Source organism: Pelophylax lessonae, assembly GCF_965119305.1.
Source record: "Pelophylax lessonae genome assembly, chromosome: 2".
Taxonomy (NCBI): Eukaryota; Metazoa; Chordata; class Amphibia; order Anura; family Ranidae; genus Pelophylax; species Pelophylax lessonae.
This window is the reverse complement of record NC_138769.1, coordinates 107,242,698-107,386,876: the sequence shown is the minus strand read 5'-3', so window position 1 is coordinate 107,386,876 and position 144,179 is coordinate 107,242,698.

Genomic DNA, 144,179 nt, shown 5'->3' with positions numbered 1-144,179 from the left:
GAACACAGGTCTCTGTGTTCATTTCACAATACCATCCCCTCTAACAGTTAGAAAACACCCCTTAGGCTCACACTAAACCCTTTGATCGCCCCAGGGTTAACTCCTTCCCTGCCAGTGTCATTATTACAGTAACAGTGCATATTTTTAGCACTGATTACTGTAGTAATGTCACTGGTCCCCTCAAAAGTGTCAAAAATGTCAGTTAGGAGTCCGATCTGTCCGCCGCAATGTCACAGTCCCGCTAAAAATTGCTGATTGCCGCCATGAATAGTAAAAAAATTAAAACAAATAAAAATGACATAAATATTTCCCCTAGTTTGTAGACATGATAACTTTTGCATAAATCAATCAAAATACACTAATTGGGATTTTTTTTTACCAAAAATATGTAGCAGAATAGAAATTGGCCTAAAATTATGAAAAATTTTGATTTTAATTTTTTTTTTAATTGGGAATGTTATATAGCAGAAAGTGAAAAATATACATTTTTATTTTTTTTTGCAGAATTGTTACTCTTTTTTTGTTTATAGCACAAAAAAATGTATTTGGGTACAGCATTGCACGACCGCGCAATCGTCAGTTAAAGTAACACAGTACCGAATTGCAAAAAATGGCCTGGTCCTTAAGGGGGCAAAACCTTCCTGTCCAGAAGTGGATAAAATGTTTTTCTAGGTAGCACTGATGTGGAGGCACTAATATGCCGCACTGATGGGCACTGATAGGCACTGATAGGTAGCACTGATGTGGAGGCATTAATATGCCGCACTGATGGGCGGCACTGATAAGCAGTACTAGCAAGACATTGTGTTGCTCCAGGACAAAAAGCCTCCGTTCAAAGTTCAGCCTCAGAAAGGAAATTCAGGTGCACGCCCTGGTTTCAACAGAAGCATATGGAAGAAATGGACTGGATAGTGGCACTCCAAAAAAATGAACCATTTATTGAAGAAAAAAAAGATACAAAAATACATGAAGGATGATCATACCATAGCGGAGATGATGACACTGGCAGCTAACGCATTTCACACCCAAGCTGGTGCTTAGTCATAGCATGATTGGAGTGCCGCCATCCAGTCCATTTCTTCCACATGATAAGCAGTACTGTTTTGCACTGATGCAATGATGGGCAGCACTGATGAGCAGGCACTGATGGGCACTGAAAGGCAGCACTGATTGGTGTCACTGATAGACACAGACTGGCGTCACCTGCTGGGCAATGCTGAGGCTGCACTGTAATGCTGTGCTCTGATTACCTGTACAGGTCTCCCCTGCGAGGATGCTGCTAATCTGGCTCTCCACATTTACACGTGATCGGCTGTGATTGGACACATAATGAGTTGCTGCATTGGCTCTTCAACAGATCGGGGTCATGCCATGTCATATATGTCTTGCTTCATAACATCAATACCCAATATAAAACCAGGTGGGCATGGATGGAGAGCTGATTCAGTGGTTCAACGGGCCACTTGAGTAGACTTGCCCTCCAGGCCTAAGGCTGCCAGCCCTCCCCTGTTCATCACTGTAAATAGGAGATGTTCTTCTGCATATTGGAGCTGGGAAGAGGAAGTGAGAAGAACATAAGAGAGGGAGATGGGAGTATGGATGCAAGAAGCTTTCAGTCCTCTTTTTCTTTTTGTACAATACAGTAACAGGATATAAGAAGGATAGCTCTGCAAACTGCAGGGGCCTGCAGGCTTGGATACAGGGAAAAAAGGTGTGTATGCTGGGGTGTAGGCTATACATTAGAGAAAAATCAATCGATATGCTGTAGCTGGGATCCTACTAGGCCAGGAGTAGAACTTGCATGTGAAAGAAAATGTGGTATATAAGATTACTATTATTTTAAGAAAAACCCCAGTTTTGTTGAAAATGTATGTACTGTAATTACTGCATGTTGGTTATTATGGTAATCTGCTGATGATTTTCAAACCACTTCCTAAAACTCAATCTTGCAAAACTGAGCTCATCATATTTCCTAACTCATACCTTTCTCATGGAGCACCTTCCATTTGGATCAGCAGGGGATCCTCTTCCGATCAGAGTCTGCTTACACCCACCGGTCCATAGGGGGGAATAAACCGTCTGATAAGGTCCAACTGAAGAACTGACAGAGGAACCTGATCATCAGAACGGTTATGTAAAAGGGACCTCAAACATTTTGGGTATAAGTTCCCTTTAACCACTTGCCGACCGGTCACGTTGACCGTACTGCGGCAAAGTGGTTCGTTATCATCCAGCGACGTAGTACTACGTCGCTGGACTCCTCCCCCTGTAGGCGGCGCTCGCGCGCCACCGGAGGCGCGCTCCCGCTGTTTTCATTCACAGCGGGAGTCGGGCCAGGGGAGGAGCAGCGGCAATCGCCGCCGCTCTTCCCCGATCGTCGGAGAATCTAGTTTGGAGATCCGCCCGCCTGTGTAAACAGAGCGGGCGGATCTCCTCAGTGACAGGGAGTGACAGATCGCAGTGTTCAGCATAGCTGAACATCCGATCTGTCCCTAAATCACTCAGTCACCTCCCCCCACACACGTCAGTAAGCACCAGGCATACATTAACCCCTCCCTCTCCAATAAAATTAACCCCTTCCCTGCCAGTGTCATTTTTACAGTAACAGTGCATATATATAGCACTGATTACTGCAGTAATGTCACTGGTAACCCCAAAAGTGTCAAAAATGTCAGTCAAGGGTCCGATCTGTCCGCCGCAATGTCGCAGTCCCGCAAAAAAATCGCAGATCGCCACCATTACTCGTTAAAAAAAAAAACACCAAAAATGACAGAAATCTTTCCCTTAGTTAGTAAACGCAATAACTTTTGCGCAAACCAATCAAAATACGCTTATTGTGATTTTTTTTTACCAAACATAGGTAGCAGAAAACAAATTGGCCAAAAATGTAAAAAAATTTGGATTTTTACATTTTTTTTGGAGGGAATTTCATATAAAAAAATGTTAAAAATATTGTTATTTTTTCAAAATAAGCGCTCTTTTTTTGTTTATAGCGCAAAAAGTAAAAATCGCACAGGTGATCAAATACCACCAAAAGAAAGCTCTGTTTGTGGGAAAAAAAGGACGTAAATTTCGTTTGGGTACGGCGTCGCACGACTGTGCAATTATGAGTTAAATTCGCACAGCGCCGAATCGCAAAAAGTGGCCTAGATGTAAGACAGCAAAATCCTCCGGTGGTAAAGTGGTTAAGCTAAGCTCAAGTCTTTTTTTCTTCTTTTAGGTAGAGTGGGGAAAGGTTAGAACTCCTGCTGTCACTAAAGAAGAAAATCAGAGAAATCTTCTGCATGGATTTGTAGACAATATAATGAAGTTCTAACCTTTTAAAACATTATTCAGGCCTAAAAAACATGTTTTATTGACGTTGAGTTGGACAAGTTGGTGTTGGCTGAGGACAATAAACAGGCAAGATTAGGACAGTGTAGTAGTTTTTAATAGGAAGATATTATTTTCAGGTCTATTGCTGTAGTCAAGATTTTCAGGCACATCCCTGCAACAAGCTGTATAATAATATTTCTAAATCTGACAGGAAAAATAAATTTACCTGGGGATGATAAGAAATGCAAGGTCACTAGAGAGCAATTATAAACACATTTACTCCCTTCCATATATCCTATGCCTGGAGACAACACTAACACATGATATTGGATCATATTTATTTCTTTCTGAAGGCTACTCTGTACACCTACTCTATAAAAATAAATTATACTAGAATGGCAAGCCGTTTGCATACAAATTGCCATTTAATGCTGATTTGGCAACATCTCCATCTAATTTTAACATGGTTTTGAAATTGGCTGGCGACACGCTGCTTCAGTCTACAGTAATGATCTTTGTCCTAAGAGAAAATATTCTGTCGTTTATATGCAGATGAAATAATTACTCATGTCTCAGCTGGCAATGCTGCTTAATTAGCAGAATGCACCGCCTATAGCATATTATAAAAACATATTGCTTGCTAAATACATTAGCATACTGTATGTTCAAGTGACACTTTTTGTCAGTGGGAGACTTTAAGAAAGCGATATGGTCTAAACAAAAACTTTTTTTTTTCTTTTTTTTTTTTTTTACAGTTTCAAATAATAGAGTTATTTAGACTTCTTCAAATAGCATATTATTCTTTATTCATGAATTGTCTTGATCTAGTTTGATTTCAAAATACATGGATCAGTTCAATTAGATTATATTAATGCACATTTTTTCTTTCATTTTGGATAGAGCAAGGAATAGATAAAGCATATCTAAATCCAAAAGCAAAAATATAATATACTATATAGTGGAGTTTTCTAGTCCTTAGATGTGGTGGCTGCATTCGTTTTCTTTTCTAACCACTTCCCACCCAGGCCAATTCTGACACTTCTGTCCTACATTTAAATGTAGCACTGCCCCCTAGAGGACTGCAGGGGATTGACACTTTTGGATTCCCCCGGGTTACCCATAGCAACTGTATGCAGAATTCTTAGCACTTTACGTTCTTGGCTCAGTCAATGATCAGTCTAGGGGTTGATGTTTTTGTTGTTTTTTTATTTTATATTGGGATGGGAGAAGGCATGAGTGGGATACTTCAACCTTGAACTATTCACAGTTCTGAGGACTTCTAACTCGAGGATGCGGCAAGGCCGCTACTTCATCCTGCCAGTTGAATGAAGCTGAAGTAAATGTTCCTGTTGTATTTCTCTTCAGGGTACTCCCCCAGTACCCCCTTGCTCTATACCAGCTACACTCTCCGGAGTGGTTCCCTTTCTGGGCAGACCCGTGGGCAAGATCCTTTGTACTCACAATACTGCTTTCCAGATTCTCGCAGTGCCTCCAACTCCTCAGTCAGCTCTCTTGGACCTCTGGGTTCAGCTCCACACTGTAGGTTCGCCAGGCCGACTGCCTGTGGCCATCACCAACTGCTGCAGAAGAGGAGGCAACCGCCACCCTCCTTCTGGGACTCTGCTTCCCACCAAAGACCTCTACCTCACGTGCCCCTGGCTTTTTATACCCTGCCCCACAATGCACCGAGACAAGCAGTCTGGGCCAATCCAGGGGGCAGTTTTAAAAGCCAGGCCAGGTTTCCTTCACTATTCAATATGCCTCCCCATTGGATCAGCTGGGGACACTCCCTTAGACCAGATGAATCACACACTGGGCACCCTGAGCAGACCTAACTCAAAGATCCTGCTCCCTGTTAAGCAGAGTGCCATATAGAATTTACCTGCTGCTCCTCTGATAGGCAGACAGAGACACAAACTGTACACACTCTCTAGCACCTGTCTAGGAGGGTGCTACATAAAAATCATAACTTTTTTTGCTAGAAAATTACTCAGGACCCCCAAACATTATATATATATGTTTTTTTTTTAGCAGAGACCCTAGGGAATAAAATGGTGGTCATTGTAACTTTTTATGTAGCAAGGTATTTGCGCAGCAATTTTTCAATTTTTTTTTTTTTTTAGGAAAAAAAAGGGTTCATGAATTAAAAAAACCAAAACACTAAAGTTAGCCCGATTTTTTTTTTTTTGCATAATGTGAAAGATGATGTTATGCCAAGTAAACAGATACCTAGCATGTTATTCTTTAAAATTGTGCACATTCGTGGAGTGGCGCCAAACTTCGGTACTTAAAAATCTCCATAGGCGACGCTTTAAACATTTTTGCAGATTACCTGTTTAGAGTTACAGAGGAGGTTTTGGGCTAGAATTATTACTCTCGCTCTACTATTTGTGGTGATACCTAACATGTGTAGTTTGAACGTCGTTTACATATGTGGGCACGACCTACGTATCTGTTCGCTTCTGCGAGCGAGCACACGGGGAGGCTCTGCAGGTTACCTGTCATGATAATGCATCAAAGCACCCCTCGGCGCTGCTAATGTGCTCCCATCCTAAATTAAAACATTGTTCCCAGGGTAGCTGGTTAAAAATAAGCCTGGTTCTAACTCCACTATCCAAAATTTTTTAAAAAGTTCTGGCTTTAGATACACTTTAAATTTAGGTTACAATGCTGCATGGTTACCGTAGGATATACAATCATTTGCCTGCCCAGTGAAAACATTTTTGTTAAAATTTTAATCAGCGGTCCTTTTACAGTGATGAAAACGAAATGAAAAGTACATCACATTTTCGTCCACTGAGGAAAACTATGACCGAAATCAATTCTGTTTTCATCAACGAATGAAAAGGAGACGAAAATGTAAAGGAGAGACGTTTACCCATATAAACTTCCGGTTTATTTGGAGCTCTGCCTGTGTAGAATCAAGCACGCAAGGTAGCGAGTAGCGACTATAGCATGCTTAGCAGTTAGCACTGTGCAACATCTCAGGACTCCTCGGAAGACCGTCCAGAGTACTGTGCATTACAGGTCTCCTTGGACTGCCCTGAGCGTGTACATTACAGGTCTCCCCTCAGACCACCGTCCAGAGCACTGTGGAGCATTTCAGACCACCTTTCAGACCACTGTGCAGCATTACAGGCCTCTCAGACCACCGGCCAGAGCACTGTGTGCATTACAGGCGTCATCTTACCACTGGCATCCAGAGCATTGTGCATTACAGGTCTCCCCCTCAGACCACCATCCAGAGCACTGTGGAGCATTTCAGACCTCTCAGACCACCGTCCAGACCACTGTGCAGAATTACAGGCCTCTCAGAACACCGGCCAGAGCACTGTGTGCATTACAGGCCTCCTCTTACCACCGGCATCCAGAGCACTGTGCATTACAGGCCTCCCCTCAGACCACCATCCAGAGCACTGTGCAGCATTACTGGCCTCTCAGACCACTGCCCAGTGCACTGTGCAGCATTACAGGACTTCTTAGACCATCCATAACACTGTGCTTTACAGGCCTCCTCAGACCACCCAGAGCGTCTAAATGTGTGCCTGTGAGTTTGTTCAAACCTTAAAACGATAAATAATAACATGACATTAGATTTTGTTTTACTCCAGGATGATAAGAGAAATGCTTAAATAATGCATTACAATTTAACTAAACCCATTCGATTTTAGTCAACTAAAATAATTTTAGTCAACTAAAATAATTTTAGTCAACTAAAATGATTTTAGTCAACTAAAATGTACTGGGGATTTTAGTTGACTAAATACGACTAAAACTAAAACAATTGCAGATGACTAAAATGGGACCAAAATTAAAATGGCTTTTTAATCAAAAGACTATGACTAAAACGAAACCGAAATTTGCTGCCTCAATTAAAACTGTTGGAGAATCAGGGGGATGATTTTTCTCTGTAGCTTCAGTAGGCAGCACAGAGAGAGCAGCTGTCTGATTGGACACTGCACAATCCCCAATGACCTTCCGCTGCCATCTTGGTTGGGGCCACCCTTTTAAATACTGGACCCTGCCCGGTTTGGTGCACATTCGTTCCAGTGTGGAGAGGGTAAGTATAGGGATACCACCATACACTGTTAGTACACCAATCTCTGGAGTTACCACCGTAGACCTTATTTTCCTCTGTGAGTGCCATTTTTGCCTTCCTCCTTGCCAGTCAGCCACCTCTCCAGTAGATACCATCCTGGTAAAGTAGGCCTTGCCTGTGCTGTGACCTATTTTGCCTGAGGATTTACATTGCTGTATTGTGACATTCAAGTTCAATTCAGCTTATTTGCACTGCTTATCTTCACCTGTGCTATTAAAGGATTGTAATAGCACTCTACTGGGAAATGTTACTGAAAGATAATTGCACCTGTTGCTGCAAGAGCTACTGTGCCTGTTGCTAGTGTACCACCCTGTCTTAATCGAGGGCTACCAGTAAATTTATCTTTACTGGGTTGTAGTTAGCCTGGGTAATTTGTAGTGTTTGTGATCATTTGGAGTTTCAGTGTAGCTGTAGTTCCTCCCTTTTGTCAGTAGATGTCACAGGTACCTTTAACATTAGTATGATGAGCTTAAACTTGGTTGTGAATAATGCATACTTCTCTCAACCAACCAGTAGGAGTTATCTGACCACTGGAGCATGCTGGGAGAGGGAGGTAAAGTCATCAGGGTCCTCCTACCCAGACCTTGGTCTGGTGTGTGTGTGATGAATTGCAGTGCTGGGCAGGTCTAAAGCCTAAGGCCTAACCATGTGCTCTAGGCCTAAACAGTTACAAATGTGCGCCAAACCCGGCAGGGTCCAGTATTTAAAAGGGTGGCCCCCAACCAAAATGGCTGCCGAAGGTCACTGGGGAGAGCCTGTCTGCATGCATGCACGAAAGGATAGAGACCTGATATTAAGTACCAGAAGTATCTCTGCCATAGACCAGGGAACTGTGGAGAGCTTGGAAAATTATCAAGACAACCTAATTCAGACAATTCCTGCACTTTACTGTGAGCTGCTGTTGCTATAGGAGACAGCTGTTGCTACTAAAGTACAGAACGCTGAGTACAGCTTAACCCCCAGTTATCATGCTGGGAGCGTGCAGGGAGCATGCTCTGAGCATGGTGAGTTGCTTCAACAGGGCCGTGTATATGTGGCTGTTCGGCATAGGAGGCACCTGCCGAGTGGCTGTGAATATGCATGCAGCCTGCACCAAGAGGTTAAAGACTTTTTTTCTGTACAGCTGTCTACCTTTCTATTTTTGTATGAGGAGTCTGCTAGTTGACTTGTTCTAGGGTGTCCTGTGCACTACCCATTAAAAGTGACTGCTGCAAATTTTACTACACTGCTCACAACTCACTATGCCAAGCAACTTGCAAACTGAGGTGAAATGTCAGCCCTCTCTGATGCTTGGGATCAGGGGGACGCTACACTATCATACGTGTTAGCATGACGATTTGCTGCATCTGTTGTACCTGTACTGCAAGAGTTCTGCACCTGTTGTCATCAGTGTTTATATCAGTACCAACTAACTGCACACGGACCCCCCGAGGAGGAGGGCCCTCTGTGACCACCCTGCACACATGGATGGTCCCCTGGTTCACAGCAGGTATGGCAGGAGGGACAGCTGTGAGCACTGATCTCACTGCATGGTTTTCCCTGACGCTTCTCCTCCTCTTCCTCCTGTGGCTGTCAGCTGAAATCCATCTTGGGAGATCGGTGCTCACAGCTGTCCCTCCCGCCACACTGACCCCTGTCTCTTCCCTGTGTCCTCCTCCTCCATCCCTTGTGTGCTCCTCCAGCCTCCCTCCGTGTCCTCCTACTCTGCCCCCCTCTGTGTCCTCCTACTCTGCCCTCCTCCGGCCCCCCGTCCTCCTTCTATCCCCTACCTCATCCCCCGCAGCCGGATTTCCTCCTCTTCTCTCCTGCCAGCTGCTTGGGGGATGCATCAGGATGGAGAGTGCAGGAAGGGGCCAGTAAACATGTCATTTACCGGCCCCTTCCTTTTATCAATTTGACACAGTGAGCGATCGCTACAAATTGATTCTGTGTTATTTGAGCAGAATAAACTATGTTTACTCTGCTTCAGTTTATGAATGAACGGGAGCCTCTGTCTCCCGTTCATTCATGTTCAATGCCATGGCTGCTGAGATAGGGACTGGGGAATCTTTGTCCTCAGTCCCTTTCTCTGTCTCAAAGGGAAGATGTAAGGGGTTTGTTTACATCCCCGATATCTCACCAAAGCCCACCAACAGGGCTGATAATAAAAATAAAAAAACAATAAATATTAAAAAAAAAAACAAAATTGTAAACAATTTTAGAAAATGATAAAAAATAAAATTGTAAACGAAAAACAAAAAAGACCGACACCATCCACTGCTCTACTGACGCTGTCCACTGCTCTACTGACACAGTCCGCTTCCCCAACCCCCCCCCCCCCTTTACCACAGAAGCACTGTAAAAAAATACTTCAAAATTTATTTAAAAAAAAATAGTAAAATACACATCAGATGCCCTTATCAGAGCCCCTCTTACACCAGGTGCTCCCATCAGAGCCCTCCTTACATCAGGTGTCCCCATCAGAGCCCCCCTTACATCAGATGCCCTTATCAGAGCCCCTCTTACACCAGGTGCTCCCATCAGAGTCCACCTTACATCTTGTGTCCCCATCAGAGTCCACCTTACATCTGGTGCCCCCACCAGAGTCCCCCTTACATCTAGTGTCCCATTCAGAGTGCCTCTTTACATCAGGTGCCCCCACCAGAGTCCCCTTTTACATCAGATACTCCAGTCAAAGTCCAATTTTCATCAGAGCTCCTCTTACATCAGGTGGCCCCGTCAGAGCCCTCCTTACATCAGGTGTCCCCTCCAGAGTCCCCTTACATCAGGTGCCCCCATCAGAGGTCCCCCTTGATCTGGTGCCCCCATCGGAGTCCCTCCACACATCACAGTCCCCTGTTACATCAGGCGCTCCTAGGTGTCCCTCCACACGTTAAAGTTGCCTCCCCCTGTGCTCACAGATCATAACTGTCTTTACACCCCTACAGTGCAGCCCAGAGATTCAGCTGTGCTGGCTCTCTGTTGCCTTCTGCAGGCTGGAGGGAGGAGAACACCCAATCCCCTCTACAGCTATCTTAGAGAGCCACAGTCCGGTCTAAATAATGTGTCCGGTTTTCAGGCGGACCAAGAACCAGACAAATGATCCAAAACCCAGACTGTTCCGGGTGAATCCCAGACAAGTGGCAAACTTAGTCCCATAGCCAAAACAGGAAGTGAGAGAATATCGCTCCAAAGTAATGGAATTCCAGGGTGTCACCAGGGTCCTCAGAACTAGTATCCCCCTAACTAGTGTCCCCCTTTGAAGATTTTCTCCCTATTATTGTTCTGGCGTCAACCCAAAACTTGGAGTTTTCTTTTACTTTCACTTTTGATGATAATGGTATCTAGGACAATTAGATTATGGAGGGGGCACAGATACAATACAAACTGACAGGTGTTCTAATCCCTCTTAACTCCCACAACATTTTATTTTAATCCAGACCCAATTATTTACCCCCTGAAACATTGCCCATAAGCGTATGTAAATCCAAAATCCATTTTTCAGTATGTCCTCCTGTATACAATTTTCTTAACGTGTATCTCTAAGCAAAATCTTTTTTCTATTTTTGGATAGAGGGGAAGGGTTAGACCTTACATTTTTATTGTTGTCGATGTTAACATTGGGGAGTATGGGTGAACATTGTCACTGAAAAAGAAATTGAAGGAAAATCCCAGAGGCAGGGATAAAGGGGAAATCTTGCAATGGGGACACCTATTCTGGGGGCAGCTAGCTAAGCAGGCAGGATCAGTGTTACCACTAGGCAAACTAAGCAGCTGTCTAGGGCGCAGCCACAGCCGTTGGTTTACAAACAACAAGGACCTCTAAGTGCAGACTGTATTATTTTTATTTAAAAAAAACATGGCAAATGGCAACTAACATAACAAGGTAGATAATAGGCTCATCAGAAAGTCTGGGACGCTGTCACTCTGCAGAGTGTTTAGGAAAGCCATCCAGATGCTTCCAAGATGGTGCTGGAGTGCACGCATGGCTAGCAGCATCAGCGGGATGATGTCACCAGAGTTGGAGCAACGCGTTTCAGAGCATGTGCCGTGCTTTTTATATGCAGGTGCACTCTTTCATCATGTTGAAGATACAGAGATGAAGAGTCTCTGTATATCGGGGCCAGCCTGCTGGACCTGAAATGTAATGGTAGTTGGACTGGAAATCATATGCTTTGTTAATATAATGGTATCATCATGGTAATATTTCTGAAGTTTTCTTTTTTTCAGGGGGCAAGTAGCTGGTCTTGCCTAGGGTGCAAAATAGTCTGGCACCTGCCCCTTTGCCAAAATCAAATCTGTCGCTTCTATACTCACTTTTCAAAATGTAAATGAGATAGCGTCATCTAGGCAGTTATTATGAATATGTAAGTAGCCCATGTACTGACACCTGGCACATGTTTGCTATACATCTAAGAATTTTCCCACAAGAAATGTGCAGAAATCTGATATTAGAAACATGTGATTGGCTAAATGTGATGACACAGTTTGTTAAAAAAAATCTTGACCTGGCATTATAAGGTGTAGGAAGGTAGGACTTTAGTGGTGCTACTTCAAATGACAGTTATACTGTCATATATTTATTAATATCAATAGGAATACAGTGTGTACATGACACATGGAAGTAAAAATTGATCATATGATGATGTCCCCTATATTTAGAAACATTCACAGCATTTCTGTTTTTCAACTACCATCCATGATCCATGATGCTAGAATTATCCTGCCACCTTCTGGTGGAATCTTGCAGTACAATTTGTATGTAGTCATAATCCAGCTTGATGGCACCATTAGGTCAAAACAGAGTTACTCCAGTCTGCAGAGATCTGCTAATAAAAGGGTCACTAAAAAATAATCCATACACATCCACATTTTCATTGCTGCCAGCGGTTTAGACATTAATGGTTGTGTGTTAACTTATTTTGAGGGGACAGCAAATTGACACTGTCATACAAGCTCTACACTCACTACTTTACATTGTAGCAAAGTGTAATTTCTTCAGTGTTGTCACATGAAAAGATATAATAAAATATTTACAAAAATGTGAGCGGTGTACTCACTTTTGTGAGATACTGTATATATATATATATATATATATATATACTGTAAAAATGCTATAGGGCAGTCAGCACAGGGTTAATGGCCCTGTAATCTTTTTTTCATGAAATCGTTTCTTACTGTGTTTTTCTGTCTCTTTGTAATGTACTCTGTGAGCACCCAAGCCTCTTGTTTCTCCCCTCACTGCTGTTTGTATGAAACAAGCAGTGCACGTTAGTTGTAGTCATGCACACTGCTTTATGCAGACTACATATCCAGTCTGTAGACATTCCTACATACTGTGGGATCATTGACAATGAACGTAGCCACCCTCTAACAGGAAGTCAGATAACAGCAACTACAAAAAAAAAAAAAAAAAAGAAAGAAGAAGAAATTTGGAGATTTTGAGGAGGCTGAGAGCAATAGAAGGTACTTTTTTGAGTTAGGGCTCATTTACACTTGCTTCGGTTTCAACACAAATTAAAGCACCTACTGCTTAACATTCTTTTTTGATGTGTTTTTGGTGCTTCGTGGTGCTTCAATGATGCTTCAGTGGTGCTTCGATGATGCTTCGAGCGAGCTTTGTCTAAAACTTCTATGGAGGCTTTGAAGACGCTTTAAAGTACCTCTAAAGCGACATAGAGTATAATTTTTAAAGCGAAGCCGAAGCAAAGCAATACAAAAGCAAGGTGTAAACAGGACTGTAAGCTAACCATTTTATTTAGTGACAGGGGCTTTGACTGGCATTCAGAGAGCTTTGAAAAAGCGTGACCGAAGCCTTGTTTTGAAGCAAGCGTAAACTAGCCCTTAAAAAACATACCTAACTAGGACTTTTTAAACCAGAATTTAATGTCACTTTAAAGCAGTATGACGCTTTACTCATGTTCTTAAGAGGGATTCTGGAGGTAGGTGGCATTAATTGTGCAGAGCTCCTTTTGGCGGTCAAGCTCGGTCAAGCTTTTCCAAATATCTGAAGTTACAGAAATAAGTGTAAGCTGCTTGGATACCTCTAGGAATCAATCAAGTAGAGACACTGGCTCTTTCCTAACAAAGTCAACATAGCAACAGTTGCCAAAGTGAGATGTGTGCGCAAAATACTCTGCATTGGTCATGTTAGATAAATGTTGTTTATGGTCCTAACTGCAGTGTAGAGATCGCTTTTTAAATTGAAGGTGTGTAAAAAAATGTATCCATGGCTGCAGAGTGTTTGGAGTCAGGCAACAGCTTTGGGTTGTAACAGGTTTCATAGTTAATCTGGATGAAAAAGACACAAGTCAATCTAGATCAACCAACATAAAAAGACACACACACACACACACACACACACACACACACAACACACACACACAGAAAGCCCCCAAACCTCTATATATACTATCCTATACCCACACTTGTATAAAGTACTCGAAACCCATACTTGAGTAAAAGTACAACTGCTCGATCAAAAAGTGACTTGAGTAGAAGTGGAAATGCTCTATCAAAAAGTGACTTGAGTAGAAGTACTAAAGTATTCAACATTTTTTGTACTTAAGTATTGCAAGTAGTTTTTTAAAATTTTGCTACTCAAGTACTGAAAGTAAAACTACCAGTAGTTTTTTTTAGAAAAAAATTGCTACTCAAGTACTGAAAGTAAAAGTACAAGTACTGTGTTATGTAGTTATTAAAGAAAGAAGTCAAAAGTTTGAACATCATATTGTTTTTTATCATTTCAAATGATTAACCTAAAGGACAATCACAATTCCTTTGGCTGTACACATGACATTATACACATTTTGTTGAACTTCATGAAACCTGCCATCTACTGTTCTGGCAGTGGTAATTTTTATAATTGTAACGAGTAACTATGCAGCACAAATGCAGCACAAAAAAAATAAAGGTCTCGTTCTTCACACCTTAAATGCATGAAAACTGCTAGGAAAACCGCACTTGCAGGGACATCAGTTTCACATACTCTGATTGTGAATGATGCATAAACTGCTGCAGTAGTGCACTCACTCACTGCAATAATTTTAAATCACTACTGCAGTGCAAAAACACGCCCCTAGGGACACACTTAACCCCTGCATCTCCAATAAAGTTAACCCCTTCCCTGCCAGAGTGTCAAAAATGTCAGTCAAGGGTCCGATCTGTCCGCCACAATGTCGCAGTCCCGCAAAAAAAATCGCAGATCGTCGCTATTACTCGTTAAAAAAAAAAAACAATAAGAATGACAAAAATCTTTCCCTTAGTTAGTAAACGCAATAACTTTTGCGCAAACCAATCAAAATACGCTTATTGCTATTTTTTTTTACCAAACATATGTAGAAGAAAACAAATTGGCCTAAAATGTTAAAACATTTTGATTTTTAAATTTTTTTGGTGAATTTCATATAAAAAAAATTTACGCAAATTTTTTTGTTTATAGCGCAAAAAGTAAAAATCGCACAGGTGATCAAATACCACCAAAAGAAAGCTCTGTTTGTGGGATAAAAAAAACGTCAATTTCATTTGGGTACAGCGTCGCACGACCGCGCAATCGTCCGTTAAAATTACACAGTGCCGAATCGCAAAATAGGCCCTTGTCAGGAAGGGGGTAAAATCTTACGGGGCTTAAGTGGTTAAATCACTACTGCAGTCAGTGCAAATGAAACTGCTAGAAAAAAAAAAGCTAGACAACACCAAACAGCTAGACAAAAGCCAGACAGTGGAATGAATTGGAGTGGAGTGGACACTAGTACTATACTACTACACTTTCAATACTCCCAGTTAAGTAGAACAATATTATAGTTCAGAAAGCATAACATTTCAGTATGTTCACCAATTCACCCTGTGGTAGGGGGCTGGCTGGCTGGCTCCCTTTGGTGGGTGGCTGTCTGGCTGGCACTCTGTGGTGGGTGGCTAGCTGGCACCCTTTGGTGGGTGGCAGGCTGGCTGGCTGGCACCCTTTGGTGGGTGGGTAGCTGGTTGGCTGGCTTCCTTTGGTGGGTGGCTGGCTGGCACCCTGTGGTGGGTGACTGGCTGGCTGGCACCCTGTGGTGGGTGGCTGGCAGACTGACACCCTTTGGTGGCTGGCACCCTTTGGTGGGTGGCTGGCTGGCACCCTGTGGTTGTGGGCGGGCTGGCACCCTGTGGGGGGTGGCTGGCACCCTGTGTGGTGGGTGTCTGGCTGGTACAGGCCCAGGGCCTGTGGCTGGCTGGTACAGGCAGGACCTGTGGTTGGCTGGCTGGTACAGAGCTGTGGGTGTATGGGTGGCTGGCTGGCTGGCACCGGGCAGCTGTGGGTGGGTATATGTATGGCGGCTGTGTTAAACACACTGTGTGCACTGTACACTGCACTGTACACTCACTGTCTCGAGACTCCCCGGTTCCAGACGAGGCTGAGGGAGGCGGCTGAAGCTGTCCCAGTGCGCGGAAGCACGTGGCACAACATACGCAATGACATCACGACAATATCGGCAATATCGGTAACCGGTGCCTATTCTGATATATCTGAGAAAGTGCATATTGGCCCTCGATATACAGTATATAGGCCTTGCTGATAATTGGTCGATCCCTAATATGGACAACTTATGTATTTATACATGTTGATCATATCCCCCTTAATCTCCTCTTTTAAAGAGAGAGAATTGTTGCGTATCGGAGTATTGTTGCATAACTGAGTAGTACTGAGTAACTAAGTAGTGTTGAATACTGCTGAGTAACTGTGCATGACTGAGTAGTAAATGTGTGCTGAGAATTTAGAGCCAGGAAGCTAGTAAACAGCAAACCCCATTAAATCAGTGGGTACGATGCCTGGCGGGTGTGGCGATGTGACTTGGTGCACATCTTGTGGCATGTCTGCGCTCCTCGATCATCCGATCGAGGATGAATACAGCTGCACAAAATGTAAGCATGTTTCTTCCCTGGAAGCTCAGGTCTTGAATCTAGAGAAGCAACTAGCAACACTGAGAAGAATCTACATACTAAAGGAGAGGTGCCTGGCAGGAGCCAGCACAGAGGAGGAGTACAAGGGTGCAGGCACCAGAGCAGAGTAGTTGGGTGACAGTTAGGAGGGGTAGAGGGGAAAGAGTCAAGGAGGCCGGTCCTGGGCTGGAACATCTCAATAAATACACCCTGTTGCGTGATGATGGAGAAACCAGTCAGGGACCAGCATTGCTGGAGAAGAGCAACGCCCTAGCTGCTAGGGGAAGAACTCCTCCAGTGAGGGCGGGAGTGAGGTTAAGAGTAAGGATAGACAGATTCTGGTGGTAGGAGACTCAATTATTAGAAGGACAGAGAGGGCAATCTGTCACAAAGACCGTAAGCAAGGAACTGTATGATGTTTACTGGGTGCTCAGTTTCAGCACATTACGGATCTGGTGGACAGATTATTGGGTGGGGCTGGGGAAGACCAAGCTGTCATGGTACACGTGGGTAGCAATGACAAAGTTAGAGGAAGATGGAGATCCCTAAAAAATGCTTTCAGGGACTTAGCTAAATTAGGGAGTGGGACCTCCAAGGTAATATTCACAGAAATACTACCTTGAGCCACGCCAGAGAGGCAGCGGGAGATTAGGGAAGTTAACAAATGGCTGAGGAGCTGGTGTAGAAAGGGGTATTTGGGTTCCTTGAGAACTGGGCCGACTTCTCAGTCGGCTACCGGCTTTTTACTTGGGACGAACTGCACCTTAATGGGGAGGGTGCAGCTCTGCTGGGAGAGAAGATGGCCGAAAAGTTAGAGGGGCTTTTAAAATTGGTGATGGGGGGAGGGTCCAGATGAAGAGCTAACCAGCGGGGAGCAAGGTTTAGCGGGCATTATAGGGTGCATTAGCGGTAGGGTCACCAAAGATCGAAAACCCAAGGTAGGTAAGTTGACAAATCTAAAGTGCAGCCTCATAACATCTAACAGGGATATAGTATGCAGCCCGACAAATTTACAAGGTTTGTATGCCAATGCTAGAAGTCTGGCCAACAAGATGGGAGAAATGGAACTGTTAATGTATAAGGAGGATTTTTATTTTGTGGGAATTTCAAAGACTTGATTTGACAGCTCTCATAATTGGCTGGCGACCATTCAGGTGTATTCCCTTTATCGCAGAGATAGGGAAGGTAAAAAAAGGGGAGGGGTATGCCTGTATATCAAGAACGATGTGCAAGTGAATATGAGGGACGATATCACGATAGGAGCTAGGGAGAAGGTGGAATCCTTATGGGTAGAGCTTTAAAGGGAAGGTACTATGGGGTAAGTAATAATGGGGGGATGCTATAGCCCCCCAACCAGAGGGAGGAGGGGGAGGCATACCCCCTATCACAGCTTGGAATAGCAGCAAGGATGGGAAATGTCATTATAAAGGTTGGGTTTAATTATCCAGATATAGATTGGGCAGAAGGAACTGTGCATTCGTCTAAGGCTCGCCATTTCCTAAATGTTTTACAGGACAAGTTCATGGGTCAGATGGTGAATGCACCAATGAGAAATGATGCATTACTAGACCTACTAATTACTAATAATACAGACCTGATCGCAGATGTAGAAATACAGGGCAACTTAGGAAACAGTGACCATAGATCAATTCGTTTCAGTATAAACCACAGAAGTAGGAAACACAAGGGTGATACAAGGACACTGAATTTCAAAATAGACAACTTCCCTAAACTGTGCTCTTTGCTAGACGATATTAAATGGTACAGAATCCTAGGAACAAAGAACACTGAGGAAAAATGGGAGTGCTTTAAGAACATACTAAATAAAGGTATTGGCCAGTGCATTCCAACATGGAATAAGTTTCAAAGAGCTAAAATAAACCCTGGGTGGCTAAATTCAAACGTAAAAAAATGCATATAAAAAAAAAGGCCTTCAAAAAATACAGGGCTGAGGGGTCATTGGCACCATTTCAACATTACAAAGAATGCAATAAGAAATGTAAGAGCGCAATCAAGACGGCTAAGATAGAACACGAAAGGCACATAGCGGAAGAGAGTAAAAAAAAAAACAAGAAAGTATATAAATAGAAAGAAAGTGAGGCCAGAACATATTGGCCCCATAAAGGACGATGAATGGAATCTGGCTATAAAGGACAGAGAGAAGGCAACGGTTCTAAATAAATTCTTCTCCCCAGTCTTCACAAAATAATTTGGATACAGTAACCTAGACTGTAATATTAATGACAATAACAAGTCACATCAAGCACCCTCATGGTTAACAGAAGACAGACTCAGAACTAGACTTGAAAAACTTAACATAAAAAGGTCACCAGATGGCTTACACCTGAGGGTCCTTAAGGAACTCAGCCTGGTGATAGCCAGGCCATTGTTCCTAATTTTTATGGACAGTCTACTGACGGGAATGATACCAGTTGACTGGAGAAAAGCCAACATGGCACCAATATTAAAAAAGGGCCGAGATATATTCCTGGTAACTACAGGCCGGTTAGTCTAACATTAATAGTCTGCAAGCTATTGGAGGGGATGGTAAGGGAATATATACAAGATTTAAGTAATAAAAACTATATCATTAGTAGTAATCAGGATTAATTCATTAAAAATAAATTTTTGCTGGACCAATCTATTAACCTTCTATCAAGAAGTGAGCTGCCATCTAGGTAAAGGAAGGCCTGTAGATGCAGTGTATCTGGATTTTGCAAAGGCATTTGATAAAGTTCCCCACAAACCTTTACTGTACAAAACTAAGGTATGTGGGTATGGACCATAGGGTGAGTACCTGGATTGAAAACTGGCTCCAGGGGCGAGTCCAGAGGGTGGTGATAAATAGGGAGTACTCAGAATGGTCTGGTGTGGAAAGTATCTGTTCTGGGACCAATCCTGTTTAAATTATTCATAAACGATCTAGAGGATAGAATAAACAGCTCTATCTCAGTATTTGCGGACAAATGCTAAATTAAGCAGGGCAATAACGTCTACACAGGATGTGGAAACCTTACAAAAAGAACTGAACAAAAATAATAGGGTGGGCATCTACAAGGCAAATGAGGTTTAATGTTGGAAAATGTAAGGTAATGCATTTGGGTGCCAAAAATACAAATGCAAGTTACTCACTAGGGGGGGATTCTAAGATGGAAAAGGGCCTGGGGGTCTTAGTAGATGACAAGCTCAGCAATGGCATGCAATGCCAAGCTGCTGCAAGCAAGGCCAACAGAATACTGGCATGCATAAAAAAGGGGAGTCACTCCAGAGATAAAACAATAATTCAATAGAAGACTCTGGTCCGGCTATCCAGTTCTGGGCACCAGTCCTCAGGAAGGATGTGCTGGAACTGGAGAGAGTCCAGAGAAGGGCAACAAAGCTTATAAAGGGAATGGATGACTTCAGCTGTGAGGAAAGACTACAAGCATTGAACTTATTCTCTCTGGAGAGGAGATGCTTGAGAGGGGAATATGATATCAATGTACAAATACCATACTGTCGACCCTAGCATACTTTTCAGCAAAAGGGAATATAAAAGGACACATGGCTATTCACTAATATCAGAGCAGTAAGGATGTGGAATTCTCTTCCACAAGCAGTGGTATCAGCAGGGAGCATTGATAGTTTGAAAAAACTTTTAGATGGGCACCTTAATGACCACAACATACAGGGGTATACAATGTACTATTGACAGCAATCACACACACACTCATCATAGGTTGAACTGGATAGACTGATGTCTTTTTTCACATGACTGGCTGGCCAATATCCAAGGGTATTCGGTGTACCGGAAGGACAGGGTAGGAAAAAGAGGGGGAGGGGTATGTCTCTATGTCAAGAACAATATAAAGGTGATAGAAAGGAGTGACATTACGGATGGGATGAGCATGGATTTAGAATCTGTGTGGGTTGAACTCCATACTGAAGAAGAAAAGGGGAAAGTAATTGTGGGGGTTTGCTATAGGCCACCTAACCAAGGGGAGGAGGTAGAGCTGGAATTCTTAGCACTAATGAGTAAAGTGGCAAAATTGGGATCAGTCATCATATTAGGGGACTTCAATTATCCCGACATTGACTGGGATGAGGGGACTACACACTCACAGAAGGCCCGCCTATTCACGGAAACCTTACAGGATAATTACATGTCACAGTTGGTGGATTCTCTGACTAGAGAAAATGCAGTGTTGGATCTATTGATCACTAATGACCCAGACATAATCTCGGAGGTAGGAGTCCAGGACAACCTGGGCTCTAGCGATCACAGGATGATCACATTTAGTATAAATAACAATATTACAAGGCAAGTGGGGAACATAAGAACCCTAAACTTCAGAAGGGCAAACTTTCCAAAATTGTACTCATTGATGGAAAGTAGGGTTGAGCGGACACCTAGATGTCCGTGTTCGACGGGTTCGGCCGAACTTTAAAAAAAAGTCCGGGTCCGTGTCCCGGACTTTTACCGAACTTTTCCCGGACACCGAACCCCATTGAAGTCAATGGGGACCCGAACTTTAAGGCACTAAAATGGCTCTAAAACACCAAAGGAAAGGGCTAGAGTGCTGCAAATGGCAGCAAAACGTAATTAAGAGCATGGCAAGTGCTCTGCAAACAAATGTGGATAGGGAAATAAAAAACAACAAAAAAAAACAGAAAAATAAAACAATGTTCTTCTTCATCTCTGAAGGACGAGGCCCATATGGAGTAGGAGGGAGGTTGAGGTGGTGGTGGATGTGGCGGTGACATAGGCGTGCGCACAGGGTGTGCTGGGTGTGCCTGGGCACACCCTAATCACCTAGGGCACATAGCATTGCCAGTGAGGAGATGGGAAAGATCTCCCTGGGACCTGCTCTGCTCTATTTCTCCTTGCCTACAGGTACATGGCCCCGATACATTACTCTCCCTGCTGGCAAACACATGCATGTGTATTTCAACTTTGGGGTGCACACCTTAATGCAATAGGCTGCGCACACCTATGGGCGGTGTAGGTGGAAGCGGCGGTGGAGGAGGACCAGGGCCGGATTAACAGCATCATGGGCTTGGTGCTGAGGATTTTGAAGGGCCTTAAGGGCCGTGCCTTGCCATGCACCCAGAGGAGGAAGGGTGCAGCCATGCATGCCTAATTCAACATGGGATGCTGTCTCTGAAGCCCATAAACACATCCATGCATCGCCAACTGTCCCTCCTTGTCCGGCCTTCACGCTGTGTGGGGAGGTTCTGAGGGTGCTGCCTGGGGAAGCGAGCATAGAAGCCAGACTTCTGTGTTTACAAGTGACAGAAGAGCGGTAACAGTGAATATGGCCAACCCGGGGCCTATATAAAAGGTAGGGGCCTGGAGCTGCAGCTCCAATAGCCCCTACATTAATCTGGCCCTGAGGAGGAGGACGAGGTAGCCAACACTGCTTCTTTTCAAAAATTTTAAATGAGGGTACACCCCAAAAGAGTGAGAAAGAGCAAAAATGGAACAATGGGTGGGTAAGGTCGGTATCCATTGCTATTCTGCATAAGGTACGGAAAAGTCCCGTGGGATCCATGCCTGGTTCATTTTAATGAACGTGAGCTTGTCCACATTGTCTCTGGACAGGCGGCTGCGCTTGTCTGTTATAACGCCCCCAGCCGTGCTAAATACCCGTTCAGATAATACACTGGCTGCAGGGCACGCCAGCACCTCCAAGGCGTAAAGGGCAAGCTCAGGCCATGTGCCCAATTTGGAGACCCAGAAGTTGAAGGGGGCAGACCCGTCATTCACTACATGTAGGCGTGTGCACACATACTGCTCCACCATGTTGGTAAAATGCTGCCTCCTGCTAAGACGTTCCATCTGAGCTGCTGGTGCTGCTGTTTGTTGTGGCGTGCTGACAAAGCTTTTCCACATTTCGGCCATGCTAACCCTGCCTTCTGAGGTGCTGGCGGTGCCCTGGTTGCGTTGGCGACCTCCTCCTCCTCCTCCTCTGCCTTGTGCTTCCACTGTGGCCCCGCTGTCAGATGGGAATGCCAGCAGCATGGCGTCTACCAGCGTGCGCTTGTACTCGCGCATCTTGCGATCGCGCTCCAGTGAGTGAATTAAGGACGGTACGTTGTCCTTGTAACGGGGATCCAGCAGCGTGGCCACCCAGTAATCAGCACAAGTTAGAATGTGGGCAACTCGGCGGTCGTTGTGGAGACACTGCAGCATGTAATCGCTCATGTGTGCCAGGCTGCCCAGAGGCAACGAAAGGCTGTCCTCTGTGGGAGGTGTATCGTCCGTGTCCTCTGTATCCCCCCAGCCACGCACCAGTGATGGCCATGAGCTGGCCTGGGTGCCACCCTGCTGTGAACATGGTTCCATCTCCTCCTCCAGCTCCTCCTCCTCCTCATCCTCCTCATCCTCCAGAACTGTGCCCCTGCTGGACAATTGCGTCCCTGGCGTTTGCGTGTGCAGGAACCCACCCTCGGAGCCCCTTGCGAATGACTGCCCTGAAAGCCTTGGAAATGTTACCTCTTCATCCTCCTCCTCCTCCTCATCCTGTGCCACATCCTCTTCCATCATCGCCCGAATTGTTTTTTCAAGGAGGCATAGAAGTGGGATAGTTAAGCTGAGAACGGCGTCATTGCCACTGGCCATGTTGGTGGAGTACTCAAAACAGCGCAACAAGGCACACAGGTCTCGCATGGAGGCCCAGTTAAATTAAATAGCGGAATAGAAAATATGATCCAAAAAAAGTGTATGTATATCACACGTACACAACCACACTGGGCCCCAATTACTATTGTTTGTACCCCTAAAAGGCTAGATGAGGAGTAGGGGGAGTATGGAACAGGCAGCACCCTCAAACCTTCAGAAGTATGAGATGAACCCCAACAACTTGGAAAGGTGGATCTCTCTCACACGTACCAACACAGACTATCCCCCAATTTAACTGATCCCCAAAGGTTTTTGATTAAATAGCGGAATAGAAAATATGATCCAAAAAAAGTGTATGTATATCACACGTACACAACCACACTAGGCCCCAATTACTATTGTTTGTACCCCTAAAAGGCTAGATGAGGAGTAGGGGGGGTATGGAACAGGCAGCACCCTCAAACCTTCAGAAGTATGAGATGAACCCCAACAACTTGGAAAGGTGGATCTCTCTCACACGTACCAACACAGACTATCCCCCAATTTAACTGATCCCCAAAGGTTTTTGATTAAATAGCGGAATAGAAAATATGATCCAAAAAAAGTGTATGTATATCACACGTACACAACCACACTAGGCCCCAATTACTATTGTTTGTACCCCTAAAAGGCTAGATGAGGAGTAGGGGGGGTATGGAACAGGCAGCACCCTCAAACCTTCAGAAGTATGAGATGAACCCCAACAACTTGGAAAGGTGGATCTCTCTCACACGTACCAACACAGACTATCCCCCAATTTAACTGATCCCCAAAGGTTTTTGATTAAATAGCGGAATAGAAAATATGATCCAAAAAAAGTGTATGTATATCACACGTACACAACCACACTAGGCCCCAATTACTATTGTTTGTACCCCTAAAAGGCTAGATGAGGAGTAGGGGGGGTATGGAACAGGCAGCACCCTCAAACCTTCAGAAGTATGAGATGAACCCCAACAACTTGGAAAGGTGGATCTCTCTCACACGTACCAACACAGACTATCCCCCAATTTAACTGATCCCCAAAGGTTTTTGATTAAATAGCGGAATAGAAAATATGATCCAAAAAAAGTGTATGTATATCACACGTACACAACCACACTGGGCCCCAATTACTATTGTTTGTACCCCTAAAAGGCTAGATGAGGAGTAGGGGGAGTATGGAACAGGCAGCACCCTCAAACCTTCAGAAGTATGAGATGAACCCCAACAACTTGGAAAGGTGGATCTCTCTCACACGTACCAACACAGACTATCCCCCAATTTAACTGATCCCCAAAGGTTTTTGATTAAATAGCGGAATAGAAAATATGATCCAAAAAAAGTGTATGTATATCACACGTACACAACCACACTAGGCCCCAATTACTATTGTTTGTACCCCTAAAAGGCTAGATGAGGAGTAGGGGGGGTATGGAACAGGCAGCACCCTCAAACCTTCAGAAGTATGAGATGAACCCCAACAACTTGGAAAGGTGGATCTCTCTCACACGTACCAACACAGACTATCCCCCAATTTAACTGATCCCCAAAGGTTTTTGATTAAATAGCGGAATAGAAAATATGATCCAAAAAAAGTGTATGTATATCACACGTACACAACCACACTGGGCCCCAATTACTATTGTTTGTACCCCTAAAAGGCTAGATGAGGAGTAGGGGGAGTATGGAACAGGCAGCACCCTCAAACCTTCAGAAGTATGAGATGAACCCCAACAACTTGGAAAGGTGGATCTCTCTCACACGTACCAACACAGACTATCCCCCAATTTAACTGATCCCCAAAGGTTTTTGATTAAATAGCGGAATAGAAAATATGATCCAAAAAAAGTGTATGTATATCACACGTACACAACCACACTGGGCCCCAATTACTATTGTTTGTACCCCTAAAAGGCTAGATGAGGAGTAGGGGGAGTATGGAACAGGCAGCACCCTCAAACCTTCAGAAGTATGAGATGAACCCCAACAACTTGGAAAGGTGGATCTCTCTCACACGTACCAACACAGACTATCCCCCAATTTAACTGATCCCCAAAGGTTTTTGATTAAATAGCGGAATAGAAAATATGATCCAAAAAAAGTGTATGTATATCACACGTACACAACCACACTAGGCCCCAATTACTATTGTTTGTACCCCTAAAAGGCTAGATGAGGAGTAGGGGGGGTATGGAACAGGCAGCACCCTCAAACCTTCAGAAGTATGAGATGAACCCCAACAACTTGGAAAGGTGGATCTCTCTCACACGTACCAACACAGACTATCCCCCAATTTAACTGATCCCCAAAGGTTTTTGATTAAATAGCGGAATAGAAAATATGATCCAAAAAAAGTGTATGTATATCACACGTACACAACCACACTAGGCCCCAATTACTATTGTTTGTACCCCTAAAAGGCTAGGAGTAGGGGGAGTATGGAACAGGCAGCACCCTCAAACCTTCAGAAGTATGAGATGAACCCCAACAACTTGGAAAGGTGGATCTCTCTCACACGTACCAACACAGACTATCCCCCAATTTAACTGATCCCCAAAGGTTTTTGATTAAATAGCGGAATAGAAAATATGATCCAAAAAAAGTGTATGTATATCACACGTACACAACCACACTGGGCCCCAATTACTATTGTTTGTACCCCTAAAAGGCTAGATGAGGAGTAGGGGGAGTATGGAACAGGCAGCACCCTCAAACCTTCAGAAGTATGAGATGAACCCCAACAACTTGGAAAGGTGGATCTCTCTCACACGTACCAACACAGACTATCCCCCAATTTAACTGATCCCCAAAGGTTTTTGATTAAATAGCGGAATAGAAAATATGATCCAAAAAAAGTGTATGTATATCACACGTACACAACCACACTAGGCCCCAATTACTATTGTTTGTACCCCTAAAAGGCTAGATGAGGAGTAGGGGGGGTATGGAACAGGCAGCACCCTCAAACCTTCAGAAGTATGAGATGAACCCCAACAACTTGGAAAGGTGGATCTCTCTCACACGTACCAACACAGACTATCCCCCAATTTAACTGATCCCCAAAGGTTTTTGATTAAATAGCGGAATAGAAAATATGATCCAAAAAAAGTGTATGTATATCACACGTACACAACCACACTAGGCCCCAATTACTATTGTTTGTACCCCTAAAAGGCTAGATGAGGAGTAGGGGGAGTATGGAACAGGCAGCACCCTCAAATCTTCAGAAGTATGAGATTGTGTTCACTGTACCCCACAAAGATTGAGTTCACTGCACCCCACAATGATTGTGTTCACTGCACCCCACAAAGATTGCGTTCACTGCACCTCACAAAGATTGTGTTCACTGTACCCCCCAAAGATTGTGTTCACTGCACCCCACAAAGATTCTGTTCACTGTACCCCACAAAGATTGTGTTCACTGCACCCTAAAAGGATGTTGTTCACTGCACCCCACAAAGATTGTGTTCACTGCACCCTAAAAGGATGTTGTTCACTGCACCCCAAAAAGATTGTGTTCACTGTACCCCCCCAAAGATTGTGTTCACTGCACCCCACAAAGATTGTGTTCACTGCACCCCAAAAAGATTGTGTTCACTGTACCCCCCAAAGATTGTGTTCACTGCACCCCAAAAAGATTGTGTTCACTGTACCCCCCAAAGATTGTGTTCACTGCACCCCACAAAGATTCTGTTCACTGTACCCCACAAAGATTGTGTTCACTGCACCCCAAAAAGATTGTGTTCACTGTACCCCCCCAAAGATTGTATTCACTGCACCCCACAAAGATTCTGTTCACTGCACCCCACAAAGGATTTTGTTCACTGCACCCCAAAAAGATTGTGTTCACTGCAACCCAAAAAGGATTTTGATCACTGCACCCCAAAAAGGATGTTGTTCACTGCACCCCAAAAATGATTTTGTTCACTCCACCCCAAAAAGATTGTGTTCACTGCACCCCACAAAGATTGTGTTCACTGCACCCCAAAAAGATTGTGTTCACTGTACCCCCCAAAGATTGTGTTCACTGCACCCCACAAAGATTCTGTTCACTGTACCCCACAAAGATTGTGTTCACTGCACCCCAAAAAGATTGTGTTCACTGCACCCCAAAAAGGATGTTGTTCACTGCACCCCAAAAAGGATGTTGTTCACTCCACCCCAAAAAGATTGTGTTCACTGCACCCCACAAAGATTGTGTTCACTGCACCCCAAAAAGATTGTGTTCACTGCACCCCAAAAATGATTTTGTTCACTGCACCCCAAAAATGATTTTGTTCACTGCACCCCAAAAAGGATGTTGTTCACTCCACCCCAAAAAGATTGTGTTCACTGCACCCCAAAAAGATTGTGTTCACTGCACCCCACAAAGGATTTTGTTCACTGCACCCCAAAAAGATTGTGTTCACTGCACCCCAAAAAGGATGTTGTTCACTGCACCCCAAAAAGGATTGTGTTCACTGCACCCCACAAAGGATTTTGTTCACTGCACCCCACAAAGATTGTGTTCACTGCACACCAAAAAGGATTGTGTTCACTGCACCCCAAAAAGATTTTGTTCACTGCACCCCAAAAAGATTGTGTTCACTGCAGCCCAAAAAGATTGTGTTCACTGCAGCCCAAAAAGATTGTGTTCACTGCAGCCCAAAAAGATTGTGTTCACTGCAGCCCAAAAAGATTGTGTTCACTGCAGCTCACACACAGAAAAATGGATGTGGATCACTGACACCTGCCTATCTCCAATCCCACACCACACAGCAATATCGATTGTAGTTTGTAGAACACAGTTTCCCTAAAATTCAGCAGACTCTGTCCCTAACAGGATTGAGAAGAGATCGTAGATCAGGATTGAGTGCAGATTCACCCCACCCCCCACACAGCAATATCGATTGTAGTTTGTAGAAGACACTGACCCTATAATTCAGCAGACTCTATCCCTAAAATGCCTACAACTCGCCCTGCCTAAACACTCCGACCTGTCCCTCAATTCTATCCGGACACAAATGGTTTTTTCCTGCCTATCTTTCCCTAATCAGCAGCCAGCACATTGATGTGTGCTCTGTCCCTTAGCTAAGCAGCAGAATGACGCTGCTGCGGCGGCTGCCTCGAACTTATAAAGACTTGGTCACATGCTTCAGACGGCCAATCACAGCTACTAAGACATTTGCAGGCATGGCTGGGATGGCTTAAGGCACACCAGTTAAACGATTGTTGATTGGCTGTTGAAAGCCCGCCATGAAAAGAGCGCCAAAGCATGCAAAACCCGGAAATAAAACGACCGAACACGGATTTTTACCCGAACATACAGTAAAGTGTCCGTGTTCGTGTTCGGGTAAAAAAAATCCAATTATTCGGTACGAACACGAATAATACAGTCCGTGTTCGCTCAACACTAATGGAAAGGGTAAACTGGGACCAAACCCTGGGATCACTGACCACAGAGGAAAAATGGGAATGCTTTAGGAACATATTAGGCAAAGGCATCTTGCAGTGCATTCCTATGGGAAATAAATTTAGAAGAGACAAAGCCAAACCTGGCTGGTTAAACCGTAGCGTCAAAAAACTTATTAGGGGAAAAAAATTGGCCTTCAAGAAGTATAAATCAGAGGGCACGGTATCGGCTTTCGAGCAATACAAGGAGGCAAATAAGAAAAGTAAACAAGAAATCAAGATGGCTAAAATCAACTTTGAGAGACAAATAGCGGAGGATAGTAAAAAAAAAAACAAAGAAATTCTTTAAATATATCAACAGCAAAAAAACTAGGGCAGAGCATATTGCACACATAATTAACAATGATGGGAGGATGGTTACAGAGGACACTGAAAAAGCAACCGTGCTGAATGCTTTTTTCTCGTCAGTCTTTACACAGGAAAAGGAGGGGTACACTGACCATGACTAAGATGGAAAAGGGCCTGGGGGTCTTAGTAGATGACAAGCTCAGCAATGGCATGCAATGCCAAGCTGCTGCAAGCAAGGCCAACAGAATACTGGCATGCATAAAAAAGGGGAGTCACTCCAGAGATAAAACAATAATAGTAGTAGGTTAGTAGGTTAGGTTAGTAGTAATACACAGGACTTGCCAATATGGCTAACAGAGGGTGAAATCAGGGAAAGGCTGGATAAACTTAACACAAACAAATCACCAGGCCCGGATGGCGTGCATCCGAGAGTACTCAAGGAACTCAGTAAGGTTATATCCAGACCACTGTTCCTGGTCTTTGCTGACAGTATTAGGACAGGAGATGTACCAGGGGATTGGGAGAAAGCTAACGTGATTCCGATATTCAAAAAGGGCCAGAGGCATATCCCGGGAAATTATAGGCCTGTCAGTTTGACATCAATAGTATGTAAACTTCTGGAGGGGATGATAAGGGACTATATCGTAGAGTTTGCTAAAGACAACAACATCATCAGCAGTAATCAGCACGGGTTTACAAATGGGCGTTCTTGTCAAACCAATCTATTAACATTCTACGAGGAGGTGAGCTGTGAGCTAGATAGGGGGAGACCAGTGGATGTGGTGTACTTGGATTTCGCTAAGGCGTTTGATACAGTTCCCCACAAGCGCTTAATTTATAAAATAAGGTCTGCAGGTATCGACAGCAGGGTTTGCTCTTGGATACGGAATTGGCTTAAAGGGCGTGTCCAAAGGGTGGTAATAAACAGCGCATACTCAGACTGGTCTGAGGTTGTAAGCGGGGTCCCCCAGGGCTCAGTCCTGGGACCAACCTTGTTCAATTTATTCATAAACAGCATTGAGGACGGGATCAGTAGTTCGATATCAGTTTTTGCAGATGACACAAAATTGGCCAGGGCAATAACTGCACAGCATGAAGCAGATATCCTACAGAATGACCTGGACAAAATTACAGAGTGGGCAACGACATGGCAAATGAGGTTTAACGTGGAGAAGTGTAAGGTTTTGCACTTGGGGACTAAAAACATAAAAACACAATACACGTTAGGAGGGGAACCCTTGGGGGAATCAAAAATGGAGAAGGATCTGGGAGTCTTGGTTGATGATAGATTAGGCAACAGCATGCAATGTCAAGCAGCAGCTGCCAAAGCCAGCAGAATATTAGCATGCATAAAGAAAGGGATGTATTCCAGAGATAAGACTATAATCCTTCCACTTTATAAAACTCTGGTCCGACCGCATCTGGAGTATTCTGTCCAGTTCTGGTCGCCAGTCCTCAGGAGGGATGTGTTGGAGCTGGAGAGAGTCCAGAGAAGGGCAACTAAACTAATTAGGGGATTGGAGGACCTTGACTATGAAGAGCGTCTACAATCGCTCGATTTATTCTCCCTGGAGAAGAGACGTCTGAGGGGGGACATGATAGCAATTTATAAATATCTTAATGGGGATCCCAGCTTAGAAAAAAAGCTGTTCATTCGAAGGGATTGCATGAGGACTCGAGGGCATACAATGCGATTAGAGGAGAAGCGTTTTAACCTCAGGCAACGTGGGGGGTTCTTTACTGTTAGGGCTACAAGATTGTGGAATTCTCTACCACAAGAGGTGGTTTCTGCGGGTAGTATGGTGGCTTTCAAAAGACTCTTAGACTTACATCTCAAGGATCAGAACATTCAGGGGTATGTGAGATGATTACAGCCACACACACCTACACAGGTTGAACTGGATGGACTATTGTCTTTATTCAACCTCACCTACTATGTAACTATGTAACTATGTAACCTCACTAACTATGTAAATTCAGTTCCTCTAATTGTTCCTGATAGTTGAGCTCCTTCATGCCTCTTAACAGTTTGGTTGCCCTTGTCTGCACTTTCTCAAGTTCCCCAATATCCTTTTTGAGAACTGGTGCCCAAAAGTGAACTGCATATTCCAGATGAGGTTTTACTAATGATTTGTACAGGGGCAAAAAGATATCTCTCTCTGGAGTCTATACCTCTCCTAATACAAGAAAGGACTTTTCTTGCTTTAGAAACTGCAGCTTAGCATTGCATGCTATTATTAAGCTTATATTCTACCAGAACACCCAGATCCCTCTCCACTATGGATTCCCCCAGTTGAACTCCCACTTATATGTATAATGCATTCATATACACTGCCACATAGTTGCCCCATAGTTGCCCAATTAAACAAGACATTGAGATCGGTTTGTAAGTTGGAGACATCCTGTAAGGATACTTAGATAGCTTGGTGTCACCTGCAACAACTGAAATTGTACTTTTAATCCCAGTCCCTGTATCACTTATAAATTACCTCAAAAGCAAGTGTCCCAGCACTGGTCAGTTGGGGCAGAAGGCTGTGCTCAGAACAGTGGTGAAATCAAGTACAAAGTGATTCTAAAGGAAAGAATAAAAAATAAAAAAATAACAATCATACTTGCCTGCTCTGTGCAATGGTTTTGCACAGAGCAGCTACAATCCTCTTCTTTCTGGGCCCCCTGCCGGTGGTCCTGGCTCCCCCCTGCTGAATTCCCCCAATAGCAAGACTAGCAAGACTCTTGCTATGGGGGCACTCAAATAGGTTCCCACATGGGCCACATTCACTCAGAAAGCATGGCACAGCCCCACCCCCACTCTCTCCTTATTGGCTCACTGACTGTGATTGACAGCAGCAGGAGCCGATATAGCTTCTGCTGCTGTGTGAGCCAATGGTGAGCCAATCAGTGAGCCAATGATCTCACTGAATCGAGATGGGGCTCAGGTAAGTATAAGGGGTGCTGAGGGGGGGGGGGGGAGCTTCATCCAGAAAGTCAGAAAGTTTTTTACCCTAACCACTTGACCCTTCTTTTGGTGGTATTTGATCACCTCTGCGTTTTTTTTTATTTTTTTGCACTATGAACAAAAAAAGACTGACAATTTGAAAAAAAAAAAAAAATAAATTTTACTTTCTCTTCTAAAAAATATCCAATAACAAAATATAAAAAAATCTAGCTTCTTCATCAATTTAGGCCAATATGTATTCTGCTACATGTTTGGGAAAAAGAAATTCCAATCAGCGTATATTGATTGGTTTGCACAAACGTTATGGCGTCTACAAACTCTGGGATAGATTTATGGAATTTTTATTTATTTATTTATTTTTACTAGTAATGGAATCAGTCGCAATCAGCGACTTATAAAAGGACTGTGATATTGCGGCAAACAAATCGGACACTAACTGACACTTTTGACACTTTTTGGGAACCAGTGACACTTATAGAGTGATCAATGCTAAAATATATGCACTGTCACTGTACTAATGACACTGGCTGGGAAGGGGTTAACATTAGGGGTGATCAATGGGTTAACTGTGTGCCTAGCCAGTGCTTGTGTACTGTGGGGGAGGTGCTTTTACTAGGGGAAAGCATTGATCCGTGTTCCTGCTTTGCATGGAAAACAGGATCAATGCCTTCCCTATTGACAGAACTGTGATTTGCCTTGTTTACATTGGTAGATGGCCGTTCTGGCTCTCTGCCTAATGATCAGCGGGTGCCTGCAGATCACCTCCTCCTATGTATAATCATAGCCGAGAAGTGCAGGATCAGGTACTAGGTACGTGATCCTGCGCAGCAGAGCTGCTAGCCACTCTATGTGTAAGTTGTACGGTCGTCAAGCAGTTAATGCATAGAAGGTAAATAATCTTGTGCCTTTAGAACCACTTCAAGGTCGCATGTCTAACCCATTGGGGTCCATAACTGTAATTAATGCTTTCTAATTTAACAATGGAATTGCATTATTCAGCTGTATAATTCACAGCCACAAGACCCCGGTACAAAATCTAAGCAGATGTTTCATCATAAAAAAAAATGAACTTCAGCTGCAAATATTTATTATATTTATACAGTCTGAATATAGAAATAGTGGGGAAATAGTTTCAGTTTAACATAAATGCTTCACCAGAGCAGCATTTCATACATATTTTCAAAATAACAAATGCAGTTAATATAGTGGCTGGATAAAACGTTTAGTGCAGCGTAACGCCTTTGGTAGTAAAATAGTATATTTTGTATAGAGATGTACATATTGGACCAAAACAGAAACTGAAGCTGCTTGAGGGACTTGGCCTTAAAAGAGGGACAGTTGTAAAGCTGTACTGATCCCTAAACATCATCAGAGGCACAAATCAAAATCATATACAGTAAAACATGAATTATAAGCTTATGTTTTTTCCCCACAGAATTTTCTATTAACCACTTCTGGACTGGAAGGTTTTACCCCCTTAATGACCAGGCCAATTTTTGCGATTCGGCACTGCGTTACTTTAACGGAAAATTGCGTGGTCGTGCGACGATGTACCCAAATACAATTGATGTCCTTTTTTTCCCCACAAATCGAGCTTTCTTTTGGTGGTATTTGATCACCTGCGGTTTTTAGACTTTGCGCTATAAACAAAAAAAGAGCGTAAATTATAAAAAAAACGCCATATTTTTTACTTTCTGCTATAAAACATTCCCAATAAAAATTTTTTAAAAATTTCATTTTTTTTTATGAATTTAAGCCAATTTGTATTCTGCTACATATTTTTGGTAAAAAAAAAAAATCCCAAAAAGCATATTTTAATTGGTCTGCGCAAAAGTTATAGCGTTTACAAATTACGGGATAGATTTTTGGACACATTATTTATTTATTTATTTTTATTAGTAATGTCGGCGATCTGAGATTTTTAGCGGGACTGCGACATTGCGGCGGACAGATCGGATCCCTAACTGACATTTTTGACACTTTTTGGGGACCAGTGACACTAATACAGTAATCATTGGTAAATAATTTGCACTGTTACTGTATAAATGACTCTGGCAGGGAAGGGGTTAATACTGGGGGTGATCAAAGGGGTTAAATGTATGCCTGTATGCTTACTGACTGTGTGTGTGTGTGTGTGTGGGGGGGGGATTCTGTGACAGGCACACACAGATCGCAGTTAGCTGAAACTGCTGATCTGTCCCTGCCTGTCTGAAAGAAGATCCGCCTGCTTTGTTTACATAAGCAGGCGGGTCTTCTCTCGGTTTCCCGGACGATCGCCGCCGCTCCTCCCGTGGCCCGCCTCCCGCTGTGTCTAAACACAGCGGGAGCGCGGCTCCGGCGACGCGCGCCCTGCCGAAACCACATGCACTCGAGTTACGTGGTACTACGTGACCGAACGCAGCCGAGCCGCCCTGCCGCAGTAAAAAGGCAGCGGGCGGTCGGCAAGTGGTTTAAAAAATGTGGATATTAATTAATAATATTAATATTACTGATTCCATGTGTTGTTATTAATACTATTATTATTGTCCTTAAATCACAAAAGGTTTCTATATTGTCTCTGAAATGAAATGGCTGAAGAACGTCTGTACTAGAGGATTACAATAAAGAGGAAGACTGTGAAAGACATGCTTTAATAATTTATAGTAGTACTTTGCTAGTAAGGGATGTAGCAGCACTCATTGCCCCTAGGCCTCTTGCACACAGCTGCCTGAAAACACTCAGTTTTTCAGATCTAAATGCAGCCGTTGTTTTCAATGTGACTGTGTACACAGGCCTGTAAACATATTGCGTATTGATCATAAAAAAAAAATGCTCACAAATGGCCTTATAGATTTTCATTAAAAAACTCAGCCTAGGAGAGCAGCACCCTCATCAGCGCCTGTAGCTTCAATGTAAGGTGAAGCTGAAGCTGAAGGTAACTTTCAGATGGAATTTTGGGAAAAATGGGATTTAGAACACTTGACTAGGTAGTTCAGAGGTAACCCCCGATCCCCCAAAACACTACCATACCCCCAAGTTCCACTTTCACTTAACTAAAATAAAAAACATAACTTGAGGTGGAGTTAAATGGCCGTAAGACCTTTTATTTAGACTGCATAAATAAATTACCAATAAATAACAGATTTAACATTACAGCCGTAATGTGTTTGTAAGTCCTTGAAACACCATAAACTAACCAGTTTGGGCCTGCGCCACCATTTTGCTCAATAGATATGCCCACAGCCACAAGACACCGCCTTGGGGAAATTCCCATTTGCCCTCACAAAATGAACAGGTCTACCAGTATCTGGTCACTATTACTGGACCACAACCAACCATCATACACTATACCAACACATAAGTCCCCACTTTTATCCCAGACAACAGATTTTAATCACATTCAAGGACCTCCAAGCGCTGACCTTGTCACCAGAAGACCCACCCAAGACTCCTCCTAACCTGCCACCAGGGAAGGAGGGAGGGACGTTCATCTGATGACTAGGGATGGGCGAACGGTTCAGCCCGAGCATTAGTTTGAGCAGAACATTTGCCTGTTCGGCCATTAACTGAACAACCAATGAGTCATCAGCTGTCAATGGGTTCCCCCCATGACAGTTGAATTGAAAAAAAAAGTCCCAGTAAAAAAATAACGAAAAAAAAGCATGGGGTCCCCCCTAGTCCATACCAGGCCCTTTTGGGGCTGGTATGGATTTTAGAAAAACCCCATGCCAAATTAAAAAGAAAAAAAACGGCATGGGATCCCCCCCAAAATCTATACCAGACCCTTATCTGCCCTCAACATGGAGGTGTGGATGTTTTGGGGCAGGGGGGGCAACCCCTCTCTGCTCCAAAGCACCTTGTCCCCGTGTTGATGGAGACAAGGGCCTCTTCCCGACAACCCTGTGGTTGTGGGGGTCCATGGGCAGGGGCCTAACGGAACATGGAAGCCCCCTTTACCAAGGGGGGCCCCAGATCCCGACCTCCCTATGTGAATGGGTATCGGCCTGGGTACCCCTACCCATTCACCAAAAAAGTTTCAAAAAGTAATAACCACAAGAAACTGTTTTTGACAAGTCCTTTATTAAAAAATTTAAAAAAATAGTGTTCCTCAATCATGACGTGCACCAGACCCGAAAAACCAAAAAAATTAAAAATGCTCTCACGTGCTGGGAAGCCTACCACCCTCTGCCCACTCTGCGCTTAGACAGTATTTACAGTATATAGGCAAGGGGCTGGGCCACCTGGCTACGTCATTCGGAGACACCGGCCCCTTCTGACGTCACATGACAGTGTTTTTTTAATTTTTTTCAATAGCTAGATGACGGCAATTGTAACCATGAGTCGTTTAGATTGGATTTGTGTCACGTACTCGACAGCTGAGCCTGATGTGCAGATGGAAGGCTTCTCGTACAACCCCCGGCTCCGGGACCACCGATGTTGTGACAGTGGCCACGAGAGCGTGGTGGTGTAAGGGTGCCTGGATCGTCTTCCAAATGGTGGATGTAACACCAGGGTGGACCAGAAGGTAACAGCAGGTAGGCTGAACTGGCAGATTCCAGGCTGGTGGTAGCAGGCAGCAGGCAGGTGCATGCAGAGCAAGGAGACACAGGTAACATGGTCAGACAAGCCGGGTCGGTGACAGACGATCAATAGCAGGCAAAGACAGAAGGGAGAGAGTATCCAGGGTACAGGCAGAGATTGGCAACTTGGATTCAGGCAGGTGGGCAAAGACAATATGAAGGTCCAATTACAGGCCAAGGTCAAGGTGGGAGAGATGTTAGCGGAGCCAAAGGCAAGCCAGGTCAAACACAGAAGAAGCAGGATCAGGTTTCAGGCATTCAGGTACAGCTGCAGATCAGACAGAAAAGCCTTAGTGCCACTGCTGCACTTATATATGATGTTTAGCGCCAACATCTACGTACGCGAATATTTGTGCGCATGCATGCATTAGTACATCTAAAACGTTGGGCACTTGCGAGATCACGCGTGTGCATTTGCATCCGCCTTTGGGAATTAATAGCACTGTGGTCAGCACGTCCCTGACAATTTGATTTTTTTTTTTTCTTTAGAAATGTCATTTTTGCTGTAGCATGTTTTATACGTGTTACAGATGCCCCACTTTACAGGACCCCTAGGCGCTATATTTAAAAGAATTTTTCATTTTTATTGTTGCACTTTAGGCATAATTTAAAATCACTGCTCCCGAAAAACGATAGTTTTTTTAAAAAAAATGTTTTATTGATTTATGCCCCCCAGGGCAGTACCCAGACTCCCATACCCTTTTATGGCCAGTTACTTGTATATACGTTTTCAAAATTATCACTTTTGATTTTTCCTGTTCAGCTCCCATAAACTTCAATAGGGTTCACCGTTCGGGTTAGAACTTTTCACCTGTTCGGGAGTTCTGCTAAGAACAGAACAGGGGGGTATTCGGCCCATGTCTACTGATGACTTACAGACTCTGACTGTTATAGCACAACCCCTCACTGCAGTCTAATCTTCTGTGCTCCTCCCTCTCACCCTGTCCCCTCAGCCAATCACGTGAGTACCTCTCCTTTCCTATATCTTCAAAACCTTAACTCTACGCTGCCTGGTTCCCCTTCCACCCTGTCATGCCGCCCTATTCTTAGTCATGCTTCATAGCTCCGGGCTTTTCTTAGTACAATTAGAAATGTACAATTCCAGATGTGTATCTTGAGTATGTTTATCTAAAATGTAGTTGTATGTTCATTTTTTGGTCTTCAGATTCACATTTTTGTTTTCTCATTGTTTTCACAAAAACGAAGCTGGATTCTAAACTTATTTTATCTTATTCTGCATACCACAGAGTTGAAAGGTCTCACATACTCAGCTGTGCATTAAGTCATCTCTTCTGAGAGTCCATGGCTGACCACCAGGAATACCGTACCTTTTTAAATGATTCGATTTAACCAATCAGTTGAGATGAGGTAACTTCTGATAATATGCACATGAGTCACAAAGCTAGTAATAATGAATTCTGCATTTCCTGTACATTGTTTGTGAGCTCTCTCTAAGGTTTTGAATCTTCTAAAGATATTTGTGTGATTGAGAAATTGCACTAAATATGTCTTTAAAACACACTATATGTATATGTGACATTCTGTGTCATCTGTCTATGTGCTGAATAAGAGAATCTTATGAGTGTATACAGGACTAGTCATATTGCTGACCAAACGGTTATGTAGAGGAACCAGGCCCAAATACTGCCAAGACATGGGATATACAATAAATCCAAGACATGGGATATACAATAAATCCAAGACATGGGATATACAATAAATCCAAGACATGGGATATACAATATATCCAAGACATGGGATATAAAATAAATCCAAGACATGGGATATACAATAAATCCAAGACATGGGATGTAAAATAAATCCAAGACATGGGATATACAATAAATCCAAGACATGGGATATACAATAAATCCAAAAAATTAGATATAAAATAAATCCAAGTCATTGGATATACAATAAATCCAAGGCGTGGGATATACAATAGAGCCAAGGGATGGGATATACAATAGAGCCAAGGCATGGGATATACACATACATCAAACAACAATAATCCGAGTTAAGAAGGGGCTAACTTGTTGCTATCCTCTAGAAAAACAATGATATATTGTTTATAATAATCAGTGCTGTTACTAACAACAGCAGCCTAATAAAAATTGGTATATGCCACCTATTAAAAAAATAAATTTTACAAAATATAGCCGCTCTAAATTATAATTTTTGACAATATATAATGATTGTAAAAATTAAAGTGGTTGTAAACAATATTTAAAAAACAAAACAAAAAAAAAAAAGTTATACTTACCTGGTATTACCATGGTATTGCACAGACTCCAAAGTTCCTCTTCCGGGGTCCCCCGCAGGTGCTTTCGACTCCTCCTTTTCTCTGTGTGCCCCCCATAGGAAGCCACTTGTGGGCGGGCCTTCTTTGCCTAAGCAAGGACCCTTCACAATTGCTAATGCCAGGGAATAAGATGGGGGCCATGATCATGCAAGAATCAGCATTAAGAAAAACAAAAAACAACACAATGAAGTCCTCCAAGGTTAAAGTGACCTAACCCTATACATGGGTGGGGGAGCTACTCCACTATATATATATATCTATATAAAACAGAAAAAAAATACTTAACTCAAAAATGAATACAGCTCAACCCCTATCCAAGTGTACAAATACATGTGCAAAAGAAAAAGCAGCTCTAACATATACTAAAGGTCCTAGTGGACTTATTAAGGGGCGGGGGGGGGGGGGGGGGGTAGAACGAGAGTGAGAGAGTAATTATTAAAAATAATGGATGTGATGCTGTCTCTATTCATATTGAAAAATCGATCTTTATTGCAAATAATCTTAAAAAAAAAACACGTTATATGACATATTAATCAGCATTAAGGTGGCACTAAGCTTAGAAGTTAGCCATTTGCCCTGCACATATACAATGTAAAACACTTAAAGCGGAGTTCCGGGCACAAAAAAGATTTTTTTTTTTTTGTGCCCCTCCGCTAGGTATGCCTCACCTGAAAAGGAATTGGATAGTTATTTTTTTTTTTTTGTTTACTCACCTTTTTATTGAAGATCGTAAATACTCACCTATGACAGCTTCCTCCTCCAGCGCCGAGGCTCACCGCGTCACTTCCTGCCTCGCGATGATTCCTGGGAGCTAAACGTCATAGCTCCCAGGAATCAATGCGCCGCACCGGCCCCGCTCGTCATTTCCGGGCGACGCCGCATTCCCCTGCTAAACAGCTTCTGGGCATGCCCAGAAGCTGTTTAGGAATGCGGCGCCGCACCGGAAGTGACGAGAGGGGCCGGTGCAGTGCATTCTGGGACACGAAGACGCGGAAGAAGACAGAGAAGAGGACCGCGCCGGCTTCAGCTGCCCACAACCGAGATGGAAACGCTGTGGAAGAAAATTTCTAAGTAAGTATTTCTTCTTACAGGTAAGTGCGAACCGGGACAGATCAGAGGCTAGCCATTGTGGAATGTTCTAGCCCTGACTGTCCCGGGGGTATGTTCAGAAAAAAATCGTTTCTCTGCCCGGAACTCCGCTTTAAGAACTTCTCTGTAAGCACTCTTTCTGTAACATTGTACACCTTCCTTCCCGAATGCACAACTTCTTAGGGTAAACCGAAGAGCCTGTGTCCCACTCCACCAGCTCAGCCATGCTTTGGACCTCACTTCCAGTGACGACTGAGCATTAACTCTTTGTGGATCCACTTCTCTCACTCTCCCAGTACCTCCAGCTAGGTCCATAGGATCCCTGTGCTGTGATATCGGTCCCAGATGTGTGTGGGGCACCGTTCGCTAGGGAGGGGATCAGACCACCAATCCCCTTGCTACCTGGGACACCATCACCCAAGTGTGGTACTATCTTCCTGCTGGATGGTTGCTATAGTATTCCCACCAGTCCCGGTTACTCATAGCAGCGGCATGTTAGATATCTTCCTGCCCACTCCACTGTACTAGTAACCCCTTTATGGTGGCTCTCATATATTTCTCGTTCATCTCCTTGATGTTACAGTCCCTGCTCTGATATGCCATGTACCTTAATGCACCCCTTTCAAAGGATTTCAGACCAGGCACTTTACAGCTGAAAAACTTTTACTGAAGGTTCTTGAAAGTACAGAGTTAACAGTTCACAATCTTTCTCAGCTCATTGCAGTTCATTCTAACTAACTTAGCTTATTCTGGCTGATTCAGGCTATTTTAGGCTGCCCATGTTATACCTTTTAAGCAAAGAAAGTCCTCAATTTAGAGTCCATGTTCTGGCTTCAGTACTCCAACTGTTGTATTTATGGTCCACAGAAACAGGACCATGAACACCCAGGAGTAGCCAGACTTAACCCCTCCCTAATTCTTGGGCAGCCTGCTGACTCATTAACACAATACTGACAGAATAGATATACCAGTACATATATTACATCCCTCTTGAACAATACAGTAAAACTAAAGTGAAATTTATTTTGTACCACACACCTAGAGATGGGAAGGCCTGGAAAAAAAAAGAAAATTGGGAAAAAATAGTTTTTTTTGCAAAGCCGTTTTTTGCTTTTTTCTGGAAAAATTAAAAAAAAAAAGAAATGTGTGCAATATGTTTTTTTTTTTTACAATGATAAATAATATATCTAAGACATGGTATTCAAACTATATAACACGAAGACCTTTATGAAAGATTTCTGAGACTTTATATAAAATCTTAAATTATTTCTCAACAGAAAACAAGCAAATCCTGCCATACAAGTAACACTCTACTTCTGAGTTCTCAAACAATGCATTTCTGCCACTAGGGGGCACTTCAGGGAAAAGTCTCCAGTATAGTTTGCCTACAGTTGGGCAAACGGTATTCTTCTACAGTTGGGTGATTGTTGAGATACAGTAGATGTGTTAAGGTGCCCTCCATGGACATGTGCAGACTGCTGCCTCTTATAAACTCTGATTGCATCATCACTTGCCTGCTGCCTGGGTGTCACTCAGTGATGATGCTGCACACCTGACTATATCTATCACCTGATGAGTAAATAGTTTTTTCTTTTCTTCCTCTCAGTAAAATGATGAGATCAACATCTTGAGTTTGGAAACATTTCCACAGTGCAATTTCTGCTGAGAGCAAAGCTGTAATTTGCAAATATTGTGAGAAGAAATATTCTTTTCCAAATGCTACAAGGATGACAAAACACATCCTGGTATGCCAGAGGTGCCCTAAAGACATAAAAAAATACTTTATAGAATGAAATGTTGAGGTCTACATTGAAAGTGCAAATAGCTTTTCCTTCCAGAGTTCCCATTCCAGAAACGCTCTTTCTGCTGCTTCTGGATCATCACAAAGTGTTTCTTCACCAGCAGCATCTTCAAATTAGGAAGTGTTACAAACCACGACCTCCCAAAAATACACTATCTATTTAGGAATAAAAAGCGGTCACATGTTCTCGTATAGTGGAAAGTTCTTAACATATACAGTCCTTGTTATTTCATTTGATTCATAGCTGGTAAGATTGAATAAAGACACTAGTCCATCCAGTCCAACCTGTGTAATTGGTGTATGTGTGTTCATGTCGATAATAGTTTCCCATATAACTGTATATTGTGTTCACTAAGATGCACATCCAGGAGTCTTTTAAAACTATCAATACTTCCTGCCGACACCACCAAATGTGCAAGAGAGTTCCACATTCCTACTGCCCTGGCAATGAAAAACCCCCTGCGTAGCTTAAGGTTAAATCACTTCTCCTCCAATCTCATTGAGTGGCACCGTGTCTTTCTACACTCCCTAAAACTGAAAAGTTTTCTTCCTAAGCTGGGATCACCATTGAAATATTTGTATATCGCTATCATATCTCCTCTCAAGCATCTCTTCTCCAGGGAGAATAAATGTAGTGCTTGTAGTTGTTCCCTGTAATTGAGGTCCTCCAGTCCCCTTATTCATTTTGTTGACCTTCTCTGGACTCTCTCTAGTTCCAAGCACATCCTTCTTGAGGATTGGTGCCCTGAACTGTAAGGAATACACCAAATGTGGCTGAATCAGAGTTTGTATTAAAATAAAATGTAAAAGGCAAGTTTAGTTTATTTACTGAAAAAGCTGTACTTTTATTTCAAGCATAATACTTTTATACTGTATACATGTTCCCAGTGTAACAAAATGACTTACAATTTGTAAAACTACTCCACACTAAATTTTTTTGAAAATTTCCATCTGTTCCAGATAAAAACAGGGGGGGGGGGGGGGAAAGTGCTATAAAACCTCTGGACATTTTACATCTCCTGCTTTCATGCTTCCTATGGTGTAGTACCTGCAGGCTGGCTCCCAGGCCGGGCTGTGTGCATCCATAAACACACACAGTCTGGCTCTGCCCCCCCCATTCCCTCCCTACAAAATTTGATTGATGGCAGCAGGAGCCCTATGGCCCTCGCTGCTGCCTTCTTTTCATGTGAACAGAGGGAGAGAGACAAGCGAAAAAAATTGTCACAAGAAAAGTATAGGGAATGCTATGGCTTACTTCTCTATCTAAAAATGTTAGATGCTTTATTGTCCTACTGATCCTGTGGATTAGGTACTTTGTGTCGCTGACCTGAAACAAATATGAAAGGACTTTTCCCTTACTTATCTTCAGTCTTGTTCTGGATCAGTGACTCAAACGATTAAAGCCAAAGTGTCAGAGTAACAGCCTATCATTTAGTGTTTTCTCAAGGGAGTCAGCATCGGCAGCATCCCATATTGAAGGGGGTTTATGAAAACTGTTTAAAGCTGGTCTAATGCTTTGTACAAGATTGTTTTATGTGTTTGTGGCGATCACCCTAAAAGAAGCTGATTTTGTTGAGTCCCTCTGCCCTGCACCAGTGATGACCCACCCTATACTTGGACCCAAGAACACTGACACACCTGTAATGCCTTTTTTATGTGCTTTTTTTTAACTTGAAAAAGCCCTGTAAGGAAGGAAAAGTAAGCAAGCACCAAGCAATGACAAACCACTTCACAATAAGATACTGGTACACAAAAAATAGGAAGACTTAACAAAAATGCAACAGGCCCTTTCTATTCCAAGGGCAAGCTTAAACCAAACAAATTTCTGCCATCCGTTATGGTGAACTGCCAAAAGTTAACAAGAAGGCAGTCAAAAGCCTCCCCCCCCCCCCACTCTTAACTCAGGTCTCTGCCCTGAAAGGTCCATCATTAGCCAGCTGAAGGGTCTTCCCTCTCTAGCCAACTCTCTATAGCAGGTGGTGATGGTGGCTGGATCACTTCAAGAAATTATAGCTGAACATTGGATAATTGGAACACTGGAACGCAGGGTACAACTGGGACACTGTGAAATAGTATTACCGTCTCTCATCCCTAACTAAAGCCAGCAGCTCTGAGCACAGTAGAAAATAGTAACAGAAATCTCGAAGTCCTGGGCAGCACAACAGCAACAGCAAGAAGTCCCTGGCAGCACATACAGTATAATGAAGCTTACCACTGCAGCCTGTAATAAAGTCATGTTCTTGGCTTGCTAACACACAGCCAAGGGTACAGCACAGTCCCACAGCTCTCTCCTTGTGCCAGTCCTTGCAGCTTTCACAAAGCAGCCTGCTAAACCCTACAAGCTTTGTACCAGGGCTCACTGACCACCCAAACCTGATATTCTGGCACAGCTCCCACAGCTCAAGCCCATGCACTAGGCTGTGGCTGTGGCTTAGCACATTTAGCAGCTTATCAGAATCCTCTGAGCATGCCCAGCCAATAAGGCACTTTTGTTTGCCCCCGATGGCCAGCATGAAGTTCTCCTGCTTGTTGCTAGTGGGGGGGGGTCCTTCCTCTTGGCTGGGCTGGCAACCAATCAAAGCTCAGTTCAGTCTTCTTTCTCCATCAAAGCGAAAAAAGATAAAAAAAGTACTTCTGCTGTTCTCTGCCTTTTCTCTGCACTGGTTGGCAGACTTAAGATGTGCCCAGTCCAGCCAGAGCTACGTGTTACTTTTCAGACTAGCTTTCACAGATAAGATTAGCAAATACTGTAGCTATGTGCTTTGCATCCTAAAGCTGGCAATACATATTACAATTTGTATTGTATAATCACCTTTAGCTATACCAATAGCTGTAGAGAATGAGGTTTTGATATCATCTGTCTGGATTATTTAAATAGACCTTTGCACAACATAGTTGTTTGTAAATCTAAAGAAGGGTATACCATACATAGATTGTACAATCAGACTGAAATGGTAGCTTTGTTAGTAATGGCTGTACCGTGTGTGTATGTGTGATAAAGGGAGTCCTTACATCAGGGCCCCAGAAAACTGTAAAGAGCCAGAGAGACATCCAACCCTGCCTCTACTCCCCGTGAAATATAAAAATGTAATTTGCATAGAATACACTTGTAGTAAAATAGCAGTCTGCTCTGGGCTACTGGACTTCTCAATCCTCTCTGTGTGTGCTTCATTGAATTGACCAATTTTATTTTTTAATTCAATCCTTACACCTAGTAAGAATTTGGGTCTGTAGACTTACCTATATAGACAATTCTGATGGAAGCTCTAGCTGTGCCACAGATGTCCAATTTCCATACTGAAAAGATTCCTGCAGGTATTTGTAATGGATAAGTAAACACTTGGAATCAAAGTACCAACAACAGAAATAATGATTAAAAGTATATAAATACATAAATATGCCACTAATTACAATAATGATTTAAAAAGAAATTACTACGAGACAATTTCCATGATGCAGAGTGATGCAGAGCAGGATGTGGTCTCTCTAGGGAAGGAGTAATTAATTCCTTTCTATGTGTGTCATATTTTAGATAAAAGAACTAAACAATGAAAAATTCTCTTTCCAAATGAACAAATAATATTGAAAAACACAAAAAGAAAATGTAAATAGCAGCCTCATTTTCTCATCGATTTAAAACGTTTTTTTTTTTTGTTTTGCGCAGATATAACCCAATGCGTTTAATGATACATTTAGCAAACCAAATAGGAACATATAAAGAAATTCATTATTAGGGTGAGATACAAAATTATTTGATCCCCTGCTGATTTCGTACATTTGTCCACAGACAAAGAAATAATCAGTCAATCATTTTAAGATTTATTTTAACAGTGAGAGACAGAATAACAACGAAAAACCCCAGAAAAACACATTTCAAAAAAGTTATAAATTGATTTGCATTTTAATGAGTGAAATATGTATTTGAGGTCAGGCGTTTCTTGTAGTTGGCCACCAGGTTTGTACACATCTCAGGTGGGATTTTGTCCCACTCCCCTTTGCAGACCCCCTCCAAGGTTTAAGATTTAGGGTTTCGAGGCTGATGTTTGATAATTCAAACTCAGCTCCCTCCGTATATTTTCAATGGGATTAAGGTCTGGAGACTGGCTAGACAACTCCAGGACCTTAATGTGCTTCTTCTTAAATCACTCCTTTGTTGCCTTGGCCATATGTTTTGGGTCCTTGTCATGCTGGAATACCCATCAACAACCCATTTTTAATTCCCTGGCCGAGGGAAGGAAGTTCTCAACCCAAGATTTGATGGTACATGGGCCCGTCCATCATCTCTTTGATGCGTCGAAGTTGTCCCCTTAGCAGAAAAACACCCCCAAAGCATAATGTTTCCACCTCCATATTTGACAATGGGGATGGTGTTCGTGGGGTCATAGGCAGTATTCCTCCTCCTCCAAACACAGCGAGTAGAGTTGATGCCAAGGAGCTTGATTTTGGCTCATCTGACCACAACACTTTGACCTAGTTCTCATCTGAATAATTGAGATGTTCATTAGCAAACTTCAGACGGGCCTGTACATGTGCTTTCTTGAGCAGGAGGATCTTGCAGGTGCTGCAGAATTTCAGTCTTTCTTGGGGGTAGCGTGCTACCAATTGTTTTCTTGGTGACTATGATCATTGACAAGATTCTCCCATGTAGTTCTGGGCTGATTCCTCACTGTTCTCAAGATCATTGAAACTCCACGAGATCTTACATGGAGCCCCAAACCAAGGGAGATTGACAGTTATTATGTGTTTCTTCTATTTGCGAATAATCGCACCACCTGTTGTTACCCTCTCACAGAGCTACTTGGCGATGATCTTGTAGCCCATTTTAGCCTTGTGTAGGTCTACAATCTTGTTCCTGACATCCGGGGATAGCTCTTTGATCTTGGCCATGGTGGAGAGATTGGAATCTGATTGATTGATTGATTGCTTCTATGGACAGGTGTCTTTTATACAGGTAACAAGCTGAGATTGGAAGCACTCCCTTTAAGAGAGTGCTCCTAATCTCAGCTCGTTACCTGTATAGAAGATACCTGGGAGCCAGAAAACTTGTTGAATAATGGGGGATCAAGTACTTATTTCAATCATTAAAATGCAAATCAATTTATAACTTTTTTTAAAAGCATTTTTCTGGATATTTTTGTTGTAATTCTGTCTCTCACTGTTAAAATAAACCTACCAATAAAATTATAGACTGATCATTTCTTTGTCAGTGGGCAAACGTACAAAATCAGCAGGGGATCAAATACTTTTTCACTCACAGTATGTACACTTTATGCTGTATTTATCCTTAAAGTAATTCTAAAGGCATATTTTTAATAGCAAAAAAAAAAGGTATTTTACTAAAGTGCTCTGTGCAATGATATTGCACAGAGTGATCACTTACCTTATCTTTGATGGTCCCCTGCCGGCACTGTCCGCTTTTTTTTTTTCTGTGCTTGTCCCCATAGTAAGCTGTGTGCTATGGGGGAACAGATAGGTGTGTGCTCTGGATCCAGGCTGTATGCATCAACAGACAACCACAGTGCAGCCTAACCACGCCCCGGCTACCACCTATAGCACCCACTGCTGCCTGCAGGGAGGGGAGGAATGTTGCTGCAGATGGGACAGGGTTGGAATCAGGCTGGATCAGTGAGAGGAGCCAGGTGAGTGTTTAGAGATGGGGGTGGGTACAACAGGTTGTGGGGTGTTTTTTAACCTTAGTGCAATGAATATTTTAAGGTAAAAACAGCTAGACTGTAAAACCACTGTAAAAGACAGCTGCACCTTTAATATATTTCTGTGAATTGAACATCCAGTAGCGGTTTAGTGTAAGCACTAAAAAATGTCAGTTCTAGTAGACCTGCCTGTTTAGAAATTGCCTGGTCATGTGACAAACAGGGTTTCAAGTCTTCTTTCTTCCTTACTGCAGAGTAGAGGGGACTTTTTTCAGGTATCCACACTGCCTGGGTGACCTGGGGACTTGCAATTGGCTGTCCAGTGTCAGGGTTCTCTCAGGCTCCAGAAGACTGTAGTTGCACATTGATGTCATTAAAAGGGGCAGCAGCAAAAACCATTGGTGGCGGCCTGCATTGCAGCGCTGGATTACCAATCTCTATTCAAGCAAGTGCTGCAGGGGGTCATGTGATAGCAAGCTCAGGTGAAGGAAGAGTTTTTTTAGCAGCGGCTACTACAGTTATTATCCTCTTCCACAGGAATTGGCCAGTTCTGGAATAACTATACTTACATTGGTCTAAGCTGGACTACTGTAACTGCAAAAAATTATACATAGAATTTAGCTTTCAACTTAAAACATATAAAAATAACTGGCAACTCTGATGAAAAGTACTTTATCTTAAAGAAAATCTGCAGCCAAAACTTTTTTAGTTTTGGATAGAGTAAAGCTGAATACACACTATCCAACTTTTGTGGTTAGATTTCCTTCAGATTTACCTTTTCTATGTAGTGCAAGGGCCTGCCAGATTGCCTACAAATTGAAAGTGTTTAGGTTTGACCTCATATTATATGGTTTTGGTAAGTCTAAAGGAAAAAGTCTTCAGAAAATCTTATAGTGTGTATGGCCCATAAGGCCTCATGAACACAGGGCATTAGAAAAAAATGAGCTGCAGAGCCACTACTAACAACAGGAAAAAGCAGCTGTAAAAATGTGCTTTTAGTTGCTTTTTCCATTGGCGTTAATGCATATTTGGCCACATTGGCTTTTAGCAGTGTTTTTCTGCCTCCATTCAAAATCAATGGTTGCCTATGAGCCGTCTTTGATACGGCTTTCAGCCCATTGATTTGAATGGAAGTCGCATCACAAGTCGGATCAGGATGATCCAACTTGTGGTGCGACTTGCGCTCTGAGGATCTTGAGGGGGAACTCCATGCCAAAATGGGAAATAGAAACCAACCCCAAAATCCATACCAGACCCTTATCCGAGCATTCAGCCCGGCAGGTCAGAAAAGGGGAGGGGATGAGCGAGCAGCCCCACTCACTCCTGGATCATACCAGGCCAAACGCCCTCAACATGGGGGGGGTGGGTGCCTTGGAGCAGGGGGAGCTCTGCACCCCCCGCCCCCAAAGCACCTTGTCCCCATGTTGATGAGTACAAGGGCCTCTCCCCGACAACCCTGGGCGGTGGTTGTGGGGGTTTGTGGGCAGGGGGCTTAACTGAATCTGGATGCCCTCTGTAACAAGGGGGGCCCCCCCGGATCCTGGACCCCCTCCCTATGTTTACATTGTACCCCTACCCATTCACCCCAAAAAAAGGCAGTATAGTATAAATAATGACAAGAGAGGGTTTTGAAAAGTCCTTTATTAAAAATCTTCCTCTAATCTTCTCCCTCTGGTCTTCTTTCTCCGGTCTTCTTTCTCCAGTCTTCTTCCTCCGGTCATCCTCCGATGATGTCTCCCATGATTATGCCGTCTCTGCTCTTTGCAGCTTCTTATATAGCCATGGGGGCGTGGCATCCAGGTGACATCACCCAGGGACCCCACCCCCTTATTTTGTCACGCATCATCAGATGACGACATACGGGGGCCGGGTTTTCGGAGTGACATCACTGGGAGGCCACGCCCCATGGCTATATAAGAAGCTGCAAAGAGCGGAGACGGCATAATCACGGGAGACATTGATATTATGGAGATGATGAGGGTGTGTGGGCCTGGTATGGTCCAGTTGAGGGCAAGTGGCCTGGTGTGGTCCAGGAAGGGGTAGGCCGCTCGCTTATCCCCTCCCCTTTCCTGACCTGCCGGGCTGAATGCACGGATAAGGGTCTGGTATGGATTTTGGGGGGACCCCATGCTGTGTTTTCGGCATGGGGCTCCCCTCAAAATCCATACCAGACCCGAAGGGCCTGGCTTGGAACCTGGGGGGGGGACCCCAACGCTGTTTTTTTTCCATTTTGGCGTGGCGTTCCCCCTCAAGATCCTCAGAGCGCAAGTCGCACCACAAGTCGGATCATCCTAATCCGACTTGTGATGGAACTTCCATTCAAATCAACAGTCTGAAAGCTGTATCAAAGATGGCTCCTAGACAACCATTGATTTTGAATGGAGCCAGAAAAACGCTGCTAAAAGCCAATGTGATCAAAGGTGATGGTCACTGATGAGGCTGCATTGAAGGGCACAGGGGAGGCTGCTTTGATGGGCACTGATGAGGCTGAACTGATGAGCAGTGATGAGCCTGCATTTATGGGCACTAATCAGGCTGCATTGATGGACACTGGTGAGGCTGCATTGATGGACACTGGTGAGGCTGCACAGATTGACACTGATGAGGCTGAGCTGATAAGCACTAATGAGGCTGCATTTATGGGCACTGATCAGGCTGCATTGATGGGCACTGGAGAGGCTGCATTGATGAGCACCGATGAGGCTGCTGCTTTGGACAGTACGCTCAGCACATTTATACATTCCTTCCTCTTCAAAGTCTCTCTCCAACTCTCCAATCTCTCTCTATGTGGGCTTCACTGTGGAGAAATGTCTTCTTTCAGCATACAACTCCCAGCAGTCTCTGGACATCTGTACTAAGTCTGTTATGAACAGCAATACAAAATACTGCCATTTTGTGGTCAAGAGGAGGAGGGTGCAGAAGAGGAAGGCTGAGTGAGCCACTCAACCAAGTCTGGTGCGTCCTTTGACGCAATCAAACGCACCTTCTGCAACTTCCCACTTTGGCTCCGGCCTGGTGTTCCTGCCCTACCCTTACCACCCCTAGGGAAGGGCCTGCCTCTTCCTCTGCCTGTCATTTTTTAAATGACCCTGTGACAAAAGACTCTAGAGAAGTGCAGTATATGTGGAAGAAGGTATATAACACCCTGCTTCAATCTGCGTTTTGGGGGGCCACTGGTCTATCACACCAGTTATAATACTTTTTTTCCAGTAACGTTTGTCACTGTGTGTAGCAGAGTTAACGCAGCGAAAGAGGCAAAATTTCTGCAGTACCCAAATACCCAAAATAGTATCGCTGCAGAACCACTCACCAGTCCCAATGCTGCACAAAACAAATCCACTATAATATGCTTTCTATATTATAAAGTATATTATACGTGTATTACACCCCTATATACTGCACACCAAAAAATACCTTAAAAGGACTTTTGTGGACCTATTAGCTAGCGATTTGTGTCACTAACAGTCTGTCCCTGCTCCCCACAGCAACCTCTCCCTACACTGACAAAAGGCAAAATGTAAAATGGCAGCCAGATCAGGTCTATTTATAAGGTAGGTGGTATGTCTATGTGCTGAAATGTCTCAATTGGCTGTCCTGTACCACCTGATGGATGTGTCATGGGTCAAAGTTCTTCACAATGTAAAAGAATATGGCGGTCGCGAACATCACCATATGTCCGCATGTTCGGCGAACAGCGAACGAGCAAAGTTCACTACGAACCGACCACTGGGCGAACCGCAAGGCCATCTCTAATAGTAACCAATCAGCTTCTAGGTTTTATTGTCAAAACGTAATTGAATAAGCTGAAGTTAGAAGCTGATTCGTTACTATGCACAGCTGCACCAGATTCTGAGTTAAAAATATGTGAATAAACTGCGCTAACTTCAAACTAATCTGTAAAGTAAAACACAATATAAAGCTGCTAACACTCCAACCGACAGTGATGGTGATCAAAATATTAAGAAAAATAGTGCAGCGCTAAAAAGTAAATATGCACAAAGTAAAACGTGAACAATCAAACCAAAATGCAAAAAAATGCAAAAAATCAAAGTCCAGAATGACCATAAAGTGTAAACTGTGACTTGAAAAAGGTGTTGACTCCAGTATGTGAAATAATTGCAACAAACGATAAATCCCACACCAAAGGAAAAGGAATCAAGATGTGCTCACCAGATGGTATGGACCCAAAGTACTGTACAGCAAATGGGTCATACACGCTGTATATGTAGATGTCCTCACTACCGAATAGGCAGGAACCTCAGCAGCGTCTCTGGATCACAGGTGGTGATGAATATCTTCCAAACCAGTCCGCACGGGAATGCCTAGGAGTCCCCACTCATGGAATTGTGGAGAGGGATAAACCAAAAGGACACCATAGCATAATACCGTATGGGCAATTTATTGGAAGATAAAGGAATACACTTACAAAGGAATTAGCCTTAGACCGGTTTGGAAGATATTCATCACCACCTGTGATATACCATGTATGGTATATCTTTTGTTATGGAGGGCTAATTCCTTTGAGGATGTTATTTTTAAGGAAACACGTTAGGAGTATCACGAGTGCCTATCTTTCCTGAATGCTTCTTACCACCTGTGAAATTGTAAGTGTATTCCTTTATCTTCCAATAAATTGCCCATACGGTATTATGCTATGGTGTCCTTTTGGTTTATCCCTCTCCACAATTACATGAGTGGGGACTCCTAGGCATTCCTGTGCGGACTGGTTTGGAAGATATTCATCACCACCTCCTAGGCAGATTCTGAGTTGACTAGTGTTAGGCTCGGTTCACATATATGCGATGCGGGAAGGCTGCGAATTCGCAGCCTGTTCCCGCATCGCACACGCACCCCCGGCAGTTCACACTGCCATATGCGATACGCTGGGGGTGTCAATGTAATCTTAACGACACCCCCAGTTTGATCGCATATCGCAGTGCGATCGTGCAGTTCGCACAGGAGCGGATCGCACAAGTGTGAACCGCTGTGCGATCCGATCCTGATGCGGCTGCAAAAATGCCTCCTGTGCGTGTTTGCTGCGGGTGCGATGCGAATTTAGCCATACAAACTGTATGGCTAAACTCGCACCGCACAGCTGATCGCATGTAATGTCGGAGCAGTGCGCTCCGATATTGCATGCGAACCCCGCACACGCACAAGTGTGAACCGGGGCTTAGTAAATCAACCCCAGTGTGTCTGGACAGTATGGTCACCTGCTGACTCACAAATCCACAGCAGCTTAACATGTGAGACACAGAGGTTGAACCCAATTCAGATCTGGCATTCTATAGCTAATTTTAGTTCAGGGCTTAATAACCAAAAGGGATGGACATCACATAAAAAAGTAAATATATTTATCCTTCAATGATTAGGCACAGACTAATTTCTGCAGAGATCCTGAAGGCCACATAATAGGTGCCAAAGGGACAAAGGTTGGGCACCAGGACACCAGACTATAACTCGTAGCTGCAATGCGATTATTGCAAGCATTTGGATTCAGTCAACGTTTTGGGGAATCAAACCATCTGCTGTGGTTCTCTTATTAACACTGTTAGTATTATGTGGAACAACAGGACCTGTCGGGCTATCTGTATTCCTGTGAGTGACAACAATCAAAAGATCCTCTCTAAATTACAAATTGTGAATTGTAAATCTCAAAATCAGTCTCTACAGTCAATGAATATTTTTCATTTGTCATAGCATTCCCTTTTACTGCTAAAAGTTCACTCTGATCTATATGATTTTTATTAATATTATTATTATTTTTCTTATACATATTTATTGTTATGCAAATGTCAAGTAACAATTTTCTATTTTAAGCACAATCTTCTGTGCTGTCATCTTTTACCTTTACACATCTATATGAAACATTTAAATCATGCACCTAATTTTGCTTTCCAAGAGCAAAGGATATCATATTAACTTGTGCAACACCCCCTCTAGTGGTAAAACTGTACAATTAACAAATGTTGTGTAATACTTCCCTCTGCTGGTGTAACTATAGTAATAACGTTTAAAAAAGAAAAGTTACTTTGCATTCACAGCAAGCCCTAATGAAACTGGAGATAGCAAAGAATCTAGGGCATACTTTGGAGCAAAACGACGAAGATCAGTATGGTATTATTTAGGACTTTTAGTTCTAGGAATGCTATTTGATACAAATGTATATTCTTTAATTATAACATTTTTGAAAGGTGTAAAATAGTAAAACACCAGTCTAACCACTCAATTGCATTATGCTGGAAAGTTATTACTTCACAATTTAGATTTTAATAACCAAGAAGATCTCCAGAAACAGAAACACTATGCAGAGATTTTCAGTTCCTTAGTATTTAAAGGGCTCCTAGATGCTCGATCACGTGGTTATAATTAATGCTCTGACATAAAAGTGGGTCTCGGTTGGAGAAATCAGTAATTTGATGTAGTACCGAGGCTTGTGAAATGATCCTTGAGCTGTAAGGGGGTTCTTAAAGAGATGTCTTTCATCTCCTTTAAGGAGTTCTCTGTGTGGCCTGCACGTTGTGTGATTTGTGAAATTTCCTGGTCAATATAGAGCATATTGGCCTGTGTGGCTTAACCTGGAGCGTAGAGTTGTGTCCTCTGTACCTACTGGTTGATGGATGAGATTGTGCCATGTACTTTCCGGTAGGAGTTGGTCAGCATTGGCTGTGCTCTCCCAACGGTTGAGTGTGCCTGGAGATTGGTTATGGAAGAAGAGTCATTGGTCCTATTGAGGACCACCCAAGTCAGTTCAGGAAGCCTCAAAAAAGGAGTATAAAGGAGTAGCTTGATCTTCCCTTTTGGTTCTAGAGACTGTAACTAGCAACCCAATCTCGTAAAAAAATGTTTTTTTAGGCGAGATAGAGGCCAGCCCAGCCCGACACGACGAGACGGACTAAGTGCTGTCTAAGTGCTGTCTAAGTGCCAAGCCTGACACGGCGAGATGGAACTCAGCTCAAATGCCTAAACTTAGCCTAAATGCCGCCTAAGTGCCCAGCCTCACCTGCTTAGCCGCCGGCTGTTTGTCCGCTGTTTGCCGCTGATTGCCTGGTTGACTGTCCCGACCGCCCCGCCGTTGGTTGCCACCGGCTGCCTCTCGCTGCCTCCTCGCTGCCTCCTCTGCTCCTGGGCGCCTCGGACATTGGAGGGTGGATCGGGTGAGCTGGGTGCCTTGGTTACCTCCTTGTAGCCGTCTCGTCCGTACGAGCCCGCCGCAGGAGCCCGCCGCGGGAACCTTGTTTCAGTCACGTTCCAGCTCGCTGCAGCCCCATCCCATCTGCGCTCCAGTCTGCCTGTCGAGCCCACTGAGCGAAGTGTGGAGCGCAGAGCGCAGAGCGGTTAGCATTGGGAGAGACCACGGGGACACCTCGGAGTCGGAGATAGACAGGCAGGGTTAGTCCTGATCTACCCCACTCCCCCGCAGTGAACGGCAGCCCTGTACAAAGGGCACATATCGAGTCTGTTTTACAGTAACAGACATATTTAGGCTACGGCTACACTATTGAAGGCAGTATATTATTCACGGATATTAGGGGGACATCAGAAGACACATAGGGAACTTTGTCATCTCTATACACTGCCCTGTCGTGAGAAACTCGCTTTGGCCACATATTCGCTTTTGCTGCATACCGGTCTGCATAGAGTGGCTGGACTTTGAGGAAATTGACCCACCTACTTACCTACCTATCTACCTATTCCTCTGTAGCCAGCTGTCCATTATATACAGAGATCACACACCGGAGGAGGCCTCTTGGGCTTGTTTGCCATGCCTAGACGGAAAATAACCGCCGTGAAATTACGAAAACTATCTGAGTTTTACCCGCAGGCACCGCAAACAACGGCAGGACTCCGCCAAAATGGCGGCAGGGGCGTTAATAGCTCACAACCATCTCGCCCTCTAGAGATGACACCAGAGGCAGGACATACAACAGCCCAGCAGCCGGCAGACAGTTCACCTATGAGAGTAGCACGCTCAACAGATTCTTCCCCCGCATCACCTTCAATGCAGAGCCCTGCTAAATCTAAGCCAAGGAGGGAGGAGGAAGCGCAACAAGAAGACACCCAGCTTCTTACTAAAGGTACCCAGCAGTATAGCAACTCATCTACGGAGATGCGCAGCAATGTTATAAAACCACAGGGTGATTGGGCTTTTACACCACAACCAGATCCCTTCATACATCTCCCAACTACGGGTCAACCAGTATCAGATACGACACTGAAGGAAATGTTATCAATATTTCACACATCTATGCAAAACAACATTTTAATATCAATTCAGTATTACCATAAAGAACTGCATCAGATGGGAGATAGAGTGGATGTAGTTGAGACAAAAATGGGAGAGCTTGTCGAGTCTCACAACGCTTTAATTGACTCTCACCTCTCACAACAAGAAGACATACTGCGCCTGCAAACCAAAATAGCAGACTTGGAGGATAGATTGAGGCGTAATAATCTCAAGATAAGGGGAATCCCTGAATCTATACAAACGTCTCAACTATCAGGGTTTGTACACGATCTCTTCTCCAAAGTTATGCCCGATCTCACGGACTCTGATCTTACCATAGATAGGGTACATCGCATCCCGAAACCCTCTTTTTTATCCCAAGAGATCCCCAGGGATGTATTGGTGAGGATTCACTTTTTTTTAGTGAAAGAAAAAATCATGGATACCTTTAGGAAAAAGGATCATCTTCCTGATCAGGCCGTGTCATTACAGATCCTCGTGACAAGCTCTTCGTGACAATAAAATATTGTACAAGTGGAAATACCCGGCTAAGCTATGTGTGACCCATTTAGGATCAACTGTTGAGATTACTACTAAGGAACAAGGGCTAAGAAGCCTTCGCCAATGGAACATCCTCCCGGACAAAATCGACTTGCCGGAAGACAGTGACGATCAGAAACCACAACATTTGCAACCAGATTGGCAAGTAGCCAATCGCTCTTCCAGATCTACTCAACGTCACAAATGAGGACTACCATTCTTTTTTTTCTTTCTTTTGAGCTGGACGGAGGGAGACCCCCTGTCTTTAAATAAACACCCTACATCGTGTTTTTTTCTTTTTCCTTTTGAATAGCACTCTACATCGTGCTTATTGTTTTCTCCCGTTGAAGATGCAGCTACAGCTGCGCACTTGGTCTGTTTGGGCCTTGTTTTTTTTTATATATGTAGTGTTCGTCTGTATGATAGTTTGTATGCTTACATGCTGGTTTTTCTTTCTTTCCCCTCTTTCTCCTCTTACTCCTTTTTGCTTTTGCTTTCTTTTGCAGAACAGGTTTACGAGGATTATGCGAAGTTGTATGCCACGATCGATATGAGGCACCATCGTGCTCTGGTCTACCCTTCAGACCGACACTTAAGACCGGACGAACGGTATTTTTTTTCTTACCTTTTGTCCTATGCGGACCGAATCACCTCAATTGCAATTTGGCACTGCCCAGAGGCTATCAAATTTAATACACATCTAAGGTACTATTCTTTTAACATATATCTACAAACCCATGTTTCAAAACAGAATGTACTATTATGTCTCTACAATTATTATCTTTGAATGTTAGAGGGTTGAATCACCCTGTTAAGAGGTACTCCATGTGGAAGGAAGCATGCTATCATAGGGCAGATATTCTTGCTATCCAAGAGACACATTTTCGGCTTGACCACAGCCCGAGATGCTCCCACAAGGATTACCCGCACATTTTTCAATCCTCAGCAGGGGAAAAAAAAGAGGAGTATTGGTGGCAATTAGAGATTCAGTGTCCTTCACCTCCAATAGGGTGGTATTGGACACAGAAGGTCGCTATATTATACTTAACTGCACTATCGATAATTGCCTATACACCATAGTAAATGTGTATGCCCCCAACACGCACCAATTGAGGTTCTTCCGTAAACTGTGGGTAAAAATTAACAAATTTAAATCAGGAAGATTCATTGTTTGTGGAGATTTTAACATGGTAGCAAACCACGGTATGGATGCTTCATTCAAAGGAAGATCATCGGGTTCTTCCTTGGCCACATTCATCCATGCTGAGGGGCTCCATGATGTGTGGCGTTACCAGCACGCAGAGGAGAGGGATTATTCCTACTTTTCTGTGAGCCATAATTCCTACAGTAGAATTGACATGTTTCTAGTTGACATACAAACACTATCGTATGTCACTCGTACATCTATTTCTCCGATAACATGGTCAGACCATGCAGCAATCCACATGTCATTGTCCCACCGCCCTGTCTCCCCGACTACATTTATATGGCGATGTAACAATTCCATTTTATCAGACCCTGAATCTCTTAAATCTTTGAAAGCCCAGATGGAGGAATTTTTTTCTATCAACAATACACCGGATATAGATCCGGCATTGCTGTGGATCACACATAAGGCCTTTGCGAGAGGACTCCTCATTCAGCTAGGGGCTAAGCTGAGGAGGAGGATCAATCGCAAAATGGAAGATCTTATTCGCGATATCCAAGTCTTGGACACTGCGAATAAAAAGACCCCTTCTCTATCCAATGCTTCTAGACTGAGTTCCCTCCGTGTTGACCTTAGAAGACTCTTGTTGGAACGTCATGAAAACATGCTAGCACACCTTCACATGCAGTATTACTCTGCACATAATAAAGCAGGCAAATTTATGTCATCTAGGATTAAGACGAAGAGAGTTAAAACCAGGATCGAAGGTATTGTGCATCCACATACGGGCAACAAACACTTACACCCACAAGAGATAGCGGATGCGTTCGCTGATTACTACAGCACCCTATATAGTCTTAAGCTGGACAAAGACACCCCTCAACCGACGGACGCATCCATCCGCAATTTTTTACATAACCTTCACCTTCCGACTTTGCCGACCGACAAATTAACACAATTGAATAGACCATTCACTATCAAAGAAGTGACTGATACACTTGCAACTATGCCCCTAAATAAGTCTCCAGGCCCTGATGGATTCACAAATGAATATCTCAGGTCCTTGCAAGATCAACTAGCACCCCACTTGTTGAATCTTTTTTCAAGCACGGTTAAGTTGGGCACATTACCCACTGAAATGTTACAAGCTAATATAATTACAATCCCTAAAGTTGGTAAATCTCCTTCTGATCCTGCCGGCTATAGGCCGATATCTCTTTTGAACAGTGATATTAAGTTATACGCTAAACTTATAGCCAATAGGATAGCATTAATTCTACCTACTTTGATAAAGGAGGACCAGATGGGGTTCGTCAAGGGGAGACAGGCCCCTGACGCTACAAGGCGAGTTATTAACCTGCTCCATCAGGCAGAGCGCACTAAAACGCCTTCTCTGCTCTTATCAATAGATGCAGAGAAGGCGTTTGATCGTGTCCATTGGGGGTATATGAGGGCAGTATTGAGAAAGTTTGGTTTTATTGGACCGATTTTTTCGGCTATTATGAACTTATATATATATCTCCAACCGCTCGAGTGCTCTCTGCGGGCACCCTATCTAAAACTTTTCCAATATTAAATGGCACGCGCCAGGGGTGCCCACTTTCCCCTTTAATATTTAACTTACTGATCGAGCCCTTGGCGGAAACGTTAAGACAAAATTCTAGGGTCTCTGGCTTTAAAATTCAGCACCTACAACATACCATCACGCTCTTTGCGGATGACATAATTCTGAGCTTGACGAACCCCATCGTGTCCTTACCTGCTGTCCATGATACTTTGCAGACATTTAGTAATATTTCCTACTATAAGGTTAATTTTGATAAATCAATCATCCTAAATATGGGTATACAGGGCCACGCACTTAGCCATCTTAAGCAAAACTTACCTTATACATGGACCCCCCAAGTTTTGCAATACTTGGGTATAACCTTGACATTTCCAACTTCAGGGCTACAGACACTTAACCTGCGATCACTGATAACTTCCATTTCCAATGATACTAATAAACTAAAGAAGACGGAACTATCATGGGCTGGAAGAATAGCTGCATTTAAAATGACGTGCCTCCCTAAGATAGTGTATATTTTTCGTGCCCTTCCGACCCATATTCCTAAACACTATATCAATTCGCTCAACAAACTCCTGTGCACCTTCGTTTGGCAGGGGAAACGTGCAAGGTGTGCATATCTACATATGATACGACACAAATCAGTTGGTGAATTGGGACTACCATGCCTTGAGGACTATTATCATGCATCTCGTTGGGCTCCTTTACAGTATTGGTTTACCCATAGAACCCATAAAATATCTCTTCCGTGGCTTCCGATTGAAGCCGCATTTTCTAACTCACAGGATCTATATACATTACTTCTGGCAGATATGTGGAAACCTATAACAATTCAGACCCTTCCGTTAACAATAAGAGCTTCTTTACAGTCCTGGCGTTATCTAATTGCTCAATTACAGTTACAATCACAGCCAAATAACATATCAGTTCCCATACCCCTATCGACAATGTGCATTTTGCTCCCTAATGTCCATATTAATAAATTGGTGGCAGCAGGTATTGACACAGTGACACAACTATACCAAAATAATGCTATTAAGTCCTTTGCCGCCCTTCAACGAGAATTTTCACTCACCTCTCAGGATGTTTTTGCTTACATTAGTATAGTGAGCTTCATATCTAAACACCCAATCCCTAAACTTGAAATTCCTCAACCACTTTGGAAATATCTTACAGACCCAAATTCAAAGCTTAAAGGGATATCGGTGTTTTATAATCAACTACAGCAGAAACTCACTTTTTCTAAATCATCCTATATGATGAAATGGGAAAGAGACCTCGATTTGTCCTTCTCCAATGAGCAATGGAGATGGGCGATACGAATGTCTTATAAAGCAACACAATGTGTAACACATTGGGAACAATTCCAAAAAATAGTTACTAGATGGTACCTGTCCCCCTACCGTCTGTCCTTAATATACCCTAAATATGATCCATTGTGCTGGCGTGAGTGCGACCAAACTGGCACAATTTTTCATATATTCTGGTCCTGTAAAGGCCTTATTAGTTTTTGGAGGAAAATGTTTGAAGTACTTTCTGAAGTTTCGGGCATACTGATCAAACCTGAACCCGCAATAGCGTTACTATTTTTGGGTATTGAAAATATACCATTTGATATCAGAACAGTATTCATACACATACTGATAGCAGCTAAAACGGTAATTGCTAGATGTTGGAAACAACCTATAGCCCCTTCTCATATAGAGGTAATAGGTTTAGTCAACCAGCACTATTCTTTGGAAAAGGCATATGCTTATTCAGTGTCTCGCAGTAATAGATTTCACACAGCTTGGCTTCTCTGGCAACAAAGCCCCTACTTTCACAGTGTCTAACGGAAGAATTGAGGCTGGAGGATGATGTGACTCAGAGCATGATGGTGCTTCCTACGGTATCTTTCTTGGCATTTTTTGTTCTTTTTTCTTTTTTTGGGGTATCTCCTTTGTATTTCCTACACACTTCCTAGGTAGTCTCCTGGGTCCTGAATGTATCAGTATTGGCCTTCTTTGTCTCCTGTTCTTGCTATATATAATGTCATAATGTACTGTGATCAACATACTACATCAACAGTTTCTCTTTTCTTTTTCCTTTTCCTTTTTTTTTTTTTCTCTTCTCCCTTTTCTCTTATTATTAACTTGCGTTAACCTATTGTGTCTCCCATGTGTTTGTTTCCTTTTTGTGAAAACCAAATAAAAATCAATTGAAGTAAAAAAAAATGTTTTAAAACCTACCAGGTGTTACAGGGGTTACTGGGGGGGGGAGTCAGGCTCCAGTAGGAATGGTAATAGTAATCAGAGAGAGACTAGAGAGGAGCCTTTTCTGGTAATACAGGTAATAAAGGCATCATTTATGCGCTTGGACAGGATTTCAAAAAGAAAATATTGGCTCCTCATTAGAATCAATGAACTGTTCTTTTTTATTTTTGCAGGGCAGCAAATTAGCACTGATAGGACACGATCAGGAAAGTAAAGAAAATCACTTGATTCCCCCATTAACACAGACAGTGTTGACAGGGCAATCCCTTCCGCTGAGCCATTGTGTTGTCCCCCGTCGGGAGAACACAGTGATTACTGCTAGCACTATAACAGCTGTTAGCAATAATCGCATGTAAAATCCGGCAGGCTGGTTGTACCCAAGTTGATCGATCAATTTGCCCACCTATATCAAAATAGCCTGCCTATATCTGGTTCAAATCTTGGGGGGTTCAAACGGTCAATGACCTGCCTTAGACCGACCATAGACCACGGGTTGCAGGAAAGAAAATCACTAAATTCCCCCATCAATACAGACAGCATTGACAGGGGATCCCTCCGGTGGAGCTATTGTGTTCTCCCAAGAGGGGGGTCAATGGAGGCCGTCCCTACGGGGAGAAGACAGTGATTATTGCTAGCGGATATAACAGCTGCTAGCAATAATCGAGTGTAAAATCTGACAGGCTGGTTGTACCCAAGTTGATGGTTCCATCATCTTGGGTACATTCAGCCTGCCTATACAAGGTTTGAATGATTCAAACCGTCTATGGGCAGCTTTACTGTTGGAGATGATAATTTTCCATACAGCCAGCCAGGCATGGTCAGTCATATCTACAGTAAAATGAGTGACAGCGGAAATACTAGGAAATTCTAAGCCTTTGTCCTGTCGTGTTGGTAGTTCTTTAAACAAATTAGAAAATGACCATTCTTCTGTAGGCTTCTAATTAAATTTTCGATCCCCTAAGCATACCACGTACATAATTTCTATTACTATGTGTTATTTGCCAATTTAATACGTTTTGTTTTTTAAAGCCTTTATTGCTTTGATCAACTAAACGGATCACTCACACATTTTTTAATAGATTTTTGCTGTATATTAGGTGTAAAGTGTTAAGAACAAAGGTCATTGCATATGTTATCACATGGATTTATAAAGTGCCAACAGTTTATGCAGCGCTTTATAATAAAAAGCGGGACAGCACAATTTACAACACAGTTCATAACAAAGGGAACAGGAGGGCCCTGCTCATGGAGCTTACAATCTAAATTGAGGGGGAGGCGGTACAAAAGGTAGTGGCTGCGGAGGATGATCTGATGGAGGGGACTCAAGTACAGATCTTAGGTGGAGGTGGGATAGGCTTCCCTGAATAAGTGTGTGTTCAAGGATCACCTAAAGGTGGACAGGGTAGGAGCTGACTGGACATACTAGGGCAGGGAGCTCCAGAGGATGGGAGAGGCTCTGGAGAAGTCCTGGAAGCGAGCGTGGGATGAGGTAACATAGGAGCTAGAGATCCTGGGGTCCTGGGAGGAACAGAGAGGACAATTTGGGCAATACCTGCAGATTAGGTTGGTGATGTAGCTGGAGGCGATGTTGTGTAAAGCCATATATGTTGTGGTTAGTATTTCGAATTTTATATGATGGGGTAGGGCAAGCCAGTGAAGAGATTGGCAGAGAGGGGAAGCAGTCATGGATCGGTTAGTAGGGTGTATTAATCAGCAAGGTGTATAAAATAAAGAAAAGTGTATAAAATAAAGATTGACAAGAAGATTTCATAATTTCATAACAACTGCATATATTACATTATTAGAAATGTATGCTTTTGATTTGAACATGTTGAAATCAAAATGTATTGTGAGATAACGTATACATGGAGTTATTATCTGCAACTTAAAGAGATACCTAATGTAAAGTCCCCATGAGTGTAAAGCAGAAATTATATACAGCCCCAATTCCAAAAAAGTTTGAACACTGTTTAAAATCTACAGTACGGTACATAAAAAGAGACTGTAATGATTTGCAAATCTCATAAACCCATCTTTATTCACAATATATCAAATGTTTAAACTGAAAAAATGTACCATTTTAGGAAACAATGTAATTTTGAAATTGATGGCAGCAACATGTCTCAAAAAAGTTTGAACCGGGCAAAAAAAAGCTGGGAAAGTAAGTGGTACTAATAAGGAAGTTGGAGCTGGAGTTGGAGCTGGAAGAACATTTGCCAACTAATTAGGTTAATTGGCAACAGGTCAGTAATATTAAAGGGCATTTAGAGAGCCAGAGTGTCCCAGAAGTAAGGATAGGCAGAGGTTTACCAAGCTGCGTCTAAAAAGTGGCGAACAATTTCAAAATTTTACATAGCATCCCAACTTTTTTGGAATGGAGGTTGTACCTATCTTTCCTGTGGGCTGTGCCATGAAACACAAGCCCATTAAAGAGTAAAGTTTTTATTCAGAAACTGACAATTCCAGGAGTGTTAGGCTCCATTTCACACCTGCGCGTTGGCCACAATTCTGCCCGCGATTCCTGATTCACTGTAAAATGCAGGACACAATAGCAATCCCATTACTTTCAATGGCACCACAATCTTGGTGCGATTTTGTCATGATTTAAGCATGCAAAATCGCGCAAACAAAATTGTGGGACGCCTGTTGCCCAAAAGAAGTCCAGACATTGTCAGGGAGAAAATCATGGTGAAATCGACCCGCGATTGGGGTGCCATTGAAAGTAACGGGATCGCAAGCGCCCTGCATTATGCTGCGATCTGGAATGCCTAGGTGTGCCTGGCTTCCCCACAGCACTCAATGATTTCTCCAACACCACTATTTTACTACTGGACATAGTTCAGCCTTTCTTCTCCTCTTTTTGGTCTTCCTGTAACCCTTATCCTTTATTCATTAAGGCTCGATTGACACCTATGCATGTTGCTTTTGAGTGTCAATGCAGTGCTTTTTGCGGGTTTTTTAACCGTGATTTTTCCTCAATTTTGCCTCAATTTGCTTTTTGCATTTTTTATGCTTTTTTTTAGGCAAATTTGTTGAGCAGATTAAAAAATGCAAAACACAAATCGAAGCAAAACCTTGGTAAAAACACACTACATGTTTTTCTGCCATATCTCCATTGAAGTCTATTGAACCAATTGAGCAAAAAAAAGCAGCATTTTGTGTTTAAAAAGTCCCTGACCCTTATAAAAAACACAGAGGCACAAAAATGCATTCATGTGAACATGTTCCATAAGAACCCATGTTAAAAATAATATCCTGCTTTCCTGCAAAAAAACATGAAAAAACGCATTGTATGAATGGAGCCTTAGAATAGTTAGCATTTTTAATCAGCTAACTAAGAAATCTTTCATACTGATATTTAACGTTTTCATATGCAGCCAAAAGGAGGAGCTCTTAGCTTCTACTTCTATGTTTTCCAGCTTCTAGAAACTGAAAGGAGAACATTTCTGTCAATTGAAAATACATACAGAAATGCTCTGGGAATTTCTGTCATTGGTGCATCCTGCATTAAATATTTATTTATAAAACAAGTAAGACCTATTTGAGGGCAAATTCTTACTGAAAAGCTGTTAAATTGCAGAGTAGCCCAGAAAGATTCACTGCTGCGGCCACTCTGCATTGTGGACTGCTCTAGGGGGCAGAGTGGAGCGGGATTCAGATTCGATTTTGTACCAGCTTTATTTGAAGTGTATAAAATGTACGCTCCATTCACTGCAATGTCGGGCAGCTCGATGCGCTGTGCTGTATAACATTGCAGTGTGATTCAGCCCGGTGCGTTGCGATAAAATGCAGCATGTCTGCATTGTACCACAGCATGCTGCAGCGCACTGCTTGGCTATGTTGCAGTGTCAATGGGACACATAGGAAACAGTTGTTCCCTATGTGTCCCTGCAGTGACAGACCTTTTACAATGCAGTAAACGTATGTCACCGCATATAGTGTGAATTGGCCTCCATCGATATGGACATAAATAAGGTTATCATTAAAAAAAAAAAATACAAAGTTGAGAAATGTACAAAATATTATCAAGACCACTGTTTAGTAACACATGGCTCTTTGGTGCTCCACAAACACAATTACTGTAGTCCGGCAGTACCAATAGCATAATCAATAGATCTCTGACTGAGAGATTAAGCCCCAAGTGACTGTGGAGAGCTAACAATACGTAGAGCAGGCTAGTTTACTTGAGGGCTCTCAGACAAGGGACTAGGCTTAGGCCTGTTTATTATGCTACCAGCGACCCAATTCTGCCCCTAGGTATGCAAAAAGATCCTAACAGTTCTTTGATGTAAGCTTCTGCTGGCACAGTTAAGGCCCTTTAACCTCCCTGCCGGTATTCCCGAGTGTGGCTCGGGGTTAACTTTCAGTACTAAAAGTGGTAACCCCGAACCACACTCGAGATTACCCCAGAACGTTACTCACCTTCCCTGCGATCCCCCGCCGTCCTCCCTGCTGTCCTACCCATCCTCCTCACAGTCTCTACCCGATCTGTGCACGGCCGGCACTTTCAAGCACTTGCCTTCCGGTCCCCTCCCTGTGGGTGGAACCGGCGGCAAATTCAAAAGTGTAAATACACAAATGACATGATAGAAAGCTGTGATCCTAACGGATTACACTGTATCATGTCATTTCAGCACAGGATTGCACCTGGTGACTTCTCCAGTGCCCTGCCTGTGGTTTTCCAGTGCTTTGTGCCTGGAAAATTTTGAACGACCATGGAGTCCAAAAAGCGTTTTTTTTGCGCAAAAGCGCTTTTAGACGAACTGGAAAACGGCAACAGCGAAACGGAGTTACTTGAAGAACTGAGCGATAGTTGTTAGTGGGAAAATTCGTCATCAGGTACGGAAAGTTACGACAGCGACGATTCTGATGTCTCTTTCTGGCACATAGCTTGTGGAATTTGGGAAGTATATCAAATGATTCTTCAGAATTTACAACGCAGCTATGTGTCAGAAAGAGACATCAGAATCATCGATGTCGTCACTTTCCGTACCTGATGGCGAATTTTCGCAACTAATCGCTATCACTCACTTCTCCAAGTAACTCCGTTTCGCTTTTGCTGTTTTCCAGTTCGTCTAAAAGTGCTTTTGCACAAAAAGAACACTTTTTGGACGCCATGGTCGTTCTCTATTTTCCAGGCACAAAGAACTAGAAAAGCACAGGCAGAGCACTGGAAAAGTCACCAGGTGAAATCCTGTGGTGAAATGGCATAATACAGTGTAATCCGTTAGGATCACAGCTTTGTATCATGTCATTTAGTGTATTAACACTTTTAAATTTGCCGCCGGTTCCACTCCCCTGCGTCGCAACGCTCGCAGGGAAGAGAATCTGAAGACAGGTGCCGGCATCTGCCGAGCACACAGCGGGAGGACAGCGGAAGGACGGTGGGGGAGGACGGTGGGTGATTGCAGGGAAAGGTGAGTTTAAAAATGTAAAACAACAGATTTCTCTTCAAAACAATGTACCTCTTTTAGCACAGAAATCCTGACATAATCAGACCGCTAGGGAGGTTAACATTTCCACGCAAAAAACAGGGCAATGTATTAGGATGTGAAATTTGAGAACATTTAAATGAGGAGTTAGACTCAGTCAGTAGGTATGCCTCTTTAAGGTGGCTAGGTGAAAGTAAACATGTTCAAAGAAAGGGGTAATGCAATGTGGAGAGAGGTTTGGGAGGAGCTAATGTTAGGCTATAATGCCGCAAGTAGTGGTGTACAAGCTGTAATCAAAGTCAGCAGTCTGGAGTATTGGCAGCTTTGGTGGCTGTTTCTGATGCTATTAGCTGCTGCTACTGCTAAGTTGAAAGTGCTCGCAAGTGTATTTGGCTTCTAATGGCAGACGTGCCAATGAAGGATAATGGCCTCCCTTGGGCTTGAGTTGAAAACAGGAATTAGGTGTTGTTGTTGTGTGGGTTTAAAGACCCTCCCCCCCAGATCCCTCTGTGCCAGTCCTCATGCGACAGTGAGTTGTCGGTTCTGTGGGGGGGCCCCCTCAAGTAGCGATGCAGCAACATTGATCAAGCTGAGTGTGGCTCAAACAACGCTTCTGGATGATGAATGCTCCACCTCTGATTATTTCTACAGCTCAGTGGTCAGTTCAGAACTTCAGCAGTCCACACCTCGGCTCTGGTATGGTTTTGTTGGATGGAGTTCAGCCTGGTCTGGTTCAACACAACACAGCACAGCACAGTTAACACATCTTCCTGGTTGGCGCTTCTCTCTCCAACTGCTCGGCTTCTTCCCAGGCTTCTGTTTTTAAATCATCCCCTCCCCATTTTGGTACATGTGGGCCTTTTAGTTGTGACCCAAGCTTCACTGTGTTTAGGATCCTCCTTCAGACTACATCTTCCAGACTGCTCTTGGCGCTTGTTTTAGAACTAAGATTAGGCAAAGTAGTAAACACTGCCATATTGTGGGCAAGTAGAGTTCTGCATCTCAGTAACAAGTAACAGTAATCAATCAGAAAATATGGACTGACTCGCTGCAAAGAAATGATCATGGTTTTGAGCAAGCATTCTTCATTTTTTTTCTAGGACCAGGGGTAGCTTGTAGAGGACTGGAGGCAGCAGCTGATCTAAATTCCAATGTGAAAACATGGGCAGGTTATTGGTCCTCCTTATGGAGACACAGATTGTGCTTGATTAGCTGCTTACCTGGGCATAAAAAACCAGGGAATGTTAGTGGGGCATAGTGAATGCCCAACGCCACGGGAATGTGGCTGCTTTAGGTAGTTTAAACATTTAAGTGAGGGATGGTGTCATTGTGACTAACCAGCCTCTTGTTTGTTTAAGCGGCGGCATTTTTGTATGGATAGTTCTGGCGGGAAATGTATGAGGTGCTCTGATTGGTTACAGACAGGTTAGGCCGGAAAGTTACGTGGCAGCCGGGCGGGAGACACGTGAGCCACGTGCGGCTACGTCACGGGGATAGGCCTATATAAAGAGCTGCGCGGCTTCATTCTCCTCAGTGTCTCGGAGCGGCTTGGCGAGCTCCCCACCCCCCCTCCCTGTCGTGGCACCATTATGTGGCCTGTCACACTTGTAACAAGGGGGGACTTATTTGAAATGAAAAAAATCATTTTATTGGTCATCACTCCAGTTCTATGACTGAGTGATATTTGGTTTGCTGGAAGTTAATTATTATTTATTGTTATTTATTGATTATTTATTATATATGTATATTCAGACTTATTTATTGTTTTGATGATTAATAAAAGTTGTTTACAACATTTTAAACCAATAAAGGTGCCGCAGCCAATTTTTTATCCATCCATGAGTGGTGTATTTTTTATTTCTTTATTTATACTATTTTTAAGTTAAAGGTAGTATTTTTAAATCTTCAGGTTGGTTAAATAATAAACAATGCAGTCTACAGTCCCATGACAGCTCTGAATCCAGATGTTATTTGGTATTCTGGAAGCATGTACAGTGGAGGAATAGGAGAGCTTGGAAACCATGGCAGGTAACATTGGCAGGGGTGGAGGACTTCCTACACGGTACCGTAAAAGTGATTGGATGACTTTACAGCCAAAAAAAAAAAGCCATCGTACACCATAATCCACACTGTGTTCTGCTGCCTGAGCTTCTATTAGCCTTACTTAAAAAAAAAATGTAATCCATTATAGTGAACATCAGAACAGAACCATTATAGGCTTTTGTAGGAAATATAATGGGTCTCTACAAATGTTTTGCAACAAAATCCTGTAGCTTTTAGGTGCATATTTGGGCATGCATATAGTTATAACAACTCATGTGAATGCTGGGGGTCCAAGCAAATAGGGGAGCCCAGTGCCATACGCTGAAATGTTATCTGAAAAAAAATCTACTTGTTTTATTATTTATATTTTATGATTTTTCCAGACAGCAATTAAAAACTAGGATGAATATCAGTGAGAATTTACACAATTTTGAAGTGAGAATTTACACAATTTTGAAGTGAGAATTTACACAATTTTGAAGTGTTGTAAACACAATTTTGAAATGTTGTAAAACAGTATCCTTCAGTGGTGGACTTGATTTTGAGATAAAGCATCAGTGCTGAAGGAAGATGAATAGTTTGCACCTATTTACATCGCAGCATGATTGTTATGATAAGTGCAGATTAATACAAGACTGAATATTTCTCATCGCTAATATGAACATTTATTACAGTCGAGTCTAACATGCTCTGCTCTCATATATTCACTACAACTACAACATTTGGGCAATTAAATTCCAGACACATCTTAGGAAACAAGTAGAACGTTGGATGTTTATACGAAAACTATTTCCAGGCATAAAATTAATTTCCATCTGGCCAACATAAAACTTTTATTTCCATCTGCAGGAACTTCCCGCTAGAACAAGGCATGAAGTTTTCAGTAGATGAAATGATATTGCAACAATAAATGTCCAGACTCAAAATTATTTCCATTCATCATCCTAAAATCAACATTTTTCAAAAGGTCATTTTTTTCAGTGCTAAATTATAACATTCTTTGTTCTGTACACTAGCTCATATAGGATACACAATAGAGAATATGGTAACAAATAACTGGAGCAGGATGCAGTGCAAATCTATGCTTTTCACCATCACAGTGTATAATGACAGAAGGAACAGCAAAAAAACATAGAGTAGTATAGTAACATGGATGTGCTATAAGAGATATATGGCTCAAAGCAACTCTGTTGCCAGAATCACTATTCAAAATACATAGTTTCCTGCTGTCCGTGACACAGATCCATGCAGTAGAGAAAGGAAAGCACGGGCTGAAAATTCTGCAGAAATTGACACTTCTGGAAGTGTCATATTTCTGGTCTCCAGCTGTGGAGTGTGGTTTCTCCTACAGACCCCTACATTATTATGGGACACACTAGCAATGTAAGGGACAGGGGATTGAACCACTGAGTACAACAGGAAATTTGATACTACCAGGGATGTTAGATTTTGTGGGATCTTCAACTGCCTTTTCTTCACTACTGCATAGAATGACATCACGGTTAGCAGGAGAGGTGGATGTTCCATATCTTCTTTGCAAGAGAGGAACAGCCATGATAGCTTAATTTGCTTTACATATGCAGACTCTTGTTAAAGACCAACTCTAGTATGGACACAAACTTTAATTTCCTTTTATTTTTACAATTTCTGGGCAATTTTACTGGAGTAGAGCTTTAAAGCTAAACCACAGGTATGGATTTACTGCATAGTTACATTGGTCTAAGTTGGTCTATGCATATTCCATCTGTAAGTATGTCTGACTGAACCTGTGGGTTTGTCTGTCTTGGCAAAGTGGAGAAGCTGGGAGGGGATGTCACAATTTATACCTTGTCCAATCAGAGAACGTCGTCTATATATTGAGTAAAATACACTATAACATGAATACAATCCACCCTGGATGATAATTCCAAAGAGCTGCCTGATTGTGCAAATCTTCCAAAGGTGCTAGCTTTTCCCATCAGCCGTACGTCAATAAACATCAATGCACAGAATAGCTGCTCTCTTCTTGGACTTTATTGTATAAAAACACTAAAAAACATTGCATAACGGGGTACAGCCAAACAAGGGAAGATTGATGTGTTTCACACTAAACAGCACTTATTCTTAACCAGTGGTCACCTTCCCTTGTGTGGCTGTACCCCACTATGTGATGTTTTTAATTGTGAATACAAAATAAAGTCCAAGAAAAGTGCAGCTATTCCATATTCCATGCATTTTTTTTTTTTTAGAAAAATACAAGGCATTCTGTCAATGGGGCCCGTGTTTAGCACGATACCCCCTGTGGTTCCTAATAAGAAAGGCAGCTGCTTGGCAAGAGTCCCAGAAGACAGTGGCGATAACTGTAGTAGTGGTGACTACTACAATGATTCCCAGCTTCCAGAGGGATCCCAGAGGAACACAATATGCATACGTAAATTGGTCTAAGCTGGACCAATGTAACCATACATTAAAATCAATATCTCAGTTTTAAGTATTTGCTGCACAATAGTGGTGCCTTGCGCTATATGTCTTACAGACAGTGTATGTTTGACTAAAATCAACAGACTTTCCAGTCCTATTACATTATTCACCCACAATACTCTGGGCAGCTGGAGACTGTGTGATCTTTTAGCTTACGTCACTTATAAGAGTATTGGAGCAGAAAATAATAATGTAATTGCCCCACATGAAAATGTAATTGCCCCACATGAAAATGTAATTGGGCAGAGCTGACATTTGCTATATTGGGTAAAATTAGAAGCTACTAATAGTGTCACTGTCCTCAATAATAATATATGAAGAATGCCCTCTACAGAGGGGAAACAGGATACTTATCACACAGCAATACCTTGGGTGTCAAGGCTGGGAGTGAGGGGAATCCAGCTAATGTATAAACAGATAGCAATAACCCCCTAAAATGTTTAGGATGCAGTCCCGGTTTATAAACATCTCATATAAAACACTCTCAATAGATTGCTAAGGGCTATGTGTTGCCAAACTGTGGCTTTCTGACTATTCCCTGACTTTTTTTCGGTCTGCATACTTGTTTCAGGTCAGTACCTAAGTATTAAAGGTTAGGTTAGGGCAAAAAATATATATATACATACATACATTATGTAGTAAATCTCTGCAGTATTCTGTATATACATCTCCCTGTGTTTTATCCCTTTAAAGATCCTGCAAGGACAGATAAATATCTGTTGATCTGCCAGAAATGCATTCGGCTCTTAAAGAAAAACGAAAGTAAAAAAAAAGAGAGAGAGAGAAAGAGCAGGCAACTTTTAATTACAGAAGGGACGTGCTATGACTCTTCAGAAATAAAACAAGCTCACCTACCTGTTTATAATCTTCTATTGAAAGTCCACTGAGCTGCACATACAAATTTAGACATACATTTTCCGCATGCGTGGAAGTCACAAGAAGCTGGCACCCTAAAGCAGCTTGGGGATACATAAGATGTCAGCGGCTGGCATGGAAGTGAGTATTTTGCAGACTCTTGTTCCAGTTTAGGTAGAATATGTGAAAATTCATTGTTATAGTTTACATACAAATAATAATAAATAAAAAATTCAGCGCAACTGTATAAAATAATAATAGAAAGCTGCTATGCACTAAAGTATCAATAAACCAAAAGTACCAATAAAAAATATATAACAAAAAGTGCAGCGCCTTCAAAAATGGATTATGAAGATGATATCGAGGAGAGCAGTCCACAGGTGCAAATGATGGTGAAGCATGCACAAGATATAAACATTCAGTGCTCTTCAATGCGCTGGTAATCCTCCACTCAGTCTCATTAGCCTCTCACCTCACACTTAGCCCCTGTGTCACCAGACGGGCTAGTAAGACATAAACTTTCTCCAAGGATATCACCAATACAGATCAGATCAGTATTCCTCTTCATCAGAAAATAAGGCTCACAGGTAACAGATCACAGGTCCAAAAAGCGGGTCACAGGTCCATAGGAAAACAAAGGTCCGGACATAGTGCATTACCGCAATAAATTACTTTATTGAACATAGCATGAAATCATAAAATTACCTTGTAAAGCACTATACAAGTGCATGTGATGAGCAGATCGTATTACACACAGCGGTCTCGACCGCAATGGATGGCGGGTGATGTCACCGGCCCCTTCTCCTTCGCACGCGTTACGTCCCACGGTGCGGGACTTCATCAGCTATTCAATCAGCTATGAATAGCTGATGAAGTCCCGCACCGTGAGACATAACGCGTGCGAAGGGGGAGGGGCTGATTTGGGGGTACTGCAAAGAATTACAGCCTTGCTGGAGGATTCCTGCAATTTGCTGTGCTTTGGTCAAAAAGTTGTGTTTGGAAATTTTTGAGGCAGCTTTGTTATCCAGGTAGGCAGCGCTTCCGTAGGTGTGCATTTCTCCCTCTCCAAGACGGGAGCCTTGTTGCTCTTGGAGGTTGTCATATGACATCCTCCCAGGAGCGCACATTGCGCATGCCCCATGGGCCTCGCTCGGGCGCGATCTGTCATCTACAATGCCAGTACCATGTGATTGCTGAGGCCAATTACAGCAGATCATGTGACAATTAAAGGCTTTGATTCATGCCTTTCATTGTGTACTATTGTGATAAGCTCTGTGATTGATCACAGGGCCAATCACAGCCCATCTGTACCATGTGATTAGCGGTGGCCAATCACAGCTAATCACAATAGTAAACACTGAATGAATAGTTTTTATTCAGAAAAAAAAATATTGCTTACAGTATAGCCGTAAAACTCAGTTATATCCAATCATAGTGTGTATAAAAAACAGTCCTTATATCCACTCAAAGTACTACAGTGTTAGTATGGTAAAAGGGTATTGCTCTGGTCACTGTATAAAAAAAAAAAATGTAAAAAAAAGAAGAAAATAAATGTAATAAAAAAAGAAAGAAAATATATTAAAAAAATGAAAAAAAATGAAAAAAAAAATTATTTTTTACATACTGTCACCAGTCAGTGTCCCTGATCACGACTACACCAGTTATATGATGCCGCTGTACTGCAATGGTAACAGTATGTATACAATTTTTTAAAACTTGTGAAAAAATAATTTGTTTTAATTTCTTAATTTTCCAAATAATTTGGACAAAAAAATTACGCCCAAAAACTCGCCATGCCTCTTACTAAATACCTTGGACTGTCTACTTTCCAAAAAGGTGCCTTTGGGTAAATTTGTACTGTTCTGGCATTTTTAGTCCTTAAAGTGCTACTAAACCCAGAACCTGCAGTCATTATATCTGGTCTCCCATAGTACACAGAACATGGAAATGCACGTATTTTTGTAAATATAAACTGATAAATACCTTTTTTTAATCAGCTGTATATATCAGTTTGAGCAATCTTGTGACTTGTATCAATGTGTGCTGAAAGAGTGTAGGAGAAGTTTTCATTTCTCCCACGATTGTTCTATCAAGCTTCAAGACCCCTGGCCTTCTGTCTGGACATGTCTGGACAATGCTGACTGGCCCTGTGCTAAACACATGCATCCTCCCAAGAAAAAAAAAACCAACTTGCTAGCAATACACACCAAACTGTACAGCCTGACTCAATAGGCTGTAAATATTAGGTATTTTTTGGAGTCTGTGGAAGAAGGAGATGATCAGAGAAGACAGGATTGAACAGCCTTATTACAACGCAGAAGATTAACCCCTTAGGTTCCACAGAATCCACACTAAGGGGTATAACAAGAATGCTTTACTGCCTATACAGAGTGATATTACTGTTGTGGGTCTAGTAACACTTAATTATTCATTTGGGGTGGCATCTTTGTTGTTAACATAGTGTTCCATATTTCAATATGCCCCTGTTCACAGACCACGTTACCCGCCACAACACATTTGTGGTAAAGTGACCCTTGTCCTCCCAACATTGGAATAAGCTGCTTTGTCAATGCAGGTGTTTGGAAGCTGGCAGTGACTTATAGGGGGGATGAGGATGACAGGGTAGGGTATTAGCAAGACGGCAGTGGGGTGCCAGGTGTGATGAGGATGAGGATGACAGATGGTAGGGTGTTAGCAAGGTGACAGTGGGGTGCCAGATGTGATCAGGATGACAGGAGGTAGGGTGTTAGCAAGGTGGCATTAAGGTGCTAGATGGGGTGTGGATGACGAGAGAGAGAGAGAGAGAGAGAGAGAGAGAGAAAGGAAAGGCACAGAAAGAGAGAAAGAAGAATCACAAATATAAAAAAAAGAAAACATAACACATTTTTGGCATGATCTGAATTATTTATGAATTTAGAATTTAAATTTTAGAATTTAGAAATTGGGAAATAAATGTGGAAAACAAAGAGTTAAATAATGTGTGACCGGAGTACCAGTCTCATGAAATAACTCACCCCGCGCACAATGATCTAGTATTGAATAGATGGCAACAAGATATAATTAAGATGACGTAAAGTCTCAAAGCAGCTGCTATACAGATAAAATTGTTACAAAAGGTGTTGAGAATATTGAACCAAGTAAAATATAACTGAACACTAGCAGCGCTAAGGTAAACAGATCTATTGTAAAACACAACGTCCCTAAAGACTCATAAAATATATATGTGTGTACAGTCCATACAGTGGTATATCAGGCACAATCCATCCACCAGGGTAGGGAGTGAAGGGTCTTGTCTGTTCTGCCAAAGTTCAACCACACTCCAGTGCTCCCCCCCTTTAAATTGAACACTCACCAAAACACGGTGAATATAGAGCCTTCAATACGATCCACCAATCAGCGGGTGTATAGATCACTGCTGGGCTGTACCTAGCTGCTCCTCCCTCCAACTTTTCCTCCGTTCAAAAATTCATGTAATTGAACAAAGTGGGGGCAACAATAGTGTAATTCTGCAACACTTTATTTAAAATCACACAAAATAACAAGCCCCTCTCCCCTCCAGATGGCTACTTACAAGAGGGCTATGGAGTGAAGGCATAAAGCTCAAAATATGCACACTCGATGACCATTCCAAAGAAAATTCCTGCAGCCTAATAGGAATCCCGAATGATGACCAGTGTGAAAAGTATAGCGACCGCGCACATCGGCTCTGACGTTTCGTCCACTTGACTTCTTCTGAGAGCCCATGTGCGCGGCGCGGTCGTGTTCCTTTAATAAAGACGCCGGCGCATGCGCACCAGCGTCCGATTTGGGGTCACCCGGAAGTGCAAGGCTTTTACTGAATACCTACATCGGTATTCAGATGTCCGGACACGCACTTCCGGCCGGACGTGACGACGCACATCCGCCGTCAGCCTCAGAACAGATGAGCGATGTCAACATCCGGTTAAACACCGGAAGTCCGTCACCGTCCAGCTCCGTCAACACCAGCTCTGCAGACATCGGTGTTCCGATGTCCGGACACACACCTACAGCCAGACGTGACGACGCACATCCGCCGTCAGCCCCAGACAGGATGAGCGATGTCAACATCCGGTTAAAAACCGGAAGTCGGTCACCGTCCAGCTCCATCAACACCAGCTCTGCAGACATCCCTTACCATTGGGCACAGGACTGAGACAACAGTCTAAAATAGACCGCTATATATCAGCATATAAAACCGGGGCAATTTATGACTATATTAATAATAGTACAAAGCATCCATATTTTTCGCTGAATGCCTTACACTTAACATCTGCAACTTAATAAATAAGCTAATTGTACTCAAAACAAAAAAAAAAACACAAAAAAATATCAAGCATCGAATATGCAGTCTGATACATAAAGCACATTAATGATAAAATTGTATAAATAGCAGCAAATATACATAAAACATGTATACCTGAAATTCTTAAAATCTTAAAAGGCATAATTATATATATAAACTCAAACTTAAACTAAAAGTGACCATAAAAGACAATCTAAAAACGATAATGATCAATAATACCCAATATGTCAAAATTGTATTAAAATCAGACACAAGAAAAAAGAACAGAAAAAATGAGAAAGAGAGAAAAAAGGTAACAGGGTCCAGCACCTGATCTGTCTACCAACATATATACGCGAACCAGGATCGTCTCCATATACTACAAAAGTGCTTCCTCCCAGAAGTCTGGATACAAACCTCATCCCTGGTATTAATAATTGCTAATAAAGCAGTTAATATCCAGATCAACGTTTAAACCTTTAGGGTACAAACTATCCGTCAGGTAGATCCAGTGTGTTTCGCGCTTCGAAACCTCGCGAACCCTATTCGAGCCCCTCCATACCGGTTCCACTTTCTCTATACCCCAAAATTTGAGGTGAGTAGGATCCCTATTGTGGAAATCTCGGAAATGGAGATTTATAGCGGTCTATTTTAGACTGTTGTCTCAGTCCTGTGCCCAATGGTAAGGGGTGTCTGCAGAGCTGGTGTTGATGGAGCTGGACGGTGACGGACTTCCGGTTTTTAACCGGATGTTGACATCGCTCATCCTGTCTGGGGCTGACGGCGGATGTGCGTCGTCACGTCTGGCTGTAGGTGTGTGTCCGGACATCGGAACACCGATGTCTGCAGAGCTGGTGTTGACGGAGCTGGACGGTGACGGACTTCCGGTGTTTAACCGGATGTTGACATCGCTCATCTGTTCTGAGGCTGACGGCGGATGTGCGTCGTCACGTCCGGCCGGAAGTGCGTGTCCAGACATCTGAATACCGATGTAGGTATTCAGTAAAAGCCTTGCACTTCCGGGTGACCCCAAATCGGACGCTGGTGCGCATGCGCCGGCGTCTTTATTAAAGGAACACGACCGCGCCGCGCACATGGGCTCTCAGAAGAAGTCAAGTGGACGAAACGTCAGAGCTGATGTGCGCGGTCGCTATACTTTTCACACTGGTCATCATTCGGGATTCCTATTAGGCTGCAGGAATTTTCTTTGGAATGGTCATCGAGTGTGCATATTTTGAGCTTTATGCCTTCACTCCATAGCCCTCTTGTAAGTAGCCATCTGGAGGGGAGAGGGGCTTGTTATTTTGTGTGATTTTAAATAAAGTGTTGCAGAATTACACTATTGTTGCCCCCACTTTGTTCAATTACATGAATTTTTGAACGGAGGAAAAGTTGGAGGGAGGAGCAGCTAGGTACAGCCCAGCAGTGATCTATACACCCGCTGATTGGTGGATCGTATTGAAGGCTCTATATTCACCGTGTTTTGGTGAGTGTTCAATTTAAAGGGGGGGAGCACTGGAGTGTGGTTGAACTTTGGCAGAACAGACAAGACCCTTCACTCCCTACCCTGGTGGATGGATTGTGCCTGATATACCACTGTATGGACTGTACACACATATATATTTTATGAGTCTTTAGGGACGTTGTGTTTTACAATAGATCTGTTTACCTTAGCGCTGCTAGTGTTCAGTTATATTTTACTTGGTTCAATATTCTCAACACCTTTTGTAACAATTTTATCTGTATAGCAGCTGTTTTGAGACTTTACGTCATCTTAATTATATCTTGTTGTCATCTATTCAATACTAGATCATTGTGCGCGGGGTGAGTTATTTCATGAGACTGGTACTCCGGTCACACATTATTTAACTCTTTGTTTTCCATATCCTATCTTGTAACCCTGCTGCCATGGATGCAATATCCTTCTTGAAAGATAGGCAACTGGAAGTAGACTCTATTTTCTCTGAGGAATCTGAAATTAATGTCTCGCACGATCTCACTTCAAATTTGAACATCCTGGGTCATACCCTGGAGAAACAAGTGAGGACGTGGTGGGACATTTGTACCTTCGAGAAATACATTAAAGAGAAAATCATCATGAGGAGCCTTAGGTGGGAAGTCACCCCCCAGGATGCTCTTGATGATGCCAGTTACACCCAGGAGTGGTTGGATTTTTTTAATAATTCAGGCATCAGATTGCAGGAACTGATACTAAAGAGGAAAAAGTTGAAAATGAAAATTTTGGAAAAGAAAATAGCAGATTTAAAAATTATTTTAGATGAGGATAAGGACTCACCGATTGTTTTAAAGTTCAACTCAGATATTAAGAAAAAATTGCAGAAAATAGACAAAGATACCCATAAGAAAAAGGTTAAAAAATATTATAGAGATTTGGGAGATTTTAAAATTAATTCAATTTATCTCTGGCAAAACCCAGGGGTTACCCCCAATCTGAGTGCACAGAATGAAATAATATTAGCCGCCAATTATCCAAATAGTCAGTTGGCAACCCCTGGCCCTAGCACTCCTAGAGGCCAGTCCAGGCCATCAGCTGGACAACTTGGGGCACGGGCTAAAACTGTGCAAAAGTCGGAGGTGGCTCCGCCCTATAGGGGTGACCAACAAAGTCAACATGCGGGGTATGGACATCAGTCTGTCCCCCGGTGTGACTCGCCGTATAGGGTCCCGTTACATAACAGATATGAGGCTCTAAATCAATATGAGGACCCACAGCCCTCTATCCCGAATCCCGCTCGCCCTTTTCATTGGAGAGGAGGCAGAGGCAGGGGTGGGAGGAGGGGAGGCAGGCCATGGAGGGGGAGACCCCAGTGGTGGGGTCCACCTCAACCGCAGGGGACGTACAATCCCCAGTGGAGACAACAGCCAGGCCCCCAATATGGCATGGGAGATCGAGCTTCAGGGGTTGCAGAGCCGGACATAAAAAACAAAAAAAGAAGACGGGACGGAGATTAAATGGAATTTATAATCTTGCAGAGGTATCCCTAACAGATAAAGAGCTGAATATCCTGCATGCTGGTTTGAAATGCGCTAGACACCAACCTGTAAATAAATTTAACGTTTACATTGACCTTCACAAGTTTGTAAGGAAAATTAATTTGAAAAAATACTACTTGAACCCGGCTCGGTATTTGGGGGCTCCCAAAGCTAGTCTAACCAACTATACAGTGGGAGTGGATAGTGGGCTTAAGAATTGTTCACTTTTTAACCCACAACAATCGTCCAACCAGCACATAGAAGTGTTTAAAAATCTTGTGATTAGGGATTTGAAGGAAATCCCAAATAAGAAATGTGTGAATCCAAGACATATTCAAGAAGGATTGGAAGCACTGGAAAAGAGAAAGGACGTGATTATTAGGCCCGCTGATAAGGGCGGAGGTGTGGTTCTCCTTAAAAAAGAGTATTACCATACCCAACTCTCTACTATGCTGGCGGACACTGAGACATATAAGATCTTAAGAACGGATCCCACCTTGCAGTATAGACGGGAACTGGGTACACTGGTCGAAAGAGGGTATGAGAATCGGATTCTATGTAAGAAGGAGAAACAATATCTGGTACCTAGCTTCAGCAGAATACCAACGATTTACACGTTACCTAAAGTCCATAAGGACATGGTCAACCCTCCGGCTAGACCAATAGTTAATGGTATTCAATCTGTAACGTCGAGGCTAGGAGAGTACCTAGACTTCTTCTTACAAAAGAGTGTATTACAGTTAAGGTCATACCTGAGAGACACTAAGGCCTTTTTGATCGCTTTAAGAGAGGTTGAGTTACCGAGCAATAGGGACATCTTTCTGGTTACAGCGGATGTCTCGTCTCTTTATACGATTATCCAACATGAGGACGCATTGCTCGCTTTCAATTGGGCCTTTAGTAAAAGGGACGATATTCCGGATATTCAAAAACGTTTTTTGAGAGATGTTCTTGATTTCTGTCTAGCGCATAATTATTTTTGGTTCAATAGTACGTTTTACCAGCAGCAGAGAGGTGTAGCTATGGGGGCGAAATTCGCTCCCAGTCTAGCTAACTTATTTATGGGGGAATGGGAGGACCGGTCGATTTTTGCTGCCCAACATGAAGAGTTGATCATGTATCGTCGATACATCGACGATTTATTCCTCGTTTGGGCAGGGACCGAGTCCTCTCTGGTGGAGTTCTGCGACAAACTGAATGTCAATAAAAATAACATTAAGTTAGACTTCAGTTGGAGTCGCGAAAAGATTCATTACCTGGACGTGGAGATATCCCTTCTAGACGGTGGACTGAGGACTCAAGTGTACTTCAAGCCGACCGACCGGAATGAATATCTCCCCGTCCAGAGTGGACACCACCAACTGTGGTTGTCTAATATCCCCAGGGGACAGTTCCTTCGTGTAAGAAGGAATTGCACCATGGAAGCGGATTTTTTTAAACAGTCCCAAATCCTAAAGGAGAGATTTGTCGAGAAAGGGTATCCAGCCGTCAATTTGGATAAAACAATAACTGAAATAGGTTCCCTAACTCAGGAAGAGTGTCTGAGGGACTCGGTAAAAGAAAGGACACAGGAACATGAATGGAGCTTTATTACACAGTTCAGTGCACAGTATCGTGAAGTAGAACAGGTCTTTAGAAGACACTGGCCTGTACTGCGCATGGACAAGCTCCTATGTGGGGTGCTACCTGATTCTCCAAACTTCATTTATAGAAGGGGACCAACATTTGGAGATCATGTAGTAAAAAAGGTTTTAGATCCTCCAAAGAAACCAGTCATGTTCTGGGACGAAAGAGTTGGTTTCTTTGCATGTAGGAGGTGTAAGACATGTAAACAGGTAAATACGCATTTGAGGAACTTTGCCAGTTTTACATCTCCATCGAATGGCCAAACTTTCGCAATAAAAGATCTGATTACTTGCAACACCACCCATGTGGTATACTGTCTGCAGTGTCCCTGTAATTTACTTTACATTGGGAGGACCAAACGGACAATAACCACGAGAGTGTCTGAACATATTACGAACATTCGTAATGGGTTTAAGGACCACAGTGTGTCACTCCATTTCCGAGATTTCCACAATAGGGATCCTACTCACCTCAAATTTTGGGGTATAGAGAAAGTGGAACCGGTATGGAGGGGCTCGAATAGGGTTCGCGAGGTTTCGAAGCGCGAAACACACTGGATCTACCTGACGGATAGTTTGTACCCTAAAGGTTTAAACGTTGATCTGGATATTAACTGCTTTATTAGCAATTATTAATACCAGGGATGAGGTTTGTATCCAGACTTCTGGGAGGAAGCACTTTTGTAGTATATGGAGACGATCCTGGTTCGCGTATATATGTTGGTAGACAGATCAGGTGCTGGACCCTGTTACCTTTTTTCTCTCTTTCTCGTTTTTTCTGTTCTTTTTTCTTGTGTCTGATTTTAATACAATTTTGACATATTGGGTATTATTGATCATTATCGTTTTTAGATTGTCTTTTATGGTCACTTTTAGTTCAAGTTTGAGTTTATATATATAATTATGCCTTTTAAGATTTTAAGAATTTCAGGTATACATGTTTTATGTATATTTGCTGCTATTTATACAATTTTATCATTAATGTGCTTTATGTATCAGACTGCATATTCGATGCTTGATATTTTTTTGTGTTTTTTTTGTTTTGAGTACAATTAGCTTATTTATTAAGTTGCAGATGTTAAGTGTAAGGCATTCAGCGAAAAATATGGATGCTTTGTACTATTATTAATATAGTCATAAATTGCCCCGGTTTTATATGCTGATATATAGCGGTCTATTTTAGACTGTTGTCTCAGTCCTGTGCCCAATGGTAAGGGGTGTCTGCAGAGCTGGTGTTGATGGAGCTGGACGGTGACGGACTTCCGGTTTTTAACCGGATGTTGACATCGCTCATCCTGTCTGGGGCTGACGGCGGATGTGCGTCGTCACGTCTGGCTGTAGGTGTGTGTCCGGACATCGGAACACCGATGTCTGCAGAGCTGGTGTTGACGGAGCTGGACGGTGACGGACTTCCGGTGTTTAACCGGATGTTGACATCGCTCATCTGTTCTGAGGCTGACGGCGGATGTGCGTCGTCACGTCCGGCCGGAAGTGCGTGTCCGGACATCTGAATACCGATGTAGGTATTCAGTAAAAGCCTTGCACTTCCGGGTGACCCCAAATCGGACGCTGGTGCGCATGCGCCGGCGTCTTTATTAAAGGAACACGACCGCGCCGCGCACATGGGCTCTCAGAAGAAGTCAAGTGGACGAAACGTCAGAGCCGATGTGCGCGGTCGCTATACTTTTCACACTGGTCATCATTCGGGATTCCTATTAGGCTGCAGGAATTTTCTTTGGAATGGTCATCGAGTGTGCATATTTTGAGCTTTATGCCTTCACTCCATAGCCCTCTTGTAAGTAGCCATCTGGAGGGGAGAGGGGCTTGTTATTTTGTGTGATTTTAAATAAAGTGTTGCAGAATTACACTATTGTTGCCCCCACTTTGTTCAATTACATGAATTTTTGAACGGAGGAAAAGTTGGAGGGAGGAGCAGCTAGGTACAGCCCAGCAGTGATCTATACACCCGCTGATTGGTGGATCGTATTGAAGGCTCTATATTCACCGTGTTTTGGTGAGTGTTCAATTTAAAGGGGGGGAGCACTGGAGTGTGGTTGAACTTTGGCAGAACAGACAAGACCCTTCACTCCCTACCCTGGTGGATGGATTGTGCCTGATATACCACTGTATGGACTGTACACACATATATATTTTATGAGTCCTTAGGGACGTTGTGTTTTACAATAGATCTGTTTACCTTAGCGCTGCTAGTGTTCAGTTATATTTTACTTGGGAAATAAATGTATTTTTAAAAGTTTAGAAATAGCTATTACCTGAATATGCATGTCTGCAGGCTATAACTGATGAGAGGTCAAAAAAGAACACTGCAAAAACACGTAGAGTGGTGTTATATAGTTTATGGGAATCACTGCCTCTTGAAATCCTCTACAGTCTGTGTCCTCATGCTTTTATGGGAGGCGGATCATCCATGAATCAAAATGTGAAATCCCCACCCACTGTGTTCTTTTTAGTTACTAGCCATGGAGGAGGAGGGAGGGACTGGGCTGTCATTTAGGATCTGAATACACGCTCAAATGTGTGATGTCAATACCATGTGACCTGACTAGCTCAGATCAAACAGGAAATGTTCTCTCCAGCAATGGAGACCAAAATGAGCAGTTGTAGCCAGACTACTCTGACTGTGTCTTATCTAGACTTATCTGGACTTGTGAGTATAACAAGCATGCTATTCTGCATATACAGACAGATTTTACTGTTGTGGGTATAGTAACACTTTAAGAAATGAGAACGAGGCTGTCAGTACATCAGAATTGATAGATTTTCAGATATACAGCGCTCAACATAAATTAGTTCATCCCTTTTAAAATAGTGAACCCATTGCACCAGCTCCTGAGGAAGTGTTAGAAATACACGAAACGCGTAGAGCATACATGATGCAATTACTATGGAGTATCTAATACTTTGTTATGATATGTTTTATAATCTATTTTATACCCATTATGTCATGTACTTGTTTTGATATGCTATGTTATTGGGATCTATTGCATGTCAACATTGTAAGTATGATGTTACTATTGTGCATACACAATAAATCAGATTACATGTGTACCCTTTCATGTTCCTTGTTTGGACATGTATGCACATACACTCTTATATACAATTTTTTATGGTCATTTCCAATCACACGCCTCATTTAAAGTCCCAAACCCCCCCCCCCCCCCCCTTGTTCATATTGATATTAGGGATGGAGATACATTTTCGTAACCTCATCTAAAGTCCCGACCTTTCTGCTCGGAACTCCCCCCCCAGAGCTCCCTGCTTTTTTCATCCCTTTTAAAAAGTAACATTTTATCAATTATCTCAATGAACACAAGAACAATTTCCAAAATTTTGGCAAAACTGAGTTTTATAGAACATTTTTTTAGCTCATTACATGAAAGTAAGGTTAATAATATAACTTAGATTACAAATTTTACTCAAATTAGTTGATGCAAAAATGAATACAACAAAAACTACTACATCTAGTAATTTCTAGGACTACCATGATTTGTAAGGACAGCACCAAGTCTTCTAGACATTGAATGAACAAGTTGGCGACACATTGCAGCATCTATCTTTTTCCATTCTTCAAGAACTACCTCTTTTAGAACCTGGATGCTGTAATACTCAACTTGTCTCTTCAGAATTCCCCCATAGGTGTTCGAATGGGTTCAAATCAGGAGACATACTTGGCCACTGAATCACTTTCACCCTGTTCTTCTTCAGAAATGCAACAGTGGCCTTAGATGTGTGTTTTAGATCATTGTCATGTTGGAAAAGTGCACGATGACCAAGGGCACGGGGTGATGGCAGAGCAGAACATCTGTGAATTCATGATACTATCAATAAAATACAGCTCCCAGACACCAGCAGCACTCATGCAGCCCCAAAGAAGGACACTGCCATCACCAAGAGGAAAGAACCATAGCGCAAATCGATAATAAAAAGCATTTATTTCCATATTAAAATCCACTTACATTTCAGAAGTAAAAAACTAGCATTTCACAAAACAATCCTCTGCCTAAGAGTGGGATAAATATTTTCCTTATTATTTCTACTAAATCCTCTTCTGGTACCATCTCTGGTAGACCTGTAATTCGCAGATTTTTTCTTCTATCTCGATTTTCCTGGTCTTCTAATTTATACTCCATATTCCTTTGTTCAATTAGTAAGCTATTTATCTCTTCTTTTAATTCCCTCATCTCCTGCGCGTGAGTGTCTAGTCTCTTTTCTGTGACCTCTACTCTTGTCAATAGCTGGTTTAAATCGCTATGTAGCACTGCCATATCTGTCTTCAAAGACAAGAAAGTCAAGACACGTTCGCCATTTACGATTTTGTGGGCAAGTGAGCATGATCATTTTCTATATCCAAATTGGTTTTTGACTGATTGGGAGTGTTTTTCTCTACGTGGGTCTGTTCTTGTGCAAACGTAATGCTTCCTGTTTATTTCCCGTGAGCCCCCAGTTAACTTTCCGATGCCGATCTTTCCAGGTTCCCGTCCTGTGTCATATTTTTCTTTATTGTCCCTGGGCTAGCACTGATTCTAGGTGATTTTGCTGTTCCTCTCCCTATTGCAGATTTACCCCTTATCATGTAACCTTCTCTATTGTCACTTCTCTTCCACCGATATTGCTGCTGGTAGCCACAGCCAGGACACTAGTTGTTCGACTTGGGCTTTTACCTTGTCTCCTCCTCCACTATTGTAGTTATTTATACTGTATTTATACTGTATCAGATAAGGGTGTAGATGGTAGGACAGTTCCACAGTTCAACAATTCCGCAGTTCAAATTTTCAAAAAGAGAGAAGAGAAGAAAAAAAACAAAAACAAAAAGAAAGTTTAAGAACAAGGGGTAACTCACCACTCCTAATGAGACTGGGGGTAGAATTTTTTATCTTTCTTTTTCTTCCCACTCTCCTTTCTTCTACTTTAGCCCTTTGACCTTTAGTACTCTCCTATGTCCATGTGCTGTCCAACATTTATTTCCTTTCCTTTTACTCCTTCTCTTCTTCGTTTTTTAATTTAAGTTAACCACTTCTTTCCTTCTTTTGTAGTTTTGGAGATCTCCTGGGCTGCCTTGACACTTGCTTTTAATCAAACTGGACCTTTTCCACAGCTGCCACCTCGGGTTGCCTCTGAGTGCCCTCCGAGTATGGCCAAGCCGCTCCAGGCACCTCTGGACTCCTCCAAGCACAGCCGCTTTACACCTTGGGTGGCTCTTCCTGAGCCTTGCCGAGTGGGGGTAAAAGCTGCCGAGTGCGGGAGACCTCCACCGGATCTCCCACCTCCGTCGGAGATACCGCCTTGTGTCTACTCAGCCCTTGCTCCTGCCCCGGTCCGCGGCTCTGTCACCTCTGTCTGTCACCTCCAGCCCATCTTGTGGCTCGACACTCACCCTGGTCTCCGACAGGACCAGACGCCTAAGCCCAGCTTCTCCAGCCACCAACCAGACCCATTCCAACTCAAGCTGCACCTTCAGGCTGTCTAGGATGAAAGACTCTCCAAAAAAATGGAAAGACAGGGAAGCACCTACATACTTCCCTTAGGTGGGATAATCCCCTGGTGCGCGTACCCCCGGCTCACATCAGGCGCCATTGCTAGGCTCCTCCCTAGGGAAACTGATGTTGACTGAAAAAAGCTGATGATAAAAAAATGTGACTGAACTGATGAAATTAACCGTCCATATGTGTGAAAGAGGCCTAAGACGTTCATTGGGATGATTAATTTTTGGCAACATGGTCTTGAATGAATTACTTAGGAAAAATATTTTTTTGTGTGTGCAAATTACCAAATCTTGGTTGCAATCATTTGTGGGAATATTTTGTAGTATTGTGTCCCATTGAAAATGTTGATTCTGAAAGGAAAGTAAAGGTTTTCTGACAAATCTGTTTGGGTGTACTTATTTATGCTAAGCAACGTATATACCATAGTTTGTGGACTTTACAACTTTCCTACAGATTAAATATTATACACTGATTTGGGCTATTTTCACCAAAGAAATGTAGCAGTATACATTTTGGCCTGAATTTAAGAAGTAGGATTATTTAATTTTCAAAATGTTATAATAGAAACAAAGAAAAATGCATCCTTTTTCAAAATTTGCAGTCTTTTTTAAAAAAAACAGCGGTTATTAAATATCACCAAAAGAAAGCTCTATTTGTGTGAAAAAGACTATAAAAACTTTGTTTCCATGACATTCATTCAAAGTGTGACAGCGCTGAAAACTGATAATTAGCCTGGGTAAGAACGGGTTAAAAGTGTCTGATATTGAAGTGGTTAAAGACAGTGGGCTAGGATAACAGCCAGTCAACTAGTATTTTCATAAGATCAGCACCTGTAGCTTTCTATGACAGGTTCACTGGAGCAGCTTCTGAAGTGTCAGTGTGAGTTTTGTCTAAGCTGATGCTAATGATTTATCAGTTTTGTCTTGGTAATGTCACATTTCTCATATGGATCAAGCCACCTTTCGGTCCTAACTAAGAAAAGAAAAATATCTATTCACTAGTGGAAGGTTATTTCCTTTACCAGTGACTCCATCTCTCTGGCATTTTTCTCAACAGGCCAACACTGAATTTCCTCCAAGCTACTGGGTGCTGCAGGCATCCAGACAGGAATATGATGTCACCTCTTGCTTGTTTCCAAGCCTTGAAGACCCAACAAAATAAGCCATACAACATGCTGAAATCTATCTTGTGAAGTCCTTGAGACAGATGCTGAAAGGTATGTGTTTCCTTTATACAGGATAATGGCCGTCTGTCTGGCCTGGGGTGCGTAATCAGGTGATATATACTGTATATGTTCATTCCAGACTTATGAGTGCCTTAGACCAAGCCTGGAAATTGGAAAGGATGTGTTAGTCATATTAAAAAAAAGGACCTATTCTAAGAATCCAGTTTTGTCTTACTAGTGAGAAAATAAAACAAATCTTCCAGACTTCATAAATAAACTGGTGACTGCTTGATAACATGACCAGTGAACCTACGTGATAGCTTGGTTCCTACAAAAATACCATTAGAGGGTAACTCAGCCCAATAGTGATATTCCAGCTCTAGGTGGTTGATGGCACATTTGGTCACCCTCTGGATTTTGATATTTCAGCAGGCAGTCGGCAGAAGCCTTCATTGGGGCCAGAGGTTTTTTTTTCTTCTTCTTTTTCTGGTCGGGCGCTGTAGTGGCCACTGTGATTGATGTTGGATCTACTTCGGGGGGAAATTTAAAAAAAAAAACATAATAAAGGAATTGTCAAAAACTGTGTGTGTTGTGGAGAAGAGGCCCCCCATGTTGAGGGCATGTGGCCTGGTATGGTTTAAGAGGGGGCGCTTGCTTGTCTCCTCCCTTTCCTGACCTGCTGAGCTGCATGCTCAGGTAATGACCTGCTATGGATTTTGGGGGGGGGGGGCCCACATCATTTTTTTTTTATTTTAGCGTCGGTTCTCCTCAAAATCTATACTAGACCCTAAAGGCCTGGGTGCATTGGGGGGGGGGGGCAGGACCCCACACTGTTTTCTTCATAATTTTTAATTGCCAGGAGGTTTTCTTTACATTCAGCTGTCAGCGGGGAACTCAGCCTGCTCCTTAGCAACCAGCACAATGCGATAAATTAATACATGAAAAAATACCAAAGTAGTTATTTATCACACGATTCTTAGTGAATTGAGCATTTGCATAATTGTTTCCAAATGCGTTATTTTGCTGCATTTTTTTTCAGCAATATTTAACTCTTCGTGAATTGACCCCTCTATCTTTTCTCCTACTTGGCAGCAGTTTTTGTACAGTGGCATGCACCAAAGTATTTATATTCTGGACATTCAAAGCCGCTAAAGTCTTCGGACCTGGAAAAAGACTGGGAGAAGATAGGAGCGCTGGTAACATTGCAGCACTGGAGAGGTCAATCTTTTAGATAATTCTTCCATAATGTGCTAATTTGCTGTACATGCTTGCACATTATAGCTAAAGCCTTCCCGTAATGATGTGGCCTTTAGTTTCACTTTAAATATAATCTCTCTTCAACGTATGTTACCCCAACATTACACCTACAAGAAAGATGAAATTAACACCCACAAAGCTAGACAGCCTAGATAGTCTGTCAGAGATTCCAGATCCAGAAATCGCTTAATCAGTGACATCGGCATCAAGGGCTTGATAGCTGCTGCTAATCCAGGACCGATCCATTTTGATAAATGTCAGCCAGTCCACGGAGTCTGTGGACAGACACGCTCTCTTTTCTGTCACAAAACCTCGGGCAGCACTGAATTCCCCTTTTGTAAAGTATGCTGGATGCAGGGCAGCCCAGCAGCTTAATTGCATACTGGGCAAGTTCTGACCAGTGGTCTATATTCATGACCCAGTAACCCAGTGTATCCTCAACTAGAAAGGTCTCCATGTCTCTTTTCGCCCTTAGATAATCTCCCACCATATGATGCAGATGCTGCTGATGGAATGTGGAAGCTGACAACCGTGGGTGCCGAGGACTAAAAATTTTTTGAAAGGCATCACTAAGGCGGCCCCCTTCTCCAGCGCTCCTCTCTTGACCAACAGAAGCCTCAAAAAACTACATTTTCCACCAGACTGTAACCTACCAGATTCGGGAAAGGCATTACATAAACTCCTCTAAGGTTTCCTCACAAGATTTTATCTTCTGTTCCTTCTGTGGGGGCAGGATGATTTGTGAGACTTTCCCCTTGTAAAAGTGGTCAAGGAGGGTTGCCAACCAATTGTGATCCTTCTGCTTGATGCAAGGAATTATTGGGTCCTTTCACAGGCTTTAAAGAATGAGGGAGCCTATGCACCGCAAATTTGCAGAGCCATGAGAAGCAGACTCACCGGGGTCATTGAGGATTACAGTATCTGGAACTGGTTCCTCCCAGCCAAGTACTACTCCCAATGGTTCTGGGGATGGAAAACCATCTGTTAAGGGTTGACATATGTCTTGTTCTGCTTTAATGCCTTCAAAACTGCCAGAATCCTCCGCCTCCCTCTCCTCTTGTGTGTTCTGTGGTGTGGAAAGAATGGTGTCTGCATAAAGCAGGTCTTGAGAGGAATGGAAGTCTCCCTCCTCCCCCTCTGCTCTGCCTCAAGTGCCCTATCCACAATGCCATGCAAAGTCTGCTCTAGCAGGAACACAACGGGGATTGTGTCACTGATGCATGCTATGTCATAGCTCACCATCTTTGTGGTCTCCTCAAATGGTGACAGTACGGTGCATCTTTACCAGCAGCCATTAGCGTGGGGGGAAAAAGCTGAGCTGGCCTGAGCCTGTCATTGTGCCATACTCACACAGGTACTCATTGAAGGCCCTCTGCTGCATGTGCAGCCGCTGCAGCATTGCCAAAGTCAAGATCCACCAGGTGGGCATGTCACAAATCAGGCAGTTTACAGGCAGGTCGAATTCCCACCGAACTTCAGCCAACAGAGCACTGGCTGTGTATGACCCCCTGAAAGGGCTACAGATTCTTCTGGCATACTTTAGCAGATCTTCCAACCTTGGGTACCTATTTAAGAAACGCCGCACTACCAAATTGAGAACGTGTGCCAGGTATGGCACATGTGTCAACTTTCCCTGTCGGGCAAACAGAAGTTTTGTGCCATTATCACACACCATCATTCCTGGCTCCAGCTTGCATGGCGTGATCCACCTCTGGGCCTAAATAAGCGTAGGAAAGTTGGTAAACGGCGCTACCTGTTAGACCTATATATCCAAGTGTCTCAAAGATTGTGCGTCAAAGATTGTGCATTCATAAAGAATAATAAATAATTAAAAATGATTTAAAATATTAAAGTGCCTGAGGAATGCAGTGTTTGGACTAAAAGTGTTCAGTGTCCACTAAATAATAGTGATTAGAACAATAAATAAATAAAAGTGCACATATGAAAATAAATATAAATTTATTAATAAAGTGCAGATTCAGTGCAAGATTTTTCTTATAGTGCTCAGCAAGTGCTGGTGCAAGTTAAAAAATATATTTGGTGCAGGTGAAGTGGGTGTTAATACCTGTGGTGGCCACTAGGTACCGCACTCACCCTATGTAACCTCTAAAATGGTTATAGTTGGCAGCTGTCAAGCAGAAGGAATCCAGGGATTTAGTCCGTATAACTGAGCAGATGGTCTAGAAGTTGGGCGTTCATCAGACCTAAATGCTCCAATAAAGAGAAGAAAGCCCCATAGTGCAGTATATAAATAATTAAGCGCTGAAAGTATAATAAACTCACGCTTAGGCTGCAGCTGTATCGGATCAGTTGTAGACGCCGGGAAGCTTCCACGTTCCACGGCTCAGACTCCAAAAACCGGAAGTGACGTTAGACGTGAACTCAACCCTACGCGTTTCGTCATAGGACGTCTACTGGAGCGGCCTCTGGGCCTGCCCGTGCAGATCTGCAAGAATCTCTGCTCTGGTGTGGCTCCTGTCCCCTAGACAGACCAGCTGAAGCACTGCATGGCTTCTTTTAGCCTGAATCATTGAATAGTCCCTTGAATGCTTAGGGGGTACTTGTGGTTCATAGGACAGTTCAGCAGAGGAGGGCATGAAGGAGGAAGGGGTAGAGCTGACAAATCTTGCATCATAACCACTAGCTGTATGGAGACATGGCGGAACAACAAGCTGCAGCACTGAGACCTGTCTTGCATCCTTCCGAGTTGCATGCAGAGTTACCCAGTGTGCTATGAACTAAATATATCTACCCTGACTATGCTTGCTGGACCACGTGTCAGCAGTAACATTGACCTTGAGTCTGACTGCCTTTCCCAAGGATGCCACAACATTGCCTTCCTCGTGATGGTAGAGAGCTGGAATGGCCTTAGCTGAGAAGAAATAATGACTGGGAACCTGTCATTGTGGTACAGCACATTCTGCAAAATCACGGAAGAGGGCAGAATCCACCAGACAGAAAGGCAGTTGTAAATCCAGCAGCTTTCACAAGCTTGAATTTAGACACTGGGCATGTGGGTGGCAGTGACTGTATTTTTTTTACTGCATTAGATGGGGCAGAGAAATTTGCCTGCTATAGTGTACAGCTGGTGGTGTGCTACTAGTAGATGTGCTGCAAGGACCTGGTACACCCTGAGCTATACCATTATCCCAGTCAGTGGAGGCTCAGGAGAAGTCATGAGGTTTAATGGGGGTAGACTGGAAAAGTGAAGAGTAAGGAGGAGCAGAATTGCATCCCTTTTGTGTGGCCTTTAGATGCTCTTAACAACGAGCTCGCGGCTGCAGGCCTCGTGTCTATGTGGACACTGCAGTGATCTACTTGTGCAGGTAGTGCCGAGTGAAAGTCAGCCCTGGAAGCTGTGTGTGATATTAGAGATGGGCTTTACTCAGGAAGTGCTGGCGCCCATGAGGATCCCTGTAGGCAGAGGAAGGGGAGTGCTGCGATCGTTGCCGGGGCCAGTAATGCAGACCTACACTGCCCTACTCCAGACCAGAGAGACTCACACCAAGGAGGTAAAGTGCACCCAGGTGATTTGGGCAGAATCGCGGCCAGGAAGAGGGCCAGCTGCACCTGTACAGGCAGAACTAATTTCTATTAAGACAGAGGGGAGTCAATGGGCTCCCGAGAGGAAGACCCCTAGTGTGTCGAGTGAAGGGGAGTCTTGAGCCATTGACATAGGTTCCCCCAGCTTTCAGCATCATTTTGTATCTGTGGAGGAAGAGATACAGTAGATTTCTGGAGGTCTGAGGAAGAAGAAGAGGGGGCTGGAGAGCCTGAAGTTCAAGTACAAGTTCAAGTACAAGATCAGGTACAAGTTCAAGTTGTTGTTGTTGTTGTTGTTAGGGGCAAAGCCCTATTCCCAATACCCCTTTATCTTCTATCCTTGCAATAGGGATCGGGAAATCAGCAAAACTGCTACCACTGGGTAGTATCATTAAGGAGGGCTGACCCTCTAACTACAAAAGAGACTCTCTGCTCAAAAGGCTTTAGTAGCGCTCCGTTCTATCCTTCAGTGGCTATCAGAAGTTGTTGTTGTTGAACCTTATTTGGAGGTCTTTCAGGCCAACGGGCCAGGGAGATTCATTACCTTAAAGTTAAAGGGGACATTCTACAAAGAAACTTGGGCCATCGTGCCAATGGAAAGGATTAACAGAAGAAGAGGCATTCTTCATAAAGATACTTTGTTCAAAGGACACTTTGCGAAAATCCTGTTGGGCCAGTGGGCCAGTTGGAGAAACTTTCTGCAAGTTGCTACCTCAGGAGAGCAGGTAGTGACTTTGTGTCTCTTCGGGGAAGGGGTTGACTTGAGAGAGAGTCCCTTTTGAAGAGAATTAGAATACTCACAAGTTGGACAGGTTTGCTCAGGCTCCAGCAAATAGCCTGTCACAGAGGAAGAGGTGTTGCCTCAGTGTTGCAGGAGAAGAGGATATTGTGAGCACCAGTTTTTGGACTCTGCATGTCTTCACTCTGAACTTGTGAGACTGACTGTGATAGGAGAAGAGTCAGTGCCCTAGTGCTGAAAGAAAGGGACTGTGCCTATTATCCAGTCACAAATAATGGTGTGTAGAGTTCAGGAAGATAGTTAGCTTGGTAGGGTTTAATTTTTACCTGTCCCAGGAGTAACAGTGAAACACAGAGTCAAGTGTACCCAGAGATGACCTCTACGTGAATGTGTAGTTGGAGATTTGTGGTGAGAAGGTTGCCTCTCAGGACAGGACAATCTCACTGATGCAAGTAGTAATGCATTAACTTATGCTTAACCTAAATTCCTTTGCAGGCTTGCTTTGGATTTCTGGGTCTGGCTGGGCCCTCCATCAATTTATGTAATGTACATACTGTATCTAGTTAGTTAGATAGGATGATGTCCTTTACCTGTCCGAGCAGATTTTTGTTTGGCGGGGGGTGCATTGATTCAAATGCACCTGTTGTGTGTAAATACCTTGTGAATATTTGTACAGCAGATATATATTTTTTTTCACTTAATTTATTATATATATTGGCAGTGTATATTTGTTGTTTCCCTTTTCCCCCTTTCCAGGTTTGTGGGATACTCTGTAGGAAATTTTTGGAAACAAATAATTTTTGTAGGGGCGGCTGCCCTGATCCAGAGAGGACATGGCTCGTTTGGCGGGGGTGAGTGTAACACCCTCCTAGGTAGGGGCTAGAGAGTGAGTATAGTTTTGGCTCTGTCTGCCTATCAGAGGAGCAGCAGGCAAATTCTTTATTGCTTTCTGCTTAACAGAGAGCAGAATCTGTGAGTTAGGTCTACTCATGGTGCTCAGTGTGTGATTCATCTGGTCTATGGCATGTTTCGCACTGGTCCAATGGGGAGGCACATTGGACAGTGGAGGAAGCCTGACCAATGGGTACACAGGCTTTGATACGGTTTCAGTGATTGGCATGGACTGGTGGTCTCAGTGCATTCTGGGGTGTGGTATAAAAGCCAGGAGCACATGTGCTGCGGGGTCTTTGGCTGGTGAGCAGAGTCCCGGAGGGAGGGTGACGGCTATCTCCTCCTCTGCATTGGTGGCACGTGGTCACAGGCAGTCGGCCTGGGGACCAATAGGAAAGAAGCTGAACCCAGAGGTCCAGAAGAGCTGACTGGAACGGGTGGAGACACTGGAGACCCTCGACCCATGAAAAACAGTATCGTGAGTAAAGGGGATCATGTCTAAGGGCTTAACCTGAGAGGGGGCCACCCCGGTGTAGGATAGTCAGAGGATGGGTGTCAGTCTGTGGAATGAAAGGGGATACAAGGCGGGTATCCCGAAGAAAGTTTTCCTTACAAGTGATTTTACAGAAACTTAATCCTGATTCATCTAGTGGCAAGGTGGATCTGTAGCCTGACTGCATCTTCAAACAGGAGTCCTCATCCATTGTGAATAATTTAATTTGGAGTATCCCACTCTTCCCTTCTCCAGTCCCTAAATTAAATAAAAACCACAAAAACAACTACAACCCCTAGACTGTTTATTGACTAAGCCAAGGAATAAAGTGTTAATCTGTGAATGCCAGTGTTGCTAACAGTAACCCAGGGGGACCCGAGAGTGTATTATCCAGCAGTCCTCAAGAGGGAAGTGATACATGCAGAAAAAAAGAAGCGGATTACCCATACCACGAAACATGTTGGCATACTCTATATCTGCAGATTTGTTTATGCCATTGTATGTATAAATACTACAGGGGTCCCTTTACTTTTGTGACCCTGTTTCTAACTAGGCCATGGATATGCTATGCCATCAATGAAAAGTACTATCAATGAATGGAGGAGGCGGACCTTTCATACATCTGCCAGTCCTTTATTCATAGACCACTTTTCATTGATTTAAGCTATGGTACAGCTTATATGAACAGAGGAGGGACAGAAAGAGTGGACATAGTTGGCACTCTTGTGATATTTTCAGTGCTTGTAATAACCCCTTCAGCACCAGGAGATTATGGCTGTGTAGCTTTGGGGAGGCAGAGGACTTTGGATATCAAGAGACCAACCAGCAGCACAAGGAAGACTTTGCAATTATAGTAAGTACTCTCTCTTTTGCTGATTAAAAAAAAAACTTAGGTTTTAAACTATTTAGGAACACTAATTCTTCCACTGTCCCTGCCTCTTCTGCATCACCCTATATACTTGCAGGTTTGGTCTACTTACCCTGTAGATGGGGACCTCTCTGGGAACGCACTCACTAGTGCCTGGGCCACATGGTCATGTGAAGATCACTATTAGGGCAGCACCCCGTACTTAAAATTGAGCTGTTTTCCTTGCACAGATACACATAAATCTTGAAGCTCTTTACTGTGAGAAACTCTTCTCCCATGATACTGTGCACCTTATCTTCCTGAATGCAGTGGTGTCCTGTTCTACCAGACTAGCAACCCTTCCATCTCACTTCCAGTGACCGATTAGAAATCCCGCTGTGCACTGAACATACGTGCACAATTATCTCCTTTACTCTCCCGTACCTTTGTCTAGGTCCATGGGGTCTTTGTGCTGCAGTTGTGCTCTTGAATGCAGTAGAGGCATCAACCACAAGCAAGGGAGTAACAGCACTGACCCCCTCGCTACCAGAGGACCCATCACCCATGCCTGGTACCCCTCTCCCGCTGGCTGGCTGCTATAGCATTTCCACCAGTCCTGATTATCCATAGCAACCGCATGTTAGACAAGACTTTCCACCAACTCCTCCGTATGGTTAACCCTTCCTTTCTGGCTCTCGAGTTCTTCCTCTTCATCCTCATGCGTGTGTTACAGACCCTGTTCTTTTGGATACACCATGTACTTTCATGCACCTTTTAGAATAGTTTCAGACCAGGCATGGAACAATTATTGAATATTTACTAAGCATTCAGTATCACAGTTCAACAGCACAGTCCACATGAAACAGAGTCCAGCCCTAACTGTCTAATAATGCAGGCTGCCCAGCTTCATACCTTGCCCAAAGGAAAGTCTATTAGCTCAAGTCCAGTAATAGTAGGTTCCTGGTTCTAGGGAGAATCTAAGCAGGGCAACCCAGAAAGGGGGGGGGGATGCGTTCCTGTTGAACTACATGGGGCAGCAGTCCTTCCTCTAAAATCCAAAATAGAAGAAAACCTTTGCTCTGAGCCCTTTCCTGGTATTAAAAGATCCTTTTTGGGAAAATACAATAGCAGATATATGCTAAGGGGTACCCCGTAAGCACCTGTTTACATACTGTTTTTCCAGGTTGACATCTTTGCTTTCAGTAGTCCAATGCAAGAGGTTTATTGGGGAACACAGACTCTATCAGCCTGTTAGTGCAGAAGTTGAGGTCTATGTAAGTTATGAATGGAAATGGATGCATGGAAACAATTTAGGAATAAACAAATGTTGCAAGCCCCACAACTGGGGGTACACTTTGGTAAATCTGTTAGTTTGGATATTTTTTTGACCTGACAGGTTTACAGCACAGAGAGAGAAAACACTTGTCCACACATATTACAAAATATAAATACACAGATGTCATACAATAGTTAATTTAACCCAGGGGTGGGGAACCATTTTTCTGCCGAGGGCCATTTCGGTATTTTTAAAATCATTCGGGGGCCGTACAAAATTATCAACTTAAAAATGTGCCTGTTATATTTGGTCAAACATTTAATTAACTCACCCCTAATGTGATGGCTGCAACTGCTTCTCTTTGGTGAGGTGTGTGATGTTAGCTGGTATTGATGATGTTGCTACTGGCAACTGGCTTTCCAGGTTTGCCCCCCTTGATGCAGAGTGATTAGTGCCCCCATCAATGCAGAGGGATTAGTGCCCCTATCAATGCAGAGTGATGAGTGTCTCCATCAATGCAGAGTGATGAGTGCCCCCATCAATGCAGAGTGATTAGTGCCCCTATCAATGCAGAGTGATGAGTGCCTCCATCAATGCAGAGCGATGAGTGCCCCCATCAATGCAGAGTGATTAGTGCCCCAATCAATGCAGAGTGATTAGTGGCCCAATCAATGCAGAGGGATTAGTGCTCCCCCTTAATGCAGAGTTATTAGTGCCCCCCATCAATGCAGAGTGTTTAGTGCCCCCATCAATGCAGAGTGATTATTGCCCCCATCAATGCAGAGTGATTAGTGCCCCCATCAACGCAGAGTGATTAGTGCCCCAATCAATGCAGAGTGATTAGTGCCCCCCTTAATGCAGAGTGATTAGTGCCCCCATAAATGCAGAGTGATTAGTGCCCCAATCAATGCAGAGTGATTAGTGCCCCAATCAATGCAGAGTGATTAGTGCCCCCATCAATGCAGAGTGATTAGTGCCCCCCATCAATGCACAGTGATTAGTGCACAAATCAATGCAGAGTGATTAGTGCCCCCGTCAATGCAGAGTGATTAGTACCCACCATCAATGCAGAGTGATTAGTGCCCCCCCATCAATGCAGAGTGATAAGTGCCCCCATCAATGCAGAGGGATTAGTGCCCCCATCAATGCAGAGTGATTAGTGCCTCAATCAATTCAGAATGATTAGTACCCCCCCATCAATGCAGAGTGATTAGCGCCCCAATCAATGCAGAATGATTAGTGCCCTCATCAATACAGAGTGATCAGCGCTCCCATCAATGCAGAGTGATTAGTGCCCCCCATCAATGCAGAGCGCATGGGGATTAGAGCGCCTCCTAATTACACACAGAGCAGGGTTCTTCTATGTACCCGGTACGGGCGCTCTCATACGAAGTCACGCCTCCTGGACCGACTCCTATAATGGATGTCACCACTGTGCTGTCTATCATAGGTAGGAGGCGTGACTTCGTATGAAAGCGGCCGCGCCGAGTAAGCAGAGGAACCCCCTCTGCGTGTAATCAAGAGGCGCTCCCCCTCCCCTTCCCCTCCGGAGGCAGTCCAATGGCAGGGCCGGATCAGATGGCTTCAGGGGCTGCATACGGCCCGTGGGCCGTAGGTTCCCCACCTCTGATTTAACCAATCAACATGAAGCAATGAGAATTAACATTCATTACTGTATTTGACATCATTCAATATGTCTGTAACAGTTTTTCCAGAGAATACATTTACTTCCAATACCTGATTAAAGCTGCATTATTAACTCTGCCAGACACTAATCATGATCATAAGGCAATGTTACTCATAAAAAATAATTTAGGGAGGTTACGGCTTGGATGGAGAATCAACAATGTGTGCACTTTGCTCTTTTTTGTCTCTAAACTCTTGTCCATCTGAGGCTCCAAATAAAATTTTCACATCAAATATCCAGTTAAGGATATCTGCGTATATTTGCCTAAAATGTCTGATAATGTAGAAAATAGAATACACCTAGCTTTACAGTGCACGTACATACTGTATATGTATAGCAAATGCTGCATATCTCTGAATGCTCTTGCTGCTCTAGTATTTTGGAGGGTTAAAGCAGTATTAAACCTGAAAACAAATATTTTATATATTGCAGTGTACCAGTGCTTAAATAAGGTGGCTGTATTGGTTTTCTTTTTTGTTTAGGCCTTCATTCAGTACCACACTTCCTGTTTTAGGGTGTCTCCACTTTGGATGGGGAAGCAATCGAGAGACCTTGGATAGCATAGTCAATCTGGGGAGTAGGTTGTTGTCAGGGGCATGCTGGCCGTAGTGAAGAGAGGCACACATGAATTTGTAGGTTCTAGCGCCAAGTAGCTCATGTAGCAAGATTTCCAGGCATTGGGCCTGATGTGGGTCTGCCATTGTTACCGGTAACACTTCCAACACATTGAAGTTGAAAACCCAAGTCTGAGAGCTGAGACAATGACCATTCCGGCATCTTTGGTTTATTTTGTTTATTTTATAATGAGGATGGGAGAAGGGAATGAGTGGGATACTCCTCTGGCTCAACTAGGTTTAACTGGGACACTTTGTAGAAAAGATGCCTGTTAGCGCTGTCCTGGCGCCAGCTGAATGCCGACCAACACTTTCTGGTGCTTGAGATACTGTTCTGCTGAAAGTGCTGAAACTTCGACTTTAACTCCTTGGTTAACTCAGAAGATCCAGGACTGTACCAATCCTTGACTCTTGACACTCCGTCTAGCTCAAAAGTCCTGCGTATGACTCCCTCCAGCCCAACACTGACTGAGGTAGCTCCTTGTTACTGCATGTGTTGCTGCAACTCCTAACACTGCACACTTGACTCTTCAGGGCCCAACTGCTGGCACCCCCTCTACACTTCCAGGGTCCTCTCACTAGGCAACCCCCTTAACACTTCATGGTCCTTTCACTAGGTAACCCCCTTAACACTTCATGGTCCTTTCACTAGGTAACCCCCTTGACACTTCAGGGTCCTTTCACTAGGCAACCCCCTTGACACTTGCAGGCTCCAGAATCCCTGGGACCTTCACCGGAGTGGTCCCCTCTACACTAGGCAGACCCCAGGGGCAGTTCTCAGTACTCACGACCTTGGAAGGCTTTCCTGAACCCCTCTTCCTCCACTGGTCCTCGGCACACCGGATGCTCTCTACAACTCAGCTCAGCTCTCCCTTCTGGATTCTCAGGCAGCCACCCGAGACACCCGATCCTTCTGACAGGAAGGGAGACAGCCGTACTCCCCCTCCCGGGACTCTGCTTCCCGCCAAAGATGCTGCGTCATGCGTTCCCCTCAAACTTATATCCACTCCCAGAATCCTCTGCGGCAGAATCTGCCTTCTGGGGTAGATACAGGCCTGATTGGGCCACTGATTGGGTTTCCTCCACCGCCCAATGAGAATCCTCATGACAGTCCAGCTGAAAATCATGGCCCTGCTGTTAGGCAGCCAAAGCCCATTATGCTTTTACCTAGCACCTATTTTGTAGGGTGCTATACTTATATAACTGCAACAGGTATGTTAGTGAAATGCTGTCTGATCTGCAGCTATTCCCGAGCTCCTGTATCTGTTTCTGTGTTGGATTCCTGTGATTGACCCGGGTTGCCCTGACCTTGGCTTGTCTCTGGATTTGCTCTGCCTCCTGCTGATTTTACGTTGCTGACTTCTGCTTGTATCCTGACCATTCTCAGTCTGCCATCCATGCCTGTATCTGAGTGCTGCCAGTCCTACCTGCCAGCTGTCTGTCAAGAACCTGTAGTCTGCCCAGTCCTGGGTCTGCTGGCTCTGCAATGCACCTGCTACCCACTTCTGCCACTGATGGAACATCTACGCTCTTGGCCACTGTCACAACATCAGTAATCCTTGAGCCAGGGCTGTAAGAGAGGCCTTCCTCTACATGTCAGGCTCTGTCACAAGGTACGTGACAGAAGTGTTAGATGCAACAGAAGATTTACAGTAGATGGACTTTACTACCAAATTAAAGCCAACCCCCAGCTAACACTTTTACATAATTAGGTCTTACAAAAATTAATAAAAGCTGACCTTTGTAAACAACTCTGCCAATGTTAAATGGTTTGTCTCTCCCTTTTAACTCCTACTTTGTCTGGACAGCTTGGTCTGCTAAATGAAGTTGAAAAATAACAGACTTACTGGCTGGATCACTAAGTGGAAATAAAGGGGAAAATCTTAAAATAAGAAAACTGCCACCTTATCTAAGAATTAGTAAGCTGCAATATTGAAATATTTTGCTTTCGGGTTTACTACGGCTTTAAGGGAAAAGACAAAGTAGCTGGAGGTCGCTTGAGCATTTTAGAATTAGAGTTTTTTTTATATGGCTTTGATGATACCATGTCCTTTGACATTTGCAGGTTAAGGGCTCTTTCACATGGCCACTCCGATTTCTTCTTACGCTGCGGCACTTTTTTTTTTTCACGGACACGGATGACACTTGTGTCATCCGGTCTGTATGTCCGCATATCATCCCATCCATTTGCGGATGATATACGGACATAATGTATGTCTATGGGGATTGCGGATGTCAGCGGATGACACCGCTGACATCCGATTTTGCATCCGCTCCGCTTTTTTAACGGAAGAAAAATAGGGTTCTGTTCCGTTCCAAAAAACGGAACAGAACTGAAAGGACACAAATCGGATGTCAGCGGATGGTCATCCGCTGACATCCGCAATCCCATTGACAAGCATTATGTCCTTATATCACCCGCAAACGGATGGGGTGATATACGGACATACGAAACGCCCGTGTGAAAGAGCCCTTAAATTGTAAATGTAACTTTGATGAAGATTTTACTGTAGCACTCTCCTAGGTAGGTGCTAGGTAAAAGCATTGTTTGCTCCATCTGCTTTTTAGGGGAGCCTGATCAGTAGTTTTGCCTGTTACATGTGTCCAACTGTCCATGTGTGATTCACTTGGTCTGAGGGAGTGTCCCCACTGTATCCAATAGGGGAGCCTGTTGGACAGTGGAGGAAACCCAGCCACACACAGTGACACACAGGCTTTTGTGGCTGTCCCAGTAGGAGGGCACGACAGTGGTGCATCCTGGGATAGGTCATAAAAGCCAGGGGCACATGTGACAGGGCATCTTTGGGCGGGAAGCCAGGTCCCAGGAGGAGGGTGATGGCTGTCTCTCCTGCTGTCACCAAGGAAGGTGGTCACAGGCAGTCGGCCTAGTGGACCGAGTGTGTGATGCTAAGCCAGGAGGTCCAGGATACTGACGAGTGGAGCGTAAGGCAGAGCAACCCAGGGAAAAACAGTGTCCGTGAGTACGGGGGAAGCTTGCCAGGGGTCTTCCCAGGCAGGGAACCACTCCAGTGGAGAGTCAGTGGACAAGGGGCTAGCATGCACGGGAAGTGAGAAAGGGGGTGCCAAGTCAGGACCCTGAAGAGAAATTCAGTCAGGAACATATCTTCTACTTCACTTCAGTGGCAAGGTGAAGCAGCGGCCTTGCCGCACTCATTACAGTTACAGGGATTGTGCATAGTTAAAGTTTGAGTATCCCACTCATCCCTTCGCCCATCCAAGTTCTGAAATCAAACACAAAAACCAAATCCCCTGGACTGTTCATTGTCTGAGCCAAGTCTTAAAGTGATAATTTTTACAGACTGTTGCTATGGGTAACCCAGGGGAACCCACACTCAGCAGCTCCCTAGGGGGCAGTGCTATGTTACTAAACGTTGGGTGCAGCTACACATTAAAGTAAACCTGTTAAGAAAATAGTATGGGGGCTTCAATTGCAAGCCTCCTATCAAAAAGTTTCCTAGCACTAGTTAGCTATAATACTTAACAAACTTGCAATGGGCATGCAGCAAGTGAAGGTTGAAAGTAAGGATGCCTGAGCATAACAACCAGGCAGCTAGAATTTTAATAAGGTGAGGTCAGCAACAGTAGCTATATTTTAATGACATATACATAGAAAGCTAACTCACAGGTAAATGATAATAACCGGTAAAATGAATTAAGTTACAATTAAAATGCAATTAAAATAAATATAAATAAACCATGGATGGTTCAGGGAGTCAATAGTAGACTGTGAAAAGTCAGTGATCCACACTAGGGCTAAGGCATCTCCTCCAGAGTGAAGTCAGCTCACAGATCCATGTGAAATAAAGAGAGAAATAGGAGAGCGCCTCTAAGTGTAGTGTTTAATAATCCAAAGTACATAGCACATTTAAAAACTCACATTTAAGTAAGAGGAATAAGGTGAAACTCTTTGTGGATGAGACTGCTACAGCGGCGGGGAGAAGAGTTCTGAGAATAATCTTTTATCTCCGTACAGCATGGTGTCTTCAGCGGGGAGATAGGCTGCCTCTGGCTCTCAGCTGTGCGATCCACTGGTGGAGGCACAGCGCCGGCTGGCTTAAGACATCACCACGGAGCCAGGGAACACAACGCATTTCCGAGCATGCGCCAGGCTCTTACAGAGCATGCGCGCTCCTTTATCAAGTGTGGCCTATCTCCCCGCTGAAGACACCATGCTGTACGGAGATAGAAGATTCATCACAGAACTCTAATGCCGGTCTTCTCCCTGCCGCTGTAGCAGTCTCATCCACAAAGAGCTTCACCTTATTCCTCTTACTTAAATGTGAGTTTTTAAAAAGGGGTATGTACTTTGCATTATTAAACACTACACTTAGAGGTGCTCTCATATTTCTCTATATTTTAGTTATATGTTTCCTTTAACATAGTCAAAGAAATTGCAGTGATTATGTTCACAATGCAGCACCCCTCAGCAACCAGTTAACTTTCAGATCACTACAATATGATTGTTTAGGAGTTGAATTCTGATGGCGCTTCCACGGCACTTAAAAAAAGTGTATTTCCAACCAATTTGTTTGGTTAATTTTGAATAGAGTGGGGGAGGATTAGAACCCCTGTCTGGCTTTACTGCTCTCTGGGTTCCATTAGAAATGTACTCTCATTTCCTGTCCTGCTGATAACATCTTACCAGGTGGGAAGTGAGGATAACCATGGCCGGTTTTAGATAAAGTGTGGCCCTGGGCAAACCTAAAAGTGGGGCCCCAAATTTTTTTATATTCTACCAAAAATATAGGTGCATTTAATCAAATTTAGCCAAATAAAACATACAACTACATGAAAATATGCTTTAATTAAATAACATTAAATAGAATAAATAAGAAATTAAGTGAGCTTTGCACACCTTCACAAATCAGATCACCCTAATTTCTGCACCTTCACACCTCAGACCACCCCAATTGCTGCACCTTCACACCTCAGACCACCCCAATTTCTGCACCTTCACACCTCAGACCACCCCAATTGCTGCACCTTCACACCTCAGACCACCCCAATTTCTGCACCTTCACACCTCAGACCACCCCAATTTCTGCACCTTCACACCTCCCCAATTTCTGCACCTTCACACCTCAGACCACCCCAATTCCTGCACCTTCACACCTCAGGTCACCCCAATTTCTGCACCTTCACACCTCAGGCCACCCCAATTTCTGCACCTTCACACCTCAGGTCACCCCAATTTCTGCACCTTCACACCTCAGATCACCCCAATTTCTGCACCTTCACACCTCAGATCACCCCAATTTCTGCACCTTCACACCTCAGGTCACCCCAATTTCTGCACCTTCACAACTCAGGTCACCCCAATTTCTGCACCTTCACACCTCAGATCACCCCAATTTCTGCACCTTCACACCTCAGACCACCCCAATTCCTGCACCTTCACACCTCAGGTCACCCCAATTCCTGCACCTTCACACCTCAGATCAGCCCCTGGTAGGCTGGCACTGGCAGCAACAATTTTATTCAAATCAGGACTTCTTCTGCAAATAGCCTGGCAGGCTGGCACTGGCAGCAAATATTTTATTCAAATCAGGATTTCTTCAGCAAATAGGCTGGCATCAGAGTCAGACAATTACCAAAACCAATGTCATCATGACACATGATCAAAAAATGAGGAAAAATAAGGATTTCTTCTGCAAATAGCCTGGCAGTGACATCATCAGATCAGACAAGGCACTGGCAGGCATTGTACTACACTAGTACTATGCCTGGCTGCCAGTGCCAGGCCAGCCTATTTGCAAAAGAAATCCTGATTTGAATTAAATTGTTGCTGCCAGTGCCAGTATATTTGCAGAAGAAATCCTGATTTCTTTGAATAAAATTGTTGCTGCCAGTGCCAGCCCAGCCTATCTGCAAAATAAATCCCTAAGTAGAAATCACTCCTCTCTCCAGTCCTCCACTTACCTTGGGTGTGCTGTGCGGTGTGGCTGCAGTGTGTTCCCGCTGGACATAGTACAGGAGATGGTCAGAGACTGCAAACATGATACAAGAGATGGTCAGAGACTACGGACCTGATACAAGAGATGGTCAGAGACTGAGGACATGATACAGGAGATGGTCAGAGACTGAGGACATGATACAGGAGATGGTCAGAGACTGAGGACATGATACAGGAGATGGTCAGAGACTGAGGACATGATACAGGAGATGGTCAGAGACTGAGGACATGATACAGGAGATGGTCAGAGACTGAGGACATGATACAGGAGATGGTCAGAGACTGAGGACATGATACAGGAGATGGTCAGAGACTGAGGGCATGATACAGGAGATGGTCAGAGACTGAGGGCATGATACAGGAGATGGTCAGAGACTGAGGGCATGATACAGGAGATGGTCATAGACTGAGGGCATTATACAGGAGATGGTCAGAGACTGAGGGCATGATACAGGAGATGGTCATAGACTGAGGGCATGATACAGGAGATGGTCAGAGACTGAGGACATGATACAGGAGATGGTCAGAGACTGAGGACATGATACAGGAGATGGTCAGAGACTGAGAGCATGATACAGGAGATGGTCAGAGACTGAGGGCATGATACAGGAGATGGTCAGAGACTGAGGGCATGATACAGGAGATGGTCAGAGACTGAGGGCATGATACAGGAGATGGTCAGAGACTGAGGGCATGATACAGGAGATGGTCAGAGACTGAGGGCATGATACAGGAGATGGTCAGAGACTGAGGGCATGATACAGGAGATGGTCAGAGACTGAGGGCATGATACAGGAGATGGTCAGAGACTGAGGGCATGATACAGGAGATGGTCAGAGACTGAGGGCATGATACAGGAGATGGTCAGAGACTGAGGGCATGATACAGGAGATGGTCAGAGACTGAGGGCATGATACAGGAGATGGTCAGAGAGTGCAGACATGATACAGGAGATGGTCAGAGACTGAGGGCATGATACAGGAGATGGTCAGAGACTGAGGGCATGATACAGGAGATGGTCAGAGACTGAGGACATGATACAAGAGATGGTCAGAGACTACAGACGTGATACAGTAGATGGTCAGAGAGTGCAGACGTGATACAGGAGATGGTCAGAGACTGCAGACGTGATACAAGAGATGGTCAGAGACTGCAGACATAGTACAGGAGATGGTCCAGAGACTGCGGATGTGATACAAGAGAAGGTCAGAGACTGCAGACATATGGGAACTTGAAAAGCACGGGGGGGGGCTAAAGAGTACAGGGGGTTTAAGAGCACTGGGGGAGGGGGGCTATGATCACTGGGGAGGGGGGCTACGATCACTGGGAAGGGGGGCTACGATCACTGGGGAGGGGGGCTACGATCACTGGGGAGGGGGGCTACGATCACTGGGGAGGGGGGCTACGATCACTGGGGAGGGGGGCTACGATCATTGGGGGGGCTACGATCACTGGGGAGGGGGGCTACGATCACTGGGGAGGGGGGCTACGATCACTGGGGAGGGGGGCTACGATCACTGGGAAGGGGGGGCTACGATCACTGGGGAGGGGGGCTACGATCACTGGGGAGGGGGGCTATGATCACTGGGGAGGGGGGCTACGATCACTGGGGGGGGGCTACGATCACTGGGGGGGGGGCTACGATCACTGGGGAGGGGGGCTACGATCACTGGGGAGGGGGGCTACGATCACTGGGGGGGGGCTACGATCACTGGGGGGGCTACGATCACTGGGGGGGGGGGCTAAGAACACAACACTGGGGGGGGCTAAGATCACGGGGGGGGGGGCTAAGATCACTGGGGGGGGGCAGTAAAAGAAGTTGAATAGGAGGGGGATGGGACAGCTCAGTTGCATATAGAGAAATTGATATTTCCATATCTCTCCTGCAGCCGCAGAATGCCTGCAGAAGGGAGGAGAAGAATCCATCCATCCAGCGGCATAAGGAGACATCAAATCCTCTATATATGCAGCCGAGCCGCCCCACCCCCCTCCTATTCAGCACAGGCTGCAGTGGCAGTCACTTACCTTCTCTCCCCGCAGCCGGCTTCAGTGATCATCGGCGGCCGCGCGGGAAGGAACACACAGACACACACTGACTACTTGACTTCCGGACCGGCTCCGCGGCCAATCAGCCTTCTGCTCAGGGGGGGGTGTGACCCACACCCCCCCTGAACAGAAGGCTGATTGGCCGCAGAGCCGGTGTAGCTGGCAAGTACACCGGCCGGCGGCCGCCCGCAGTGAGGGAATGTCTTCTAGTGTCTGTGAGTGAATCTGATGACTCTGAGCGCCGCGGCCCACCGGGACACTGCCCGGTCCGGCCCTGGCTGACAGTGACACGGGGCCCCTGGACATTCGGGGCCCTGGGCATTTGCCCAGTTTGCCCCCCCCTAACGCCGGCCCTGAGGATAACTATCCAAGATCAACACAGACAGAAAGTAGAGTAGGGGAAAGCTAAAAGCCTTGTCATTATTTATCACTGTATAGTTCTCTGCTGCAAAAATCTTCCCTAACTTCCTTTTTAGTGAAACCATTGTCAGCTGGACAGGAAGCGAGGGTAAATCTAGTAGAGTGCCAGAGAACAATGAAAAGGAGTTCTAATCCTTTCCTGCTATATCTAAAACTAGAAAGCAATTTTGGCTTGATCTACACTTTAGGTAAATCCTTTAAATTGTTCCAACAGGCAATAACAATATTTAAAATGTCTCCATGTTCTATTTAATACATAGCCCTGGGACTCACTTCTCAAAAGGCCTCCCAAATGTTCTGTTTCTGAAGATAAAGTGGTTCCTTTCGCCCTTAAGAACATGGTACCACAGTCCCATAGCAGTATGAAAGGGAGCAGTGAAACAGTTCACCTCCAGGCCCGTTAATACACAAGGTCTACAGTGCACATGCTATGGAGAATCTGGCAGAGGAATGTCTGTGTGGCATTTAACACAAACAGCTGTTGCACTGGGGTTAGGTATATTACAAGTTCTCTGGCAAGATCACAGCCACATTAGGCTGGAAACAGTTTTCTGCAAAGAAGAATAATCCTCCTTGAATGTTTGCTAAAATTAAAGCAGCATGTCTTCATTTGACATTTTTGATTCCTTCTTAATTTTGTACGTAGATAAAAGATTAGATAAAAGAAAAGATATGAAAGCTTTCATGGAAAACCATTCTTACAAAAAATGATAATCGGTTTTGAGGAACACACAGACATGATATTAAGCTTTGGTTAAGGATTAAAAAAAACAAGAAAGATCAGCAAATGTCTTGTAAAATTCCACAGTGATCCTCACACCCGGAGAAGTCATAACGTCTGGCAAGGCAGATGCTGTTTAGTCAATCTGAGAAAAATGCAATCAGCGGGAATCTTGATCTGTCAGATGAATGTCAACATTTGAAAGAGTCCATGACAAATATTAATAAAATTTACAAGTTTTCTTTGGAGCCACACCATGAGGAACAACTGATCTGCACATAATGCCAATACACAAATATAATAAAATGAGGATCCTATAGTAGTGCAGTAAGACATTAGGTATCATAAAATACATACAGTATATTAGTATATCAACAACAAATTGTGATAAATTGGAAAGACAAACCTATACAAAATTGAATAAACAATAGGTACTAAACAGGTTTGACAACGTGATGACAAACAATCTGTCAATCTAAAAAAGTGAATCCATAAGGTGAAAGATAAATGTCCAAAATTGTGTTCAACCATGCATGTGAACAAAATCCAACGGTGCAAAATCCAAAATAAATGTGAGCAGTGAAGGCTTCACATTGCGTAGGCGTAGGCATAGTCTATTGTTGTCGCCAGGGCTGCTGTTAGAAATCATGGGGCCCCGTACAGACTACCTGGCAGGGCCCCCCCAAGAAAATATTAAAGATATATTTAGCTAAAATTGCAACAAAATCACTATTATCAGACACAAATATAACATAACTCGCATAATTCCTGCTAAATCTAAAAAAAAAACTATGTTAAATAAAAAAGAAGATGAGAAAAATATACAGGCTGGGCAGTTGGAGTTCAGTGATCAGAGAGACAGAGAGAGAGAAACAAAGTTACAATTTACAAATAAACTCCTGAGCAGAGATAAGTGCTGGGAGGGGGGCCCACACAAGGGAGGGGGATTAGTGAGGGACAACTGTCTCTTTCTCAACAGATAAAAGCTGATAGCAGGGAGGGGGACAGATCAGATTCAGGTGCTGGAAGAAGATTTCTGTAATTGTTGTCCATCACTAATTCCCCTCTCTGTGTGGGCCCACCTGTGTGCTACTGCCCCCTACAAGAGGGCTGGTGGTCCCCCCCTATCAGCGGCCCTGGTTGTCGCCATCAGGGAGCTGTCCAGAGCAATGACATGCAGCCAACACTGGGGTGAGTGCACATAGACAGAAAACGGCAAAGAGAGGCTGGAGGAGATAAGCAGAATAAAAGGATAAAAAAGTCAAAATAGTCTTTTTGAAAATACAAACAACTAAGCTTTTACAAATGATATGTTATACAGTACAAATTTAGATTTACTTAAGAGGAAGATAGGAAACTCTTGCTTGATTGTTATTGGCTTCTAAAAATCTGCAGGCACTTGTGTTTCATGCATGCACTCTTTTCCTCCTAATTCACAGACATGTAGTGCTACCTCTGTAGAAGCTGCTGAAAAGGATGGGTCCTCTCTTATTTGTCTCAAAGATCTCAAGAACCTCAGCCCCTCTAACACACCAGGCTGAGTGTACATTAATACAATATTACAATAATTTACTGAAAGTAATACTTAGTATCCAATAGTAGTGCTATATCAAAGAAATCAGGCACCAAACCAGGTATTAAAGGCAAACCTAATATATTGTCACCCAATATGGTTGGTATAATAATACAACTTAGCAATGGTAAAGCACCATTGGTCCAAGCTGTCCAATAAAAATGCTGCAGTGGAGGCTCTCCTCTCACTGCAATGTCATAGAAGGGGGTATATTTCTAAAATACAAATGCTCTCTTCCAGCCCAGCCCTCTTAAAGGAGATATGCAGCCAAAGCTTGTTTAGCTGTACATCTCCTATGGATTACAGGTGTGCAGTTCGTTCTGCACTCATGTGATCCATTTTCATCAGAGAATGGTCCGAAGTCCACTCTCACATCACAGAAGTCAGTCCAGGCACCGATTCATTACGACAATGGAAGTTGGGATCCGCAAGGTGCCTGGGCTGACACCTGGCTTAGCCTCTCAGCGAGCTGCTGAGAGCCTGAGCCGGCAGCTCCCCTGACACAGCCCAGCGCTCCAGTGAGCGAGGAGGGGGCAGAGCAGCTCTTTGCATGGGGAGCAGCCCTTTGCATGGGGAGCTGTCAGACCCGAGCGATCAGTTGCTCGGTTCTCTGTGAAGAGGCGCGGGGGGACAGATACAGCATCAGACTATTTTTTAATTTTTTAATAAAGGACTTGTAAAATACTGTTTGCTGTGCTTCTTACTTTTTGGGGAATAGGTAGGGGTACGATGTACTCGATACCCATTCAGATAAGGGGGGGTGGGATCTGGGGGCCTCTTTGTTGTCCATGATCTGATAAGCCACCCACTCGCAGCCCCCAACAACCACAGCCCAGGGTTGTCGGAAGGAGGCCCTTGTCCCCATCAACATGAGGACAAGGGGCTTTGGGGTGGTTGGGCGGAGCCCCCCATGTTGAGGGCATATGGCCTGGTATGGCTCAGGAGGGGGGCGCTCTTCCTCCCCCTTCCTTTCCTGACTTGCCAGGCTGTATGCTTGGACAAGGGTCTGGTATGGATTTTGGGGGGGGGGGGGCCTTACGCACTTTTTTGAAAATACATACCAGACCCGAAGGGCCTGGTATGAACTGGGTGTGGGGGGGGGGGGGGGGGGCTACACCATTTTTTTAATCTGTATTGCCGGGAGCCCACAATACATTACAGCCGCGAGCAAGTTTAAATGACATTTTTTCCTTTAGATATGTCAGTATTGCTGCAGCAGGCTCCATACATCGTACAGATGGGCCACCTTACAGGCACATTAAGGGGACCCCCCAGGCACGATATTAAAAAGATCTTTTCATTTTTATTGTTTCACTTTAAGCAGAATTTAATCACTGCTCCTTTAAAAACTATCATCTTAAAAAATGTTTTTTAAGATGGGTCCCCATACACTTTTTATGGCAATAACTTGCATATAAGCCTATAAAATTAGGAATTTTTATTTTTAATGTCCGTGTTCCATAGACTTTAAAAGAGTTTGCATGTTCACTAGAACTTTTTCCCTGTTCGAGATGTTCTGGTGTGAACCGAACAGGTGGGTGTTCAGCCCATCTCTATCGCCTACATATTGAGAATCGAATGCATAACTTGTGAATATGTAACCTGTGTGTATCTGGCTCTGATACTAGCCAGTGCCTCACCAGCCCCTGACCTCACTTCACGTTCCTGGTGAAGATGAATTGTCTAGTCCAATGGATGCTGGTATTGATGGTGTCCAGGTACCCCCGGATGCCCTCCTCGTAGCGGTGGATATCGAGGCCCTTTACTCGAGTATACCGCACGAGGAGGGCATCCGGCAGGTTGGATCATTCCTCTATGGTCAACATCAACGTACATGGCCTCACAGTGATTTCGTTTTGTCCCTCCTTAGATTTATTCTAACTCATAATTTTTTCACTTTTATGAATATCACCTATTTACAACAGCAGGGTGTCGCAATGGGAACGTGCTGTGCCCCCTCCTATGCGAATTTATTCCTGGGAGGGTGGGAGAGGCACGTTTCCTCTTGCGACACCTATGCATCTTGGTTGACAAATGTAACACACTGGTTTCGTTACATTGACGACTTGTTCCTAATTTGGACAGGCCCCCAAGTCGAATTAGAAGAAATGTTATCTTCACTCAATGTGAATGACTTTAATCTAAAGTTCACCTACAATTTTCATCCAGAATGTATTATTTTTTTAGACATCGAAATCAGGAAGGACATTAACGGTTATATCACTACGAGCCTGTACAGGAAACCTAGTGCAGGAAACATGTTATTGCACGCCTCTAGTGCACATCCAGTCCCACTAAAGAACAGTATTCCCTTTGCGCAATATTTGCGCATAAGAAGAAACTGCTCCTTGGAACCGGATTTCCTTCGGGAAGCTAAAAAATTACAACAGAGATTGCTTCTAAGGGGATACTCTCGTACAACCCTAAGAAAAGCCTTTAATAAGGCTAAGGCACTGGCAAGAGAGGACCTATTGCAGCGTAAAAATAAAATGGACCCCAACCCCACGATAAAAATAATCACCCAGTTTTCCAACAATCATGAGCAACTCAGAACCATATTCCAGAGACACTGGCATCTGCTAAAAGAGGAAAATACCCTTGGCAAATATGTCAAGGAATATCCTGAAATCGTGTTTAGACGAGGTACATCTCTTAGAGATTTGTTGATCAAAAGCCACTATACTGAGGACCGACCTCGACCCGGGGGCAGACTGGGCACTTACCAATGTGGTGGCTGTTCCCGCTGCCCTTGGATCGAGGAGGGTCCGATCACACAATTACCTAATGGCTCCTTCCACAGACTGCGGGGATCCGCAGACTGTGCGACCCGGGGTGTGATATACCTTATGACTTGCCAGTGTTCCGCCTTCTACGTTGGCAAAACGATCAGACAACTAGGCCAACGAGTGGGGGACCACATATACCATTCGGGAGGGGGGAAAATCCTTACCCCGGTCACCCGACATATAGGGTTACATCATAGGTTTGATAGCTCAGTTGTTAAATTTAGGGTATTGGAAATCATTCCCCCTGACCCTAGAGGGGGCAACTGGGATCAGAGAATATTACAGCGTGAAACCCTCTGGATAGAGAGGCTAAACGCTACTATACCTCCGGGATTGAATGAAGCTCACTCTTACAAAGCGTTTCTATAGGTCATATATACTGTTTTGTGCTTATTCCGCTCTTATGTTTTTTCCCCCTCCCCCCTTTCCCCCCCCCCTTTTTGTTTTCTCCTCTGTTACTACTTTGCATATTATTTGTCCACCTCATTCTCTCATCCTTCCCCCTAGCTTTTTCCCATTCCTATTGTCCCTTCCTGTTGCTGCTAAGAAAAACTTTTCTCTCCCTGTCCAGCATCACCAACATTATCCATGCGATACGGTCAGTAGATATATATATGAACCTCAGCATCCTGGGGAGTTGAACTACCCTATGGATAGCCGGGTTGTTGATGTATAGTGTCTCACTATATGTGTATCATTTGTTTCCTTTCAATATGGCTATATATATATTGTAACCTTTTGATTTATATTTTGCCTGTTGTTCTTTTATTATTGATGGCACAATGAATATTTTGGCCTCTTATAATATTTACATTTGTATGATTATGTTGCTAATACTTCTTATGTCCATGATACAGCGTCCAGCATTATATCACATTCCTCTTTCCGCTCCTGTTTATTTGGTTCAATTTCGGCATGTAGTCTGCCCATTCTTGATCCACATATATTGGGATGCGATCACTTTGGGCTCCCCCAATGGCGGGCACGTGACATCAGGTATTGCCCCTCCCCCCTCGGGGGGTTGGAGTTGATATGCCGATTTGGCTTGCCCCTCCTTCCCTTACCCACATAGCCGTTTCCATGGCTTCGGCAAGCGGTCCGGGTATGTTGGCGGGCCCTCGGCTGATGCGCATGCGCGAGTTGCGCGCGCATCCCTGACGTCAGCCCGGATGTTCGTCAGGACGCACGTCCTATACGTCACCCGGGTGGAGCTACCTGTCTATACAAATAGCGGCAACTCGGCGTCCACCACCGCGACCTGCGGGAACTGGATGTGACCCGTGTCTTCTTATCAGGTAACGCTGGGGATTTTTGCTCCGATCATTGTACCTTCTAATCTGCAGTACTATCAACGATGGGTGAACCTAGTTCATTGGCTTATTTCCTCATTGACTATGTATAGGACATTTATTGAACGTACCTCACTTTACTATTGATCTCCCCTATGGTTTATTATTCAATGTACTTATGGATTCTTAGATGCATGTGCCATTGGGCCACGCTTACATATTTATATATATTGGCATATGAGGTGTTGACCCTAGGGTTAAAACTAACCAGCTTTACTCTTTTGGTGATATGATGCACATATTGGTTGAACACCTTATATTAACCCCTTTGGTTGATATACATTATATACATACTATTGTATATCTGCTTTTTCTAGGAAGCACTCTTTGTGGATCTTTTATTTTTGATCTACCACACATAGCAACATCATCTCACCCAGTCCCCGCCCTTTTCCATGGCTGGGCAATATTGAGGTAAGAATTATCTCTTCAGTTTTTTCTTCCTTTTTTGAATATTTTAGTTCCAAGGGCTTTGGCTCAATCTGGCATTATCAGATGCCGTTTCTTTCTCCCCTTGTCAGGTGAGACACTAGATGGCCGTATATGCAACTGAAAATATATCTTTTTACTTTGAATTTCCAGACCTCATCTTTCTTCAGCCGTACTTTTTGGGCCCTATTTGTGGTCGGTCTCCCGTGTCCGCCCCCCGGGGGTCTCCCCCCTGTGCCTTGTGGTCGTATTTCCCATTGCAGCGTGCTGTACTGCATGTTTAACAGGTATGATGATGTGTATTATTCTCGCTGCCTCTCTATCATGGACACCATGCAATATTTGTTTACTATAGATATGACTTCTATATGTTGTAATATTATATCATTAATTGCATAAGTCACTGTAAACATACGTTTGATGATTTTGTATTGATTTCTCTTTTCTCTTTTTTATTTTTATTTTTCCCACTTAAGTCGTTATTTTCATGACAAATATATCTATGTGATACCCTCAAAGATACCCCTGAAGAAGCGGCGGCAGTGCCGCGAAACATGTTGGGTTAATGGCTGTGGGCCACTACGCCTCCTGCACAAAGACCATCCATTGTGGATGCAACTGGGTATAAAGCATATATACCATCTACCCTTGTGTTAGGAGAGTATATATATATTTGTATGATACTGTATGGCTGTTTACTGTATATGTTTTTAATACAATTCAGTTTTGTACAGTATATTGTAATCCTTTCAATTACAGTATACTTTTTACTGTTGTTTCAGAATAAAAATTTTTTTCATGTTTTTTTACTAAAAATAAATTCTCTCTAGTCTTACTCTATATATCAAGGAATACTTAAGCACCCCAATTAAAAAGTCCCCCCTTGTGGCACCCCCAAAACATCTTACACGTTAAAATACCCCATAATGACAACCTGAAAGAAGCTGCTTTGAAATATTTGCAAATTTAATAAAAATAAAAAACAAAAAAATCACATACATAAGTATTCACAGCCTTTGCTTAATACTTTGTTGAAGCCCCTTTGGCACCAGCCTCAAGGCTTTTTAAATATGATGTTACAAGCTTGGCACACATATTTTTGAGCAGTTTCTCCCTTTCTTCTTTGTAGGACCTCTCAAGCCCCATCAGGTTTGATGGGGAGCGCCAGTGCACAGCCATTTTCAGATCTCTCCAGAGATGTTTAATTGGGTTCAAGTCTGGGCTCTGGCTGGGCCACTCAAGGACATTCACAGAGTTGTCCCGTAACCACTCCTTTGTTATCTTGCTGTGTGCTTAGGGTCATTGTACTGTTGGAAGATGGACGTTCGCCCCTGTCTGAGGTCCACAGTGCTCTGGAGCAGGTTTTCATCAAGGAAGTCTCTGTACATTGCTGCATTCATATTTCCCTTGAAATATCCCCACAGCGTAATGCTGACACCACCATGCTTTACTGTAAGGATGGTATTGGCCAGGTGATGAGCTGTGCCTGGTTTCCTCCAGACATGACTCTTGCCATTCAGGCCAAAGAGTTCAGTCTTTGTTTCATCAGACCAGAGAATTTTGTTTCTCATGGTCTGAGAGTCCTTCAGGTGTCTTTTGGCAAACTCTAGGTGGACTGTTATGTGCCTATTACTGAGAAGTGGCTTCCGTCTGGCCACTGTACCATACAGGCCTGATTGGTGAAGTGCTGCAGAGATGGTTGTTCTTCTGGAAGTTTCTCCTCTCTCCACAGGTAAATGCTGGAGCTCAGTCAGAGTGACCATCGGGTTCTTGGCCACCTCCCTGACTAAGGCCCCTCTCCCCCGATTGCTCAGCTAGTGGGACTCCCGTCCGCCAGCTGCAGAAGTGATCAAGTGGCTAGTTGGCCACTCAGATCACTTCTGCCTAAAACAGAATCACTGGCTGCAAAAAATTATACCAGGTTGATGCCTGTAGGTGCAGACATCATCCCAGTATACCCACTGAAAGGATGTACATGAATGTCTATTTGGGGGAAGTGGTTAATCAAGACTATTTTTAATTGAGTCAAGATTCTTTATTGTGCTACTGAGACTGACAGCATTTCCTAAGCACAGGTGAAAGAGTTTGTGACCAGGGGCCACAAGATAGAATTTCTCAACTTCATTCTCTGCTACTATGCCCCCTTCCTGTTGTCAAATTTTCCAACCTCTCTGCAAAGGCTAAAAGATGTCCATGCTGCCTTGGCACAACTCTTGGGTCAAGGAGTAATTTCCATTGTTCCTCAAATGAAAAAGGCTTAAAGTGTTTTTTACGCAACCATTCCAACACAACTGACATTTCAAAGGTGGCTTTATCCACTTGCTGACCACCTAACTGGGAAAATACGTAATTATTTTGACATTTAATTCTGGGTTTATGGCTGGAGCTAGATGCCATAACCCCCGGTATTCGGTATTATTTTTCCCTCAGGAGTCGGTCTTTCTGATAAAAGTAGTCTGAGTGATGCATTCGCTGCTGGATCACTTCACATGCTTCTTGGGCTTACCTGGCTGATAGGAAAGCCCCAAAAAAACGATCTGGCGTTGTCGGCGGCTGGGCACAGAGATGAGAGAAGGAAAGATGGCCTTTGCTCATCTCTCTGATGTAGGAGGACCGAAGCGACGTCATTACATCAATTCCGGTTCCAGCCCCATGTAAACAAGGCCATTTTTTTTTAAAGGAAAAAATATTTTTTTTTGGATCTTTTGCTTTTAAAGATAGAGGAGAGATTTGGGGTCTTTTAGACCCTAGATCTCTCAATTAGGAAGACCTGTCATGCTGTATTGTTATCGCAAGGGATGTTTACATTCCTTGCGATGGCAATAAAAGTGATCAAAAACAATAATTTCAAAATTAAACAAATTCTACTGGAATAAAGTTCCTGTAAAATCTTCATGATGTATGCAAGCCTCGCAGGCTGGGGAGGTGTTCGACACCCTGAAGCAGGGCAGGGACAAGGGGTGGGCAGGAGGGGGCAGCTGCCCTGGGGGCAATGGTTTATTGCAGGGCGCCTTGACCCTAATCCTAAGGGAAGGGGGGGGCGCAGTTTGGCATCTTTGCCCTGGGTGCTGGATGACCTTGTCCCGGCATTGCCCTGAAGGTACAGGGTACTTGGTTGTCAACAAAAGCTTATTATAGCGGAGCGATTTGTTTCTTCCCTCAATGCAGGACTTCTTGACTGCATTGTCAATTAATCAGGATTCGGTCTTACAGTGCCACAATAGTGGCAACACAATAGTCAGGCAGGAACCAGAAGTCTTTTGGCAACAAGAGAAGTAGAACAGATTTCATCTAAGGCAGAACTTCTCTTTCTCCCACATTTGCAACACTGACATCTGGTCCTCTGTTCACCCATTTTCTAAGTTTTATCAAGTTAATGCTCAGGCATCTTCAGATGCAAGCTCTGTAAACAGCTTTTTAAATTGCAGGTACTTAGGTACTTCCAGTGTTTTGTTTCACTGTTGTTTTTTTCAGGTTGCTAGCATTGTGTGGCTGTGTGTCCCTCCCCTCAATTGGACTTCTTTGGGACATCCCAATGTTCCTAAATTCTACTGTTCTTGTGCCCCTTGATAAACGACTAAGAAAACAAGATTTTTTCACTCTCCATAAAGTCCTTTTCTTGGAGTTCATCAATGAACACAGGTCCCACCCTCTGTGTTTTTAATCTACTCCTAATACTGCTTTTCTATGAAAAACTGGAGCAACATGGGAGTGGGAGAGGTTATTCTTTTCCAGCCTATGGCTTTCAAAATCCTCCCAAAGGCAGCAGTATAATCCAAGTTTACTGAATTATACTGTTTCGGTGTCTCTTGATAAACTCTGAGAAAAAGATTTTACAGTGAGTAAAAAAAGTCCTCTTTTTTAGTATTGAAATTGTATTTTTTTGTATTGAAATTGTACGGCAACAGTTCACAACAAAGAAGGCTGACCAACTGTGGGAAATTCATGGTTTCCAGTAATGTGAAGAGAGTAAGTATCGGCCGGACTGACAGCGTCTGCTAAGAGAGCAGAAGGCGGCTTGGTCGCCTCGTGCCCAAGCAGGATGATGTCTAAAGGAGTTGTGACCCTACACTTGCCTTCCTCGTCAGGAAACTTACCCTAATGCTAGTACTGTCCCTAACGTGCGGGGTAACAGTCCCTACTCCACCAACTCGCACCACTGAAGAAGAGCGCCACCTGATTTGGAGAAACTAGGCTGCACCTGCCTACAAGTGCTGTTGAGATAATGTTAGCTCATTGTGGCCATATGCATGGGACTGTAGACTGCAATGTTGTCATTAAGCAATTTAAATATTTTGAAAATACCTTCTTCAAAATAAATTAAACAAGACCACTCAATAATGAATACACCACTCATAGATGGATAAAAATTGGCCGTGGCACCTTTATTGGTTTCTTTAAATTATTGTAATAAACTTTATTAATCATCAAATAAATAATAATAAATAGTAATAAATATCAGTATAATAAATAATCCATAAATAATAATAAATTAAAATCCAGCAAAACCAAATCACTCAGTCATAGAACTCGAGTGATGACCAGTCAAAATATATATTTTAAAATTCAAATAAGTCCCCCCTTGATCCAAGGGTGACAGACCACATAAAAGTGCCACGACAGGGATGGGGGGGTGGGGAGCTCACTAAGCCGCTCAGAGACACTGAGGAGACTGAAGCCATGCAGCCCTTTTTATAGGCCTAAGCCTATGAAGTAGCCGCACGTGACTCACGTGTTTCCCACCCGGCTGACGCGTGACTTTCCCGCCTAGCTTGAATTGGAACTAACCAATCCAAGCGCTTCCCGCCGAAAAACGCTATTCAAAATGCCGCTGCTCAAAAACAACCAGCGGCGATTACGCTAACCTTATACACTTATCCTAATGAAACAGAAGTGACAGCAGCCACATTCCCATGCCGTTTAGGCATACATTATGCCCAACTGACATTCCGTTTCTATTTGGGCTATGCACTGTGATTTCTTGGCATAATACAGAAGGTGACTGCAAGGCCTTTCTTCCACACAGGAAATTCATACTATTAGTAATGCCTCAGTTAATATATCTGTCTTTGGTTTGTGGTAGGAATCTGGAGCACATGGAAGAAAAGGAAAAAAAAATAAATAACTTTATGCAGATATTGACCTAGTGGAAATCAAATGCAAAACTTAAGGACAATACCTTTTGAAGTGTTCAATGCTGAAGATTCTGGCACAGGCTGTATCTTTAAAAAGAGCCAAGTCAGGAGCCACAAGCCTTGAAAAAGTAAATATAATACCTCTTTTTTTGCAGGGCAGTGCTTTTGTTTTTTTTTTTTTTCAGCAACAGTTCTACTAAGATTCCCTCCAATGATAGACAGCTACCAACTTGTATGATCCAGCGATTGAAGGTCTTTAAAGAAACAAATTGCGTGTTTGTGGGTATGGAGTAGGAGGTCTCGGTGCAGGCCTTAATTCAGGTCTTCAAAGAGGAAGCAATTGGCCTGGAGAATTCTTCATTATCAATTACCTCTCACCTAAAATGGCTTGGCCAGGGAATATTAGCAAGGGTGGTGGAGGTGCCTGCAAAAATATATGAACAATGCCTGATCTGACAATAAATAGCCGGGGAACATTTCTGTCTGGAGGCACATTTAGTCATCATGCTGCCCCACCATCTACTGTAACCGTCAGCTGTTAAATCCCTTTATTCCTTTACTTGAAAAGTAAAACATTTTGTTCACCACCCTCTTGCCAGGACAAAGTAAACTTTTTTTTTAAATTTCCATTTTCCTCAAACACGACTTAGATGAATCAGCAGGTGCTATAACGGTCACAAAATCATTTTCTGTCAGATGGACGGAAAACATTTTCCTGCGTATATCTTTGTGTGAAAAGAATGAGAAAAATGTGTGGGAAAAAAAATCCTGTCACTGCTCAATGTAGATGATGCTTTCTTTCTAACAATCATGTAACAATTTCAGATTATAGTGACTGAATCTTCATAATACATCTACCTGACTTCTATTTTTTCTGTTTTCTAAAAAAGCATCTGGATGAAATTAAAATTTGTGGTACCTTCTATGTAAACAGTGGATATTTCCTTTTAGTGTGTCCAAGGCGGCTGCTTTGGCATCTAACAGCATCTTAACATCCCTTTTCAAAAAAAAAAAAAAAAAAAATGTTGACGGACTCCAAGAATTTTCTCTGGCAATGTATAAGGAAGCCACGTCCTCTGAGAACACTGCATTGTGCGCTCTCATCTGACCTTAAGAAACTTTATTCTTTTAAATTTTATTTTGTTAGCAAAATATAAACATTTCAGGTCTTTGATGTGCTCTTCAAACAGCAACAAGGCTATTAGTAAATGCTAATTATTGATGGAGCTGGAGCCATTAGTGAAAAGGAGAACCTAAACTAAATTTCAAAAAAAGGACATTTTGTGAGATACTAACTCATACGTTGATATTCAGACCATAATGTTATTTTTTTATTGAGATACATTTCTATTGTTAGTAGGTGTCACTTACCATGCTGTCTAATGATCTGTTTGTAGAATGATTCTACATTTTCTTACTGATTTAATAGCTTCTGTTGTTATTGGTCTTAGTATCACAAATCTGTCCTCATGTCCCTGTTTAGCCCCCTTAGACTTTAGGTCTGGACTGTACATGAAACCTCTGCCTAAGCTGGGCATCTGAGAAAAAACTAAAATATTCGTTTTGGGTTAACTGACCCTTTAATACAATTTTATAGCTTAGTTGATATCATCATCCAGGCCAGCAAAACAACTAACTTTGTAAATAGTATTAATCTGTATAGTCACATTCTATTGGTACAGGGTTGACTGTACCAAGCTGTGATTGTCCAAATTGTGCTTAGTACAATGTAGGAATTGCGAAAATGATGTCGTACTTCATCAAATTGAGCATTCCATACTTAGCTGGTTACAAAAATGAAACATCCTAAGCAGGGCACAATGGATACATCAAAAGACTATATAGGTTAACCACTTAAGCCCCGGAAGATTTTACCCCCTTCCTGACCAGGGCCTATTTTGCGATTCGGCACTGCGTGACTTTAACGGACAATTGCGTGGTCGTGTGACGCTGTACCCAGAGATGTATAGTAACTAAGTAGAACTACTTCACTACTGTACTTAAGTACCGAAAGGCGGTATCTGTACTTTCCTAGAGTAGAATTTTTTTCTCCTACTTCCACTTTTACTTCACTACATTTTTTCAATGATTTCAATACTTCTACTCCGATATTTTTTTTTGTGCTGCATAGTTACTCATTACTATTATAAAAATTACCACTGCCAGAACAGTAGATGGCAGTAGATGGCAGGTTTCATGTAGCTCAAAACATGTGTATTATCAGCGCATATGAAAATAAATGCTACTGTATGTATAAATTAAAGCTGCATTTGAAATAATAAAAAACAATATGATGTTCAAACTTTTGACTTCTTTCTTTAATAACTACATAACACAGTACTTGTACTTTTACTTTCAGTACTTGAGTAGCAATTTTTTTTCAAAACTACTGGTACTTTTACTTTTAGTACTTGAGTATCAAAATTTTCAAAAAAACGACTTGCAATACTTAAGTACAAAAAATGTTGAATATTTTAGTACTTCTACTCAAGTCACTTTTTGATCGAGCACTTCCACTTCTACTCAAGTCACTTTTTGATCGAGCACTTGTACTTTTACTCAAGTATGGGTTTCGAGTACTTTATACAACTCTGGCTGTACCTAAACGAATTTGGCGTCCTTTTTTACCCACAAACAGAGCTTTCTTTTGGTGGTATTTGATCACCTGTGCGATTTATTGATCATGTGCTATAAACAAAAAAAGAGCGTCAATTTTGCAAAAATAACAATATTTTTCAAATTTTTTTATATGAAATTCCCCCAAAAAAATGTAAAAATCCAAATTTTTTAACATTTTAGGCCAATATTTTTTTTTTACCATTTTTTTAACCATATTTTTGGTAAAAAAAAATCGCAAAAAGCGTATTTTGATTGGTTTGCGCAAAAGTTATTGTGTTTGCTAACAAAGGGAAAGAATTTTGTCATTTTTTTTAACGCGTAATGGCGGCGATCTGCGATTTTTTTTGCGGGACTGCGACATTGGGGTGGACAGATCGGACCCTTGACTGACATTTGTGACACTTTTGGGGTTACCAATGACATTACTACAGTAATCAGTGCTATACATATGCACTGTTACTGTAAAAATGACACTGGCAGTGAAGGAGTTAACTGTATTGGAGAGGGAGGGGTTAAGTGTGTCCTAGGGGCGTGTTTCTAACTGTGATTGGCTGTGGCTTGATGTGTAAGAACAGTGATCAACGGTCCTACATAGTAGAACCGTTTGATCACCATTCTTACACAGGGGAGACTGACAGGCGGCTTTGTTTACACTAGCCGCCTGCCTTTCTCCCGCTGTCACGGACGATCGCGAGTGCACACGCGCAAGGGGGGGGGGGTCCGTGACGGAGCGGGAGCGGGAGCGCGCATCCGGCGGCGTGCGCTCGCTCCCAAAACCCTTACAGGCTAGCGACGTAGCCCTACGTCGCTTTGCCTGTGAGGGGCTGACTGCCGACGTAAATAGTCGTGCGGCAGTCGGCAAGTGGTTAAAGTGTATCATAGCCAACTTTTTTATTTTTTATTTTCTATTGAGTTTGTAAGATTTAGAACCTCTCTCAATATTGTAATGCTGTCAGCATCCCTGCTGCGAATAATCACCTTCTCTATTTGTCCCTATGTCCATTGTCAATGAAAGGAAAGAAGAGGGAAATCCAAAATTGTACTGTTTTTACCAGATCTGAAGTTTAGGGCAAACCTTTTAAGGACACCTGTTCCAGTGACAGCTTGCTTAAACAGGAATTTCCCCCACTATGTAGACTTTCTTTCACTTTTGTATCTTCAGGACAGTGAAGGAAAAATCTCCCAAACAGTACGCAATTTAAAAAAAAAAATAATAATAATATGGGTTTTACCTTTCCTACTCTATCCTAACCAAAAAAAAGATTTATCAACAAAAAAATGTGTTGGTAAAACCTACTTAGAAAATGTCTTAGCTCCCTGCCCTGCTTTACAATTTTGAATTTGTTCCAAAGGTGGACTCATTTAAAAATTAGACTGGTGAAAACATGGCATTGTCCGCCAAAGCATCCAGTCAGATGGCATAAAGAAAATTAGAAAAAGCAGTCCAGCCCAAGTTCTCAGTAAATCAGCCTACAGTTTATTCATTAGTAAAACATAACAGCAGCTTGCTTTGGCAATGGTTCAGGAGTAATTTCACTCAAAAGTGACATTCTAGTTATAAATGGAGTCTGGTGGACTGAGTCAGCACTTGGCTTCTTGTCTTCTATTCTTGTCTTCTATATATCGGATGTGCCAACATTAATATTTTTCTTCAATAATTCCTGTTGTTTTGGCAGTTTGGGTGTTTCCTTCTACCTGTGTATGATCCAGTTTCTCCTCTTGCAGTCTTTATGATGTACAATAAATAAAAAAGATCTAGCAGAAGGCGAGTGGCCATAGTAGGTGTGCAAACCCAAAAGAAATCTCAACAATAAATTCCTCAAGATATACTGTATATAGAAATGTCAGGTTGTTTAACACTTCAACATCTACCAAAACTGTCATTTCAGTTTTCAGTGGACTGACTTTAATAAAAGATTTGACAGTGCATTGTGACCCATATATACTATATTATTTGATATGTGTAAATGACTATAGTTTTACATAGAATTATATGATTTTTATGCAATTTCAAACCACTTTATTTCATTTCATTTGCTAACTACAAAAGGTTATCACTGATATTTTCCAGCTGAAAATGATAATATTTTAATCCAGTCTCCCAACCTCAAGGTTTAAGTAAAACTCTATTAAGTCTAAATTTTGGAGCCTATTTGTCTTTGGCATTTTAGTTATTTCCAAGTTTTATGAAAATCATAATCTTCCTTTCAGGAATACATTTTAAACTGTTCTGTGCTCAATTACCACCACATAAGAACAATACTCCAGGCAAGATTTAAGCAGTCATTTGCAAAGGAGGCCAAAATAGTATTTCAGAATTGGATCTGCTGTCTGGTACCTGCACTCAGACTGGATCAAGGTTCACTGGCAGTATGTGTGAGATGCATCACAAGGCCCTGGCTTTGCTACACTGCTGATTAACAGAAAACACATGAGCAAAAAAGAGGGTGCATCGAGAGGGGCTACAGCTTTGTCTAGCAAGTAATATAGGTGAGTGATGGAGCTTCCAGATTTTAATGATTTGTGGCCATTATTGTCACAAGACAATAAATAACTGGCAGTGCAGTCAGTGTAGCTAAGGTACAGAGAGTATAAAGGGACCCCTTATAAATTAACTTATAGCAACAATTAAAAGAAAGGGCCTGTCTTGAATATCTGCACATTGGGCTTTTTTGTCCGGTTAAGACTATACCTTGAAACTTTCTGAGTTAGGAAAAAAGAATATGATATTGTGGTATATACACAATACTGTACCTTATTGTGCCAAACACCTCCCACCACCTCAACAAATTCACAGTCATGTGAAAAAGTAGGTCCCTCTATGGACCTTTTTAACATTTTTGAACATGAAAACATTAGATCTTAATGTGAATAGTACCTACAATTAAAAATCATATGCTTAAACAAATGACACAGAATCGTCAGGGTGGATGAATTTCTATGATCTAAATCAGGAGTGTCAAAGTAAATTTCATCACGGGCCACATCAGCATTATGGTTGCCCTCAAAGGGCCGGTTGTATCTGTACATATAGATGTCCAGAGCACCTACCCCGCTTACATGAGATTTCAAGAGCCCCCACACCATCATAAGTCAAGAGTCACCCACCCTTCCTTTGATCACAATGCACCCCTTACCTTGTGCTACTGCCAGGAAGAGGATGCAGGTAGATCTGGAAAGAAGAAAGTACAGGGTCTGGGAGGGTCTGGGAGGAGGACCAGAGGAGGGCTGAAGTCAGCTTCCAGAGTCTGCTGAATGTTGAGACCAGCGGAGACAGAGATAAGGTGGTGTCTCGGCTGCACAGAGCCGTGCAGGATCTGTTGGAGGAATTCTGCCCTTCTCTCTGCTGCAGACTGCTGAGAAGGTGGGTTGGACAAAGAAGAGCCTTTCTGCAGCTGCACAGAGGTGGTCAGGACCTGGCAAAGGAGTTCTGTCCTCTCTGCTGCCAACTACTGAGACAAGGTGGGGGCAGAGACTATGGGGGTGCCACAGCTGCAGGAGAGGTGTGAGGGCCACATGAAATGGCCTGGAGGGCCGCATTTGGCCCGCGGGCCTTGTGTTTGACACCTGTGATCTAAATTAACAATATTACAGGTACTGTATATCTTGTATGTAAAAAGTAAATAAATTCTACATTTCTCACAACTTCAGATTCATGAAATTGGAATTTGGTGTTTCAGATTGGGTGTCAATGATTAGAACCTTCTTATGGGGTATGCAGGTAGAACCTGTCTTATGTGCAAAGACCAGGCCTTCCAAAACAATGTGCTGAAGACTGAGCAGTCAAAGGTAAAGTTGTTTAGTATCAGTAGACCTGATTGCTGCTAACTGAAGACAGTATGTCAGGAGAGACTCATACCAACTGTAAAGCATGGCAGTGATAATATTATGACTTGGCATTTCCCCTACCTCTCTGGGGAACTGTAAAGCACCCATGGTCTGTGTTTAACATCAATTTACATAGCTCCCAAATGTCCTTTATTTAGATAAATTGTACTCTTATTGACCCTAAATCCCTTTGTCCATGTTACCCCCTCAATTGTCCAATTTGACCCCTTTTCTGGTCTAAAAACTGTTATACTACAATAAACAGTTCATCCAATCTTTAAATGATTGCAATTGCCTTTATGAAGGAAATAATGGTGGATATAAGCACTTGAGGAATTAGCCATTCTCTATTTGTGTTTTATCAATTCGTGGTCTGCGTAACTGGGGGTGTGACAGAGATGTGTAATTTGTAACATGAAATGTCTCTTTCCCATCTCAAAAAGCTGGGAGCTATGCATTTAGATATAACACTGCTTCAAAAACATTAAAGGAACACTTTTTAGTCAGAGTATAGCATCAAGTCAATTAAACTCCTGGGATATTGATCTGGTCAGTTAAGTAGCAGAGGGGGGTTTTTAATCAGTTTCAGCTGCTTAGGTGGTAATGAAAGTTAAAAACAGGTGCACTAGATGGGCAACAATGAAACAACCTCCAATACAGGATTGGTTTTACAGGTGGAGGCAAATTACATTTTTTTCCCTAATCATCTTTTCTGTTTTTCACTAGTTTTGCATTTGGATAGGGTCAATGTCACTACTGGAAGCATGAAGCAATACCTGGACCCGGCACCAAGGAGCTCGATTGGCATTTGCCATTGAAGACCAGAATTGGCAGGTCCGCCACTGGCGCACTGTGCTTTTCATAGATGAGAACAGGTTCACCCTGAGCACATGTGACAGATGTAAAAGGGTCTGGAGAAGCCGTGGAGAATGTTATGCTGCCTGTAACATCGTTCAGCATGACCGTTTAGTGGTGGGTGAGTGATTATCTGAGGGGGGCATATCCATGGAGGGACACTCAGACCTCTACAGGCTAGACAATAGCACCCTGGCTGCCATTTGGTATTAAGGTGAAATCCTTGTAGCCATTGTCAGATCCTATGCTGGTACAGTGGGTCCTGGGTTCCTCCTGGTGCATGACAATGACCGGCCTCATGTGGTGAGAGTATGCAGCCAGTTCCTGGAGGATGAAGGAATTGATACCATTGAATGGCCCCCACGCTCACCAGACCTAAATCCAATAGAACACCTCTGGGACATCATGTTTTGGTCCATCCGATGCTGCCAGGTTGCACCTCAGTCTGTTCAGGAGCTCAGTGCTGCCCTGGTCCAGATCTGGGAGGAAATACCCAAGGACACTATCTGCCGTCTCAATAGGAGCATGCCCTGATGTTGTCAGGCATGCATACAAGCACGTGGGGGCCATACAAATGACTGAGTACCATTTTGAGGTGCTGCAATAAAATGTCAGCAAAATTTACTAGCCTGCTGCATCATTATTTCACTTTGATTTTTAGGGTGTCTTTGAATTCAGCCCCCTGTAGGTTGATTATTTTAATTTCCATCAAACAATGTGGCATCCTTTCCTCCCTAACACATTACCCAGTCCATATCAGTATATAAGTAAAAAACAATGTAGCGCTAATCCTCAGCAAAAACTGTCAAAAAGACTGAACATAAACAGTCCATAAAAAGTCCCAAATGATCAGATGAGTGATAATGCAGGTCCGACCGTGATACCACCACCAAACACCCAGTTCACACTGTCCGTTACCAGATGGAGATGATCCCCATGACAGAGATCTCAAAATACCAAACAAACTCTGTGAAGACCCAGGATGGTGCTCCTCCTATCCAGCAATCTCCAGGCAAGTGATCAAACGTGGGTATGGAATAAAAAAGCAGGGCAGCATCATAGCGCAGACTATTAAATTTATTCACACAAAAATCAAAGGGATTAAAAACACTTACAAAGGTAAAGTAAAATCGAGCACATCAAACTAGAAGCGATTCACTCCAGCATGTTCCGCTATTCTTGCAGCAAACCACCGAAAATGGCCGCCACGTCTCCTCCGTGTGGGCGAGCGTGACCGCAAGTACCGCCCTACCGCCCTACCGCCCGACGTACGTTTCGTCATCACAGACGTCTTCTAGGGGCACGGTCTCATGGTCATCTTCGCTTTAAATAGCGATGGAGAAAAGCGGATGTGGTGCAAGTAATCCGGAAACAGGAAACCACCACGTGCGTTCCACCAACCGGAAGTAAACCGGATGTGGAACAAGTATTAGATGACAAGGAATGGACCCGATAAGTGGTATATCACAAGACTGCGAAAAAAGGAGTAATTTCACAAAAATATTAATAGAAAGCGGCCAATTATATTAAAATAAGGAGGCACACCAATCATAATCAGGACTTAACATCCATATCATAAAAATAGTGGGACCGTCCAGTCAAAGAAGAAACGGCGCCATCTAGTGGAAATACAGCGGAACATGCTGGAGAACAAACTGCAGTACATTAATTACAAACAATACAAAACACATACAAAATCAATAATAAACCCATAATCATGGAGAACATTAAGAGAAGGCAGGGAAGTAAATAAATTAAGAGTTTTTAATGAAGGCATTGAGATCCCATTCAATATTTAACCCCCTTGGGGTATGGCACTTCATCTTAAAAATCCAATTGGTTTCGAGTTTCTACACCTCACGGGTCATATTGCTGCCCCTCCAATTGCCAACATACCTGTCTATTCCCAAAAATAGTGTCCCCGTGGGGTCTCTATTATGGAACTTGTCATAATGACGTGATACGTTGTGTTTGGGACAGCCCTTGACTATGCTGGCCACATGCTCCTTGAGTCTCACTTGGAGCTCCGGGATAGTGCGGCCAACATAGTCAAGGCCACACGGACACAGAATCAGGTAAACCACGTGTTTAGTGGAACACAAAATAAAAGGTTTAATCCTAAATTCTTCGCCCGTGGAACCAGAACTAAAACTCTCAACGCATCTCCTCTTTTCGCTGTTAAGCTTACATATCGCACATTTTCTACATTTGTAGAAGCCCCCTTTCTGTTGGAAGAAGGACACCTTCTTCGGGGGGTCCCTAATGTTCGGGGCCTCTTGTAGCCTCAGGGGTGGGACTCCCCTGTATACAACCTGTGGTTGTTGTGGCAACAGTGGGCCTAATATGTTATTATTCTGTAAAACGTGCCAATGGGGACGCAATATTTTTTTTAACAGAAAAATGTTGCGTCAAAAAAAGAAGAGAAAAAAGCAAAATTTAAGGGTTTTTTATTCTCTCTGACCCTGGGCTGTAATAGGTCATCCCTAACCTTCATGTCGGCCCGAACAATAGCTTCATTCAGGGCCACCTCCCCATAGCCCTTTTCCAAAATTTTTTTCTTTAGTATTGCTGCTTCACCCAGGAACTCCTCCCGCAAGCAGTTGCGTTTTAAACGCAAAAACTGACTGACAGGAACAGACTCCAACCACGCCTTGTGATGACAACTCGTGGTGTCTATGAATCCGTTCCTGTCAGTCGGCTTAAAAAAGGTCGAAGTGAGAATTTGACCCTCTTCCACTCGAATGCGCAGATCCAAAAAATGAATCTCGGTACTGCTAGACTCAAACTGTAGGCTAATGCCCCTCTGGTTGGCATTGAGATCCTCCATAAAGTCTTGCAGTGAGTCAGGGCTGCCATTCCATAGGAAGAGGATGTCATCAATGTACCTATGCCAGAGCACAAGCTCTGGCCTAGGTACACCCAAGACGACATCCTCCTCCCACTTGCCCATAAAGAGGTTGGCCATACTGGGGGCAAATTTGGCCCCCATGGCCACCCCTCTATTTTTCAGATAGAATTGGCAATCGTACCAAAAATAATTTCGGGTCATGGCGAAATCAAGAAGTGTGAGGATGAAATCCCTCTGCAGACTCAACAAGCAGCCCCTCTCCAAAAAGAGCGAAACAGCTTCTCTTCCGTGCTCATGAGAGATGATGGTATACAGCGACGAAACGTCTGCTGTAACCATTATATAACCTTCACTCCATGTGATACTTTGGAGATCATTGATCATCTGCATCGAATCGCGTAAATAAGAGGGTAACTTGGTGACCACTGGCTGCAGAGAGTAATCAATATATCTGCCCACCCGGGAGGTAACGGAATCAATCCCGCTAATGATAGGCCGCCCGGGTGGGCAAACAGGATCCTTGTGCACCTTCGTCAGAAAGTAAATCACCAGGATCCTAGGAGTCGAGGGCACCATCTCCTTCTTAGTGAGTAACTTTCTGTCGAAACCATTTTGAACCAGCTCCACAAGCTCCCTCTTATAAAGCTTAGTGGGATCGCTCCTCAAGGGGATATAGGTTTCTCTGTCAGACAGAAGCCTATGCATCTCTGCATCATAGGCGGTGGAGTCCATGATGACAATCCCATCGCCCTTATCAGCTGGTCTGACCATGATGTCTGTGCGTTCCTTCAGCGATTTAAGTCCTCGATTAAATGCTAAATCCATCCCACATTTCCTAATCTGGAGATCCTCTATATCCTTAGTGACAAGGTCTCTGAAAACCGACAAAGTCGGTGCCAGGGATCCTGGAGGATTAAATGTGGAAGCATTACTAATATTAGTACTCTTAATCCCCATATTATACTCTTCTCTAGCAGTTGTACGGTTGGCAGCAAAGTGCCTTTTAATGTTGACCTTCCTGATAAATTTTTGGAGATCAATAAAGGTCCCAAATTTATCAAATGGTTTAGGGGAGGCATATTTAAGGCCCTTATTAAGGACATGTTTCTCATCGTTAGTGATGGTCGCTGAACTTAAATTGAAAAGTCCTCCATCCCTCAGAGCCGCCTCCTTTTTGTAACGGAGTCTCCTCCCCCCTCTGGTCTCCCTTTTTGATTTTTTATTCTTTTTGTTTTCGGGGTAGCCCCGGGAAAAAAACGTTGGTCAGACCTCCATTGCTGGTTTTGATTATATCCCTCCCCACCACTATAAGGCTGATTAAAGCGGTGGGGTACAGGTCCCTGAGAACTTGAATTAGGATTATTAGACCAACCCTCTTGACGGTTCTGTGATCTATTACTCTCAGAAGGATGGTTCATCATATATCTGGGAGGTTCCATTGTTCCATTGGCCAATGGAACAAAACCATTTGAGGTACGTACCATACCCTGGTATTCGTGGGTGGGGACCTCGTCCTCTACCCCTTCCCTTTCCTCTTCCCCTTCCACGACCCTGTTGTTGCCATTGGGCTGGTTGGGGAAGGGGGGAGTAAGGAGGTCTATCTACCTGCTCCACTCTAAACCCACCTTGGGGAGGGAGACTGGTTGATACCTCCATCTGTTCTGGTTCTACGTTACCCGCTGTAGTGGTTTTAACAGCTTCCCACTTAAAGACCTTATGGGCATTATAATCCCCTAAATCTCTTGCATACTTTTTGCGTTTTTTATTTTTCTGATCCGAATCCTCTTTCTCTAAATGTTTCTTTAGGAGGTCAGATCTATTTTTGTACTCTTTGTCTTTGAAAGTTTCCAATTTTTCTTTAATAGTATTAATAGTATTTAATAGTAACTTATCGGGTCCATTCCTTGTCATCTAATACTTGTTCCACATCCGGTTTACTTCCGGTTGGTGGAACGCACGTGGTGGTTTCCTGTTTCCGGATTACTTGCACCACATCCGCTTTTTTCCATCGCTATTTAAAGCGAAGATGACCATGAGACCGCGCCCCTAGAAGACGTATGTGACGACGAAACGTACGTTGGGCGGTAGGGCGGTACTTGTGGTCACGCTCTCCCACACGGAGGAGACGTGGTGGCCATCTTTTCGGTGGTTTGCTGCGGGAATAGCGGAACATGCTGGAGTGAATCGCTTCTAGATTGATGTGCTCGATTTTACTTCACCTTTGTAAGTGTTTTTAATCCCTTTGATTTTTGTGTGAATAAATTTAATAGTCTGCGCTATGATGCTGCCCTGCTTTTTTATTCCATACCCACGTTTGATCACTTGCCTGGAGATTGCTGGATAGGAGGAGCACCATCCTGGGTCTTTACAGAGTTTGTTTGGCATTTTGAGATCTCTGTCATGGGGATCATCTCCATCTGGTAAGGGACAGTGTGAACTGAGTGTTTGGTGGTGGTATCACGGACCTGCATTATCACTCATCTGATCATTTGGGACTTTTTATGGACTGTTTATGTTCAGTCTTTTTGATAGTTTTTGCTGAGGATTAGCGCTACATTGTTTTTTACTTCTATCTTTGATCTGTTTTTATTCCAGATTCTGTGTGGCTGCTTTTCTAAAGATTTTATATTTGATGTTATTATATTGATGCTTTGAATTTTAGTTAGCGCAGCAATATATCCTATTATTGTTGTTTTGAATTTTATCAGTCTGCAGCTTTTATTCAATCATTTTAACTGTTTTTATCCATAACTTATGGATATCTTTGAGTTTCGTACCTCTCATACCATAGATGTTACGGGTACCTTCTCCTCGTCTGATGCCGCTTCAGACGACCTGGGGGGGCTGGGACGTGGCCTTCTTTGAAAAGTATTTGGCCGATGGCATGGTCCCCAGAAGTCTGAGTTGGGAGGTCTTCCCACAGACGGACGTTCACCAAGAAGAGACAAAAACTTGTTAAATTAGATGAGGACATTAATACTATTAAAGAAAAATTGGAAATTTTCAAAGACAAAGAGGAGTACAAAAATAGATCTGACCTCCTAAAGAAACATTTAGAGAAAGAGGATTCGGATCAGAAAAATAAAAAACGCAAAAAGTATGCAAGAGATTTAGGGGATTATAATGCCCATAAGGTCTTTAAGTGGGAAGCTGTTAAAACCACTACAGCGGGTAATGTAGAACCAGAACAGATGGAGGTATCAACTAGTCTCCCTCCCCAAGGTGGGTTTAGAGTGGAGCAGATAGATAGATAGACCTCCTTACTCCCCCCTTCCCCAACCAGCCCAATGGCAACAACAGGGTCATGGAAGGGGAAGAGGAAAGGGAAGGGGTAGAGGACGAGGTCCCCACCCACGAATACCAGAGGGTATGGTACGTACCTCAAATGGTTTTGTTTCGTTGGCCAATGGAACAATGGAACCTCCCAGATATATGATGAACCATCCTTCTGAGAGTAATAGATCACAGAACCGTCAAGAGGGTTGGTCTAATAATCCTAATTCAAGTTCTCAGGGACCTGTACCCCACCGCTTTAATCAGCCTTATAGTGGTGGGGATGGATATAATCAAAACCAACAATGGAGGTCTGACCAACGTTTTTTTCCCGGGGCTACCCCGAAAACAAAAAGAATAAAAAATCAAAAAGGGGGACCAGAGGGGGGAGGAGACTCCGTTACAAAAAGGAGGCGGCTCTGAGGGATGGAGGACTTTTCAATTTAAGTTCAGCGACCATCACTAACGATGAGAAACATGTCCTTAATAAGGGCCTTAAATATGCCCCCCTAAACCATTTGATAAATTTGGGACCTTTATTGATCTCCAAAAATTTATCAGGAAGGTCAACATTAAAAGGCACTTTGCTACCAACCGTACAACTGCTAGAGAAGAGTATAATATGGGGATTAAGAGTACTAATCTTAGTAATGCTTCCACATTTAATCCTCCATGATCCCTGGCACCGACGTTGTCGGTTTTCAGAGACCTTGTCACTAAGGATATAGAGGATCTCCAGATTAAGAAATGTGGGATGGATTTAGCATTTAATCGAGGACTTAAATCGCTGAAGGAACGCACAGACATCACGGTCAGACCAGCTGATAAGGGCGGTGGGATTGTCATCATGGACTCCACCGCCTATAATGCAGAGATGCATAGGCTTCTGTCTGACAGAGAAACTTATATCCCCTTGAGGAGCGATCCCACTAAGCTTTATAAGAGGGAGCTTGTGGAGCTGGTTCAAAATGGTTTCGACAGAAAGTTACTCACTAAGAAGGAGAAAGAGTTTTTGGTGCCCTCGACTCCTAGGATCCTGGTGATTTACTTTCTGCCGAAGGTGCACAAGGATCCTGTTTGCCCACCCGGGCGACCTATCATTAGCGGGATTGATTCTGTTACCTCCCGGGTGGGCAGATATATTGATTACTTTCTGCAGCCAGTGGTCACCAAGTTACCCTCTTATTTACGCGATTCGATGCAGATGATCAATGATCTCCAAAGTATCACATGGAGTGATTGTTATATAATGGTTACAGCAGACGTTTCGTCGCTGTATACCATCATCTCTCATGAGCACGGAAGAGAAGCTGTCTCGCTCTTTTTGGAGAGGGGCAGCTTGTTGAGTCTGCAGAGGGATTTCATCCTCACACTTCTTGATTTCGCCATGACACAAAATTATTTTTGGTACGATGGCCAATTCTATCTGAAAAATAGAGGGGTGGCCATGGGGGCCAAATTTGCCCCCAGTATGGCCAACCTCTTTATGGGCAAGTGGGAGGAGGATGTCGTCTTGGGTGTACCTAGGCAAGAGCTTGTGCTCTGGCCTAGGTACATTGATGACATCCTCTTCCTATGGAATGGCAGCCCTGACTCGCTGCAAGACTTTATGGAGGACCTCAATGCCAACCAGAGGGGCATTAGCCTACAGTTTGAGTCTAGCAGTACCGAGATTCATTTTTTGGATCTGCGAATTCGAGTGGAAGAGGGTCAAATTCTCACTTCAACCTTTTTTAAGCCAACTGACAGGAACGGATTCATAGACACCACGAGTTGTCATCACAAGGCGTGGTTGGAGTCCATTCCTGTCAGTCAGTTTTTGCGTTTAATACGCAACTGCTCGCGCCGGGAGGAGTTCCTGGGTGAAGCGGCAATACTAAAGAAAAATTTTTTGGAAAAGGGCTATGGGGAGGTGGCCCTGGATGAAGCTATTGTTCGGGCCGACATGAAGGTTAGGGATGACCTATTACAGCCCAGGGTCAGAGAGAATAAAAAACCCTTTGATTTTGCTTTTTTCTCTTCTTTTTCGACGCAACATTTTTCTGTTAAAAAAATATTGCGTCGTCATTGGCACGTTTTACAGAATGATAACATATTAGGCCCACTGTTGCCACAACAACCACAGGTTGTATACAGGGGAGTCCCACCCCTGAGGCTACAAGTGGCCCCGAACATTAGGGACCCCCCGAAGAAGGTGTCCTTCTTCCAACAGAAAGGGGGCTTCTACAAATGTAGAAAATGTGCGATATGTAAGCTTAACAGCGAAAAGAGGAGATGTGTTGAGAGTTTTAGTTCTGGTTCCACGGGCGAAGAATTTAGGATTAAACCTTTTATTTCGTGTTCCATTAAACACGTGGTTTACCTGATTCGGTGTCCGTGTGGCCTTGACTATGTTGGCCGCACTATCCGGGAGCTCCAAGTGAGACTCAAGGAGCATGTGGCCAGCATAGTCAAGGGCTGTCCCAAACACAACGTATCACGTCATTGTGACAAGTTCCATAATAGAGACCCCACGGGGACACTATTTTTGGGGATAGACAGGTATGTTGGCAATTGGAGGGGCAGCAATATGACCCGTGGGGTGTCGAAACTCGAAACCAATTGGATTTTTAAGATGAAGTGCCATACCCCGAGGGGGTTAAATATTGAATGGGATCTCAATGCCTTCATTAAAAACTCTTAATTTATTTACTTCCCTGCCTTCTCTTAATGTTCTCCATGATTATAAGTTTATTATTGATTTTGTATGTGTTTTGTATTGTTTGTAATTAATGTACTGCAGTTTGTTCTCCAGCATGTTCCGCTGTATTTCCACTAGATGGCGCCGTTTCTTCTTTGACTGGACGGTCCCACTATTTTTATGATATGGACGTTAAGTCCTGATTATGATTGGTGTGCCTCCTTATTTTAATATAATTGTCCGCTTTCTATTAATACTCCTTTTTTCGCAATCTTGTGATATACCACTTATCGGGTCCATTCCTTTTCATCTAATACTTGTTCCACATCCGGTTTACTTCCGGTTGGTGGAACGCACGTGGTGGTTTCCTGTTTCCGGATTACTTGCACCACATCCGCTTTTCTCCATCACTATTTAAAGCGAAGATGACCATGAGACCGCGCCCCTAGAAGACGTCTGTGACGACGAAACGTACGTCGGGCGGTAGGGCGGTATTGCGGTCATGCTCGCCCACACGGAGGAGACGTGGCGGCCATCTTTTCGGTGGTTTGCTGCGGGGATAGCGGAACATGCTGGAGTGAATCGCTTCTAGATTGATGTGCTCGATTTTACTTCACCTTTGTAAGTGTTTTTAATCCCTTTGATTTTTGTGTGAATAAATTTAATAGTCGGCGCTATGATGCTGCCTTGCTTTTTTATTCCATACCCACGTTTGATCACTTGCCTGGAGATTGCTGGATAGGAGGAGCACCATCCTGGGTCTTTACACAGTTTGTTTGGCATTTTGAGATCTCTGTCATGGGGATCATCTCCATCTGGTAAAGGACAGTGTGAACTGGGTGTTTGGTGGTGGTATCACGGACCTGCATTATCACTCATCTGATCATTTGGGACTTTTTATGGACTGTTTATGTTCAGTCTTTTTGACAGTTTTTGCTGAGGATTAGCGCTACATTGTTTTTTACTTCTATCCTTGATCTGTTTTTATTCCAGATTCTGTGTGGCTGCTTTTCTAAAGATTTTATATTTGATGTTATTATATTGATGCTTTGAATTTTAGTTAGCGCAGCAATATATCCTATTCATAACAGTATATACTGTATATTTTTCCCCATTGAGATCTGACATGTTTTCAAAGTATTCCTTTAATTTTTTTTGAGCAATGTATATTAATTTTTCGAAGAGGACGAGAAGAAGATATGGGTTTTAGTGGCGAACGTGCACTTGCATTTTAGCTAATAAAAGGAATTATTTGGTCTATTGTACTAGTGTTAAGAAATAATTAAAGTGGGGGGGGGGGGAGAGAATTTAAGCATAACTTAGCACAGCATGGGCAGCACAGTGGCTAAATAGTTAGCACTTTTGCCAAGGCAGTACTAGGGTGGTTGGTTCAAATCCCAGCCATGGCACTACCTGCCTGGAATTTGCATGTTCTCTCTATTCCTGAGTGGGTTTCCTTCCACACTCCAAAGACATTGTCTAAATTGGCCCTAGCATGTGTGAATGTGAGTTAGGGACCTTAGATTGTAAGCTCCCTTAGGGGAGGGACTGATGTGAATGTATAATAAATATATAAAGTGCTGCACATGTGTCAAGGTCTTACCTTGCCTTCCTGTTGGCAGCCATCTGGGACATATGCAGACTGCTGTCTCCTATAAACTCTGTTTGCATCATCACTAGCCTGGGCATCGCTCAGTGATGATCTTGCACACCTGGCTATATATATCACCTGATATCTTGCAGTCATTGCCCTTGTGTTTGGGCTCCAAGGTGCATCACTGCTAGCAGTCTTCTGTTTTCCGTGTTCCTCCGTGCATGACCTGGCTTGGCTGACGACTTTCCTGGCTCTCGATCCCGCATCAGCAGATGACCACACATCAGCAGAAAGTTCAACATCGGCAGACTACCCACTACTGGACTCGACCCAAGCTTGGATGACTTTCCCCTTCTAAACTCGATCCCGGCTTGGATGGCTACCCGCTTCTGGACTTGACCCCGGCTGTTCCTGATTTCGCTCCTCACTCTTGCTGTGCTTTATTTTTTTTGCCCTAATAAACTGCTTTATTTTACTTGCATCTTCGTGTGGTCGGGTTTCCTGGCACCCTGACAATACACAAGGGCCATGAATCCTGACTATGTAGGTGCTCCTATGCTCCCCATGATGGTAACCAGGCTTGATCAACAAGATCCCCCCTCCAACAGCACTATGGGGGTGAACCGAGTCAGTGTCGTGGCTTCCTAAACCAAGTGGCCATTTATTTTGAGATGGTTCCTCAGGCATTTCCCTCTGACAGGTCCAAGATGGACTTCCTAATCTCGTTGCTCTTGGACAAGGCCTTGGCCTGGGTGAATCCCTTATGGTAGAACGATAATCCTGTCATACTGGATTACCCAAGTTTTGTTGCCTCCTTTCTTAGGGTATTCAATGTGCCTGCTCGCTCTGTCTCTGCTGCTAAGCTGCTCCTGTCCATTCAACAGGTTATACAAACCATTGCTGAGTATGTCATCGAATTTAGTACCCTGACAGCAGAGGCGGGCTGGAATAATGAGGCTCTGGTGGCTGTCTTCTCTCATGGTCTCTCTGATGCATTGAAGGATGAGATTACAGCCAAGGATCTCCCTGACGAGCTTGAGTCTTTCATATCTTTCCTGATTTTGATTGATACCAGGCGCAGGGAGAAACCATAGTTTAAGGAGCGCATGTGGAGGCCTCCTACCAGTGTGGCTCCTACGTTTTTTTCCCCACCTATTCTACCCTCATCTCCCATGTCTCCTGGGGATGGTGCATCTGGCTGTGAACCCATGCAGCTGGGGTTCACTCGCCTTTCCGAAGCTGAGCAGGCCTTTAAGAGGAGGGAGGGCCGGTGCCTGTATTGTGGCCCTGGTGGGCATTTCCTGAAATCTTGTCCTACCTGTCCGTGAAACGCTCGAACCTAAGGTCCTGTCAGGGGCAGATGTTCGGTGGAATTTCCTCATCCCCGGTTTCCTGTAAAGATTACCCGCTAATCACAGTTGTCCTCTCCTGGGTAGCAGGTTCAGTGGTTACTCAGGCGTTGGTAGACTCCGGTGCTGGCGGTTACTTTATTGACAGTACATTTGTTGCTGCGAATTACATACCCTTGCAGCCCTGTGTTTCTCCACTAGTCATAGAGTTGATTGATGGCAGACCCCTGCAACCCGCACAGGTTACCTGCAAGACTGTTTCGGTTGACATGGCGATAGGGGCTGTTCACAGGGAGTCAACCTGTTTCCAGGTTATATCGTCCCCACACTTCTCTGTTGTTTCGGGGTACCCTTGGCTTCAGAAACACAATCCGACCTTTGATTGGCAGTTGGTTAAGATCCTCTCTTGGTCTCCACAGTGTGGCACTGTTGGTATCTATGGGCCTGTTAAGGTATTTTGTACCTCCTTGGATTCAGTGTTGCCTACTGAATATCATGAGTAAAAAGATGTATTTGACAAGGTGCATGCTGGTACTCTTCCTCCTCATTGTCCGTATGATTGTGCCATCGACTTGCAACCTGGTGCCATTCCCCCTCGTGGCAGGGTTTATCCTCTCTCGGTTGTGGAGAATAAGGCCATGGAGGTGTACGTGGCGCATGCACTTGCCCAGGGGCACATTCACAAGTCCACTTCTCCAGCAGGTGCCGGTTTTTTCTTCGTAAAGAAGAAGGGGGTGAGTTGGGACCTTGCATTGATTATAGGGGCCTCAATCGCATCTCGGTCAAGAATGCATACCCGATTCAGTTGAATACTGAATTATTCGACTGCCTCAAGGGAGGAACAGTCTTTACCAAGCTTGACCTAAGGGCCGCGTATAACCTCGTAAGGATCAAGGAGGGGGATAAGTGGAAGACCGCGTTTAATACCAGAACTGGTCATTATGAATATCTAGTGATGCCCTTTGGCTTGTGCAATGCGCCCGCTGTCTTCCAGGAGTTCATCAATGATGTCTTTCATGATATGTTGCAACAATGTGTGGTAGTCTATTTGGACGACATCTTGATTTACTCGGACTCCATTGAATCACACTACCTGGATCTCAGATTAAGTGCTGCAACAGTTGCTTGAGAATGGGCTTTTCTATAAGCTTGAGACATGTGAATTCCACCTGTCTCAGGTTGCCTTCTTGGGCTACATCATTTCTGCTGAAGGGTTCTCCATGGACCCTCAGAAGGTTTTGGCTGTTATACAGTGGTCTCGCCCCAGTGGTCTCCGTTCCATTCAGCATTTCCTTGGGTTTGCCAACTACTATCAGAAATTTTTTTCAGGAACTTTTCCTCTTTGGCCAAACCTATCTCAGATCTGACTAAGGAGGGCAGCGATCCCCACAATTGGATGTCTGCTGCCACCCAAGCTTTCGAGGCCCTCAAGTCTGCTTTCACTTCGGCTCCCATTCTGTCTCAACCCAATCCTGGTTTTACCTTTGTCCTAGAGGTGGAATACGTCTGAGAAGGGAGTAGACACCCTCCTGTCTCAGCGTCAGACACCTGATGGATCCCTACTTCCTTGTGGGTTCTACTCCAAGAAGCTGTCTCTAGCTGAATGCAATTAGGAGATTGGAGACAAAGAGCCCTTGGCCATTATCCTGGCTCTCAAGGAGTGGAGACACTTGCTTGAAGGTTCTGTGGTTCCAGTTCTTATTCTCACTGATCATAAGAATCTGACGTATCTCTTGGAGGCCAAGAGGCTCACACCCCGTCAGGCCAGATGGGCCTTATTCTTGTCTCATTTTAACTAGGTGGTCTCCTATTTGCCCGGCTCCAAGAATGTTAAAGCTGATGCTTTGTCTTGCCAGTATTCTGATTTGTCCAAGGAGGACTCCGTGCTGACACCGGATCATATCCTGGCTGCTATCCGCACCAACTTAACCTCTCCTCTTGGGAAACAGATCTTGGCTGTCCAACCTGATGCTCCCACAGGGAGACCTGCTGGCAAATGTTTTGTACTTGAGGGGTTGTGCATCAGACTGTTGAACACGTACCACAATTCCAAGACTGCCGGTCATCCTGGTAAGAACCAGTTGTCCTGGGCTATTTCCCATCAGTTCTGGTGTCCATCTCTCTGCATTGATGTTGCTGCATAATATGGCTGTTTGTTCAGTCTGTGCCCAGAACAAATCTCTGTGGCACCTTCCCTTGGGCCTACTGCATCCCATTCCCAATGGGGAGCGTCCCTGGTCTCACCTGGCCAGGGATTTTATTGTAGAACTTCCCGCATCTCGAGGTTACACGGTTATCCTCATTATTGTCGACCAGTTCTCCAAAATGTGCCACTGTATTCAGTTTTCGCATCTGCCTACCGCTCAGGAGCTTGCCTCGGTGCTTACATGGGTTACCTAAGGAGATTGTCTTGGGCCGTGGGAGCAAGTTTGTCTCCAGGTTCTGGCACACCTTTTGCTCCCAGTTGGGTATTTGACTCTCCTTCTCCTCGGCCTACCATCCGTAGTCAAATGGTGCCACTGAGCTTTCCAACCAAGCTCTGGTCAATTTTTCCGCTGCTATATCTCTGACCATCAGGACAATTGGGTTGATCTGCTACCTTGGGCAGAAATTGCCAGGAACTCTGCCATCAACTCTGGAATTCGGGAATGTCTTCATTCTTGGCCATTTATGGGTTCCAACCCGTTGTGCTGCCTGAGTCGTTCTTGCTATAGGACATCCCGGCTGTGGAGGATCATCTTCGTGCCCTCCATTCCTCTTGGCTGCAGATTCAAGAGTCTTTACGGGTCTCTGCACAGGGTTAGAAGCTCCAGGCAGACCCGAAACGTTTATCTGCCAGGTCGAGGAGAGGGTGTGGTTGTTGACCCATAATCTCAACCTCAGGGTACTCACTCCTAAACTGGTACCCCGTTTTGTTGGGTCTTTTCGCATCCTCCGTAAGGTGAACCCAGTGGCCTATGCCCTTAATCTTCCTCCTGGCATGCATATCTCCAATGTTTTTAACGTGTCACTTTTGAAGCCACTGGTTTGCAATCGCTATACTTCTTCACTTCCTTGCCCTCGTCTCATTCCTGTAGGCAATCATGAGGAGTATGAGGTTAGCAGCATCCTGGATTCTCGTCTGTTCCAGGGCTCAGGTTCAATACCTGGTCCAATGGAAGGGTTATGGTCCTGAGGAGCGCTCCTGGGTTCCCTCCACTGATGTTTATGCTCCCGCCCTTCTCTGTGCTTTCCATGTTCGCTTTCCTCAGAAACTGTTTTTTGCTCCGCAAAGGAGGGGCCATTGAGGGGAGGGTACTGTCAAGGTCTTACCTTGCCTTCCTCTTGGCAGCCATCTTGGACATGTGCAGACTGCTGTTACTTATAAACTCTGTTTGTGTCATCACTTGCCTGCTGCCTGGGCATCACGTAGTGCCTTGCCCTTGTATTTGTGCTCCAAGGTGCATCACTGCTAGCAGTCTTCTGTTCTCTGTCTTCCTACGTGCATGACCTGGCTTGGCTGATGACTTTCCTGGCTCTTGATCGGCAGATGACTCTGCATCGGCAGATGATTTAACATGGGCAGACTACCCGCTACTGGACTTGACCCCGGTTTGGATAACTACCCGCTTCTGGACTTGACCCCGGCTGTTCCTGATTTCGCTCCTCACTCTTGCTGTGCACTTATTGTTGTTGCCCTAATAAATTTGCTGTCCCCTCAAAATAACTCAACACACAGTCATTAATGTCTAAACCATTGGCAACAAAAGTTAGTAAACCCCTAAGTCAAAATGTCCAAATTGGGCCCAATTAGCCATGTTCCCTCCCCAGTGTCATATGAGTCATTAGTGTTACAAGGTCTCAGGTGTGAATGGGGAGCAAGTATGTTAAATTTTAGTGTTATCACTCTCACTCTCTCATACTGGTCACTGGAAGTTCAAGATGGCATCTTATGGCAAAGAACTCTCTGAGGATCTGAAAAAAAGAATTGTTGCTCTACATAAAGATGGCCTAGGCTTTAGGAAAATTGCAAAGACCCTGAAACTGAGCTGCAGCATGGTGGCCAAGACCATACAGTGGTTTAACAGGATAGGTTCCACTCAGAATAGGCCTCGCCATGGTCAACCAAAGAAGTTGAGTGCACGTGCTCAGCGTCATATCCAGAGGTTGTCTTTGGGAAATAGGCGAATGAGTGCTTAAAGGGGTGGGGGGTCGCCTGACAAGTCGCGCTAGTGTGAATGGGGTCTAAAGAGCACCTGTCACTTTACGAGTGTATGATGAACTTTTTTTCATGCTTTATTTTTTCATTTTTATACACATTTTTTCTTCTAGCAGTCTTTTGTGTATAAGGCACAGTTGTGAAGCACTTTGAAGAGCACCAGTCACCTTTTTTGATTAACTGTTTTGAACACGGGAATATTTATTTCAATGATACTAAATTGCTGTTGGTTATTTGCTTTTACATGCATTCACCTTTACCAAACACTGGTTATGCACCTATAGCACCTTATTTATTTGAGCATTAAGCACATTATGGTACACAATTATAACCCTTCCAGAGGCATATTTACATTGCTAAGCAGCGCCCACCCACTATACACTTTTTTTCAAACAAAATTTCAGGTCTGACATCAGGTGAAATATTGCAGTCAGTTTAGCTGTTTGCTTTCAGTTCCACTTTAACATACACAGAATAAGTAAAAATGTTTAACCTTAAAATTTTTAGCACAAACCTCAATAAACACTTATTTTTATGAGTCCTAGCAGAGACTTTTTTTAATAATAAAATATTCTAAAATGTTACCTCACAAGGTATGATTTGTTGTAAATGTAAATATTAGGAAAAATGTGGTGGGGACCCGCATGAATGATCTCTGCCTGGGGCCCACTTATGTCTCAAAGTGACCCTACAAAGGTGTTTTAAGATAGCAAGTGGCCATAGAGAGCATACTGAAACGCATGCCAAGCTGGTAACAGCCTGAAGACAGGTAAACCGATACTAAGAATATACCTGTTTGGACACAGATAAATATATATCCACATGGCATTAACTTTCTGCAAAAATAAAAGAAGAGTAGACACAATCGTAACACTATAAGAAGGCCAGAAGGGGAGACGAGAGCAGCAAGTGGTGGAACATTTCTTTCTGCCACATGTAATAAATATTTCACTTGTGCTTGTATGTGGTCTCTGTGAAAGTGTTGGTGGTCTGTGTCTCTCAAACACTGCTCAGTGTGTAATTGCTAACGAGGGCAGTTAAAAATAGGTTTACAAATCAGTACAAAACAAATACACATGTGACAGATGGGCTGCACATTTCATATCACACACCATTATGGTTGGGAAGGTAACAGTAGAAAGAGATACAGACAGATGTTGTAAAAAGGTAGTAAGCAGAGAATAGCTGCAAGGGGAACTTCATTCATGTATGAGGATCAAGAGGATGTTTAATGTAGATCTAAAACCAGTCACTAAAAGCTCATTATTGCTTTACCATGCTAATGTAATTTCAAAAGTTGTTTTCAATCTATTTAAATATGCATCTTTCAATAAAAGAATAGCTGGTGATCCAGCCATGTAGGTTTTTGTTTAGGCATTTTCTTGTTATGGGATGACAACTGTATCCCAATTGCTCTCCTGTGTTGTCACCATGGAGTTAATTTACTAAAAATGAGTACAATATCTGGTGCAGCTGTGCATGGCAGCCAATCAGCATCTAACTTCATCTTGTTCAATTAAGTTTTGACAAAAAACCTTGAAGCTGATCGGTTTCTGTGCAGAACTGCACCAGATTTTGCACTCTCCAGTGTTAGTAAATCAAACCCCATATGGCATGTGCCTCCAATTAAGAAAAGTGGCCTTGCTGATGCACATTGGGGTTTGTTTAACAAAGGCAAACTGTTTTTTTTTTTTTCTTGCATGTAAATTTTTTGCAAAGTGAAGCCTCACCTCATTTACTAAGCTCTAGAAGGACTGCACTTGCAAAGTACACATTCTATTTGCCTTTAGTAAATCTTACCCAAACCTATATTACATATCGATATATACTAATGATGTTTATAATGACTAAAGATCTTTTTTAACTCCATAGTTCAATACACTGTGCTTTAGCACTTATTCCCAACTTTAAAAAATAATTGAAGTCCAAAGGGTACTCCATACCTATGCTATCTGTTTGAGTAATTCTGCTAAATGTGGAGATATATTAACCCAAAGCAAAGTACCCGAT